The sequence below is a fragment of the Chlorocebus sabaeus genome, chromosome 5, assembly GCF_047675955.1.
Source record: "Chlorocebus sabaeus isolate Y175 chromosome 5, mChlSab1.0.hap1, whole genome shotgun sequence".
NCBI lineage: Eukaryota > Metazoa > Chordata > Mammalia > Primates > Cercopithecidae > Chlorocebus > Chlorocebus sabaeus.
In genome coordinates, this window is record NC_132908.1 from 26,373,533 (window position 1) to 26,502,124 (window position 128,592).

At 52.4% G+C, this 128,592-nt stretch overlaps 5 protein-coding genes and 2 long non-coding RNA genes across 41 annotated transcripts; 4 read left to right on the top strand and 3 right to left on the bottom strand.

Annotated features, from left to right (window-relative positions):
* The first annotated feature begins 5,421 nt into the window (after positions 1-5,421).
* Positions 5,422-28,097, top strand: RABEP2 (rabaptin, RAB GTPase binding effector protein 2). Its single transcript, XM_007988895.3, has 13 exons — positions 5,422-6,346; positions 6,837-7,049; positions 11,302-11,459; positions 17,797-17,907; positions 17,993-18,343; positions 21,454-21,549; positions 21,648-21,746; positions 23,540-23,695; positions 26,236-26,413; positions 26,577-26,588; positions 26,696-26,751; positions 27,007-27,120; positions 27,474-28,097. The coding sequence occupies exons 1-13, from the start codon at positions 6,286-6,288 to the stop codon at positions 27,573-27,575; spliced, it is 1,707 nt and encodes a 568-aa protein (XP_007987086.2). The 5' UTR covers positions 5,422-6,285; the 3' UTR covers positions 27,576-28,097.
* A 114-nt stretch (positions 28,098-28,211) lies between these two features.
* On the bottom strand, positions 28,212-56,301 carry ATP2A1 (ATPase sarcoplasmic/endoplasmic reticulum Ca2+ transporting 1). 2 transcript variants are annotated; one of them, XM_007988879.3, is made up of 23 exons: positions 56,000-56,301; positions 55,667-55,684; positions 55,196-55,278; positions 53,775-53,879; positions 52,131-52,269; positions 50,070-50,150; positions 46,860-46,945; positions 46,411-46,708; positions 45,099-45,265; positions 39,503-39,591; positions 39,144-39,246; positions 38,798-38,929; positions 35,330-35,455; positions 35,003-35,221; positions 31,920-32,255; positions 30,423-30,643; positions 30,120-30,322; positions 29,841-29,926; positions 29,595-29,728; positions 29,359-29,476; positions 29,072-29,189; positions 28,772-28,815; positions 28,212-28,338 (listed from the first exon to the last, which is right to left on the bottom strand). In XM_007988879.3, exons 1-22 carry the CDS (start codon positions 56,115-56,117, stop codon positions 28,811-28,813), a joined length of 2,985 nt encoding a protein of 994 aa, XP_007987070.1. In that variant the 5' UTR covers positions 56,118-56,301; the 3' UTR covers positions 28,212-28,338; positions 28,772-28,810. The 2 variants fall into 2 exon arrangements, with proteins under 2 accessions (XP_007987070.1, XP_007987051.1); XM_007988860.3 differs by lacking the exon at positions 28,772-28,815.
* Positions 31,940-34,902, top strand: LOC140711665 (uncharacterized). The gene is made up of 4 exons (XR_012092939.1): positions 31,940-32,035; positions 32,147-32,249; positions 34,473-34,595; positions 34,717-34,902. It is a non-coding gene; the product is annotated as an uncharacterized lncRNA (long non-coding RNA).
* On the top strand, positions 54,816-55,831 carry LOC140711664 (uncharacterized). 2 transcript variants are annotated; one of them, XR_012092937.1, is made up of 2 exons: positions 54,816-55,290; positions 55,676-55,831. It is a non-coding gene; the product is annotated as an uncharacterized lncRNA (long non-coding RNA). The 2 variants fall into 2 exon arrangements; XR_012092938.1 differs by having other exon boundaries at positions 55,679-55,831.
* A 4,373-nt stretch (positions 56,302-60,674) lies between the features above and the next one.
* On the bottom strand, positions 60,675-71,156 carry SH2B1 (SH2B adaptor protein 1). Of its 5 annotated transcripts, none has more exons than XM_007988957.3 (10): positions 70,777-70,903; positions 67,703-68,724; positions 67,306-67,407; positions 65,751-65,842; positions 65,465-65,640; positions 62,903-63,106; positions 62,485-62,696; positions 62,181-62,352; positions 61,622-61,721; positions 60,675-61,444 (listed from the first exon to the last, which is right to left on the bottom strand). In XM_007988957.3, the coding sequence occupies exons 2-10, from the start codon at positions 68,639-68,641 to the stop codon at positions 61,426-61,428; spliced, it is 2,016 nt and encodes a 671-aa protein (XP_007987148.2). In that variant the 5' UTR covers positions 68,642-68,724; positions 70,777-70,903; the 3' UTR covers positions 60,675-61,425. The 5 variants fall into 5 exon arrangements, with proteins under 5 accessions (XP_007987148.2, XP_007987141.2, XP_007987113.2 ...); XM_007988950.3 differs by having other exon boundaries at positions 62,128-62,352; XM_007988922.3 differs by lacking the exons at positions 61,622-61,721; positions 70,777-70,903 and adding an exon at positions 70,959-71,156.
* Positions 71,157-88,482: 17,326 nt separating this feature from the next.
* Positions 88,483-91,995, top strand: TUFM (Tu translation elongation factor, mitochondrial). Its single transcript, XM_007988968.3, has 10 exons — positions 88,483-88,689; positions 88,802-88,996; positions 89,308-89,474; positions 89,733-89,837; positions 89,924-90,088; positions 90,235-90,367; positions 90,452-90,556; positions 90,684-90,835; positions 90,931-91,050; positions 91,637-91,995. Exons 1-10 carry the CDS (start codon positions 88,638-88,640, stop codon positions 91,808-91,810), a joined length of 1,368 nt encoding a protein of 455 aa, XP_007987159.3. The 5' UTR covers positions 88,483-88,637; the 3' UTR covers positions 91,811-91,995.
* Positions 91,996-98,100: 6,105 nt separating this feature from the next.
* On the bottom strand, positions 98,101-113,236 carry ATXN2L (ataxin 2 like). 29 transcript variants are annotated; one of them, XM_037989701.2, is made up of 24 exons: positions 112,679-113,236; positions 110,812-110,848; positions 110,537-110,593; positions 110,376-110,447; positions 109,852-110,002; positions 109,268-109,392; positions 106,756-106,847; positions 105,526-105,726; positions 104,878-105,053; positions 104,594-104,704; positions 102,950-103,144; positions 102,782-102,853; positions 102,449-102,519; positions 101,976-102,271; positions 101,822-101,891; positions 101,129-101,275; positions 100,925-100,997; positions 100,647-100,834; positions 100,148-100,277; positions 99,936-100,057; positions 99,576-99,785; positions 99,212-99,401; positions 98,849-98,885; positions 98,101-98,606 (listed from the first exon to the last, which is right to left on the bottom strand). In XM_037989701.2, exons 1-23 carry the CDS (start codon positions 112,975-112,977, stop codon positions 98,854-98,856), a joined length of 3,117 nt encoding a protein of 1,038 aa, XP_037845629.1. In that variant the 5' UTR covers positions 112,978-113,236; the 3' UTR covers positions 98,101-98,606; positions 98,849-98,853. The 29 variants fall into 29 exon arrangements, with proteins under 29 accessions (XP_037845629.1, XP_037845631.1, XP_037845630.1 ...); XM_037989703.2 differs by having other exon boundaries at positions 98,101-98,583; positions 98,844-98,885; XM_037989702.2 differs by having other exon boundaries at positions 98,844-98,885.
* Between the last annotated feature and the right edge of the window lie 15,356 nt (positions 113,237-128,592).

Genomic DNA, 128,592 nt, shown 5'->3' on the forward strand with positions numbered 1-128,592 from the left:
CTCACCAGGCTGTGACTTCCTGTTTGCTGTGGGCAAACCCCAGGGGACCCTCCCTACAGGTGGCAGGGCCCCCACTTCCCTTTGGCCAGTTGAGGGGGCTGGGGGGCGGAAGAGTGAAGCACTGGGGAATGCAGGGGGCAAGTAGCAGGACTCAATCTGCCTTTCATTCAACAAAATCTCTAATCCTCTCATTAGCTACCCAGCTGCCCAGACTAGCTTTCACTAGAGCATGTCATTCCCCTGCTTAAAACATATCAGTTACAGCCAGACACAGAGGCTCAAGCCTGTAATCTCAACACTTTAGGAGACCAAGGCAAGAGGATCCCTTGAGGACCAGAATTTGAGACCAGCCTGTGCAACACAGTGAGACCCCATTTCTACAGAAATTTTTTTTTTTTTTTTTTGAGATGGAGTCTCGCTCTGTCGCCTGGGCTGGAGTGCAGTGGCCGGATCTCAGCTCACTGCAAGCTCCACCTCCCGAGTTTACACCATTCTCCTGCCTCAGCCTCCTGAGTAGCTGGGACTACAGGCGCCCGCCACCGCGCCCGGCTAATTTTTTGTATTTTTTTTTTTTAGTAGAGACGGGGTTTCACCGTGGTCTCGATCTCCTGACCTTGTGATCCGCCCGCCTCGGCCTCCCAAAGTGCTGGGATTACAGGCGTGAGCCACCGCGCCCGGCCAAGAAATTTTTTAAAACACAAAAAATGTCAGTTACTTTTCATCTACCTAAAATAAAAATTCCAACCCAAGGCCTAGTAGGCCAAGTGTTGCTGACCTACCTACATTTTCCACCTAATGCCTCACCACTGTGCCCCTTGCTGAGTGCTTCCCTGCCTCAGGACCCTTGCACTTGCAGCCCTTCTTCATGCATCTCTGCTGGGGGCTCTTTGGTTCTTTGCTGGACTGGTTCTTTTCATCACTCGGGTCTCAGTTCAAGTGGTACTTCTTTAAAGAGGCCTTCCCTGTGCCCCCCGGTGCTTCAAAAATATATATATTATTATTTAAAAAAATATATCGGCCAGGCGCAGTGGCTCAAGCCTGTAATCCTAGCACTTTGGGAGGCTGAGACGGGCGGATCACGAGGTCAGGAGATCGAGACCATCCTGGCTAACACGGTGAAATCCCGTCTCTACTAAAAAATACAAAAAATTAGCCGGGCGAGGGGGCGGGCGCCTGTAGTCCCAGCTACTCGGGAGGCTGAGGCAGGAGAATGGCGTAAACCTGGGAGGCGGAGCTTGCAGTGAGCTGAGATCCAGCCACTGCACTCCAGCCTAGGCAACACAGCGAGACTCTGTCTCAAAAAAAAAAAAAAAAAAATCTCAGGCTGGGGGAGGTGACTCACACCTCCCAGCACTTTATGGGGTCAAGGCAGGCAGATTGCTTGTGCTCAGGAGTTGGAGACCAGCCTGGGCAATATGGCAAAACCTATCTCTACCAAAAATACAAAAAATTAGCCAGGTGTGGTGGTGCATGCCTGTGTTCCCAGCTACTTGGGAGGCTGAGGTGGGAGGATCGGGGGATGGAGGTTACAGTGAGCTGAGATGGCACCACTGCACTCTAGCCTGGGCAACAAGAGCCTCTCTCTATAGATAGACAGATAGAAAGATAGATAGATAGATATTACATGTTGGCTGGGTGCGGTGGCTCACGCCTGTAATCCCAGCATTTTGGGAGGCCCAGGTGGGCGGATCACTTGAGCCGGAGTTCAAGACCAGCCTGGGCAAAATGGAGAAATCCGTCTTTACTAAAAATACAAAAAAATGTATTTGGGCATGATGGTGCATACCTGTAGTCCCAGCTACTCGGGAGGCTGAGGTGGGAGGATCGCTTGAGCCCAGGAGTTCAAGTCTAGCCTGGGCAACACGGTGAAACCCCATTCTACAGAAAATACGAAAAAAAGACCAGGCACAGTGGTTCATGCCTGTAATCCCAGCACTTTGGGAGGCTGAGGCGGGTGGATCACTTGAGGTCAGGAGAACGAGACCAGCCTGGCCAACATGGTGAAACCCAGTATCTACTAAAAATACAAAAAAAAAAAAAAAAGCTCATGCCTATAATCCCAGCTACTCAAGAGGCTGAGCCAGGAGAATTGCCTGAACTCAGGAGGTGAAGGTTGCAGTGAGCCGAGATTGCACCACTGGACTGCAGCCTGGATGACAGAGTGAGACTCTGTCTCGAAAAAAAAAAAAGAAAAAGAAAACTTCCTCAAATTCCCTTTACTCACATGTTTTTTTGATCTCATGCCCTTATTTCAGTCTCAGCACTTGCCCCCAATCTCAAATTATGCATGTGTATTTGCTAGTCTTCTCATCTGCCTCCTGCACCAGAATGTTCTTTCTTTGAGAACAGAAATATTTACCATCCTTAGCTGTGAACAGGCATCTAGTAGACACTCGATAGGTATTTGCTGGATAAAGGAAAGAAAAGAAGTTAGGGGCCAGGCGAGGTGGCTCATGTAATCCCAGCACTTTGGGAAACTGAGGGGGGCGGATCATTTGAGGTCAGGAGTTCAAGGTCAGCCTGGCCAACATGGTGAAACCCCATCTCTACTAAAAATACAAAAATTAGCTTGGTGTGGTGACGCGCACTTGTAATCCCAGCCACTTGGGAGGTCGAGGCAGGAGAATCGCTTGAACTTGAAAGGCGGAGGTTGCAGTGAGCAAAGATCGCGCCTTTGCACTCCAGCCTGGGAGACAAGAGCAAAACTCCGTTTCAAAAAAAAAAAAAAAACGAAAATAAGTTAGGAAGAAAACTCTCTCCCTTTTTTTGTAGAGGCGAGGAAAACTTTTTTTATTCTCCTTTCTCACTACATTGCCCAGGCTGGTCTTGAACTCCTGGGCCCAAGAGATCCTCCTGCCTCAGTCTCCCAAAGTGCTGGGATTACAGGCATGAGTCACCATACCTAGCTGAAAGAAAATTTTCTTTTCTTCTTTTTTTTTTTTTTTTTTGGAGACAGAGTCTCACCCTTGTTGCCCAGGCTGGAGTGCAATAATGCGATCTCGGCTCACTGCAACATCTGCCTCCCAGGTTCAAGTGATTCTCCTGCCTCAGCCACCCAAGCAGCTGGGATTACAGGCATGCACCACCACTCTCAGCTAATTTTTCTGTTTTTAGTAGCAACAAGGTTTCACCATGTTGGCCAGGCTGGTCTCGAACTCCTGACCTCAGGTGATCCACCCGCCTCGGCCTCCCAAAGTGCTGGGATTGTAGGCATGAGCCACTGCATCCGGCCGAAAATTTTATTTTCTCTTCTCCCACATGCACTCTATCATCTAGGCTAGTCCATTTTATATCCTAAATATTGATAGAATCAATTTTCCCCTCTGAATCCTTTCTTCACAATCAGAAGCAATTCAACAGCCTCTCTCCTGGGCTCCCCGTCTCCTGTGTCTTTTGGTTCCCATCTACACTCCGCATGTCAAGAGAACTTCTTCAATGTTAGTCATGTGCTTCCCCTGCTCAATGGCCTTCAGTGGCTCCCAGGGCCTGCAGGATAAACTCAAGCCTGAGAGCTGTCAGGAAGGCCCTCCCCAAACTGACGGGAGGCTCATTTCTAGTCATCATTTCAGCCCTTTCCCCAGAAACCCCGCTGCACGCACAGGGAGTCTGGATTGATTGACTGATTGATTTTTATTTTTTTAAACAGGGTCTTGCTCTCTCACTCAGGCTGGAGTGCAGTGGCACAATCAAGCTCACTGAAGCCTCGGCCTCCAGGGCTCAAGTAGATCTTCCCCGCCTCAGCCTCCTGAGTAGCTTGGAATACAGATGCACACCACCATGCCCAGTTAATTTTTTTTTTTTTCCCTCTGTCGCCCAGGCTGGAGTGTAATGGCATGATCTCGGCTTGCTGCAACCTCCACCTCCCGGGTTCAAGCAATTCTCCTGCCTCAGCCTCCTGAGTAGCTGGGACTACAGGCACGTGCCACCACACCCGGCTACTTTTTTGTATTTTTAGTAGAGATAGGGTTTCACCGTGTTAGCCAGGATGGTCTTGATCTCCTAACCTCGTGATCTGCCCTCCTCAGCCTCCCAAAGTGCTGGGATTACAGGCGTGAACCACCGCGCCTGGCCATGCCCAGCTAATTTTTAAATTTTTTGTAGAGATGAGGTCTCACTATGTTGTCCAGGCTGGTCTCGAACTCCTGGGCTCAAGTGATCCTCCTGCCATCGGCCTCCCAAAGTGCTAGCATCACAGGCGTGAGCCAGCACATGCAGCCAGAGGTGGCCATTTTAGTTAGGGTGATCAGGGAAGGCCTCACTGAGGAGGTAACATCTGAACCGAGACCTCGGCTCAAAGCTTGGTGGAAAACACTTGGTTTTATACTTGGTGAAAAAGTAAGTGCGTGTTTAGTTTTGTTCAAAACTGCCATACTCTTTTTCCAGAGTGGCTATACCATTTCACATTTCCATCAACAAAATATGAGAAACCCAGTTTCTCCACATACTCACAAGCATTTGGTGTTAGCGTTCTCATTTTAGCCATTCCAAGAAGTGCGTAGTGATGAAAGTGATTGTGGCTTTAATTTGTATTTCCCGAATAAATAGCTAATGATGTTTAACATCTTTTCATGCACATATTGCCACCTGTGAGAGCAGTGAAATGTCCATTCATATCCTTTGTCCATTTTCTTTATTTTAAGTTCTGGGATACACGTGTAGGATGTGCAGGTTTGTTACATAGGTAAACGTCTGCCATGGTAGTTTGCCGCACACATCAACCCATCACCTAGGTATCAAGCCCAGTATGCATCAGCCACTCTTGCTAACGCTCTCCCTCCCCCCACCCAACCCCCACCCCATAGGCCCCCAAGTATGTAGTCCCCTCCCTGTGTCCATGTGTTCTCATTGTTCAGCTCCCACTTATAAGTGAGAACGTGTGGTGTTTAGCTTTCTGTTCTTGCATTAATTTGCTGAGGATAATGGCTTCTAGCTCTATCCATGTCCCTGCAAAGGACATGATCTCGTTCCTTATTATGGCCGTATAGTATTCCATGGTGTATATGTACCACATTTTCTTTATCCAGTCCATCATTGATGGGCATTTGGGTTGAGTCCATGGCTTTGCTATTTTGAATAGTGCTGCAATGAACATACTCGTGCATTTATCTTTGTAATAGAATGATTTATATTCGTTTAGGTATATACCCAGTAATGGGATTTCTGGGTCAAATAGTATTTCTGGTTCTAGGTCTTTGAGGAATCACCACATTGTCTTCCATAATGGTTGAACTAATTTACATTCCCACCAACAGTGTAAAATCGTTCTACCTTTGGCCATTTTCAAACTGCATTGTCTGTTTTACAAAAATCACTCCAGCTGCTTTAAGGAGAATTAATTAATTAAAGAGCCAAGTCGACACTGTGGAAGTTCAGGAGAGGTGATGGGAGCTGGGACGGAGTGCTAGCGCTGGAGATGGAGAAAAAGGGGCACATTCTGGAATAGTCAGCATATTGGAAGTAGAGTTTACGGGACTTGCAGGAGGACACGAAAATCAAGGACTTCCAGGTTCCTGGCGTGTCCTTTACAGAGGGAGAAAAAGGTTTGGGGGAAGGGGAACCAAGGCTCTGGACATAAATCTGAATTGCCTGTCACCGTCTGGGTGGAGGTCACAGATAGAGCCTGATCTAGACACAGGCGGAGAGGAGAGGAGGGATTTGAAGGCGCTGGGAGGGGGAAAGGGGGGCCAGCAGGAAGCGGTGACTGGCTGAATAACAAAATGGGGGTGGGGACGTGCAAGTTTCAGACTCCGACTAACTACTCGGGGGCTCCGAAGCGCTCAGAAAAATGAAGCCGACCCGGCCCTGCCCCGAGGGACACTCCACGAGGGCGGAGGTGCAGGGAGGGCCCCGCCACAATTCGCTGTAACGCAAGCCAGGCTCGGGCGGAAGGGCGGCCGGAGCCGATCAAAGGCTGGCTCCGGGCAGGAGCAGCGAGGGAGCGAGGGGGAGCGCTCCGCAGGCCGGTGTCCCAGAGGAGGCATAATTGGAGCAGGGCTTCCGAGGTCACGGAGAAACGCCTGGGAAGACCTCTTAAGGATCCTCGTCGGGGCTTGAAACGAAGGAGTACTCCCAAACCAGCCAAGAAGAGCCGGGGCGGGGCCGGAGCCGGGGGCCGACTCGGGAATCTCCGGCCGAGGCTCGGCAATCCCCCCATCCTCCGTCCGGGGCCTCCAGCCCGGGGCCGATCCGGAAACAGCCGAGCGGATCCGGAAACAGCCGAGAGGACCCGGAAGCGGTGCGCTCCGTCACCAGGGAGTGCGGGAATCCGCCGTTTGCTCTGAGGCAATGGCGGCAGCTGCGCCGGTGGCCGCGGACAACGACGAGCGGCGGCGGCGGCCGGGGGCTGGTACGTGAGGGGGCGTCCGTGCACGCAGAGGGCGGTGAAACTGGGGGCGGGGCCGAGCTAGCCACCTGCGGATGGGGGGTGGAGAGGGGTGATGGAGGAAGGGGCGGGGCCACGCCGTCGGAAAAGGGGGCGGGGCCTAGAGCTCTCGGCGAAAGGGGGCGTGGCCCGGCCATTCAAGGGGTAGAGCCAGTGACAGGTGCGAGGTGGGGCCCGGTGAGGATGGGGCGCGGCCATTGGGGGGGCGGGGCCGGGTTGGACTGAGGAGAGGATTGAGTGAAACTGGCCACCGCGAAGAGATGGAATGTAGGCAGCACCCGGCAGAGCCAGTGGAAAGGGGGCGGGGCAGGGGCGGTGCCAGGTGAGCGGGGCGGACCCAGGTGAAGGCGGTCCCGGGTGAAGGCAACATTACTAGGTTGCAGGACTTGCTAAGCCGGTAGGTGGCCTGGGGTGTTAAGAGATGGGAAGAGAAGCTTATCCCTGTCCCCCACAGCACTGGAGGACCCCCAGCCCCAGGAAGGGGCAAATGGTGAGGCCGAGTCAGGTGAGCTCAGCCGGCTTCGGGCTGAGCTGGCAGGCGCCCTGGCAGAAATGGAAACCATGAAGGCTGTGGCAGAGGTGAGCGAGAGCACGAAGGCCGAGGCTGTGGCTGCGGTGCAGCGGCAGTGCCAAGAGGAGGTGGCCTCGCTGCAGGCCATCCTGAAAGGTGAGACGGGGGAATCACCTAGACTCCCCATCAGCCCCATACTGGGGAGTGCATGACGAGAAAAGGATGCGGGGGCACAGATAAGCTGTGGGATAAGTTAGCAGGGCTGCCTAGCTCAGGGCATGCCTATGGCCGGAGGAAGGGCCGCCCTTTTAAAATTTGCATAGAGGCACTCCATGTGATAGCAACAACTCTGTCAGTTACAGCTAAGTTTAGCTCCCAGCTTCTATCTGTTGCCTTGCCCATGTCATTTCTTGTCCCTCACTGATGATTGATCAACCCTGAAGATGGGTGAGAAACTTCTCAGTTCCCCAGACCAACCTTATTTTAGTCTGGACTTCTGGGAAATAGAATCAGCCCTGGCCCAGTCTCTGTGAGTCTAATGCTCTGCTCTCTAGCCTTCCCCAGACACTCCCTCCTCCACCCCACGCCATGCACCAGCTTCCCTGCCTCCACCCCATGTTCTCTGTACTTGCTCCTCTGGCTCCAGAAGCCCCAGCTGCTCATCCTGTTTTCTACTCTCCTTCCTCTAGCAGAAGCCAGAGCCTCTGAAACAGATGTCAGAGCTGCCCCGCTGCTCTGCCCCTGCTGTGGTGGGGCTCTTGTCAACTCTCTCCTGGACTTTTGTCCCAGCCTTCTCACGGATCTCCCTCTATAGTCTGGCCTTGACATTGGCTTCCAGAGTAAACTTCCTAAAATTCCCTTCCCACCATGCGATTTCCCTTTCTAACAGCTGCTCCTGGAGACTTCTCTGGGGCTGTATTTCCCACATTTCAGGATCCACGTGCCTGTGCAATGTAGATACATCCTTGTACAACTTACTCTGCTATTTACTTAGTATTTGTTCTTTAAATAGATCCATATTTTTAAATTTTACATACATTTATTAAGAGAAACTCGTTATCTCTACTATATGGGAAAAACCAGGTGTGTCCTAAATAATAACAATAGCTAGCTTTTTTTTTTTTTTTTTTCTTGAGTCAATAAGAGTTTCACTCTGTCGCCCAGGCTGGAGTGTGTCACACCACGCTGGTGTGATCTCAGCTCACTGCAACCTCCACCTCCTGGGCTCAAGTAGATCCTCCTACCTCAGCTTCCCAAGTAGCCAGGACTACAGGTGCATGCCACCATGCCTGGCTAATTTTTTGTACTTTTTGTAGAAACAGGGTCTCACTATGTTACTCAGACTGGCCTTGAACTCCTGAGCTCAAATGATCTGCCAGCCTTGGCCTCCCAAAGTGCTGGGATTACAGGTGTGAGCCACCACGCCTGGCCAGGTAGCATGTTTTGAGCACTCACTATGTGCCAGGCACTGAGCTAAATGCTTTATGAGTAACTAATCTTCATAACAAACTCTGTGAGGCAGGAACTATTATCCATCTCCATTTTACAGAGGAAGCTCTGAGGCCGGGAGAGGTTAAATAACTTGCCCAAAGTCATACAGCTGGAAAACAGCCAAGCAGCCTAACAGCTGAACCTTTTTTTTTTTTTTTTTTTTAAGATGGAGTCTCACTCTGTTACCCAGGCTGGAGTGCAGTGGTGCGATCTCAGCTCACTGCAACTTCTGCCTCCTGGGTTCAAGCGATTCTCCTGCCTCAGCCTCCCAAGTAGCTGAGACTACAGGTGTGTGCCACCATGCCCGGCTAATATTTTGGGTATTTTTTTGTTTTGTTTGTTTTGTTGGTTTTTTTTTTTTTTTTTTTTTTTTTTTGAGATGGAGTCTCACTCTGTCACGCAGGCTGGAGTGCAGTGGCACGACCTCGGCTCACTGCAAGCTCCGCCTCCCAGGTTCACGCCATTCTCCTGCCTCAGCCTCCCAGCTAGCTGGGACTACAGGTGCCTGCCACCACGCCCGGCTAATTTTATTTTACTTTTACTTTTAGCAGAGACGGGGTTTTACCGTGTTAGCCAGGATGGTCTCAATCTCCTGACCTCGTGATCCACCTGCCTTGGCCTCCCAAAGTGCTGGGATTACAGGCGTGGGCCACCACGCCCGGCCCCATTTTTTGTATTTTCAGTAGAGATGGGGTTTTACTGTGTTAGCCAGGATGGTCTCGATCTCCTGACCTTGTGATCCACCTGCCTTGGCCTCCCAAAGTGCTGGGATTACACGAGTGAGCCACCACACCCGGCCCAGCTGAACCTTTACTTCTACTGTTAGTGCACAGTAATAGGTCAATCCCTATACAAACAAAAAAATGACCAGGTTTTACCAAAAACAAAACAAGTCCATGTTACTCAGGTAAGAGGATCAGTTGAGGTCAGGAGTTTGAAACCAGCCTGGGCACCAAAATGAGACCCTTAGCTGGGTATGGTGGCAAGTGCCTGTGGTCCCTGCTACTTGGGAGGGTGAGGTGGGAGGTTCACTTGAACCCAAGAGTTTAAGGCTGCAGTGAACTATGATTTCGCCACTGCACTCTAGCCTAGGTGACAGAGGGATACCCTGACTCTCTTTTTTTTTGTTTTCTTTTTTTGAGACAGAGTCCTGCTCTGTCACCCAGGCTGAAGTGCAGTGGCACAATCTCGGCTCACTGCAACCTCCGCCTCCTGGGTTCAAACAGTTCTCCTGCCTCAGCCTCCCAAGTAGCTGGGATTACAGGTGCCCACCACCACACCTGGTTAAATTTTGTGTTAGTAGAGACAGGGTTTCACCATGTTGGCCAGGCTGGTCTCGAACTCCTGACCTCAGGTGATCTGCCCACCTTGGCCTCCCAAAGTGCCGGGATTACAAGTGTGAGCCACGGCGCCAGGCCCTGACTCCCTAACAACAACAACAAAAAAGTATATAATCTATCCAACATCACCTCCATCTCCTGCTGACCTGTAGGATAAGTTTCAAACCTCTTGGCGTCACATGCAAGGCCCTGGGAGCCACCTACTGCCTCCTTTCCAGTGTCTCCTTGGGTGCCTTTGCTGTTCCAACACCTCCAGCATACCTCACCATGCCGCAACCATGCCAGCCGCTCTTCCGCTGCTCACACTGGTCCTGTTAACTCATGCATCCTTTTCCTCCTTCACTGTCTACCACTGTCCTCTCCTGCCTGGGCAGGCAGGCAGAGTGAGGGCTCCTTCCTCTGCCATCTCCAAGCCCAGGAAGGGTCCTCTCCTTTACCTCTTCCCATACTGCATCCTAACTATTGCCACAGCCGCCCTCTTCATTGGACTGTGAGCTCCCGGTGGCAGGCTTTCTGTTTGATTGATTTCTGTATTTCCAGAGCCCAGCTCAGAGTCTGATCCAGTGTAAATGTTTATGACTATGATTAAGGGCCGGGTGTGGTGGCTCATGCCTGTAATCCCAGCACTTTGGGAGGCTGAGACGGGAGGATTGCTTGAGCTCAGGAGTTCCAGACCAGCCTGGGCAACATGGTGAGACCCTGTCTCTACAAAAAATGCAAAAATTAGCCAAGCATGCTAGGGTGTGCCTGTCGTCCCAGCTACTCGGGACACTGAGGTGGGAGGATTGCTTGAGCCCAGGAGGCTGAGGTTGCAGTGAGTCATGATTGCGACACTACACTTCAGCCTGGGTGACAGAGTGAGACCGTTTCTCAAAAATTAAAGAAAATGAGGCTGGGAGCAGTGGCTCACACCTATAATCCCAGCACTTTGGGAGGCCAAGACAGGTGGACCGCTTAAGGTCAGGAGTTCATGAGCAGCTTGGCCAACATGGCAAAACCCCACCTCTACTAAAATGGAAAAATTAGCTGGGCGTGGTGGTGGGCACCTGTAATCCCATCTACATGGGAAGCTGAGGCAAAAGAATCACTTGAACCCAGGAGACGGAGGTTGCAGTGAGCCAAGATTGAACCACTGCACTCCAGCCTAGGTGACAGTGAGACTCTGTCTCAAAATAATAATGATAATAATCAAAAAAAATTCTTACTGTTCTTAAATATTGACTGTTCCTGGTATATATTAATAGGAACAGTGTCACATCTTCTGTGTGCCTGAGAAAGGACTGGACACCTTGCCTGTGTCATCTCATCTATTTTTATTTTTTATTTTTTTGTACACTATCTTATATATGTCATCTCATTTAATCTGTAGCCACCAGAAGGATGATCAGTAGTTTCCCCATTTTGCACCTAAGGACACTGATGCACAGAGAGGCTGAGTGATTGCCCAGGTCAATTTCTGCAAAGCCTGCCATGGCAACCACTATGGTAGATTGTCTCACAGAAAGAGTCAGTGCATCAAGGTCCCCTGCTCGCCCACAGGCAGGACCGGCTCATTGACCCTCCCTCTCCCCCACCAGACTCCATCAGTAGCTATGAAGCCCAGATCGCCGCCCTGAAGCAGGAGCGACAGCAGCAGCAGCAGCACTGTGAGGAGAAGGAGCGGGAACTGGGCCGCCTGAAGCAGCTGCTGTCCCGGGCCCACCCCCTGGACTCCCTGGAGAAGCAGATGGAAAAGGTTGGGGTTGGGATGGTTTCCCCACTGCCCTGGGATTTGGAAGGATGTTAAGGACTGTGGATGTCCCATTGCCCGGTCATGGGGTGCAGGGCACCCAGCAGTGATTCTAGGAATAGCACAGAGTTACCAGGTGTTGTTGAGAGCTTCGCTCTGTGCTCCATAGGGTCCTGGCTTGCCCCTTATTAGTGGGTGACCAAGTTCGCTTAGCTCCAAAATTAAGTTATGTAGAGGAAAGGAAACTTACACTTAAGGGTAACAAAAAAATTTCTTACTGTTATTAAATATTGACTGTTCCTGGCGGACATTACCGCTTGGTGATATATTGTTACCTCCTGGCTTGGTGCAGTGACTCACACCTGTAATCCCAACACTTTGGGAGGCCAAGGCAGGTGGATCACTTGAGGTCAGGAGTTCGAGACCAGCCTGGTCAACATGGTGAAGCCCTGTCTCTACTCAAAATACAAAAATCAGCCTGTAGCGCACACCTATAATCCCAGCTACTCAGGAGGTTGAGGCAGGAGGATCACTTGAACCCAGGAGGCAGAGGCTGCTGTGAGCTAAGATTGTGCCACTGTACTGCAACCTGGGCAACAGAGCGAGACTTCGTCTTAAAAAAAAAAAAAAGATGCCTCTGATGCTTTAGGCACTGTGCTTAGTGCTTAACAGAGTTAACCTCCCCAGTCTATTCCCTGTAAGGGAGGTCTATTAGATCCATTTATCAGCTGAGTACGGTAAGGCTCAGGGAAATTCAGTACTTCTACTGTTTATGCACATAAAAGGGAATGGAGTTGAGATTTTAAAATCTAAGCAGAAGCCTGACTCATGCTTATAGTCCCAGCACTTTGGAAAGGCAAGGCAGGAGGATCACTTGAGGCCAGGAGCTTGAAGCCACAGTGAGCTATGATCTTACTACTGCACTCCAGTCTGGACACCATAGCAAGATCCCATCTGTAAAAAATTTTTTTGTTAAATTAGCTGGGCATGGTGATGCACACGTGTAGTCCCAGCTACTCAGGCTGACATGGGAGGATCGCTTGAGCCAGAAATCAAGCCTGCAGTGAGCTATGATCACATCACTGCACTCCAGCTTGGGTGACAGAGTAAGACCCTGTCTCTTAAAAAAAAAAGTCTAGGCAGGCTGGTTTTATTTACTGATTTATTTATTATTGAGAGAGTCTTGCTCTGTCACCCAGGCTGGAGTGTAGTCGCGTGATCTCGACTCACTGCCACCTCTGCCTCCTGGGTTCAACTGATTCTCCTGCCTCAGCCTCCTGAATAGCTAGAATTACAGGCACCTGCCACCATGCCCGCCTATTTTTTTTGTATTTTTAGTAGGGGCGGGGTTTCGCTGTGTTGGCCAGGCTGGTCTCGAACTCCTGACCTCCAGTGATCAGCCCGCCTCTGCCTCCCAAAGTGCTGAGATTGCAGGCGTGAACCACCGCGCCCAGGCTGATTCGAAAGGGTTCTTTTTTTTTTTTTTTTTTTTTTTTTTTTTTTGAGGCGGAGTCTGGCTCTTTTGCCCAGGCTGGAGTGCAGTGGCCAGATCTCAGCTCACTGCAAGCTCCGCCTCCTAGGTTCACGCCATTCTCCTGCCTCAGCCTCCCGAGTAGCTGGGACTACAGGCGCCCGCCACCTCGCCCGGCTAGGTTTGTTTTTTTTTTTTTTTTTTTTTTGTATTTTTTAGTAGAGACGGGGTTTCACTGTGTTAGCCAGGATGGTCTCGATCTCCTGACCTCGTGATCCGCCCGTCTCGGCCTCCCAAAGTGCTGGGATTACAGGCTTGAGCCACCGCGCCCGGCCTCGAAAGGGTTCTTAATCTCTATGATATGTCACCTCCTTTACTATTGCTGTTATTAACAATTATAGGAAGCACATATTTATTATCACATGCTTCGTCTTTCAAAGCAAATTTGCATTGTTACTTCATTTGATCCTACAGCAGACCTGTGAGATAGATACTTCAATTAATATTGTTATTTCATGCATAAGGAAACTGAGGCTCAGGTATGGTGTCAATTACCTAGTTAGAAAGACAAAGATGAAGACAGGAGCCCATGAAACAAAGACCTTCAAGCCACATCTTTGCAGCATCCGGGCTGCCCCGTGCATCCGGAGTGTTCCTCAGGGAGCACCTCAGCAGGTTGGTAAAGGACAGGGCCCCGCTCAATGAAAGCCACCCAACACAGTGAAGGGAGCATCAGGGCTGGGCGTGGTGGCCCATGCCTGTAATCCTAGCCCTTTGGGAGGTTGAGGTGGGCAGATCACTTGAGGTCGGGAGTTTGAGACAAGCCTGGCCAACATAGGGAAACCCTGTTTCTACTAAAAAAGTACAACAATTAGCCAGGCATGGTGTCGGGCGCCTGTAATCCCAGCTACTCGGGAGACTGAGGCAGGAGAATCTCTTGAACCCAGGAGGCAGAGGTTGCAGTGAGCCGAGATCACACCACTGCACTCCAGCCTGGGCAGCAGAGCAAGATTCCATCCCAAAAAAAGAAAAAGAGATTTGGAGGATTAAACTGAGCTTGTTTGAGAAGATTTCAAGTGATTCAAGAAGTGGAAAGGGCATGAACTAGAAGTGAGGAGTGACGGGGACAGGGATGACTGGCAGATTTCTGCCTTGAACAGCTTGTGGCCAGCAGCGCCGTTCTCGCTGACTGAGTGCTTGTGGCAGGAAGAACAGCATCCCTGAGTGGTTTGTTTTGGATGTCTATGGTTAGAGGAGCCTGAGGGACATACAAGTGGAGATGTGTAGAGGCTGTTGGCTGCTCAACGTCAGCAGGATCCTAAGCTTGAAAAGAGATGGGAAAATATGGTCAGCTCTGTGGTGGTGGTGTTAGTGTGGGAGAACAAATCGATTAGGATGAAATTTGCCTGCATGTGATTGAAAACCCAAATTAACAGTGGCTTAAATGTGACATCTTTTTATTTTTATTTTTATTTTTTTTTTGAGACAGAGTCTTGCTCTGCCGCCAGGCTGGAGTGCGGTGGCACCATCTCAGCTCATTGAAACCTCCGCATCCCAGGTCCCGGTTCAAGCAGTTCTCTGGCCTCAGCCTCCAAAGTAGCTGGGATTACAGGCGCGCACCGCCACACCCAGCTAATTTTTGTATTTTTAGTAGAGACGGGATTTCACCATGTTGGCCAGGCTGGTGTCGAACTCCTAACCTTGTGATCCGCCCACCTTGGCCTTCCAAAGTGCTGGGATTACAGGCGTGAGCCACTGCACTTGGCCAGAAATTTTTTTTTTTCTTTCAGAGATGGAGTCTTACTCTGTCACTCAGGCTGGAGTTCTGTGGTGCGATCTCGGCTCACTGCAACCTCCACCTCCCGTGTTCAAGCTATTCTCGTGCCTCAGTCTCCCTGAGTAGCTGGGATTACAGGTGCCCACTGCCACGCCCGGCTAATTTTGTATTTTTAGTACACACAGGGTTTTGCCGTGTTGGCCAGGCTGGTTTCAAACTCCTGACGGTGATCCGTCCGCCTTGGCCTCCCAAAGTGCTGGGATTACAGGCATGAGCCATTGCACCTGGCTCAGAAATTTGTTTTTTCCTTCAAGTTCAGAGGTAGACATTTCAGAACTGGTAAGGCAGCTCGACAAGTTGTCAAGCAGGCTCCATCTATATTGCTGTTTTGCCATAGGTAATATATTGCCTCATGGTCCAAGATGACTGCTTGGGTGCCAGCCATCATGTCCACATTCCAGCCAGCAAAAAGGAGGAGAAGGAGGAATAAAGAAAGGCACACCCTCTTCCTTTAAAGAGTTGTCCTAGGCCAGGCACGGTGGCTCACACCTGTAATCCTAGCACTTTGGGAGGCTGAGGCGAGCAGATCATTTGAGGCTGAGGTGGGTGGTCTCAGGAGTTCGAGACCAGCCTGGCCAACATGGTTAGACCCCCTTCTACTAAAAATACAAAAATATTAGCTGGGCGTGGTGGCGTGCACCTGTAATTCTAGCTACTTGGGAGGCTGAGGCAGGAGAATTGCTTGAACCTGGGAGGCAGAGGTAGCAGTGAGAGGAGATAGTGCCATTGCACTCCAGCTTGGGCAACGAGAGTGAAACCTCTTTTTTTTTTTTTTTTTTTTTGAGACAGAGTCTCGCTCTGTCCCCCAGGCTGGAGTGCAGTGGCGTGATCTCGGCTCAGTGCAAGCTCTGCCTCCCGGGTTCACGCCATTCTCCTGCCTCAGCCTCCTGAGTAGCTGGGACTACAGGCGCCCACCACAGCGCCTGGCTAATTTTTTGTATTTTTAGTAGAGATGGGGTTTCACCGTGGTCTCAATCTCCTGACCTTGTGATCCGCCCGCCTCGGCCTAAGAATGAAACTTCTTATCAAAATAAATAAAAGTTGTCCTGGGCCAGGCACGGTGGCTCACACCTGTAATCCCAGCACTTTGGGAGGCTGAGGTGGGTGGTCTCAGGAGTTCAAGACCAGCCTGGCCAAAATGGTGAAACCCCATCTCTACTAAAAATACAAAAATTAGCCGAGCGTAGTGGCGGGGTGCCTGTAATCCCAGCTACTCATGAGGCTGAGGCAAGAGAATTGCTTGATCCTGGAAGGCGGAGGTTGCAATGAGCCGAGATCATGCCAGTCCTCTTTAGCCTGGGCAACAAAGTGAGACTCCATCTAAAAAAAATGTAATAATAATACATATAAAATAAAGAGTTGGCCGGGCGCAGTGGCTCAAGCCTGTAATCCCAGCACTTTGGGAGGCCAAGACGGGTGGATCACGAGGTCAGGAGATCAAGACCATCCTGGCTAACACAGTGAAACCCCGTTTCTACTAAAAAATACAAAAAACTAGCCGGGCGAGGTGGTGGGCGTCTGTGGTCCCAGCTACTCCGGAGGCTGAGGCAGGAGAATGGCGTAAACCGGGGAGGCGGAGCTTGCAGTGAGCTGAGATCCGGCCACTGTACTCCAGCCCGGGCGACAGAGCGAGACTCCATCTCAAAAAAAAAAAAAAAAAAAAAAAAAAGAGTTGTCCTGGAAGGTCCCCTTGGCTCATCTGTTTCTATCTCAGTAGCTGGAACTTAGCCAGATGATCTGTTTAGTTGCAAGGAAGCAGGTAAATGTGGATGGTATTCTAGGATTTAGACTACATGCCCCGCTAACAATGTGAGGTGCGCTGGGCATTGGTGTAATCCTAACCCAGATGCTGGGAATTACACTTGTAATGCCCAACCTTGGGAGGCTGAGGTGCGAGGATCACTTGAGTCCAGGAATTCAAAACCAGTCTGGACAACATAGCAATATCCTGTCTCCACAAAAAATATAAAAATTAGCCCATTGATGCACATGCCTGTGGTCCCAGCTACTCAGGAGGCTGAGGCAGGAGGATGGCTTGAGTCCTGGAGATGGAGGGCTACAGTGGGATGTGATTGCACCATTGCACTCCAGCCTGGGGAACGGAAAGAGAGCTCATCTCTTTAAAAAAAATTTTTTTAAAAGCCGGGTGCGGTGGCTCAAGCCTGTAATCCCAGCACTTTGGGAGGCCGAGGCTGGCAGATCACGAGGTCAGGAGTTCGACACCAGCCTGGCCAACATGGTGAAACCACGTCTCTACTAAAAATACAATTAGCTGGGCATGGTGATGCGTGCCTGTAATCCCAGCTACTGGGGAGGCTGAGGCAGGAGAATGGCTTGAACCCAGCAGGTGGAGGTAGCAGTGAGCCGAGATCGTGCCACTGCAGTCCAGCCTGGGTGATAGAGCAAGACTCCATCTCAGGCCGGGCGCGGTGGCTCAAGCCTGTAATCCCAGCACTTCGGGAGGCCGAGACGGGTGGATCACGAGGTCAGGAGATCGAGACCATCCTGGCTAACACGGTGAAACCCCGTCTCTACTAAGAAATACAAAAAACTAGCCGGGTGAGGTGGCGGGCGCCTGTAGTCCCAGCTACTTGGGAGGCTGAGGCCGGAGAATGGCGTGATCCCAGGAGGCGGAGCTTGCAGTGAGCTGAGATCCGGCCACTGCACTCCAGCCTGGGCTACAGAGCAAGACTCCGTCTCAAAAAAAAAAAAAAAAAAAAAAAGACTCCATCTCAAAAAAAAAAAAAAAGGTAAAGTTCTATGACAAAAGGAAAAAATGGATATTGGGGAAGGAAGATATGGTGAATGACAGGGCCACAGGAAGAAGTCATGACCTTCATCCTTGCCCTTATGCCCTGGGGCAAGTCATGGAAGCTTCTAGAGCCTCTGTGTTCTTATCTCTGGAATGAGGGTAGACAGCACCTTCTAGGGAGGATTAGGAGAGCTGATGTGCTTGCAGAGGAAGCTCTGAACAGACCTGGGACTTCAGCACTCGGGAGGGGGGAACTACTGCTGCCAAACGCCACTCCCTCCAGGCCCACGAGGACTCGGAGAAGCTGCGGGAGATCGTTCTGCCCATGGAGAAGGAGATCGAGGAGCTGAAGGCGAAGCTGCTGAGGGCCGAGGAGCTGATACAGGAGATCCAGGTGAGGGTGCGGCCAGGGGGTGCTGGGGAAGGAGGGGTGCCAGAGGACCCTGGCCCCCCAGCCTCTTCCCTGCCCCCTTCCCTAGAGACGTCCCCGGCATGCCCCTTCCCTGCACGACTCCACGGAGTTGCTGCCCCTGTCCCGGGACCCATCGCCCCCACTGGAGCCTCTGGAGGAGCTGAGCGGAGATGGGGGTCCGGCAGCTGAGGCCTTCGCTCACAACTGCGATGACAGCGCCTCCATCTCCTCCTTCTCTCTTGGCGGTGGGGTCGGCAGCAGCTCCTCCCTGCCCCGCAGCCGCCAGGGCCTAAGCCCTGAACAGGAAGAGACGGCCTCGCTGGTGTCTACGGGCACCCTGGTTCCCGAGGGCATCTACCTGCCCCCTCCTGGCTACCAGCTTGTCCCAGACACCCAGTGGGAGCAGCTGCAGATGGAGGTGAGTGTTGTGGGCAGGGTAGCGGGGTGCGCCATCCCCCTCTCTGCTGGATGCTTCCCCTGCACCACCTGTGTTCAGACCCAGAGCTAGAGCCGGAGCTTCCACAGGGAGAAGAGAGGCCCCCCTCCTAGTGAAGGCAGGCAGATGTAAACATGCACAGGGGCCGGGTGCGGTGGCTCACACCTGCCATCCCAGCCACTCGGAAGCTGAGTGGGAAGATTGTTTGTGGCTAGGAGTTCAAAGCCAGTCTGGGCAACATAGTGAAACCCTGTCTCTTTACAAAAATTAAAAAAAAAAAAAAAAAAAAAAAAGCCAAGTGTGCACCTGTAGTCCCAGCTACTTGGGAGGCTGAGGCAGGAGGATCGCTTGAGCCCAGGAGATTGAGGCTGCAGTGAACCAAGATCGTGCCACTGCACTCCATCCTGGGTCACAGAGTGAGAACCTGTCTAAAAAAAAAAAAAGAAAGAAAAAAGAAAAGGCCAGGTGCAGTGGCTCATGTCTATAATCCCAGCACTTTGGGAGGCCGAGGTGGGTGGATCATCTGAGGTCAGGAGTTCGAGACCAGCCTGGACAACATGGTGAAACCTCATCTCTACTAAAAATATAAAAATCAGCTGGGTGTGGTGGTGCATGCCTGTAATCCCAGCTACTCGTGAGGCTGAGGCAGAAGAACTGCTTGAACTGGGGAGGCGGAGGTTGCAGTGAGCCCAGATCCTGCCATTGCACTCCATCCTGGGCAACAAGAGTGAAACTCTGTCTCGAAATATAATAATAATAATAGTAATGTGATGCAAAAAAATGAATTGTACATTTCACATGGGTAAATTATATGGTAAAGAACTTATAACTCAGTAAAGGTGCTTTTAACAAAAATGCACATGGATACATGGGGAAGACATTGTCACCAGGGAGATGCCCAGAAAAAAAACTAAAGAGGGTTTTGGGATAGAGACGGGCAGTGAGGGAGACTGACCTGGGTTCAGGCTGGAGCTGAGACCCAGATGGTGGGAGGAGGAGCTCTTAAAGGGCAGGCTGGGCATGGTGGCTCACTCTTGTAATCCCAGCACTTTGGGAGGCCGAGGCGGGCAGATCACCTGAGGTTGAGAGTTCAAGACCAGCCTGACCAACATGGAGACAGGCGTGGTGGCGCATGCCTGTAATCCCAGCTACTTGGGAGGCTGAGGCGGGAGAATCACTTGAACCCAGGAGGCGGAAGTTGCAGTCAGCCAAGATCGCGCCATTGCACTCCAGCCTGGGCAACAAGAGAACAAGAGTGAAACTCCGTCGCCAAAAAAAAAAAAAAGACCAGGGCACAAGGACCTGTGAGTTCAAAGGCCCTGAGGATGGAGAGACCACAGTGCATCTGAGGAACAGGAAGGCCACCGGGGAGGAGAGAAGAGGAGATCAGAAAGAAAGGCAGGACCACATGAGTCCGGCCTTGGGGGCCGGTTGTGCGTTGTGCATCTTAGGAGATGTGGGAAGCACCTGCAGTGTTAATTTTAAGCAAGGGAGAAGCCTCCCAGCTCCAGGCTTTCAAAAGCTCACTTGGGGCCGGGTGCGGTGGCTCACGTGTGTAATCTCAGCACTTTGGGACGCTGAGGTGGGCGGAATGCTGGAACCCAGGAGTTTGAGATCAGCCTGGGCAACATGACGAAACCCTGTCCTACAAAAAATACAAAAAAGTAGCTGGGTGCGGTGGCACATACCCATGATCCAGGCTACTCTGGGAGGCTGAGGTGAGAGGCTTGCATGAGCCCAGGAAGTCGAGGCTGCAGTGAGCCGAGATCATGCACCACTGCACTCCAGCCTGGGTCACAGAGTGAGACCCCATCTCAAAAAAAAAAAAAAAAAAAAGCTTACTTGGGCGTGTGTTGGGGTAGGGGCCACAGGAGAAGCTGAGAGGCTGGGACTGTGGTGTACGGGAAGGTGATACCTTGGACCAGGGGATGGCCACAGAGACAGGAAGAAATAGGTGGATGTGGAATCCACTTTTTTTTTTTTTTTTTTTTTTTTTTTTGAGACGGAGTCTCGCTCTGTCGCCCAGGCTGGAGTGCAGTGGCCGGATCTCTGCTCACTGCAAGCTCCGCCTCCCGGGTTCACGCCATTCTCCTGCCTCAGCCTCCCGAGTAGCTGGGACTACAGGCGCCCGCCACCTCACCCGGCTAGTTTTTTGTATTCTTTTAGTAGAGACGGGGTTTCACCGGGTTAGCCAGAATGGTCTCGATCTCCTGACCTCGTGATCCGCCCGTCTCGGCCTCCCAAAGTGCTGGGATTACAGGCTTGAGCCACCGCGCCCGGCCTTTTTTTTTTTTTTTAGATGGAGTCTCGCTCTGTCGCCCAGGCTGGAGTGCAGTGGCACGATCTCGGCTTACTGCAAGCTCTGCCTCCCGGGTTCACGCCATTCTCCTGCCTCAGCCTCCCGAGTAGCTGGGACTACAGGTGCCCGCCACCATGCCTGGCTAATTTTTTTGTATTTTTAGTAGAGACACGATTTCACTGTGTTAGCCAGGATGGTCTTGATCTCCTGACCTCGTGATCCGCCCACCTTGGCCTCCCAAAGTGATGGGATTATAGATATGAGCTACCATGCCCGGCCCTGTTTTTTTTGTTTTTTTTTTTTTTTTTTTGAGACGGAGTTTCACTCTGTCACCCAGGCTGGAGTGCAGTGGCGCGACCTCGGCTCCCTGCAACTTCTGCTTCTGGGTTTAAGTGATTCTCCTACCTCAGCTTCCCAAGTAGCTGAGATTACAGGTGTCCCACCACCACACCCAGCTAACTTTTTGTATTTTTAGTAGAGATGGAGTTTCACCATGTTGGCCCGGCTGGTTTTGAACCCCTTACCTCAAATGATCCGCCCGCCTCAGCCTCCCAAAGTGCTGGGATTACAGGCATGAGCCACTGCACCTGGCACTGTGGAATCCACTTTGGAGATGGACCCGGCAGGGCCTGCTGATGGGTGGGGAGTGAAGGGAAGAGAATGGATGGCTGGGCCTGTAACTCGGTGGACTGTGTGGGTGAGGGCACCTCCCTGCAGAGGTGGGCCACGAGAAGTGTGGTGAGGGGGTCCTAAGTTCCCAGGAGATGCAGGCTGAAGGCAGGGTCTGTGGCAGGGCCGACAGCTGCAGAAGGACCTGGAGAGCGTCAGCCGCGAGCGGGACGAGCTCCAAGAGGGCCTGAGACGGAGCAACGAGGACTGTGCCAAGCAGGTGGGTCCCTGCCGCCACTGCAGCCCCAGCCAGGCCTCTGGTTGCCTTCCACCCCCCGACATCCCCCTGCCCTCACTTTCACCTTCCCTCCAACCCAGATGCAGGTGCTGCTGGCCCAGGTCCAGAACTCCGAGCAGCTGCTGCAGACCCTGCAGGGGACTGTGAGCCAGGCCCAGGAGCGGGTACAGCTGCAGATGGTGAGTACCTGGGAGCCCCGGGGAAGGAGGGTGAGGAGTCCAGCAGGAATCAGTTGCGTGTGGTGGAAGGGGGCACGTGGGAAGTCAAGGCACCTGTCCTGTCTCCAGCTGCTCAGGCCGCACCCCGTAACTGGTGCCAGGTAGGTAGGAGGGCTTTGGGGCAGCTGGTGCCGTGGCCAGAACAGGGCCTTTGCAGCCACACAGACCTGTTTGATCTTGAGCTAATCCCAGACTCCCAGCCTCTGTCTCACCATCTATAAAACTGACATAATGGGGCCTAGTTTGCAGAGTCATGAGAATTAAAAGCAAATCTGGCTGGGCAAGGTGACTCATACCTGTAATCCTAGCACTTTGCGAGGCCTAGGCAGCTGGATCACCTGAGGTCAGGAGTTCGAGCCTGGCCAACACAGCAAAACCCCATCTCTACTAAGAATACAAAAATTAGCCAGGCATCGTGGCAGGCACCTGCAATCCCAGCTACTCAGGAGACTGAGGCAGCAGAATCGCTTGAACCCGGGGACAGAGGTTGTCGTGAGCCAAGATCACGCCATTGCACTTCAGCCTGGGTGAAAGAGCAAAACTCTGTCTCAAAGAAAAAAAAAAAAAAAGCAAATCAGATGCTGACCAAGACTAGGGAGGAGACATATGTGATTGAACAGGGCCAGGTGTAGGGCAGGAGGGCAGTAGGCAGCCTGGAACCAGAGGTTCCTGCAAGGTGCTCCTGCCTCTGGGCTCTGCTGACCGTGGCCTCCTAAGAACACAGGTTCACTGCTGCCAGATTTTCTGATTTTTCAAGAGAAACCAAAAATATGAATATTTGTGTATCGTCTGCTATTTTTTTTTAAGAGATGGTGTGTTGCTGCTCAGCACCCAGGCTTGAGTGCAGTGGTACAATCATAGCTCACTGAAGCCTCAACTTGCTGGGCTCAACCAATCCTGCAGCGTCAGCCTCCTGAACAGCTGGGACTACAGGCTTACACCACCATGCCCAGCTAATTTATACATTTTTTTGTGGAGCTGGGGTCTCACTATGTTGCCCAGGCTGGTCTCAAACTCCTGGCCTCAAGTGACCCTCCCACCTTGACCTCCCCCGTAGCCAGGATTATAAGTGTGTAGCACCACACCTGGCTTGTCTCTCAATTTTTAGAGTTGGCAACTACTTTAGGGTTTAAGAAATATATATGGGCCGGGCACAGTGGCTCACACCTGTAACCCCAGCACTTTGGGAGGCCGAGGCAGGTGGATCATCTGAGGTCAAGAGTTTGAGACCAGCCTGACCAACATGGTGAAACCCCGTCTCGACTAAAAGTACAAATATTAGCCAGGCATGGTGGTGGGCGCCTGTAATTCCAGCTACTTGGGAGGCTGAGGCAGGAGAATCGCTTGAACTTGGGAGGCCGAGGTTGCAGTGAGCTGAGATCGCACCGTTGCACTCCAGCCTGGGTGACAGAGGGAGACTCTGTCTCAAAAAAACATGTTTTTTAAATTTAAATTTATATATATTTAAATAAATGTGTATATGTGTGTGTGTGTGTGTGTGTGTGTGTGTGTGTGTGTATGGACCAAATAAAATACCCAGCTTGGGCCCTGGCAGCAGCCTGTAACCTGCATGTTAGCAGGGACGGGGTGTCTGAAGAGCTTGGTAACAAAAAGTGGTCCTTCCTTGCTCAGGAGCAGAGGGGGCGTGGGCTCTCTTGCTGTCAGCCTGGGAGGAGGGTTCAAGGAGGTTTGGCCTCCTAGGGACTGGAGACGCCTGTCCTCTTCATTACCTTGTACTAACTGTCCATCCACAGGCAGAGCTGGTCACCACCCACAAGTGCCTGCACCACGAGGTAAAACGGTTGAATGAGGAAAACCAAGGGCTCCGGGCCGAGCAGCTGCCATCCTCAGCCCCCCAGGGCCTGCAGCAGGAGCAGGGCGAGGAGGAATCACTGCCCAGCTCTGTGCCAGTAAGCCGAGTGTGGGCACTGAGAGCCTGGAGCCACCGCGAGGGCCCCTCCTCCCCAGGCAGAGCAGAGCATTGGTCGGGACCAGCCAGGGTGCTGTATATTTGCTTGGCCAACTCATTTGCCTTCTCTAAGGCTCAGTTTCCTCATCTGAGAAATGGAACCATACACCCTTTCCAGCACTGGCATCAAAAGAAAATGAGTTAACGGAATGCTTGGCAGGAAGGAAGCAGTCATTTGGTTGGTTTGCTGTTTTTAAGTGACACATGAACCACAAGATTGAATTCATCATAATCTTTGGTTCATAGCAAGCTGCCATCATGGATCTATGTCTGGCCTTTGTCAACTTAATTTCTTTATAATATGGCTTATTAGCCAGGCATGATGGCTCACACCTGTAATCCCAGCACTTTGGGAGGCTGAGGCGGGCGAATCACTTGAGGTCAGGAATTTGAGACCAGCCTGGCCAACATGGTGAAACCCCATCTCTACTTAAAATACAAAAAAAATTAGTCAGAGCCGGGTGCGGTGGCTCACGCCTGTAATCCCAGCACTTTGGGAGGCCAAGGTGGGTGGATCACCTGAGGTCAGGAGTTTGAGACCAGCCTGCCCAACATGTTGAAACCCCATCTCTACTAAAAATACAAAAATTAGCCTGGTGTGGTGGCGGGCACCTGTAATCCCAGCTACTCGGGAGGCTGGGGTTAGAGAATCGATTGAACCCAGAAGGCGGAGGTTGGGGTGAGCTGAGATTGCGCCATTGCACTCCAGCCTGGGCGACAAAAGCGAAACTCTGTCTTTAAAAAAAAAAAAAAATTAGTTGGGCATGGTGGCTCATGCCCATAATCCCAGCTACTCAGGAGGCTAAGGCAGAAGAATCACTTGAACCTGGGAGGTAGAAGTTGCAGTGAGCCAAGATCACACCACTGCACTCCAGCCTGGGCGACAGAGCAAGGCTCCATCTCAAAATAATAATATGGCTTATTAATAAATTGATTAGAAATAGATCACCTGGTGGCTGGGTACAGTGGCCCACGCCTATAATTGCAGCAGTTTGGGAGGCTGAGGCAGGAGGATCATTTGAGCCCAGGAGTTCGAGACCAACCTGGGCAATAAAGCAAGATCCTGTCTCTATAAAAAACTAAAATAAAAATACTAGCTGGGCTTGGTGGCTTGTGCCCATAGTCCCAGCTACTTAGGAGCCTGAGACAGGAGGATCACTCGAGCCCAGGAGTTCAAGATCAACCTGGGCAACATAGTTGAGACCCTGTCTCTACAAAAAATACAAAAATTAGCCGGGTGTGGTGGCCTCCACCTGTAGTCCCAGCAACTCAAGTGTCTGAGGTGGAACGCTTGAGCCTAGGAGGTTGAGGCTACAGTGAGCTGTGATCGTGTCACCACACTCCAGCCTGAGCCACAGAGTGAGACCCTGTCTCAAAAAAAAAAGCAAAAGACAAAAAACAATAAAAAAGATCCCTGAGGTGCCCTCCCCACCCTGAGATCCGTCCACTTCCGGGCACCTCCTCCCCATTCCTTGACTCTGCTTTGCCCTCGCGGTCTTCTTTGGTGGTGTTTTCATTACATGTACAGTGTGGTGCTTAACTTTCATTGTTCTTGAGTTTTACGAAAGGGTTTATTGTATTTTATTTTTAGAGACAAAGTCTCGCTCTGTCGCCTAGGCTGGAGTCTAGTGGCGCCAGCTCGACTCACTGTAACCTCCACCTCCTTGGTTCAAGCAGTTCTCCTGCCTCAGCCTCCTGAGTAGCTGGGATTACGGGCGCAGGCCACCAGCTGGCTTTTTTGTTGTTGTTGTTGTTTGTTTTTGTTTTTGTTTCTGTTTGAGACGGAGTCTTGTTCTGTCGCCCAGGCTGGAGTGCAGTGGCATGATCTCAACTCACTACAGCCTCCGCCTCCTGGGTTCAAGTGATTCTTCTGCCTCAGCCTCCCGAGTAGCTGGGACTACAGGCGCACACCACCACGCCCAGCTATTTTCTGTATTTTTAGTAGAAACGGAGTTTCACCATATTGGCCAGGCTGGTCTCGAACTCCTGACCTTGTGATCCGCCGGCCTCGGCTTCCCAAAGTGCTGGGATTACAGGTGTGAGCCACCGTGCCCGGCCTAATTTTTGTATTTTTAGTAGAGACGGGATTTCATCTTATTGGTTAGGCTGGTCTCGAACTCCTGACCTCACGTAATCCGCCCACCTCGGCCTCCCAAAGTAGTGAGATTACAGGTGTGAGCCCTCGTACCCGGCAAGGGACTCTTGCTGTAGATAATCTGCTGAACTTTCTGGTTGGGACTGTTCCTGAGTGCCCTCCACGGTGTGGGGTGTGACCGTATGTCCTGAGCTTCCTCTGCTGGGCTGTAGCGCGCCTATCCGCCTCCCAGACGTTGGGCATTTTCGGCTCTTCCCTGCTTTAGCCATTTGCTTCCATCCTTCCTTCCTTACCCGTTCCTCCCCACAATCCCCGTCTGGCTAGTGGCCCCTGCCCTGCTGCCTTCCTGCCCCGGCCCAGCAGGTGACTCCTCGCGTCCCTTCCAGGAGCTGCAGCAGCTGCTGCGCCGCACGCGGCAGGAGGCGAGGGCCCGGCTGCAGGCCCAGGAACACGGGGCAGAGCGCCTGCGGATCGAGATTGTGACGCTGCGGGAGGCTCTGGAGGAGGAGACGGCAGCCAGGGCCAGCCTGGAGGGGCAGCTGAGGGTGCAGCGGGAGGACACAGGTGAGGGGAGGGGCACGAGCCCCCAGCCCCGGGCCCAGGGCCCCTGTCGGCCCTGCAAGGAGCCACCGGGGCTCCTTGGCAGCAGCTGGGAGGGGAGAGAGGCGGTGGGGGAGAGGCGGTGGTGCACCACTGGCCTTGACCTCTCTCTTTTTCCTTCCCACAGAGGTGCTGGAGGGTGAGTATGTGCTGGAGGTGATCTTGGGGATCGCCCACCCTGGCTGGGCTAGGTGGGGAAAGGGAGAAGGCGTGGCCCTGACTTCTCGCCCTGCACTGACTTCCCAGCCTCCCTGTGCAGCCTGAGGACGGAGATGGAGCGGGTGCAGCAAGAAGAGAGCAAGGTGAGGGGGAGGGCAGGGGGACTGGGAGGAGAGGGACCCTCCCCTGCCCCTCCCGCCCTCTGTGTCTCCCTCAGGCCAGGTGGGAGGAAGCCCTGGGGCAGTGGCTGGGCTTGGCCAAGCCAGACAGAGGAGGTTGGAGTCAGGGGCGGTGTAGAAGGGGCTACTGTGTTGGGAACTCCCGTGCTGGGGCCACACACCCTCCCATCTGGCCCAGGCTGAGCCAGGCCGAGCTCAGTGTGGTGTCTGTCCCCGCAGGCCCAGCTCCCAGACCTCTCAGAACAGAGGGCCAAGGTGCTGCGGCTGCAGGCAGAGCTGGAGACCAGTGAGCAGGTGCAGAGGGACTTCGTGCGACTGTCCCAGGCCCTCCAGGTACGGCCTGTCCCAGCCCTTCCGGACTGGCTGGCTCCACTCCGGGTGACCTCTCCGGGGTCTTGCAAGGACAGTCCCCTGGTTAGGGGAGTCCTTTCTTCCTCCTGGGGCTGGCATGGTCCTGTCCTGAGCTATTGCTCAAAAAACCCTGAAACTCTCGTGTGCACCTTGGTCAGTCACCTGAAGCCCTCAGTACAGGGCATGGTGGACGCTCAGGGCATTTGTGGCCTCAGCCCCAAAGAGGTGGCCCCTGGGTCCACTGGTCCCAGGCCCTGCCCTTGGGGGCTAGCAGGTGGGGTAGAGGCTGCATTTCCCCACCAAGTGCCCTCTGCTCCCCTCGTCTGACCGCGCAGGTGCGCCTGGAGCGGATCCGCCAGGCAGAGACCCTGGAGCAGGTGCGCAGCATCATGGATGAGGCGCCACTCACGGACATCAGGGACATCAAGGACACCTGAGGGGGTCAGGGTGTCCCCACCCCTGCCCTGGGAAAGACGCCTTTCCCCACTCCAGAACCGTGAGGCCTGGCTCTGGGGTCTTGGGTGGCTTTTCCACCGTCCCCGAGCCTGGGGTTGAGGGGACTGATGGGGCCACCACTGCCCTACCCTCCAGCGCCTCCTCCCAGGGTGGCTGGGCCTCCTGCTCTCAGGGATTACACCTGGGTGAGGGGCCCAAGCCCCTCTTGGAACCAAAGGTGCAGGCTCAGGCCTGCGACTTTCTGGCTGCTGTGCTGCCTCCTGGGCTCCAGCCCTCCCCTGCCCCCAGCCCGTCCCCTGCCCAGGGCACAGCCGAGCTATGGGGGCTGAGAGTCCCCATCAGAGGCAGTGAGGTGGGCCCTGGCCCTGGGACAGGCAGCTGCCTTCTGGTCTGCATGACACTAAGACGCTTGTCCACAGCGGCGACCCACGCCTCCAAGCGCGCACAGAAGCAAGGCCAGACTTTTCTGTCATTTATTTTCAATAAATAAGCAGCTCAGCGCAGTCGGTCGCCTTGTCCCTGCAAGCCCCTCGGGGTTGGGAAAGGGGATTTACAAGGTTGAGAGGGAGGTGGGTGGCCAAGGGGGAAGGAAAGGGAAGGGGTTGTGTTTATAAACAGACACATGACGGGGGTGTGGGGGACAGGACGGGGGTCTGTGCCACAGCTCTGCCTGAAGATGCGTCACTATCAGGGTGGGGAGGACAGGGCAAAAGGACGTTCACTTCCTTCTTTCATCTTCTGGATCTGGAAGGGAAAAGAGAAAGGATGAGGCAGGCGGCGGGAGGGCAGCGAGGTCCCTCCCAGGTGCATCTTCTAGGCACATACTTACCTGGAGGCTCAGAAGCTTACCACCGCGCCAGTTCCTCCCTTACTCACCTGCGTCCCCAGACACCCCGCCCCCCCACTGCAGCCCCACAGCAGAGACAGCCCAGCACACAGCCAGCGCAACGCAGCGCAGCAGACGGGCCCAGAGGCTGGCACTGCCCGGGGCCTGGGAGCCGAACTGACGCCCAGTGGGAGGCCAGCGGCCCACCCCGACTGGAAGCACGGCAGCAGCAGCGGCAATGGCTCCAGGTGGAGCTGCGAGCGCAAGTGACCTTGGATGCGATGCGCAAGGGGCTGAGGGGGCGCGGGTGGCAGGGGCACAGCAGCTGGGGTGAGGGCAAGGGGGTGATACCTGTGACACGGGCTCAAAGAGATGGAGGAGGGGGAACAGTTATCCTATGGCCAGAGAGGACAAGAGGCACCGTTATCAAGGCGGGGAGGCAGTGTGGGGGCTGTGGGGGCTGAGGAGGCAGTGGGGCTGCCCTGGAGATGTGGCCCCTGCAGGCGCAGGGGGAACGGGCGGACACGGGTCCTGCCAGGGCTGAGGAACTTAACCACCTGCAAAGTAGGGGGCAGGGCGGGGCAGGGGCAGCGTCGGAGGGAAGGGGCTGTGGTGGAGCCAGGGCTTGGGGACAGAGAGGGCACTCCTTACCCTCTAGGTAGTTCCGAGCAATGAACTTGAGGATTTCGTCGAGCCCAATGACCGGCAGTGAGATCTTGAGGACCATGAGCCAGTGGGCGAGGTCCAGGGCCTGGAGCTTGAAGATCATCTGGGGCAGGGGACAAGCACCCTCTCAGGAGCGGGTGGGGAGAGAGCCAGAGACCCGCACTGCCCAGCCCACTCCCAGCAGCCTCCCACATCGGCACCCCTGGTGGGAGTGGTCATGCCGTGGGCTCCCCAGCGCTGGGGTGGGTGGCCCTGGGCGGGAGTAACCTCACCGGCAGGGGGTCAACGTAGAGGATGAGGAAGTGCAGGGACATGGAGAGGCAGATGGAGCCCACCAGCCAGATGTTCACCCAGGGTGGCATCCGCAGCAGGGACTGGTTCTCGGACAGGCTGCAGAGAGAAAGGGGAGGGAGAAGGCGCAGTGAGGAGGGAGGAGGCAGGTGGCACAGTGGAGGACATGGGCAGTGGCCTCAGGGGAGGGTGGCGGGCATAGCGTGGGAGGGCCCACCTGTTGAGTGCGTTGCACATCTCGATGGTCACCAACACGGACAGGGCCATGGTCATGGGCTCAGAGGCCTCAAAGACCTCACAGTCTACGCCCTCGAAGTGGGCGTTGTCCTCGGTGCACTGCATGAAGTGAGTCTGCAAGGAAGGTATGGGAGACCGAGGTCCAGGGCCACCTCCATGCCACCCTCCTGGTCCCCTCCTGCATCCCCGCACCCTCCTGGTCCCCTCCTCTGTGGCCTCCCCCTACCAGCTGGCTGTAGTTGACATGAGGCCCGTCCTCAGCGTACATGAACCACCAGGCAGCCGCTCCCACGGTGGCTGCACCCACATAGCCTGTGGTGGAGAGAGGGGAGTTGGGGGTTAGAGCTGGGGAGATGGGAGGCATCGAGGGTTGAGGGCCTCAAGTGGCCATGGACAGGCTGGCCAAGGAAGAAGACCCTCTCAGCACCTGTGTGGGGAAGCTGGTGTCCCAGAGAGGGGGTTAGTCCCAAGGGGTGGGGAGGATCAAGGAACCCCCCCAGCTCACCCCCGATTGCCATGTAGCGGAAGAAGAGCCAGCCACTGATGAGAGGCTCCTTGGGGCTCCTCGGGGGGCGGTCCATGATGTCCAGGTCTGGTGGGTTGAAGCCCAGGGCTGTGGCTGGGAGCCCGTCAGTCACCAAGTTCACCCACAGCAGTTGCACCGGGATCAGGGCCTCGGGCAGCCCCAGGGCAGCAGTCAGGAAGATGCTGCGGGAAGGAGGTGGTCACATCTCTGTCCTGCCTCCCAGACTTGCAGCCACCCCACCCTGACCCCGGCTTCCTCCTGGACGCCCACCCAGCTGCTCACCAGACCACCTCGCCCACGTTGGAGGAAATGAGGTAGCGGATGAACTGCTTCATGTTGTTATAGATGGCGCGGCCCTCCTCCACAGCAGCTACGATGGTGGAGAAGTTGTCGTCGGCCAGCACCATCTCAGAGGCAGTCTTGGCCACAGCGGTGCCAGATCCCATGGCAATGCCAATCTCGGCCTTCTTCAGGGCAGGGGCGTCATTGACACCATCACCTGTCTGAGGGAGGAGGAGGAGGTGGGCTTAGGGCACCTTCCCACATCCCTCCTTTTTAAAAAAGTTTTTATTTTAGGGATGAGGTCTCACTGTGTTGCCCAGGCTGGTCTCGAACTCCTGGGTTCAAGCAGTCTTCCTGCCTCAACCTCCCAAAGTATTGGGATTACAGGCATGAGCCACCACACCTGGCCAAAAGCTCAGTTTAGAACAAAAATTGGCATACTTTTTTTTTTTTTTTTTTGAGACTGAGTCTCACTCTGTCACCCAGGCTGGAATGGAGTGGCACAATCTCGGCTCACTGCAAACTCCGCCTCCCAGGTTCAAGCAGTTCTCTTGTCTCAGCCTCCCGAGTAACTGGACTACAGACACATGCTACCACGCACGGCCAATTTTTGTATTTTTTGGTAGAGATGGGGTCTTGCCATGTTGGGCCAGGTTGGTCTCAAACTCCTTACCTCAGGTGATCTGCCTGCCTCAGCCTCCTTAAATTCTGGGATTACAGGCGTGAGCCGCTGTGCCTGGCTTTTTTTTTTTTTTCTTTTTGAGATGGAGTGTTGCTCTGATGTCTAGGCTGGAGTGCAGTGGCGCAATCTCGGCTCACTGCAAGCTCCGCCTCCCAGGTTCATGCCATTCTCCTGCCTCAGCCTGCCGAATAGCTGGGACTACAGGCGCCCGCCACCACGCCTGGCTAATTTTTTGTATTTTTAGTAGAGATAGGGTTTCACCGTGTTAGCCAGGATGGTCTCGATCTCCTGATCTCGTGATCCACCTGTCTCGGTCTCCCAAAGTGCTGGGATTACAGGCTTGAGCCACTGCGCCCGGCCTTCATTTTTTTTTTTTTTTTTTTTTTGAGAGAGGGTCTCACTCTGCTGCCTAGGCTGAAGTTCAGTAGTGTAGTCATAGCTCACTGCACCCTCAAACTACAGTGCTCAAGTGATCCTCCCACCTCAGGCTCCCAAGTAGCTAGGACCACAAACATGTGCCACTGTGAGGCTAAATTTATTTTTAAAATTTTGTTTTAGTAGAGATGAGGTCTTGCTATGTTGCCAAGGCTGGTCTCGAACTCCTGACCTCAAGTGATCTGCCCACCTCAGCCTCCCAAAGTGCTAGGATTACAGGCCCAGCCCACATATCCTTCTTTAGACTCTTCCTTCAGGATCTGAATCCCCACCCTTCTTGCATCTTACCAGGGCCCTCCTGCCCTGGGCCCCACTCTCCCCAGCACAGTCATCTGGTCATCTCCATGAACACTAAGGCCCAGCCACCTGGGGCCTCTCACCATGGCTGTGATCTCATCGAAGGACTGCAGATACTCCACAATCTTGGACTTGTGTGAGGGCTCCACGCGGGCGAAGCAGCAGGCACGTCGGCAGGCTTCCCGCTGTTCAGGCAGAGGTAGGTCATCGAACTCTCGGCCGGTGTAGGCACGATCGGCCACCTCCTCGTTCTCCCCAAAGATGCCAATTCGCCGGCAGATGGCAATGGCTGTGCCCTTGTTGTCCCCAGTGATCATGATCACCCGGATCCCAGCATCACGGCACAGCTGGATGGAGCCCATGACCTCCTTGCGTGGAGGGTCCAGCATGCCCACCACACCCACGAATGTCAGGTCCGTCTGGGGAGATACAGCAGAGAGCCACCGGTCAGATGGGGATCTGGAAAACTCCCCTAGAGGAAGCTGGTAGCGGGTGGGGATGGGGTGAAAGGTCAGGAAGTGGTGGTGGGGGGCGGGAAGACTGAACCCTAGACTTGCAGCCTCAGGGCCTGGTGTCAGACCTCAGTGGGGCCTTGGAAGAGCAGAGGCAGGAAATGTCTCATTCATCTAAGCACCTGCGGGTGCTGATGGTGCCAGGCCCATCATGGGTCCAGATCATACCTTTTTTTTTTTTTTTTTTTAGAGACAGGGTATTGCTCTGTCTCAGACTGGAGTGCAGTGGTGCAACAGAGTGATCATAGCTCGCTGCAGCCTCAATCTACTGGGCTCAAGCGATCCTCCTACCTCACCCTCCCAAGTAGCTGGGACTACAGGCATGCACCACTGTGTCCAGCTAATTTTTTTTTTTTTTTTTTTTTTAGTAGAGAAAGGATCTTGCTATGTTGCCCAGGCTGGTCTCACACTCCTGGGCGCAATAGATCCTTTGGCCTCAGCCTCCCAGTGTGCTGGGATTACAGGCATAAGCTACCATGCCCAGCCCAAATTGTGTCTCTTTCCTTTTTTTCTTTTTTTCTTTTTTGGTTTTTGAGATGGACTCTTGTTCTGTCACCCAGGCTGGAGTGCAATGGCAATGGCATGATCTCAGCTCACTGCAACCTCTGCCTCCCGAGTTCAAGCGATTCTCTGCCTCAGCCTCCTGAGTAGCTGGGATTACAAGTGCGCACCACCATGCCTGGCTAATTTTTTTATTTTATAGTAGAGACCTGGTTTTACCATGTTGGCCAGGTTGGTCTCAAATTCCTGACCTCAAGTGATCTGCTGGCCTTGGCCTCCCAAAGTGCTGGCATTATAGGTGTGAGCCCTGATACGTGGCCCCCAAATTGTGTCTTTTTTTTTCAGGATGGAGTCTCGCTCTGTTGCCCAGGCTGGAGTGCAGTGGTGCGATCTCTGTACACTGCAACCTCCGCCTCCTAGGTTCAAGCGATTCTCCTGCCTCAGCCTCTGGAGTAGCGGGGATTACAGGTGCCCACCACCATGCCTGGCTAATTTTTGTATTTTTAGTAGAGACGGAGTTTCACCCTATTGGCCAGGCTGGTCTCAAACTCCTGACCTTGTGATCTGCCTGTCTTGGCCTCCCAAAATGCTGGGATTACAGACATGAGCCACCACACCCAGCCAAAATGTGTCTTTCTTTTTTTTTTTTTTTTTTTTTTTTTTTTTGGAGACGGAGTCTTGCTCTGTCGCCCAGGCTGGAGTGCAGTGGCCGGATCTCAGCTCACTGCAAGCTCCGCCTCCTGGGTTTACGCCATTCTCCTGCCTCAGCCTCCCGAGTAGTTGGGACTACAGGCGCCCGCCACCTCGCCCGGCTAGTTTTTTGTATTTTTTAGTAGAGATGGGGTTTCACCGTGTTAGCCAGGATGGTCTCGATCTCCTGACCTCGTGATCCGCCCGTCTCGGCCTCCCAAAGTGCTGGGATTACAGGCTTGAGCCACCGCGCCCGGCCAATGTGTCTTTCATAGAAAGAATGTGAACTGGAAGTGAGGTACTGCTTTCTGCTTTTGGCAGTGCCACTATGTGACCCACAACTTAAAAGAAATCCGGCCGGGCGCGGTGGCTCACGCCTGTAATCCCAGCACTTTGGGAGGCCGAGGCGGGCGGATCACAAGGTCAGGAGATCGAGACCACGGTGAAACCCTGTCTCTACTAAAAATACAAAAAATTAGCCGGGCGCGGTGGTGGGCGCCTGTAGTCCCAGCTACTCAGGAGGCTGAGGCAGGAGAATGGTGTGAACCCGGGAGGCGGAGCTTGCAGTGAGCCGAGATCGCGCCACTGCACTCCAGCCTGGGCGACAGAGCAAGACTCTGTCTCAAAAAAAAAAAAAAAAGAAATCCCCTGTATAAAATGAAAGGAGGGACTAGTGCTGTTCTGGGTGCTGGTCCAGTACAAGTAAGGAGTCTTTGCCAGAACACAGATCAATTGCCTCAAGACAGTCTCGCTACAGAAAACACAATAGCTGAACCCCCTATGTGCTCAGTGGCATTGGCTCATGTTCTGGTTCCAGTGGCTCACCTTGTCACCGAGCGCAGATCACAATTAGAGTAACACTGGGCTAGACGATTCCCAAGGTTCATTCTCTCTTTTTGTGTGTGTGTGTGTTTTTTTGTATTTTGTTTTTAGAGACAGGGCCTTGTTTGTCATGCAGGCTGGAGTGCAGTGGTGTAATCATGGCTCACTGCAGCCTCCACCTCCTGGGCTCAAGTGATCCTCCCACCTCAGGCTCCCCAGTAGCTGGGACTACAGGTGTGTGTCACCATGTCCAGTTCATCTCTTTTCTTTTAACATTTTTAAAAATGTATTTTACTTTTTACTCAGACCCCCATGAATTTAACCAGCTAATTAAAAAAAATTTTTTTTTTTATAGAGATGGAGTCTCACTTCATTGTCCAGGCTGGTCTTGAACTCCTGGGCTCAAGTGCTGTTCCCACCTCAGCTTCCCAAAGTGCTGAGATTACAGGCGTGAGCCATTGCACCTGGGCCTTCCAAGGTTCTTTGAAACTCTAGTGTCCTGTGATTCCATGGCCTGCACTAAGGAGCCATCGACTTGACTGACAAGGTAGGAAATGAGCCGGGTGGTGGAGCTGTGAGTGGACGGCTGGGGCCCGGCCCTTCACCAGCTTCATGAGAGTGGGAGGCTCCCAGCTGCTTACCTCATATTCTAGGAACCTGGCAGAATCATCCAGGATCATTTCCTCTCGCTTCGGGGGGGTGTCCCTTGTGGCCAGGGCCAAGCAGCGCAGGGTGTCCCGGCCAGTGCCCCACTCCTTGATCACTGCCATGATCTTCTCCTTCACTGGCCCCGTCAGTGGCACCCGGGTGGTGCCAACTCGCACATAGTTACAGCGGTCGATGACGCCCTCGGGGGCACCCTAGGATACCAGAACAGCATTCAGAGACCACCACTTTCCTTCCAGGGCACAGTGACAGGGGCCAGGAGTAGGAAGAAGAGGGGGCTGAGGCGCATTCTAATTTCTGACCTTGACAAACATCTTGTTGCCCACAGCAGCCCGGGAAGATTTGGCTGGGGAGCAATAGACAGACATGGACTTCCTGTCTCGGGAGAACTCCAGGGTGAATTCCTTCTTCATTAGCTGGCGGATCACCTGGAGAGGAGACAGGGAGGGGAGACCAGGTCTCTTAAAAACGGTTAAAAAGAATCTGGAGGTCAGAGCAGACCCCAAGCTAAGGCTGAGACAAACGCTAAGTCTGGTCCCTACAGCACAAAAGGAGAAAATCCCAAGGCTAGTGTTGCCATGGTGCTTCAGGGTCCCAGGTTAAAGCACAGGAGAAACAGGATGGCCTATTGTGGCACTGTCCCATAGAACTTTCATTATTGGCCAGGTGCGGTAGCTCATGCCTGTAATCCCAGCACTTTGGGAGGCTGAGGTGGGTGAATCACTTGAGGTCAGGAGTTCGAGACCAGCCTGGCCAACATGGTGAAACCCCGTCTCTACTAAAAATACAAAAATTAGCCGGGCACAGGTTTCAGTGAGCCAAGATCGCGCCATTGCACTCCAGCCTGTGTGACAAAGCAAGACTCCGTCTCAAATAAAAGAAAAAAAACTTTCATTGTTTATTTTTATTTACTTATTTTTTCTTTAGAGACAGGGTCTTGCGCTGTCTCCCAGGCTGAAGTACAGTGACGTGATCATGGCCCACTGCAGCCTTGGCTCTGGCAATCCTCCTGCCTCAGCCTCCCAGTCAGCTGAGTAGCTGGGACCACAGGTGTATGCCACCACTCCAGGCTAATTTTTAAAAAGTGTTTTAAAGATAGAGTCTCCCTATGTTGTCCAGCCTGGTTTCACTCCTGACCTCAAGCAATCCTCTTGCCTTGGCCTCCCAAAGCATTGGGATTACAGGCATGAACCACCACACCTGGCCCTATAACTTTCAGTAATGATAGAAATGTTCTGTGATCTGCACTGTACAATTGGTACAACTGAGCAATTGCTGTGGAGCATTGGAGGCGCTCTGTATATTATTTAATTTGAATTAATTTTTATTTATTTATATTGAGATGGAGTCTTGCTCTGTTGCTCAGGCTGGAGTGCAGTGGTGCAATCTTGGCTCACTACAACCTCTGCCTCCCAGGTTCGAGCCATTCTCCTGCCTTAGCCCCCTGAGTAGCTGGGATTTTAGGCACACGCCACCACGTCCAGCTAATTTTTGTATTTTTTAGTAGTAGACCAACCTGACCAACATGGAGAACCCCCGTCTCTACTAAAAATACAAAATTAGCTGGGCGTGGTGGCACATGCCTGTAATCACAGCTACTCGGGAGGCTGAGGCAGGAGAATCACTTGAACCTGGGAGGCGGAGATTTCGGTGAGCCGAGATCACACCATTGCACTCCAGCCTGGGCAACAACAGCGAAACTCTGTCTCAAAAAAAAAAAAAAAAAAAAAAAATGAAGGCCCGGTGCAGTGGCTCACACCTGTAATTCCAGCACTTTGGGAGGCTGAGGCAGGAGGATCATGAGGTCAAGAGTTTGAGACCAGCCTGACCAACATGGTGAAACCCCATCTCTACTAAAAATACAAAAACTAATTGGGTGTGGTGGTGCATGCCTGTAATTCTAGCTACTCAGGAGGCTGAGGCAAGAGAATTGCTTGAACCTGGGAGGCGGAGGTTGCGGTGAGCCGAGATCGCTCTACTGCACTTCGGCCTGGGCAAAGGAGAAAGACTCTGTCTCAAAAAAAATAACCTCATCTCTACTAAAATACAAAAAGTTAGCTGGGCGTGGTGGCTTGCATCTGTAATTCCAGCTACTAGGGAGGCTGAGGCGGGAAAATTGCTTGAACCTGGGAGGCGGAGGTTGTGGTGAGCTGAGATCGTGCCACTGTACTCCAGAATGGGTGACAGAGCAAGACTGTCTCAAAACAGACAAACAAAAAGAATGAAAGCCTTTTTCACAAAATGTATCATGGATACTTCTCCAAAAAACAAAACAAAAATAAAAGGAACAGAAAATCAATAGCCAGGAGAAGTGGTGCATGCCTATAGCTTCATCTACTTGAAAGGCTGAGGCAGGAGGACCACTTGAGGCCAGGAGTTAAAGGCCGCAGTGCGCTATGATCACACCTATGAATAGCCATTGCACTCCAGCCTGGGCGACAGGCCAAGACCCCATCTCAAAAATAAATAAATAAAAATTTATGTTTGCATTATAATTTATAAATTTTTAAAATTAATCCTCTATTGATAGGTATTTAAGTTGTTTTCAGTTTGTTTGTTTATTTTTAAGACAGGGTCTCCCTCTGTTGCCCAGGCTGCAGTGCAGTGGTGCAATCACTGCTCACTATAGCCTTGACCTCCTAGGCTCAAGCAGTCCTTGCACCTTAGCCTTCCTAGTAGCTAGTGGACAGTTTTGCACCACCACACCCAACTAATTTTTTTCTTTCTTTATCATTTTTTTTTTTTTTTGAGACGGAGTCTCGCTCTGTTGCCCAGGCTGGAGCGCAGGGGCGCAATCTCAGCTCACTGCAAGCTCCGCCTCCCGGGTTCACGCCATTCTCCTGCCTCAGCCTCCTGAGTAGCTGGGACTGCAGGCACCTGACACCATGCCCAGATAATTTTTGTATTTTTAGTAGACATGGGGTTTCACCGTGTTAGCCAGGATGGTCTCGATCTCCTGACCTCGTGATCCGCCCGCCTCGGCCTCCCAAAGTGCTGGGATTACAGGCATGAGCCACCGCGCCTGGCCCTTTTTTTTTTTTTTTTTTTTTTTTTTGTAGAGATGGGGTCTCACTATGTTGCCTAGGCCAGTTTTGAACTCCTGGGGTCAAGTGATCCTCCCACCTCAGCCTCCCAGAACGCTGGAACTACAGGCGTGAGTCTCTGTGTCTCACCTGCTTTTTTGTTATATTAAATAAAGTAGCAATGAGCATTTTGTACATACAAAAAAAGAGAGAAAGAGAGAAATGTGGGGAATATAATTCACCAGAGAGAGGCGCTTAATGGAGACGTTCAGCAAGTATCAATAGCAATAACTGGGAGTGACAGTCCCAGAAGTGGCTGAGTTCATCTGGGCAAGGAAAGGCTTTCCCTGTAGGTGCAGCAGCCACATTTCCTAAATCCTAAGTCAGGACTCATGATCTGCTGAAAGCAAGTGTGCTTCTAGAAACAAAGGGATAACAGATGAAGTTGGGGCTGCTCCTGGATGGGTCCCTTGTAGTTTCCGTGTCCAGCTTTGTCCACTTCAACTCAGGACACAGCAGGCAGAAGTGATCATAGATCCATCAAGGGCATAGCTGCCAGGCAGCCCCAGGGACAATGGGTCCCACCCACATCAGCCTGCGGAGAAGCTGCGGGGGGCCGTCCACTGCCTGGGTGGGGTCCCAGCACAGGCACTAGGCTCTACCCAGTCCAACCAGGGCCTCTGCCTTCCTCTGGTCTGTGCAGCATAGAGTGGAGATGGCCCTGTGGCAGGGGCTCTGCAGGCTCACCGAGTTGCAGGCGTTGGCTCTCTCCACCTTCGAGAGGCTTCTCACATCTGTGTTGAATACATTCATCTTCTCCACCAGGGTGGTGAGTGCTGTCTCGGTGGCCTCGCCAACCTTCTCATAGACACCTTTGGCCTGAGATGGGCAGAGGAGGAAGAGGAAGTAGGTGCCCCAGGCTCCCACCTGTCACACCCACCTTCCACCTAGTGTAAGAAGGAAGCAAGCCACTGCCTCCCTTGCATGCTGGCAGAGGACTGGGTGTACTGGGTCCCCTTCCTCCAACCCTTTCCTCCTGGCCTTCAGAGGAGGCTCAGACTCTGAGCCAACTGGAAGGGGAAGGAGAGGTTACCTCGTTGAAGTCCAAGGAGGAGTCATTGCAGAGGGCACAGATGGTGGCCAGCTCCACCAGCCCGTCATACTGCCCTGGCCGGACTGGCTTATCATTCTTCAAGCTGGCAGCAGGGTCGGAGGAGGAAGGGACAGAGACAGTGGAGAACAGGGAATGAGATGCAGAGAGCGCACAGGAAGAGCAGGCAGCCGAGGGTCAGGAAGGACAGTAGGGAGAGCCAACTTGGATATCAGGAGAGAACAAGGTCAGGGAGGAAGGGGAGAGTGAAAGGAAAGCAAAACCACATGGAGGGTCCCAGGGAGAAAGGGGGTGTGGGGAGGGGCGTGAGGAGCTGGGGAGAAGTTGCCTGGGTGACTTACACCTCTCCCTCTGGAGCGTAAGTGGAGCCGGTGATGGAGAACTCATTCAGGAGGCAGATGTCCCCATCCACCTTATCAATGATAAACATCTGCAAGGGAGAAGGGCAGGCACACAGATGTCCACCTCTCCCCATCCCGAGGTGGGCGCCTGCATCAAAGGAGGCCTGCGCTGCCAACACCTACCCTCCCACCCTCCTACTCACCCCTCCCTGTCCCCCACCCCCCGTATACCCTACCCACTTCCCACCAAGCTGTTGCAATCATTCTCCATCAAAGCCTTAAAACAATCGTTACTGAGGCTGGGCGAGGTGGCTCACACCTGTAATCACAGCACTTTAGGAGGCTGAGGCAGGTGGATCACCTGGCAGGAGTTCAAGACCATCCTGGCCAACATGGTGAAACCCTGTCTCTACTAAAAATACAAAAATTAGCCAGGCACGGTGGCACGCGCCTGTAATCCCAGCTACTCTGGAGGCTGAAGCAGGAGAATCGTTCGAAGCCGGGAGGCAGAGGTTACAGTCAGCCAGGATCGTGCCATTGTACTCCAGCCTGGCAACAAGAGCCAAACTCTCAAAAAAATAATAATAATAATAAAAAATAAAACACACGCACACACACAAACAAGAGTGACTGCAAGCTATGCTGGAGCTTCTGTAGATCAGTTAATAAAATAAGATGGAACACAATAAGGTGTGGTAGGGACTGTGGCAAACGGCCGACCTGTTGGCACCTGGACCGTCTATAGCTCCAGCTGCATGTGGCCAGATCTTCCAGTTTTGCAGGAAGAGCTAGAAAATCAGGTTATCTTCCTGTGAAATCTCTTGACTTTTTCTTTCTTTCTTTCTTTTTTTTTTTTGAGACAGGTTCTTGCTCTGTTGCCCAGGCTAGAATACAGTGGTGTGATCATAGCTCATTGCAGCCTCGACCTCCCAGGCTCAAGTGATCCTCCCACCTCAGCCTACCCAAGTAGTTGGGGCCACAGGCACATGCCACCATGCCTGTCTCTCTCGGTCTCTCTTTTTTTTTTGGTAGAAATTTGGTCTCACTATGTTGCCCAGGCTGGTTTTGAACTCCTGGGCTCAAGTGATCTTCCTGCCTTGGCCTCCCAAAGTGCTGGAAGTACAGGTACCCACCATGATGCTGGGAGTACAGGCAACCACCATGCCCAGCCTCTTGACTTTCAAAAATATGGGCAATTCTTTTTTTTTTTCTTGAGATGCAGTTTCACTCTTGCTGACCAGGCTGGTGCAATCTCGGCTCACCGCAACCACCGCCTCCCGGGTTCAAGTGATTCTCCTGCCTCAGCCTCCAGAGCAGTTGGGAGTACAGGCAAGCACCACCACACCCAGTTAATTTTTGTATTTTTAGTAGAGACAGAATTTCGCCATGTTGGCCAGGCTGGTCCTGAAATCCTGACCTCAAGTGATCCACTCACTTTGGCCTCCCAAAGTGCTGGGATTACAGGTGTGAGAATTCATTCATTTTTATGAAACACAACAGGAGCCGAGTCACACAAGTCTGTGGTCTGGCTTTGTGGCCTGTGCATTAGAGGGATGTGGAGAACGCAGTGCCCAGGAGGAGTGGCCTGCCCTGAACCCTGGGCAAACGCAACAGAGACTGGGCTTTTCATTCCCGAGAAGAGAGATTGTTAAGATGGGTTCCAAGACAAAAAAGTTCTGTGGTCAGAAAAAAACTTGGGAACCTCTGGGTTAAACAAAGCAGAATCCGTCTTCTTTACACAGTCAGCCTCCTCTAAGGCTTTCAAATACCAGCAGGCGTTACGGGTCTCTCCCAGGAGCCAGGGTTACAGCCTTTCTTGCCCTGATCTGACCACACAGCCCTCGCTTCTCAGAACAGCAATTTCTAGTTCATGGGTGTAGTCTTCCACAAAACTCTGTGTAGGGCAGGGGTTCTTGGCCTGAGGTCAGTGGAAGACCCCTCAAGGAGCCCAAGAACTGAGATAGCCAAGAAAAAAATGACAGCTTTTCTTGTTCTCAAGCTGACATTTGACATTTCCTTCCAGTTATGCATGTTGTCAACAGACCACATTAGTATTAGCAAAACCTGTGACTGTCACCAATTTAATCACAGATACTTTCCTCCTATCACATTACCGCTGTTGCAGATCTCTCAAAATAGCATAATTTATGCTCACCACTGCTTCAACATTATGATAGTGCTTAGACCCACTGCGAGAACTCCCTATTTAATGCCTTAATAAAGAAGCATGCATGTTGCCAAATTACAAAATTGTTTTTAAAATATTTTGATAGAACTATATTTCACAATCATTGGTTTCCTCTGTAACCCTATGTATTTTTCATATGTATTTTTATATTTTTTACTTTGTTATTTTCATTTTTTAATTATTATTATTATTGTTATTTGAGACAAAGTCTCTCTCTGTTGCCCAGGCTGGAGTGCAGTGGTGCGATCTCAGCTCACCGCAACCTCCGCCTCCTGGGTTCAAGTGATTCTCCTGCCTCAGCCTCCCAAGTAGCTGGGATTACAGGTGCCCACCACCATGCCCGGCTAATTTTTTGTATTTTTAGTAGAGACAGGGTTTCACCATGTTGACCAAACTGACCTCAGGTAATCCGTCCGCCTTGGCCTCCCAAAGTGCTAGGATTACAAGTGTGAGCCACCGCATCTGACTACTTTTTTTTTTTTTTGAGACAGAGTTTCGCTCTTGTTGCCCAGGCTAGAGTGCAATGGCACGATCTCAGCTCACCGCCTCGGCCTCCCAGGTTCAAGTGATTCTCCTGCCTCAGCCTCCCAAGTAGCTGGTACTACAGGCATGTGCCACCACGCCCAGCTAATTTTGTATTTTAGTAGAGACAGGGTTTCTCCACGTTGGTCAGGCTAGTCTCGAACTCCTGACCTCAGGTGATCTGCTCACCTCGGCCTCCCAAAGTGCTGGGATTACAGGCGTGAGTCACTGTGCCTAGGCTTTTTTTTTTTTTGAGATGGAGCTTTGCTTTTGTTGCCCAGGCTGGGGTACAATGGCGTGATCTCAGCTCACTGTAACCTCCACCTCCTGGGTTCAAGCGATTCTCCTGCCTCAGCCTCCTTAGTAGCTGGGACTACAAGCATCTGCCAACACACCCAGCTAATTTTTGTATTTTTAGTAGAGACAGGGTTTTGCCATGTTGGACAAGCTATTCTCGAAATTCTGACCTCAGGTGATCCACCTACCTTGGCCTCCCAAAGTACTGGGATTACAGGCGTGAGCCACTGTGCCTGGCTTCCTATGTATTATTATTATTTTTTTTAGATGGAGTCTTGGTCTGTTGCCCAGGCTGGAGTGCGGTGGCACAATCTCGGCTCACTGCAAGCTCCACCTCCCAGGTTCACGCCATTCTCCTGCCTCAGCCTCCCAAGTAGCTGGGACTACAGGCACCTGCCACCACGCCCAGCTAATTGTTTGTATTTTTAGTAGAGACGGGGTTTCACCGTGTTAGCCAGGATGTTCTCGATCTCCTGATCTTGTGATCTGCCCGCCTCTGCCTCCCAAAGTGCTGGGATTACAGGCGTGAGCTACAGTGCCCTGCCTCCTATGTCTTTGTAAAACAGAATCCTGGCCAGACGCAGTGGCTCACTCCTGTAAACCAGCACTTTGGGAGGCCGAGGCAGGCAGATCACTTGAGGTCAGGAGTTAGAGACCAGCCTGGTCAACATGGCGAAACCCCGTCTCTACTAGAAATACAAAAATTAGCTGGGCGTGGTGGCGTGTGCCTATAGTCCCAGCTACTTGGGAGGCTGAGGAAGGAGAATTGCTTGAACCTGGGAGGTGGAGGTTGCAGTGAGCTGAGATTGTGCCACTGCACTCCAGCCTGGGTAACAGAGTGAGACTCCATCAAAACAAAAACAAAAAAACCAGAATCCTGTTTTGTTTATTTATTTTTTAATTTTCTATTTTATCTTTAAGAAGATGTGGTCTCACTGTGTTGCCCAAGCTAGCCTAAAACTCCTGGGCTCAAACGATCCTTCTGCCTCAGCCTCCCTAAGTGCTAGGATTACAGGCATGAGCCACTGTACCTGGCCCTATTTTATTTTACTTTTTTTTGTGTGTGTGAGGGTCTCGCTCTGTTGTGCAGGCTGGAGTACAGTGGTGTGATCACTGCTCACTGTAGCTTTGACCTCCTGGCTCAAGCAATCCTCTGGGTTCAAGTGATTCTCCTGCCTCAGCCACCTGAGTAGCTAGGACTACAAGTGCGCACGACCACATCAGGCTATTTTTTTTTTTTTTTTTTTGTAGAGATGGACTCTCACTATGTTGCTTAGGCTGGTCTCGAACTTCGGGGCTCAAGTGATCCCCATCCTCCCACCTTGGCCTCCCAAAGAGATTACAGGCGTGAGCCACCACCCCCAGCCTGTTTTATTTTATTTTATTTCTTTGCATTTCATTTTATTATTTAAGACAGAGTCTTACTCTGTCACCCAGGCTGGAGTGCAGTGGAGCGATCTTGGCTCACTGAAACCTCTGCCTCCTGGGTTCAAGCGATTTTCCTGCCTCAGCCTCCCCAGTAGCTGGGATTACAGGCACACACCACCATGCCCAGCTACTTTTTGTATTTTTAGTAGAGATGGGGTTTCACCATGTTGGCCAGGCTCATCTCGAACTCCTGACCTCGTGATCTGCCCACCTTGGCCTCCCAAAGTGTTGGGATTATAGGCGTGAGCCATTGCGCCTGGCCTGTTTTATTTTATTAATATGCATTTGAAATATTATACTGAGAAGACCTCAACTGCAAAGGGGTGTGAGGCACAGAAAAGATTAAGAGCCACGCTTTAGGAAATGCTGTTCACGGTCAGTGTTGGCAGGCTGGGCGGGCCCTGTCATGAATGACCATTCAGGAGAGCCATCCACTTCACAGGCAGAAGCTTTGGGGCCACACAGACTTGAGTTTGAAACTCAACTCTGTTACTTATTAACTGTGCATCTTGGGGGAAGTCATGTAATCTCTGAGCCTTTTTCCTCTTCTAAAAAAGGAAGTTAGGCTGGGTGCTGTGGCTCACACCTATAATCCCAGTACTTTGGGAAGCCAACGGGGGCACAACACTTAGACCAGGAGTTTAGGACCAGCCTGGCCAACATGGCAAATCCTGTCTCTATGCAAAAAAATTAGCCGGGCATGGTAGCAGGCACCTGTAGTCCCAGCTACTAGGGAGGCTGAGGCAGGTGAATCGCTTGAACCCAGGAGGCAGAGGTTGCAGTGAGCCAAGATCACACCACTGCACTCCAGCCTGGGTGACAGAGTGAGACTCTGTCTCAAAATCATAATAATTTTCTTTAATTAAAAAAGATGAAGTTAATGAGACCGTCCTCTGAATGGGCTATTGTGGGGGATGAGAGACAATGTGTGGCAGTGCCTGGTGCATGGATGGTTGTCAGAGTGAGCTGTCTGGCTGGGACACAAGGGTCCTCTCTGATCCCCTTCATGGCAGACAGGATGGTGTTCTACTGCCCTTTGAGCATTTTGCAGGCCCAGATGAGAAGCCAGCAGTGATGAAGGCAGACCTCTATCTTTGGAGGGCCCATTTTACCCCCACAGGCAGCCTTCTGACTGAGTGCGCTGCCCACACTGCTCCTGACCTTGCAGACAGACATCTGGTTGGTGGTGAGGGTGCCTGTCTTGTCGGAACAGATGACAGAGGTGCAGCCCAGGGTCTCTACGGAGGGCAAGCTCCTTACAATGGCGTTCTTCTTTGCCATCCGGCGGGTACCCAGGGCCAGGCAGGTGGTGATGACTGCAGGAAGACCTGTGGGGAGGGAGGGAGGGTGTGAGGGAACCTGCAAGGGGAGGGAGGGTGTGGTCTGTAGTCTGCTAAATAGTAGCCCCCAGCTACTACTGGTGCACACCTGTAATCCTAGCACTTTGGGAGGCTGAGGTGGGAGGATCACTTGAGGCCAGGAGTTTGAGACCAACCTGGGCAACACAGCGAGACTCCTCTGATAAGATTTAAAAATTAGCTGGGCATGGTAGTGATTGCCTGTGGTACCAGCTACTTGGGAGGCTGGAACAGGAGGATTGTTTGAATCCAGGAGTTTGAGATTACAGTGAGTTATGATTGTGATACCATGCTCCAGCCTGGGCAACAAGAGTGAGACCTTGTTTCTATTAAACAAACAAACAAACAAACAAACAAACAATAATGGTCCCTAAAGATACCAGATCCTAATCCCTGGAGCCTGTAAATGTTACCTTACTTGGAAAAGGGGTCTTTGGGCCGGGCATGGTGGCTCATGCCTGTAACCCCAGCACTTTGAGAGGCCAAGGCAGGTGGATTGCTTGAGCCCAGAGTTCGAGACCAGCCTGGCCAACATGGTGAAACCCCGTCTCTACTGAAAACACAAAAATTAGCCGGGCCTGGTGGCATGCACCTGTAATCCCAGCTACTTGGGAGGCAGAGGCAGGAGAATCACTTGAACCCAGGAGGAAGAGGTTGCACTGAGCCGAGATTGCGCCACTGCACTCCAGCCTGGGTGACAGAGAGAGACTTGATCTCAAAAAAAAAACAAAACAAAAAACAGGCGCGGTGGCCCACGCCTGTAATCCCAGCACTTTGGGAGGCCAAGGCGGGCAGATCACGAGGTCAGGAGATTGAGACCATCCTGGGTAACACAGTGGAACCCCGTCTCTACTAAAAATACAAAAAAATTAGCCAGGCGTGGTGGCGTGTGCCTGTAGTCCCAGCTGCTGGGGAGGCTGAGGCAGGAGAATGGCGTGAACCCGGGAGGCGGAGCTTACAGTGAGCCGAGATCGCACCACTGCACTCCAGCCTGGGTGACAGAGCAAGACTCTGTCTCAAAAAACAAAAAAGAAAAAAAGAAAAAAAAGAAAGAAAGAAAAGGAGTCTTTGCAGATGGGATTGCAAATGGGAGGAGAAAAGAAAGGTTTTCGTACCTTCGGGGATGGCAGCCACAGCCAAGGCCACAGCAATCTTAAAGTAGTAGATGGCCCCGCGGATCCAGGAGCCCCCATGGACAGGGTCATTGAAGTGGCCAATGTTGATGAGCCAGACAGCCACACAGATGAGGGAGATGACCTTGGAGAGCTGCTCCCCAAACTCATCCAGCTTCTGCTGCAAAGGGGTCTTGTCCTGTTCTGTGGCAGCCATTTGGTCTCGGATCTTCCCAATCTCAGTGCTCACGCCGGTGGTGGCCACAATGCCCAAGGCCTTGCCAGCTGCAATGTTGGTGCCCTGGGAAGGGAAAGAGGAGGCAGGGAATCAGGCAAGAGGTGACCTTCATGCCGCATTCCCCCACGCCATCTCTTCTCACACCGCCATGTTTCTCTCCAACCCGGGCACCTGGCTTGACTAAGCGTGTGACAGCTGGTCCCAGATTGCTCACCGAGAAAAGCATGTTCTTCTTGTCCTGGTTGACAGCTCGGGGGTCAGGAACGGGCTCTGTGTGCTTGATGACAGATACAGACTCGCCTGTGGAGAAGGGGCCAAGGGGTTTTCAGATGACATCATGTCCTTCTCCCAGGCTTCCCGTGCCTAACTCCCTGCTCAGCAGGACAGCTCCTGGTAAGGACCAAGTAGCCATCCTGGGGGATGTCTGGACTCTGGAAAAAGCTGCTGAAGGCAGCTAGGAAGTCCATTGCTCCTTTTTTTTTTTTTTTTTTTTTGAGACAGAGTTTCGATTTTGTCACCCAGGCTGGAGTGCAGTGTCAAGATCTCAGCTCACTGCAACCTCTGCCTCCCAGGTTCAGGCAATTCTCCTGCCTCAGCCTCCCAAGTAGCTGGGATTACAGGCACATGCCATCACACTTGCCTAATTTTTTTTTTTGTATTTTTAGTAGAAACAGGGTCTCACCATGTTGGCCAGGCTGGTCTCGAACTCCTGACCTCAAGTGATCTGCCCACCTCAGCCTCCCAAAGTGCTGGGATTACAGGTCACCGTGCCCGGCCAGAAGTCTACCGCTCTTAAAAAGACCTTGAGCCGGGCGCGGCGGCTCAAGCCTGTAATGCCAGCACTCTGGGAGGCCGAGACGGGTGGATCATGAGGTCAGGAGATCGAGACCATCCTGGCTAACACGGTGAAACCCCCATCTCTACTAAAAAATACAAAAAACTAGCCAGGCGAGGTGGCGGGCACCTGTAGTCCCAGCTACTTGGGAGGCTAAGGCAGGAGAATGGCATAAACCCCGGAGGCGGAGCTTGCAGTGAGCTGAGATCCAGCCACTGCACTCCAGCCTGGGCGACAGAGCGAGACTCCATCTCAAAAAAAAAAAAAAAAAAAAAGACCCGAGCTCGGCTTGACCACTAACAAGCTGTGTGACTGATCACCTAACTTCCATGTGCTCCTCTGTAAAATGGGGACAAGGACATGTACACTGCAAAACAATATATTGGGTAAAAATCAAATAAGTGGACATATTTGGAACCACACTTTCAACTGTCAAGCATGTTTCTGGGAGGAAGGGGGACCCACCCTTAGAACCATGCCTCCCTCACCCTAAGAGCAGGGGCTCAGCAGCAGGCCTGGGCCAGCCTAGCCCTTGACCCCTGGGACCATGGGGAATGTTTTCTGCCTCTTCTTCGCTTCTCCCTGCCAGTGCAGAAACAGAAGCAGCTATGGTGGTTTTATAGAGACAGGGTCTTGCTCTGTTGCCCAGGCTAGAATGCAGTGGTGTTATCATAACTCACTACAACCTCAAACTCTTGGGCTCAAGTGATCCTCCCACCCCAGCCTCCCAAACAACTGGGACTACAGGTGTGCAGTACAATGCCCAACTAATTAAAGAAAAAAATTTATAGAGATGGGGTCTTGCTCTGTTGTTCATGCTGGACTGCTGTGGTAATCATAGCTCACTGTGGCCTCAAGCTTCTGGGCTTAGGCAATCCTCCCACCTCAGCCTCCCAAGTAGCTGGGACTACAGGTGCACATCACCACACCCAGCTAATTTTTAAAATTTTCTTTATAGAGATGGGGTCTCACTGTGTTGCCCAGGCTGGTCTCAAACTCCTGACCTCAAGTAATTCTCCTGCCTCAGCCTCCCAAAGCACTGGGATTACAGGTATGAGCCATCACGCCCTGCCTAGCAGCCATGGTTTTCAGTGTATCTGAACCCCCTATCTTGTCGTAGAATCTCATGTCTCCTCCCTGGAGGATTTTTGAGGAGGCTGAAGGAGACAGGACAGTTCTCGAGGTGTGTGTGACCCTATGTCCATGTGGAAGGGGTGGGCTCGCGGCTATCTAGAGAGTAGGCAACAGCATCCAGCCTTCTCCCACTACTCATCCCATTTCAGGCTTGGGACAGAATGGAAACATCAAGCAGGCTGGGCGCAGTGGGTGGCTCACACCTGTAATCCCAGCACTTTGGGAGGCTGAGACAGGTAGATCACGAGGTCAGGAGTTCAAGACCAGCCTGGCCAAGATGGTAAAACCCTGTCTCTACTAAAAATACAAAAATTAGCTGAGTGTGATGGTGGACGCCTGTAATCCCAGCTACTCCAGAGGCTGAGGCAGGGAATTGCTTGAATCTGGGAGGCAGAGGTTGCAGTGAGCCGAAACTGCACCACTGCCCTCCAGCCTAGGTGACAGAGCAAGACTCCATCTCAACAAAAAAAAAGAAAACCTCAAACAGTGCTGCCACCACTGCCACAGCCACTGCTAGTGAGCCAGGGGGAGGCCCTGGTGCTGGTTTTTTTTTTTTTTTTTTTTTTTTGAGATGGGGTCTTGCTCTTGTTGCCCAGGCTGGACTGCAGTGACCTGATCTTGGCTCACTGCAGCCTCAGCCTCCTGGGTTCATGCGATTCTACTGCATCAGCCTCCTGAGTAGCTGGGACTACAGGTGCCTGCCACCATGCTTGGCTAATTTTTGTATTTTTTGGTAGAGACAGGGTTTCACCATGTTGGCCAGGCTGGTCTCTAACTCCTGACCTCAGGTGATCCACCCACCTTGGCCTCCCAAAGTGCTGGGATTACAGGCATGAGCCACTTTGCCCAGACTTTTGTTTGTATTTTGATAGAGACAGGGTTGCCCAGGAAGGAGTGCAGTGGTGTGATCACAGCTCACTGCAGCCTCGACCTCCTGTACCCAGGTGATCCTCCCGCCTCAGCATCCTGAATAGTCAGGACTATAGGCACTCAACAACATGCCCAGCTAATTTTAAAAAATTTTTTTAGGCCGGGCGCGGTGGCTCAACCCTGTAATCCCAGCACTTTGGGAGGCCGAGACGGGCGGATCACGAGGTCAGGAGATGGAGACCATCTTGGCTAACACGGTGAAACCCCGTCTCTACTAAAAAATACAAAAAACTAGCCGGGCGAGGTGGTGGGCGCCTGTAGTCCCAGCTACTCGGGAGGCTGAGGCAGGAGAATGGCGTAAACCTGGGAGGCGGAGCTTGCAGTGAGCTGAGATCCGGCCACTGCACTCCAGCCTGGGCGACAGAGCAAGACTCCGTCTCAAAAAAAAAAAATTTTTTTTAGAGACAGGGTCTCTCTATGTTGCTCAGAGAGTGAGGGTTCTCTGTCTTTCCACTCACCTCCCCCTTGTTGCCTCTTCCTTCCCACATCCCTCCCCCATGCATCTTCCCACCCAAGCCAGCAGACCTGTCAGGATGGACTGGTCAACCCGCAGGGTGGTGGATTTGATGGCGAGGATTCGGATGTCTGCAGGGACTTTGTCTCCCACTGTGGAGAGAGTAGGGAAGAGGGAGGTCACTTGGGAATGGAATTTTCTTCCTTCCTAAGAAAAACCCAATTGTGTCTGACTCATTCTCCTCATCCATCCTTCAGGTCTCAGGGAGGCTCCCAGGGCTTGCATCAGGCCCTTGGCATGAGCTCCTGAAGCTGGCAACCACCCATCGTGACACCCATCCCTTCTGCCCCCATGTCCATGGCGAGCTGGAGTCTCATTCTGTTCTCAGGTTGATCTTGAATTCCCACATCTCTTCCCACTGGCTGTGAGCCCTGAGAAGGGATGGGCAGGCATACTGCTCAGCACATAATACATGCTAAATAAATGCCCACTGAATGACTGGAGGCGAAATTAAGGACAGTCCAGCTGTAGGACAAGAAGCTAGAATTGAGAATGGGAGACAGGAGTGAGAAAGGCAAAGAGGAAAGGCAAGGAAAGAACTCAGGGAAAACAGGGTGTGTTAGAGAGAAGGGGTATTGGGGTGAGAGAATGAAGTGGACAGCCAGGGAAGGCAGGGAGAAATGGGAAAATATGGAAATTGAGAAAATCGAGGGCAACCAAGAGAACAGTGGAGGGCAAGGCAGGAGAGGAGTGAGCGGAAGGTATGAGTGGGCAGGACTCAAGGCAGCAGGGGGCATAGGGTGGTCATGGAGGGGACCACATATCAGGAACCTGACAGCTGGGTCTGAGCATCTCAGGGAGGCAGGGAGGTGAGGAGCTGGGGAGAATAAGCTGGGAACATGGACAAGACAGGACGGATGGGGCGAGAGAGAAGCGGGGGGGGGGTGGGGGGTGAGCAGGAAACAGGTGTGGAGGAGCAGGGCCGGCAGCACAGGCTGGAGAGTGAATGGGTGGAGGTGAGGCCAGGGAGATGCACAGGTGGGTTGACAGGCACGTGGAAACCACCTTGGGGGCGGCTGGAGAGGTGGATGCCCAGCCAGACTCAGAGACCTTAGGAGGAGCCTAAGAACCTCCCAGGGCCGCTGCCTAATTCCACACTGGTCCCACGGATGGTACTGGGGACCGGATCCAATCGCTTTCCTTTCCCTCTGTTTCTAAGGCCCCCTCCTGTGCCAGAGGAAATGGACCCAGGAGGGAGGAGGGAGGTCGGGATGGAGTCAGGCGGGACGGCCTGTCACCCAAGCCTGTGTGATATTTATAGACATTCATGGCGCTGACTTCATGCTGTCACGGCGGTAATGGGGTGCCGGGGTCTTCGGCCTGCCCTCACTCCCTCTCCCCAGGCTCCCTGGGGTGGTGACTCGGGTGTCTGCCACAGGGAAGGAGGCCTCAGAAGAGCCATTCCCCCTGGCAGGGGCCTGGAGCTTCGGAAAGGCCTGCTCAGGGCAAATATAAAAACCGCTGAAGGGGGCAGAATCCCAGTAATCTTAGCCACCCAGCCCCCACCCCTCCCTGGCCAGGCATTAAGTGTCCCTTGCCTCGGGCGGGGCCCTCCTTGAGCTCCCTCCTCCCCAGTCCCGTGCTCCGTGCAGGGCCTGAGTTTCCCTTACATGGCCGGGGGCTCGAGCCTTCGGCCTCCCTCCTCCCTTCTGCCCTCGCTCCTTCCCCTTTGAGAGGCCTCAAGGGCACGGAGAGGTCAAGACTGAAAGCTGACCAAGCTTGGGGTGGGTGGAAGGAGGGGGAAGCCAGGCCCCGGGAGGGGGTGGAGACGGGGCCGTTGGCAGGGACCGAGTTCCACCTGTTGCCTGCAAGTACGAGTGCAGGGTGAGAGGATGGAGAGCAGGGGGTCTGCCTGCAGCCTCAGGGACAGGACTGGCTGTTCCTGCTGGGACTCTGCTAGCGAAGGGGGGCTGTGGCCGGAGTGGCCTGGGATGACCTTCTGAGGAGTCGGAAGGAGAAGCAGACTCCGCCATCTTCCTGGACACCGGGATCTGAGCCTGACCAGCCCCCAGCGTCTCCTAGGCCTCGGTCCCAAAGCTTCGCATCCTGGACCAGCCGTCCCTGTCACTCACCAGCCACCTCCACGATGTCCCCGGGGACGATGTCCCGAGCCTTGATCCTTTGCACTGCCTTGCGGTCAGCCCGGTAGACCTTCCCCATCTCTGGCTCATACTCCTTCAGGGCCTCGATGGCATTCTCTGCGTTCCGCTCCTGAGGAGACAGGGTGGAGGAGGCATGGTTATGCACAGGAGGCAGGGTTATGGAGTTGTGGCTCCTGGCACAGGGGAGGCAACAAAACCCCACATGGGCAGGGGTGTGTGTGTGTTGAGGAAACTGTCACCTACAGCTGAAAACAGGTAAGAGGGTTTTGGGGAGAGAACAAAGAAGAATCAAAGAAAATCAGGCTGGGCGTGGTGACTTGCACCTGTAATCCCAGCACTCTGGGAGGCCGAGGCAGGTGGATCACTTGAGGTCAGGAGTTCAAGACCAGCCTGGACAACATGGTGAAACCCCATCTCTACCAAAAGTACAACAAAACAAAACAAAACAAACAAACAAACAAAAAACAAAGCCTAGCGTAGTGGCACGTGCCTGTAATCCCAGCTACTTGGGAGGCTGAGGCAGGAGAATCACTAGAACCCGGGAGGCAGAGGTTGCTGTGAGCTGAGATCACACCACTGCACTCCAGCTTGGGCGACATAACAAGACCCTGTCTCAAAAAGAAAAATCTAAATAAAAAATCAAAGAAAATCAGAGGCTGTCCTGTAGATGTTGTCCTAGACCTGCCAGCACCACAGACACAGTGGCTCTGCTGTACCTGTAACACTGGGGCAAAGAGAAAGTGCTATTTCTTTTTTTTTCTTTTTTTCTTTCTTTTTTTTTTTTTTTTTTTTTTTTTTGAGACAGGGTCTCACTCTGTTACCCATGCTGGAGTGCAATGCAATGGCACAATCTTGGCTCACTGCAACCTCCACCTCCCTGTTCAAGTGATTCTCCTGCCTCAGCCTTCTGAGTAGCTGGGATTACAGGAATCTGTCACCATGCCCAGCCAATTTTTTGTATTTTTAGTAGAGATGGGGTTTTACCATGTTGGCCAGGCTACTCTTGAACTCCTGACCTCAAGTGATCTGCCCGCCTCAGCCTCCCAAAGTGAGAAAGTGGCTATTTCTATCCTCAGTGTTCAGAAACCAGTGAGCACCAAAAAATGGCTTATAGCCTGACATTTCTTAGAACCAAAGCAAGGTAGCATTTGGGTTTTCACTATGGAAACGACCTAAAACAAAACAAAACAACAACAAGAACAACAACAACAACAACAACAACAAAAACCCAGGAAGCAGAGGACAGGACATGTAGAGGGTGGTGAAGTCAGAGGAAGAAGGAAATCAAGCTAGCGTCTATTGAATTCTTACTGTGTGCCAGGCACATCCATCATCTTAGTCGATTTCACACTGGATTGCTAGCCCCATTTTATGGATGAAGAAACTGAGGCTCAGAGGGATGAAGGAACTTGCTCAGGGTCACACAGCTAGGAAGTGACAGTGGGTCACAGTCTCCCACCTCTTCCCCACACTCCATCCCATTCCAGACCAGGGGATAGGACCAGAGGAAGAGGCAAGTATGGGGGAGGTGATGGAGGAGGAGGAGACTGGAGGGATGGTTGGCCTCTCCTTCAGTGTTGGGACATGAAGGGGTGAGGAAGGGTCAAAGCTAACCTGCCAAACCCCCACGATGGCATTGGCAATGAGGATCAAGAGGATGACAAAGGGTTCAACAAAGGCAGTGATGGTCTCTTCACCTTCCTCAAACCAGGCCAGCACCTGGAGAGCAGGGGAAAGAATGACAGGTAATGAGGCCCCGAAAGGGGTGGAGAAAGGAAGTGGCCCACTGCAGAGGGGAGAATTGCGCAGTAGCCAGCAGGGGGACCGGGTATGGTGGGGACGCTGTGGCCCCACATTCGTCTGTGGGTCTGTCCACCCACTGCAGGCCCTGCCACCGCCTTACTCAGCGGGATGGGCGCGCACAGACTTGCACCAGTAGGGGGATTAGCTGGGAATGCTTTCAGGTTTCCCTGACCAAGCTGCTGGCTTAGAAGCGAAGCTCAGGCCAACTCCCCGCACAGCCACATCCATCCCACAGGAGCCAAAACCCGAGAGGAAAAACCCTGTGGTCCTCGCAGGCCGTCTGATCCCCGCAGCCCTCCCCCTCGGCCAAGGCAGGGAAGCTCCGGTTTCACGAGGGAGCCAGAGCGGGGATAGGGTTACGGGGCCTCCTGCGCGCGCCCCGCCCCAGCTGTTGCCACCGCCAGGCAGCAGGCAAATGTCAAGGAGCAAATCTGAGAAGGGAAAGGAGAGGCCCTGCCAGCTTGTGCTTAACGCAACGGGGCCTGCGTTCGGAAACCAAGGTACAGGGAGGCTTTTGTTGCCTCCAGAGGCCCCAGCAAGACTCATGCTGGAGAAGAACCCGCGATACGCAGATGGACTGCGGGATGGGAAGTAGCCCCCAGGGCGGGAGAGGAGGCAGGGCCCTGGGGATGCCCCGCGGCGGTGGGGGGGCCTAGGGAGCGCGGGGAAGGGCTAGGGCCAGGCTGGGCGGGTGAGGCGAGGGATGTCAGTGCCCTCCCTGACTGGGCGCCGGGCTCCGTGGAGTCATCCTCGCACCGCCGCGCTTTCCCGCCACTAGGAGCGAGTCCTCCTCTCGACCAATCAGCGTCAGGCGGCCGGGGAGGGCAGGGAAGGGGCGCCAGCGGGCGCGGGGATTGGTGGAACGGCCGCCCTCCCGGGGCATGCCGGGAGTGGCAGTGGCCCCCAGCTGCAGCCGGCATCGCTGCGGGACCCGGAGCCCGGGGCTTGCGGGGGTAACCCGAGCCCTCCAAGCTCTTGAAGCTGCGAGGGTGGCTTAGCCTCGGTGTTTTGGCTGAGAACACCCTTAAAGCTTAAAATAAAACCTGCCTGTGGGGTGCGGGGGAGGAGAGAGGAGGAAGCGAATCACACCCGCTGCTGCCCCCGAGCCCGCCCCGTCTGTACAATGGGATGCTCGGGGCTCGGACGGGAGGATCCAGTGACTGCGAACCCCGCATTCACCCGATCCCAGCCCCACACCCCCAGCCAGCCCCCAGAGACCCTCCCACACTTACGAAGGAAATGCATGCGGCCAGGAGGAGGATCCGCACCAGGAGGTCTTCAAACTGCTCTATCACCAGCTCCCACAGGGTCTTCCCTGGGGAAGGAGGCAAGGCGAGGGCCCCGGGTTAAGGTCTAGGGGGTGAAGGTCTGGGATGGAGCCCCCTGGACTCCGGCCTGCAGTGAAGAGGCTCTAGGGTGGTGGGCAGGCAGCTTGGTGCCCAGAGAAGGGCTGAGAATCTCGCCTAGAGTACAGAAACAGACTCGGCAAAGTGGGGAGCAGTTCAAGGGTTGGATGCTTCAAGGAGAAAGTGCCTGGGAGACTTCTGCCCTGGACAGGACTCTAACCTTTAGGGAGGGAGATTTGCCTTTTGGGAAGGGGTATTTGCTCAAGGAATCTAAAGAAAAGGCAGGGAGGAGGGAGTGGGATGGGGCGGGAGAGAGGGGTGGTCATCTATGAGAGTTCAGGGATTTCAGTAACTTACCTTCCTCAGCAGGGAGCTCTACCCAGGAAAAAGAAGAAAAAGACAGATTCATTTGGGGTTCAGCCTCATACCCCCCACACCCAAGACTTTGTGGCTAAGGTAAGAGAATCAGGCCACCTTGAGGTTCATCAAGGTCATCCCATTAAAACCTCCCAAAACTCTGGATCTCGGGACTCTTGTTTTCTCAGTATCCTCTTACCCCTGCGAGCATTGGACAACGGCCTAGCTCTTCCTTAAGATACCGTGAAGGGAGAAACGCGTGCATGCGTGTGCGTGTGTTTTGGGGGTGCAGGAGGACATTAATTACCAGCCTCTCTTCCAGGGGACACTTACCATTGGGGCCGTATTTCTCCAGATTCCGCTTAACTTGGTCCGGGGTGAGGCCCGTGGTCTCACTCACCCCAAAATAGGCCAAACATTCCTCCGTGGTTTTAGCGTGAGCGGCCTCCATTGCGCTCCCTTCCTGGGGGCTGGGGCCGGTGTGTTCCTTCCAAGGGGTTCCCACTCGTGGGGGGTCTTCCTCAGTGTGTCCAACTGCCTGTCTGCCTGGGTTTCTTCTTTTTACTCTCCTGCCCCCTCCAGGTTTTTCTTCCTTCCACAAAGCTCTGACCCCCGTCCCACTTGAGCAGCCGGCCACCCCCCGGCCCCCGGCTGGTCCTTATGAGGGAGCAGGGGGGAGGCCGGGCTCCCCCCTCCTCCAGATCAGGGATTGGCTGGCTGAGACTCCAGCAGGAGGGGTCAGAAGAGAGATATTTCTGCTGACAGAGGGGGAACAGTGGGGCTGCAGCCTGAGATGTCACTCATGAGGGACGCAAAGGTAGCCCCAGCCCCAGGGAAGTGGGGTAGGGAGACTTCACTTTCTGTCATCTGCTACTGACCCTGCCCCCCATTGCCTCGACTTCCCCAGTTGCATTGAATTTCCCATTCCAAACTCATCCCCCTAGTTCCTCCCTGAACCCTCTTCCATCCCCAGCCTCACCTGTCCCTTTCCTCACACCCCACTTCCTGCCTCATCTGCCCGGAGCCTGTTTCCATTGCTGCAGTCTCCTTCCTCCTCACCTGCTTCGCTGAAGGAGTGGCAGAGATACCCCAAGCCTTTGGGGGACTGATGAAGGGAGACATCTTTTGGGGGCTAGAGGAAATGGCTCCTAGAGGGACAAGGGGAAGTGAAGAGGGGAGAGAGTCAAGGGGACAGGGCCGAAGATGGTAACCCTACCCTAGGGAGGGGTTGCCACAGCCATCAACAAGGGATTTAGTGTCCAGGCCCTGGTGAGCACTGCCTGTCTCTCCCCAAAACTGCCCCCCCTTCCCCATCGCTCTAACTCAGCCTCCGGGAACAGAGCCCTCAGGGCCGCCCCATCCTGGATAGGGAATCCCCACCCCCCCCCCCAAGAAAATGGGACACCAAGGCAGCCAAGTAACCCAAGAGGCTACAGAATGTGCTGATGGCAGAGGGGGAAGGGTAACTGTCTCAGGATGGGGGCAGGGGTCACCCCAAGTCGTGCACTGAGGGTCACCTCATCCCACACTGTGCTCTAATCCACGGGGTTTCCATGGCCAGCCCCAGAGGCCTGTGGTCTGTGCTGCACTCTGCCCTGCTGCATCTGCCCACAAGGGGAACAGGATCAGGCCCATGCTGTGTGCGCCGAGGAGCTGGGCAGGCCCCACAGAAAGGTGTCGGGGCCTGGGGAAGCCGGACCAAGAAGGGGTTCCAGATCAAAGGAATGGGGAAGGGTGGACTTCTGGGGACAGGTCTGGGGGAAATGAGGACAGATTAGACCTAGGGAGAGAGGGAGCAGAGACACAGAGTAACCAGGGTCAGAGGGAAGTCTGAGGAGCAGTGGGGAAGAGGGACAGCAGGGAGCCAGGTGGGCGGGGACCCCGGCGCTGGGTGCAAAGCCACAAGTTGTTGCTGAACGCTGGCCTTGGTGTCAGCTTCCTCAGAGAAGCAGCTGCTTTGAGCTGCCCCTCCCCACCCCTGCTCCAGGATGGGGGCGTCCCTTGGTTACCACCAGGGCAGCTGCTGGAGAAGCCGAGGGAGGGTACCGGGGTGCAGGAAGGGGAGGACAGGCAGGCAGAGGCTGGATGAGAGTCAGTGTGAAAGGTCGGTGAGGGGAAGGGGCCTGGTGCCCTGGGCTCAAGTCCATCCTCCATCTAGGCCTGTTTCCTGAAATGAGCAGAGGCATGTGGACTTCCTAAGTGTGACTTCTTAAGGCTGCTTTCCATTCTGGGGCTGAAACACCGAGGCAGAGGACAGAATAGGAGACAGCAGAGCAACGAAAAGGGAGGCCTCCACTTTTGGGGAGGGGGATGGCAGCAGGGGTGGATGGAACTTGAGGGTTCAGCCTCCCAGATGCATCTCTTCTGCCTGAACTTGGGGGAGGCGCGGCCTCCCGGGTGAGTTGAGGACAAGGCGTTCCTTCCCGCCTCCTTTTCACAGTTCCAACAAACCCCTCCCCTGAAGCAGAGTCCTGCTGTGACCTGAGGGGAGTGGGGGACAGTGGGCTGAATTGAGGGTGCAGGAGGGAATTAATTAGCAGCCTCTTTTCCAAGGGACACAGCCCCCGGCACCTCCACACGGCCCGGCACCCACCATCTCTGCTGGACTCAGGCTCACACCCGCCAAGGCTTTTGGCGCTGGCCGCCGTCTCCCCACCAGCACCTGGAGGAGTGACAGGGGCTACTGTCTTACAGCAGTGGGAATGCCCAAACATGGAGAGGGGCAGACGGAGAGATGGGCAGCTTCAAGGGAGTCAAGAGCCTGAGACAGAGGGCAGGGGGCAGGCTTGGCAGCACATTCCTGCCAACAGGCCTTTAAGGTTATTCATTTCTACCTCCCCCGGCTTCCCAGAGGGGGAAATAAGCCAGGGAGGGAAAGCCATCCGCCAGGAGCTGCGGAAGGGCCACCCTCGGGGAGGCTGCGGATGTGAACTGCCATGGAGGAGGCTGAGCCAGAGGCGCCCTTGGGGATCCCTTCCCACAGGGGTCTTCAAGCCCAGGGATGGAAAGTGATCCTCCTATCACACCTGAGGGCTGGAGCTAAAAGCATGGGACACGGAGACAGCCTGGCCAGTCCCTGATGAGTGCAGAACTTTGGTTTAACCATCTGTAAAGAAAGGCTTAGAGCGAAAGTCTCTCAGGCCCCAACAGCCAAGACGTGTCGGTCTGAGGAGTGGGTGGGTGTCCCCGTCCCTCTCCCCTGCCCATCTTTAAAAGGCAGGTCCCTGGCAGGGCTGGGGGAGGGGAGCCTCAGAGCACCAGTTGCTGCTGGAAGATTAGGAGGGGATCAGGCCCTGCTTACCCCCGGGCGCCACAGCCTTCACTGGTCATCTCACTAAGAACACAGCACCCGGCTCTCCAAAGCTTCCCCCACTTTCAAGGCTGGTCCTATCCCCAGTCTCCTGAGGCCAAGGTTTGGGGAGCCCCAGGAATTAGAGTAAGCAGGAGAGCCAGCAGGCTTCCCTCTGCTAGCCCCCCGCCTGGGTGGCCTGGAAACCCAGCTGTCTCCTGTCCATCTCCCGACAGGACACGAGGCCCAGAATAGCAAGGTCATGAGCGTGGGTAGGGCCTCCTGGAGGTGGGGGCTGAGGCTGAGGGGCATGAGGGTGTGGGCTCCATGCTGCCTGGGCAGGGAGTGAGGCAGGATGCTGAAAGGCAGAGTTGGACAGTGGGGAAGGGAGAGGGCCGAGCTCAGTGGGTGGGATTCTTCAGCCCCAGGCCCCTCCTTGTTGGCACCCACTGCTCCCAGAGCTGGGAAGCCCAGGGGTGCCCTCTGTTGGAGGGCACAGCCGAGGATCAGGAAGACTGATTCCAACAGCAGAGCCTGTGTCTGAGGTGGAGGGGTGTGCCACAATGTGGGTGGTGTTATAAACTCAAATGCCCACAAGGCCAAGCCCTCCCAGGGAGCAAAGTGAGCTGGTGGGGATGGGGCAGATGTGGAAGTGGACCTGCACTACTGGATCTTCTGATTTTTAAGAGAAGCCAGTGTATTTTTTTTTTTTTTGAGACAGAGTCTTGCTCTGTTGCCCAGGCTGGAATGCGGCGGTGCAATCTCCACTCACCGCAACCTCCACCTCGTGGGTTTAAGAGATTCTCCTGCCTCAGCCTCCTGAAAAGCTGGGACTACAGGTGCATGCCACCATGCCCGGCTATTTTTTTTTTTTGAGACAGTTTTGCTCTTGTTGCCCAGGTTGGAGTGCAATGGTGCCATCTCGTCTCACAGCAACCTCCGCCTCCTGGGCTCAAGCCATTCTCCTGCCTCAGCCTCCTGAGTAGCTGGTATTACAGGCGCACACCACCACACCCGGCTAATTGTTTGTACTTTTAGTAGAGACAGGATTTCTCCATGTTGGTCAGGCTGGTCTCGAACTCCTGACCTCAGGTGATCCACCCACCTCAGCCTCCCAAAGTGCTGGGATTATAGGCGTGAGCCACTGCGCCTGGCCTGTGATCTGAATTTTTAATGTGAAACTCAAATGGACACCATGTCCAGGCCAAGCAAACCATGTCAGCAGATGAAACTTCATATGTCACAGATGAGGATGCTCAGGCCCAGCGTGGCTACGCCTTGCCCACGCCAGTGAGTGGCAAAACCAAGACAGAAGCCAGTGCTCTCTGCTGTCCACCCCCAAGCCTGGCTCTGAGAAGGGGGGCATCGGGCCCCTCTGCGACTGCCACATTCAATCTCTCCCAGCACAGCCACTGTGTCCCCCATCTCTCGCTGCCAGCTCTCTCTAGGGTAGGAAGCCATAACTCAGGAAGGGCCGCTGGAGATCCCTATGCCTGCCATTCACAGCACCGTCCCATGACAAGAACTCACAGGAGACCCTAAGAGCATCATTTAGCGCTCCACAAACAAGGCTGTCAGAGACAGGGATGGCACCGAAAGCACAGCACTGCATAGTGACAGGGACTCAGCCTGGGCCAGCCCTCTGACCTGTGGGCACTGAGTGAGCCGCCTTCCCAACCCAACTGCCCCAGTCGCCATAGCAAACACTGGCCATAGCCATCACGATAGAACCGAGATAAACCTTTTTATTTATTTATGCTTCTCCATTTTGTTTAAAACAACAACAACAACCACCTTAATATAACTGACAGCCCTTCCCCCTCACCCTGCCTCGGGCTGGGGGTGGTTAATGGGGAAATGGCCCCCAGGGTGGGGCTGACCAGAAGAGCCCCTCAAGGAGCTCATAGAGCCCAAATCCCCTGCCCTGGGGAGGGGACCTGTAGTGTATGACGGGAGCCTCTCTTGAGCCTCTGCTTGTACCATCGAAGATGCCCTTGGCCGACAAGGGTCAGGAAGCATGGGGGAGGGATTTTGGCCTCCTCTGTCCCTACTCAGCCCAATCTCACGAGCAGGGCTGGGGGGGGGCTTAAAAAGGGTGCAGTGGGTGGGGTCGGCTCATACGAAGGAGTACTGGTTGTTAATGGCCCTGGGGTGGCCCCCTTCCTCTCCATCACCCCCTAGTGGTGACTGCTGCAGCTGCACCATTGGGGGCACCCCCGAGTCCCCACCAGACCCAGCGCCCTGGGCCTCCGAGCCTGGGGCTATGGCCTCTTCCAATTCAACCACGGGGACCAGCTCAACCACGGGGACCAGCTCTTCCGGGACCCCTCCACCGCCCGCTTTCTCTTTCTCTTGCCTCTCTTTGGCTGCTGCGGCTGCTGCTGCCGCCACTTCTGGCGCCCTCGACGCCTCTTCTGCCCCAGGCTGTGGGGGATCTGTCCATGAAGGGGGTTCAGGGGGCTGGGGTGGGTCATGGGAGGTGTTCGGTTCTGGATAGGAATGGTAAGAAAACAGACCAATTGTGGAGGCAGGTGAGCTCCTGCCGCGGCCTCCCCTTCACTCTGCCCTCCAGGAGCGTGGCTGTCTCCCCACATCCCATCTCCTGAGCAACCCCCCATCCATGGAAGATGGATCATGGGCGGTGGTGAGAGGAGGACCACACTTACACACAGTCACTCGCTCCGAAGGGCATGAGGGTGCAGGAGGCATCGGGGTGGCATCCATCTCCCTCGCACACCCCCGCATGGCTCCCAGCCTGCTCCCGGCCTGGGGGGAGGGGCAACGTGGGGACAGATGGGACGGTGGGGCAGGGGAAAGGGAGAGATCAGACAGGGACATGAGACATTGAGGGAGGAGGGAGGGGGATCAGACCGAGCGACCCCGGGAAGGGCAGGCCCAAGGCCAGGCTGTGATGGTGGGCAAAGACGAGGCCAGGATGGGTCCAGGAGACAGACAGACAATGGAACAGAGGATCCGATGGAATGGGGATGCGCCCGCCCACCTCTCAGCTGCCGCCCCGGCTCCAGCCAGGAGCCTTCTGCCTTCCTGTGTCCTATCAGCGCATTTCTTTCCCTTCCAAACCCCCAGGCACAGCAGCCTCCTCTACCCTGCTCTCCCAAGCAAAGCTTCTCCTTGTCATAGACCCCCCGCCCCATCTTTCTGGCACACACACCTCACTTCTTGGGTGCACGGGCACCTCCTCCCCTGCAGACCTGCTCTGCTCACCCTGCTGTCGCTGGGAGGATGGGACATAGCTGACAAGGACAACATCACTGGAGCCTCCTGACTCCAGAGGGATGGGGTGCACCCGGAAGTGCTCGAGCATATCGAAAATGGACTGGAACCACAGGTGCTGGACCCGGCACTGACCCTCCTCGTTCAGCGACAAACGCAGGTGCTGAGGGCGGGACGGGTGAGGTGAGGTAGGAGGCAAAGACCCAGTCAGGTACAAACCCCCTCCCCCGGCAGCACTCCGCCACCCTACCGCCAACTCTGCACAAAACAGAGCCTTTCCTGAAGGGTGGCTCACCTTGGCCTTGCCCTGGAAGTTGAAGGTGAGGACGTATTCACCCCGCCTTGTCTCACTCTGGCGCACCAGGAAGACACCGTGGGAGCCAGTGCCGCCAGTCAGCACCAACTGCGCAGCCTTGAGCCGAGAGAGCATCCCATGGAACCAAGGATACCCTGAGAGGGGCTGGTCCCCCTCACCGCCCTCTGGCTCCCCCTGGAACAGGAAGGACCCTTCAGGAAGGAGAGAGGGAGGGAAACCGGGGTGTCAGGGCAGCCTCCCCCATCCTGGGAGAAAAAAGCCTTGCCTTCCCCTCGAGGCGCCTGCTCCCCGCATGCGTCCCCAACTCCCCCGGGCCAGCTCCCTCGGGATCCCAGGACGGGTGGTCAGGAAGGCAGGCACCCAAGCCTGGAGACATGCACACTCACACCTCCGGTACCTGTGGCTGTTTCCGGAGTGTCCAAGGGAGGGTAGGGGGCTGAGAGGGGATGAACTGTCCCTGCTGGGGGTCCCTCTTCAATGGGGATGCGGGGGGGCAACTCTGGGGGAAGCAGTTCCATCGAGTCAAAATGGGAAGCAGCAATGGAGGCAGAGCTGGGGGAGATGGATGCCGAGGGGCGGTCTGAGAGGCCCCCGTATGCCCCTGGAAAGAAAAAGGGCAAAGCTGAGAACCCAAGAAACTCCTCTTCTTAAGGACTGTCCTGGGCCCATTTCCTCACCAGTAGTCTACCCTGTGTGTAGTCGCTGGCCAAGATGCCAGACAGCTCTGTGGGTAGTAACCCCTGATGCTTTTACCAATGGCTCCCAACTGATGCTTCCTGTGCTGCTGAGGGACTGCAGAGTTATTGCAAGGAGGTCCTAAAGTCCAAATGTGTCTCTATCTTTTTCTGAATCAACAGCTGAAAAACTATTGCAGAAACGGAGAGTAGAATGTCTTAAATATATACATACGTGTTTTTGTAGAGAAGGGGTCTCGCTGTATAATAGCCCAGGTCGGCCCTGAGTTCCTGGACTCAAGTGATCTGCCCACCTCAGCTCTGGGATCACAGGCATGAGCCACCGTGCCCAGCTGCCTCAAATATTTTGACATTCAAAAGGAGTCCTGGGCCGGGCGCGGTGGCTCACACCTGTAATCCCAGCACTTTGGGAGGTTGAGGTGGGAGGATCACTTGAGGTTAGGAGTTCGAGAGCAGCCTAGACAACATGGTGAAACACGGTCTCTATTAAAAATACAAAAATTAGCTGGACATGGTGTGCACACCTGTGATCCCAGCTACTTGGGAGGCTGAGGCAGGAGAATTGCTTGAACCCAGGAGGTGGAGATTGCAGTGAGCTGAGATTGTTTCAGTGGCAGAGCAAGTCTCTGTCTCAAAACACACACACACACACACACACAGAATTCTGGCTGGACACAGTGGCTCATGCCTGTAATCCCAGCCCTTTGGGAGGCCAAGGTGTAAGAATGACTTGAGCCCAGGAGTTCAAGACCAGTTTGGGCAACATGGTGAGACCCCATCTCTTACAAAAAAAAAAAAAAGAAAATTAGCTAGGTGTGGTGGTGGCACACGCCTATGGTATCAGCAACTTGAGCGGCTGAGGCAGGAAGATGGCTTGAGCCAGGGAGGTCAAGGCTGCAGGAAGCTGTGATTGCACCACTGCACTCCAGCCTGGGAGACAGAGCGAGACCCTATCTCAAAAACAAAAACAATAATTTTTAAAAATAAAAAAATTTCAAAAACACACAAGCAAACAAAAAAAAAGTGTCCTTTGTTGAACTATAGGACAAAGCCCCCTAACTCTAGGAGGCATCACAGGTGCTCCTTCTATTACTCCCCCAACCCACACCAACTTGATCTTTACCTTACCTTGTATTCATGTCTCTTCCACTTTAACCCAATTATCCCATCCAATTTGTCCCCATATCCTGGGCCCTCCCCACAGGTCTCTGCTCTTGCCCTTTGCATCCCCAGGCGTGTCCTCTCCTCTCCTCTCCTTGGCGTCGCAGTCCCTGTCTCTCCCACCTTCCCCTGCTCTCTTCCTCCCCTGAGCTCCCAATGTGCTTCCTGCTTGTGCTGCTCAGGGGACACTAAGTTTTCTACAGGGAGTGATGTGAACCCAGCTGAAAACCTCCAGAGGACAAGGAGCTCATCTCAGGCATCCTAGCTACCCCATCCTGGCCTGGGACACAGCGCAGGGCCAGGTATGCACTAGGGGCATCCTCCAAGTCTGTCCAACGGCAGGCCACAGCCTACACAAATGTCACAGGCAGGGAGTGCTCAGAACACAGGCGCGTGGTGCACAGACAGCATGGCTTGGGAGACAGGGTGGCACAGCCCGTCTTCCTCAGTGACCCTCAGGTGTCCTCTCCCTGGTCTTAGCTACTGAGATCTGATGAGATGCACAGTCCACTCTAGATCTAAGATTCCATGATTCATGTGTTCATTCACTGAATACAGCCTGTGTGCTAGGCACTATGCAGCTGGAACTCAGAACGGAGGGTCAGGAGAAAAGGCTATAGTGGAGGCCTAATCTGGAGATATGAGTTGGGACCGGGCAACACATCTTTGTGTCTTTGTGTGTGTGGGTTGGGTATACAAAAAGTACGGAGTCAAGAGAAAATGTAGCTGCCCCTGACAGACACAGAGATCCAGAGTAAGAGCAAAACAAAGATTTCTACGAAGTATTCCAGAAGCTTGGAGAAAACAACCATTATTTCCAGCTAGAGTGCTGGCCTGCAGGAAACTGACTGAAAAAGTGACAAGGCTGGGCGCAGAAGGCTGGCTAAGGTTTGCCTGGGGCCTGCGTGGGGTCGCGATGATTCGAAACAACAAACTGTGGCTGTGTTCAGGGACAAAAGGCCAACATTTGGTGGGGTTGGGGTGGGGCATCTGGAAAACAGGGATGGGGGCACAGTGGAGTCTGGAGAGGTCATGGCGCCTGACAGCAGGGGCCCCGCATGGCAGGTTCTGAGGCTCCGAGCTCTCTAAGGCTCCACCCTTACCCTGCGACAGGCGGTCATTGCTCTCGCTGGGTCCAAGCAGCAGGTCCTGGCTGGGTAGACTCTCCGAGTGATTCAGGCAGGACAGCTCCAGGCTGTCTGTGTTCTCCCTTGTAAGGAATGAGGTCCCAGGGGCCAGAGGGAGGGTCATGGGGCGGGGACTGGTAGTAGGGCAGGGTCTGCAGAGACAGGGAAGATGGTGCTGGGAGGAAAGTCACCAGGTAAGAGGCGCGAGGCTGCTCCCCAACCCCACCCTATGTCCCTCAGCGACGGAAGTCAGGCTCCTCACCCTGGGCTCAGGCATTCTTGGATGTCAGACACCCAGGCCTTCACATGCTGGGCGTCCACTGTCTCCAGGATATACTCAGAGGGACCTTCCACCTACAGAGACGAGACGACGCCTCAGCTGGGGCAGGGGCAGGGGCAGGGAGGCGGCTTAATCCACACCTAATGAGAGCAATATACGTAGGATGTCTAAAAACAAGATGCATTCCAATTCTCTCTGGAGGCCAGGTACGGCGGCTCACACCTGTAATCCCAGTACTTTGGAGGCCCAGGAGGGCGGATCACAAGGTCAAGAGTTCGAGACCAGCCTGGCCAATATGGTGAAACCCCGTCTCTACTAAAAATACAAAAATTAGCCAGGCATGGTGGCAGGTGCCTGCAGTCCCAGGTATTCGAGAGGCTAAGACAAGAGAATCGTTTGAACCCAGGAGACGGAGGTTGCAGTGAGCCAAGATCATGCCACTTCAACTCTAGCCTGGGCAACAGAGTGAAACACTGTCTCAAAAAAATAAAAAATAAAAATAAAATAAAATAAAATAGGCCGGGCACGGTGGCTCACGCCTATAATCCCAGCACTTTGGGAGGCTGAGGCAGGCGGATCATGAGGTCAGGAGATCGAGACCATCCTGGCTAACATGATAAAACCCTATGTCTAATAAAAATACAAAAAGTTAGCCGGGCATGGTGGCAGGCGCCAGTAGTCCCAGCTACTGGGGAGGCTGAGGCAGGAGAATGGCGTGAACCTGGGAGGCAGAGCTTGTAGTGAGCCGAGATCGCACCACTGCACTCCAGCCTGGGCGACAGAGCGAGACTCCGTCTCAAAAATAAAAAATAAAAAAATAAAATAAAATAAAGTAAGGCCAGGCACAGTGGCTCAGGCCTGTGATCTCAACACTTTGGGAGGCCAAGGGGGTGGATCACTTGAGGCCAGTTCAAGACCAGCCTGCCCAACATGGCAAAACCCCATCTCTGCTAAACATACAAAAAAATTAGCCGGACATAGTGGTGCACGCCTGTAATCCCAGCTACTCAGGTGACTGAGGCATGAGAATCACTTGAACCTGGGAGGCAGAGGTTGCAGTGAGCCAAGATCGCGCCGCTGCACTCCAGCCTGGGCGGCAGAGTGAGGCTCTGTCTCAAACGTAAATAAATAATAAAATTAGCCAGGCATGGTGTCACATGCCTGTAGTCCCAGCTCCTTAGGGACTGAGGAAGGAAGATCACTTGAGCCCAGGAGTTCGAGGCTACACCAGACTACAGTGAGCTATAATCAGCCTAGGCAAAAGAGGGAGCCTAAGCAAAAGAGGGAGACCCTGTCTCTCTAAAACAACCACAACAAAAACCCCACAGTTCTCTTTGAAGTGGAGGCATTATTCTTGAGTAAGAACATTTCCTTGTCTTCCCCTATCCCAGAAAAGCTGCAGCCCCAGGGACACACTCTCAAGGCACTGGACACATATACATACCTCCTTTCAGTGACGCCACTTGCTTAAATGTGCTGAGGGCTTTCTCCTTAACACACTTAAGCACTGCCGGCGGGTGGGAAGCTGAATTCCTACCTTAACCACAAACGTATTCTCCCGGTCAGGCATCTCCAGGGCTGTGGTTGTCCGGACGTCTGTGATAGAAGAGCAGGGGATGCTGAGTCGGGGCCGAGAGGCCTAGGGCAGGAGAAAGAAATAGATCCGGGTGTTTGGTTTGCAAAGACCACCCTTCCCTTCCCTCTAGACATTCATCTTTCCTTCTACATCTTCGGGAAGTTAGACTAAAGGCAGCCACACTGCTTTCTCAGTCCTTCCCACAGCTGCTAAGAGAGCCAGGAGCCAGCTTTACAAACAAAAAGTGAGCGACGCCAGGGCCGTGGGCTGGTAAACACCAGAGCTTATCTGCAGGGCTGTGACCACTCTGAGCACTCTCTCCCTCGCTCCCAGTCACCCACCCTCCATGGGGCCTCACCTTGGGTGGTACAAAGAACTCCAGGCGACTTCCTCCTCCTCCTTCTCCTTCACTTCGAAGCAGCAGGCGACACTTCTGCCACTGAGGCTGCCCTCCTCCCCCTGAAGGAGGCCCAGCCGCCCCTCCTCCCCGGCCCACTCCGGCTGGGTCAGGGGCTGCCTCTTCAGCCCCCATGAAACTCAGCAGCTCTTCCCTCTGGACCATCCCTGCTCCATCCTTCAAGGCGCCCCCTCCCCGACTGAGTCTCAGCCTCTCAAAACGGTGAGTCCATCTTTCCCCAGGGGATGGTCCATCACTGCCCAGTCCCCTACCAATAGTCCCAGCCCCGCCAGAGGAGTTGGAGTTGCTGTTTCCACCTAAGACTGGGGGACCTGATGAGGTCTCCAGGGGCCCAGTCGAGGAGGGAGGGTCAACGGTCCCCCGCCACTGCAGGATGCCACGGACTGAGCCTCGGACGGAGCGACCCACTGAGCGCAGGGAGAAGCGCTTCTTGAGCTTCGGCTTGGAGGAGGTTGTAGAGGAGGAAGAGACTGAGGAAGGGAGGGGGCCGGCCAGGTCCTCAGATGATCGAGAAGGGCCCAGCACAGCCAGGGGCCCACCCACCCTGCAGCTCTCAAGGGACAGGTCATGTGGCGAGATCTCCGCACCAGGGCTCAGGGGAGCCAGGATGGGTGGCGACAGGGAGCCAGAGGCCCGGGCCACCTCGGCTTCAAAGTGCTGCAGGAAGAGCTCAGCAAAACGGCGGGAGAAGGCAGCCTCAGCCCCAGGCCCCGCATATTGGGGGTGGGAGGCCAGGTAGAGGCGAAAACGGCGGGCAAAGTCCAGAGCCGCAGCCCGGGCGTGGGACTCACAGAACTCCCGCCAACTAGGGGGCGGGGGTGGGGGCGGCGGGGGAGACGAGGGGGAGGCCCCGTCCTCTGGGGAAGGGGCACCATTCATGATGGGCCCCAGGAGGTGGAGAGGGGGAGCCTGCGGGGCACAAAGAGGGAGGCAGCCAGAAGACGAGGGGTGGGCGGCAGCAGCTGCGGAAGGAAGAGAGAGGCACACACGAGGGTCACTGCTGAGGGCGCACTGGGGGCTGCATCCCACCCCCAGCCAGAGATGCTCATCCCTACTTCAGATGCCACAGAGAGCCCAACACCTCCCTTCCCTCTCCCAGATCCTAGCACCCCGCAGGCCCCAGCCAACTGGTTCCCCAGCAGCCTGCCCCAGCCTGCCACGTTTGTCCCCAATTTCCTTAGCTTTGGATCCAGCAGTAGAGGGCTTTGGAGCACCTTCCCCCTAAAAAAGAGAACTTTTCCAAATCACCCCTCTTCTCTACGTCGGATCCTCCAATATTCATGTCACACTTCCCATGAGCCATTTTAGAGGCTCCCTCTTGGTTATCTTACCTTTCCCTGTGAGAGGTTTCAAAGACCCCTCGAACAGATGAGGAAACCGAAGCTCAGAAAAGTTTCAGAACTCCAAGTCTACTGTTTTCCCTACTCCACAGTCCCTGTCCCCAGGGACCAGCTGGGCCAACCTCAGCCATAGCACCTCACCGCCCTAGCACGCAGGGTAGAGGGGAGCTGGGACTCTAGACCTTAGAGAGCCTGCCTCACACATCTTAGGGTCCAGCTCTTTGAAGGGGGCCAATTCACTAAGGAGGATGGATGCATGACGGACCAAAACAGTAATTGTCTTGAAAGCTGACCCCAGAGTCCAGCACACACGCACTGCGTGAAGGAGATCTGAAATAGCTGCAGCCCACTTCTTTGGTATCCCTTCAGTATCGGGCCAGAGGCCGCAAGGACCCCAGAGGAGCAACTAGGTTGGGTCAGGTCAAGTCTTTGCTGGCCTCACATAAACAAAACATCACAGGGAGAGCTGGGGCCCTAGGATTTTTCACCTTCCTCTTCTCCCACTGGGGAGTATGCTCTAAAGGCAGGTTAGCCTTCTGGTTAAGGCCATGGACTAGAGTCAGACCAGGGCTGAAACCACCTTATGAGTGCCCAGTCCAGCCACCTTATAAGCGATGTTATCTTGAACAAATCCCACGTCCTCTCTGAGCCTCCGTTTTTGTATCTGTTAAACAGAGCTCATGATCCCTTCCCCCCTCGAAATGTTGAGAGAATTACATGGAATGGGATATGTCAGCGCTGAATGCAAAGTAAGCATCCGCTAAACGACTGCCATTGTTACTATCTTCATGTGGGAGAAAAACATTATAGTTCCAGTTTTCTAAAAGAGAAATTAGAGATAGCAAGAGCCCTCTCAAGGTCTTACAACTATAAAGTGGCAGAGCTGGGTGTGGAATTTACAACCCTTGGCTCTTTTGTTAGCGCTCCTCCCCCCACGCAATACTGGAAGGTGACAGCCCCAGGACTGGGGCCAGGGCAGCTCAGGAAAGTCTTCTCAAACCCTCAGCGACCTCAGACTCCTGTTCAAACCTACAGCCAGGCTGTAAGTCAGCGAACCCTCCCCTTCTTCCTGGGCCTCGACCCTACAAGCTCAGATGGCTCCAACCGCAGGGACAACTCCAAACCAACGAGAAAGAGTCAGGAGATGCAGGAGTCATGGAGCAGGGGGGAACTCAGCCAAGAGGTGCAGACCAATCTCCAGCCAGCGGCCACCTCCGCTCACACAGGCCCACCCAACCCTCTGCACCGCAGACAGACCCAGCCCCCTTCAGGCCCGCTGACCCTGCGGCTCCTAAGCTGGTGACTCAGTTTCTCTTCTGCCAAGCAGGACTCAGACACAGTTTCCCGGTGCACCTGCTTCCTGGCTCAGTTCTGATATTTCCCGAAGGGCGGCTGGTGGAGGGTGCAGGCTCCGCTCTTGGCTCGGACCCTCCGGGCCCGGTGGCCCACCCACTCGGACCCGACCCTACTCCCTGGACACCCCCCAGCCGCCCATTCTCCGGGGCCGCATCCGCCTTGGGACCAGCCCTGTCTGCTGCACTCTCTGGGGCCGAGTGCCCCTCCAGCCCCCGGCCCTCCACGCCCACCCCCACCCAGGGATCCTCTCGGGCGCCAGGGACGGGTCGCGGAGAGGGAAGAGGCACTTGAAGAGGGGGGTTCCGGTTCCGGTCCCACCTGCATCTCGGTCCCCGCGGTTAGCTCCGGCGGCAGCGGCGACTCCCGCTCCCTGCGCCCCCACCCACTACGCGACGAGCGCCCAGCCCGGTTCCGCGCAGGCGCCAGGACCCCCTTTCCCGTCGCTGACGGAAGCGACCATAGAGAAGAGCGGCTGGAGGGAAGGGCACCTCCATACTTACTTCCGCCATTCTCCCACTCGGCGCCGACCCCGGGAGACCGAAGACGGTGTGAATCTCGTAGGGCTGCAGTGCCTTCTCCAGTTGCACCTAAAAGCGGCCACAGACGCGGCGGGGGAAGGGCTTGGATCCCACCAGAGCGTCCTCCCGGAGGAAATTCGGGACAAAGGAACGATGTAGACCATAGAGAAGCCGCCTTAGGGGATAGAGTCCCAGGGCCCGGCTAAGGGCTAGAGTAGCCGCCGAGCACCGGAAACCAGCGAGATGATGAGGCTGTGTGAACGGCCCGCTGCAGCCTAGAGCGCCGGCCCCGCTGCGGAGGGGCAGGCGGACAACGCCCCCAAGGAGCTGAGCGGGGGAAGAAGCGGCTGACCTTGGGGCGGCCCTGTGGGGAGGCGGAGCCTGAACTTAACGACCTTGGTTTATCTGAGGAGAGGCAGGCGGTCCGGGAGTTTGTATCTCTGAAACTGGAGATGAAGATGGGAGGTAGAAATAATGAGATCAGAGCGCGGTGGCTCACGCCTGTAATCCCTGCACTTTGGGAGGTCGAGGCGAGTGGATCACGAGGTCAGGAGTTCGAGACCAGCCTGGCCAACATAGTGAAACCCTGTCTCTACTAAAAATATAAAAGTTAACCGGGCGTGGTGGCGCGCGCCTGTAGTCCCAGCCCCTCGGGAGGCCGAGGCAGGAGAATAGCTTGAACCCAGGAGGCAGAGATTGCGGTGAGCCGAGATGGCGCCAGGGCACTCCAGCCCGGCAACAGAGCTAGACTCCCTATCAAATAAAAGAGAAAAAAGAATTAATGAGGTCAGGGCCGGGCGCGGTGATCACTTGAGGTCAGGAGTTTGAGACCAGCCTGACCAACATGGTGAAACCCCCGTCTGTACTAAAAATACAAAAAAATTAGCTGGGCGTGGTGGCAGGCGCCTGTAATCCCAGCTACTTGGGAGCAGGCTGAGGCAGGAGAATCGCTTGAACCCGGAAGGCGGAAGTTGCAGTGAGCCAAGACTGCCATTGCAATCCAGCCTGGGCCAAAGAGCGAGACTCTGTCTCAAAAATAGTAACAACAATAATAATGAGGTCAATTTCAGACGTGCTTTTGGGACATCTGTGGGCATGTAGTCTGGAGATCAGAAGAGACATCAAGGCCAGTTAGAGAAATCGAGAACAATTAAAGTATGGAGGGTAGTGGGCCGGGCGCGGTGGCTCAAGCCTGTAATCCCAGCACTCTGGGAGGCCGAGACGGGCGGATCACGAGGTCAGGAGATCAAGACCATCCTGGCTAATACGGTGAAACCCCGTCTCTACTAAAAAAATACAAAAAACTAGCCGGGCGAGGTGGCGGGCGCCTGTAGTCCCAGCTACTCGGGAGGCTGAGGCAGGAGAATGGCGTAAACCCGGGAGGCGGAGCTTGCAGTGAGCCAAGATCCGGCCACTGCACTCCAGCCCTGGCGACAGAGCGAGACTCCGTCTCAAAAAAAAAAAAAAAGTATGGAGGGTAGTGGAAAGCATGACCACAGTGAGATCCTCCACCCATCCAGTCTCTCATTGACCCGGCTCCAGCTGGCCTAAACAATAAAGGAAGCTATGGCCCAAGTAATCGAAAAGTCCAGAGCAGACAGATTCCAGACAGGTGAACACAGGGGCCAGAAGAGATCAGGAACCTATGGCTCACCATCTCTGGTTCTGCCTTCCCGGTGCATTTGGCTTCACCCTCGGGCAGGCTGTCCTCTCTCAGTGGCAAAATGGCTTTTTGTAGCTCCAAGCTTGAACCCTAATAGCTTAGCAACTCTCCTAGAAGAAGCATGCCTCTTTTCTGAGATTCCCAGTGAAATTTCCAGAACTGAGTAGCTGATTGGATCAAGTGCCCATCCTGGAACACGAAGACCAATAACCCGAGAGGGGAAGATGGATAAATATCCTGACTCACCTAAGAATGTTCAAAGATGGCTGGGCGCGGTGGCTCACGCCTGTAATCCCAACACTTTGGGACGCCGAGGTGGGCGGATCACGAGATCAGGAGTTGAAGACCATCCTGGCCAACATAGTGAAATCCCACCTCTACTAAAACTACAAAAATTAGCCGGGCATGGTGGCACATGCCTGTAATCCCAGCTACTTGGGAGGCTGAGGCAGGAGAATCACTTGAACCCAGGAGGCAGAGGCTGTGGTGAGCCGAAATCATCCCACTGCACTCCGGCCTGGGCAATAGAGCGAGACTCCATCTCAAAAAAAAAAAAAAAAAAAAAAAAAAAAAAAAGGCCGGGTAGGTGGCTCACGCCTGTAATCCCAGCACTTTGGGAGGCTGAGGCAGGCAGATCACGAGGTCAGGAGATCGAGACCATCCTGGCTAACACGGTGAAACCCTGTCTCTACTAAAAATACAAAAAATTAGCCGGGCATGGTCGTGGGCGCCTGTGAGAATGGCATGAACCTGGGAGGCGGACCTTGCAGTGAGCGAGATCGTGCCACTGCGACAGAGCAAGATTCTGTCTCAAAAAAAAAAAAAGTGCCGGGCGTGGTGGCTCCTGTTATCAATCCCAGCACTTTGGGAGGCTGTGGTGGGCAGATCACTTGAGGTCAGGAGTTTGAGACCAGCCTAGCCAACATGGCAAAACCTCATCTCTACCAAAAATACAAAAATTAGCCGGTGTGGTGGCGTGTGCTTGAAATACCAGCTATTTGGGAGGCTGAGGCAGGAGAATCACTTGAACCTGGGAGGCAGAGGTTGCAGTGAGCCAAGATCGTGCCACTGCACTCTAGCCTGGGCAACAGAGCAAGACTCTGTCTTAAAAAAAAAAAATTCGAGAAGTGGGAGGAAAGATGTGGAGAGATGTTCTACACAGTTTGGCTGAAAAGGGAAGGAGAGAGAGAAGGCAGGTTGTAAGTGTGAGAAGGTAGAAAGGTTTGCTTGTTTGTTTCTATCTTGAGGAAGATGTGATTTTGTTGGAAATGTTAAGGGGAAAGGAATCAGTAGGGAGGATGGTCGCTGAAGGAGCAAGGTTGCGGGGAAGGTTGGTGGGGACGTTACCCAGGGCCCAGGTTAAGTCATTAATACGAAGGGGAGAAACCCTTCTTCCTCAAAAGCAGGGATGTAAAACTCGGGATGCTTTCCGCTATAACTGCTAGAAACCCTAATTTCAGCTAACTTAAACATGAAAAGAGAGGGGGTCTATTGGTTTAAATAATTGAAAAATCAGAGATAGAATGACTTCAGGCATGGCTGGAGCCTGAGGCTCAAATGATGTTGATTTGAACTTGGTCTCAGTCTCTTTTAGTTCTGCTTTTCCCAGGACTTACTTTCTTTTTCTTTTTTCTTTTTCTTTTTTTTTTTTTTTTTTCCCCCTGATACAGGGTCTTGCTCTGTCACCTGGGCTGGAGTGCAGTGGTACAATCATAGCTTACTGCAGCTTCGAACTCCTGGGCTGAGGCGATCCTCTCACCTCAGCCTCCCCAGTAGCTGGGACCACAGGTGTGACCCACCATGCCTGGCTCCCTGGACTGTCTTCATTCTCAGGCAGGTTGTCTTCTCGTAGGTAGCAAAATAGCCAAGCCTCATTCTACCAGCTTAAACAACCCTGGCAGAAAGAGTATAGCTTTCCCCATAGCTCCAGCAAATAAAATAGGGCTGTCTCATCAGCCCAGCTTTCATCACCCAATGATCTGTCATTTAATAAAGAATTTATCTGTTGGGTACTAGGCTTAATACCTGGGTGATGATATGTACAATAAACCCCCATGACAGATGTCTATCTATGTAAGAAACCTTCACATGTACCCCCAAACCTAAAATAAAAAATAAGCTGGGTGTGGTGGCTCACGCCTGTAACCCCAGCACTTTAGGAGGCTAGGCAAATCACCTGAGGCCAGGAGTTCGAGACCAGCCTGGGCAACATGGTGAAACCCCATCTCTACAACAAATGCAAAAAAATTAGCCAGGTGTGGTGGCCCATGCCTGTAATCCCAGCTACTCAGGAGGCTGAGGGACGAGAATGGCTTGAACCAGGGAGGCAGAGGTTGCAGTGAGCCAAGATCATGCACAGCAAGATCCTGTCTGTAAAAAAAAAAAACAAATAAATGATTTTTTTTTTTTTTTTTTTTGAGAAACAGTCTCTCTGTGTCACCTGGGATGGAGTACAGTGGTATGATCTCAGCTCACTGCAAACTCTGCTTCCCGGGTTCAAGTGATTCTCATGCCTCAGCCTCCCGAATAGCTGAGATTACAGGCGTGCGCCACTAGGCCTGGCTAATTTTTGTATTTTTAGCAGAGACGGGGATTTGCCATATTAGTGAAGCGGGTCTCGAACTCCCAGCCTCAAGTGATCTGCCCGACTTGGCCTCCCAAAGTGCTGGGATTACAAGCATGAGCCACTGTGCCCAGCCAAATAAATAAAATTTTAAAAAGAATTTGGCTGGTCTTTGTCCCAGGTTCCTGGCATAGAGCCTCCAGAACACTTGGAAATTCCTGAGTCATAGAAATGTCTGTTATTCAGAAGTTCCTTATGTAACACCTGAGTTTTTTTGTTTTTTGTTTGTTTGTTTGAGATGGGGTCTCACTGTCTCCCAGTGAGATCCAAGGCCCGATCTTGGCTCCCACTGCAACCTCCACCTCCAGGGTTCAAGCCATTCTCCTGCCTCAACTTCCCAAGTAGCTGGGATTGCAGGCATGGGCCACCACACCCAGCTAATCTTTGTATTTTTAGGAGAGATAGGGTTTCCCCATGTTGGCCAGGCTGCTCTCAAACTCCTAACCTCAGGTGAGCCACCCACACCTGCCTTCCAAAATGCTGGGATTACAGGCGTGAGCCACTGTGCCCAGCTAACACCTGAGTATTTGCTAATGAGGTGACTCATGGCAGGCCCTCAGTAGCTTCAGAATGGGGTCTGGTCACCAGAAAGACCAACCCTGTGATTAGAGGGTTGGGATTTTGAGCCAGCCCAACCCCCAGGGAGGGGAGGGGGCCCAAGGATAAGACCAATCACATGGTTAGTGATTTACTAATAAGAACTCCGGACACAAACTCAGTGGGTGTTCTGGTCAGCAAATGCATTGATGTGCTGGGAGGTGACATGCCCTGCTTCCACAGGGGAGAGGGCACGGGAGCTTGGTGGCCCGCTCTCCCAGCTCTCCCTGTGTGTCTCTTCATTGGCTGGCCCTGCTTTGTATTCTTTGTAAAGCTGTAATCCCAAGTGTAGTGCTTTCCTGCGTTCTATGAGTCATTGTTTTTATTTAAGTAAAATATACATGTGTAATTTACATCTTTACCATTTTTAAGTGTACAGTTAGGTGGTAATAAATACATTTATATTTTTTTTGCCTCTTCACTCCCCCCCCGCTCCCCATTATGAGCCATTCTTGTGAACTTTTGAACCTGATGGGGGACAGTGTGGCCTCCTCTGGGAAGCCATGCATGGGGGTCCACCTAGGCCACCTCTCAACTACCTTTTTTTTTTTTTTTTGAGACAGAGTCTCACTCTGTCACCCAGGCTGGAGTGCAGTGGTGCAATCTCGGCTCACTGCAACTTCCAACTCCCAGGTTCAAGCAATTCTGCCTTAGCCTTCCAAGTAGCTGGGATTACAGGTGCACACCACCACGTCCAGCTAATTTTTCTATTTTTAGTACAGACGAGGTTTCACCATGTTGGCCAGGCTGATCTTGAACTCCTGATCTTAAGTGATCTGCCCACCTCAGCCTCCCAAAGTGATGGGATTACAGGTGTAAGCCACCATGCCCGGCCTCAAGTACCTTTTACTTAGTAGCTTTTGTGTGACATTCACCAAGTGCTCCCAGTTGTGATGTCTCCCATTGCATCAGAGTGACATGGGTGTGACGGGAGCCCTGGGTTTGGAAGCACACTCAGGGTTGGCATGCAGGGACTTGGGGAGGCAGGGGGCAGAGCAGAAGTTGGTGCAGTGGTCCACAAGAGGGCTGATGTTGGCCTGGCTATGGCGATGTAATGGGGTTGGTGCCAAGGGATTTAACCAGAGAGACTTCCCAGGCTCTTGGGAAGAGTGAAGAGTGAAGGATGCCTTTGAGTTTCCACTGAGGAAGGATTTATTCAGTGGCACCAAGGACAGTGTGCTGGGACCTAGTCCTTAATGTGCCACTAAGTTCCTAACTAGCACAGTACTCATTTCCATTGCACCAGACTCCATCCTCCTCTTAGAAGTTTTAGAGCTACAAGAAATCTTAGAGATCATCGTATGATTTAACCTCCACCCCCAATTTGCAGATAATAAAGCTGAGGGCCAAGAAGGTACAGCGACTCATCTTTATTTATAAAAATGAACATGAATACAAAATTTGCTTTCCATGGAAAACCTCAGGAAACTTACTAAGCCCAAGGCAAATGCTCAACTGAAATGATTCAATAAATAATTCCTCCAACAAATACTGATTCACTTAAGCATTTTAGGCATTGTGGGGTTTTTTTGTTTTGTTTTGTTTTTGAGACAGAGTCTCGCACTGTTGCCTGGACTGGAGTACAGTGGCGTGATCTGGGCTCACTGCAATCTCCGCCTCCGGGTTCAAGTGATTCTCCTGCCCCACCCTCCCAAGTAGTTGGGATTACAGGCGTCCGCCACCACCACCACCAGCTTTTTTTTTTTTTTTTTTTTTGATTTTTAGTACAGACAGGGTTTCACCATGTTGTTCAGGCTGGTCTTGAACTCCTGACCTCGTGATTCACCCACCTTGGTCTCCTAAAGTGCTGGGATTACAGGTGTGAGCCACCACACCCGTCCTTTTTTACTTTTAAGAACAATGCCAGCTGGGCACAGTGGCTCACGCCTGTAATCCCAGCACATTGGAAAACCGAGGCAGGCGGATCACGAGGTCAGATCAAGAACATCCTGGCTGGCCGGGTGCGGTGGCTCACGCCTGTAATCCCAGCACTTTGGGAGGCCGAGACGGGCGGATCACGAGGTCAGGAGATCGAGACCATCCTGGCTAACACAGTGAAACCCTGTCTCTACTAAAAATACATTTAAAAAAGTGAGCCGGGTGTGGTGGCGGGCGCCTGTAGTCCCAGCTACGCGGGAGGCTGAGGCAAGAGAATGGTGTGAACCCGGGAAGCGGAGCTTGCAGTGAGTGGAGATCGCGCCACTGCACTCCAGCCTGGGTGACAAAGCAAGACTCCGTCTCAAAAATAAATAAATAGGCCGGGCGTGGTGGCTCAAGCCTGTAATCCCAGCACTTTGGGAGGCCGAGACGGGTGGATCATGAGGTCAGGAGATTGAGACCATCCTGGCTAATACGGTGAAACCCCGTCTCTACTAAAAAAAATACAAAAAACTAGCCGGGTGAGTTGGCGGGCGCCTGTAATCCCAGCTACTCGGGAGGCTGAGGCAGGAGAATGGCGTAAACCCAGGAGGCGGAGCTTGCAGTGAGCTGAGATCCGGCCACTGCACTCCAGCCTGGGCAACAGAGCAAGACTCCGTCTCAAAAAAAAAAAATAAATAAATAAATAAATAAATAAATAAATAAATAAAAATAAAAAAGTAAGTTCTTACTGCCATGAGCTGGTGAGATGGGAAGAAAACAAGCAAACTAGAAAGATAATTTTGGGCATATAGATGCTATGAAGAAAATCAAGGTAGAAACAATCATGGGGGCCGGGTGCAGTGGCTCACGTCTATACTCCCAGCAATTTGGGAGGCAGAGACGGGCAGATCACTTGAGGCCAGGAGTTCGAGACCAGCCTGGCCAACATGGTGAAACCCTGTCTTTACTAAAAATACAAAATTAGCCGCGTATGGTGGCACTTGCCTGTAATCCCAGCTACTTGGGAAGCTGAGGCATGAGTGTTGCTTGAATCTAGGAGGCGGAGGTTGCAGTGAGCTGAGATCACCCCATTGCACTACAGCCTGGGTGATGGAGTGAGACTGTCTCAATAATAAAAAAAGAAACAATCATGGAATGTTTGCAAAATGAAAGGCGGGCCAGTGTGGGCCAGGCATGGTGTCTCACACCTGTAAGCTACCTTCAGAGGCCAAGGTGGGCAGATCACCTGAAGTCAGGAGTTCGAGACCAGCCTGGCCAACATGGTGAAACCCCGTCTCTACTAAAAATACAAAAATTAGCAGGGTGTGGTAGCAGTCATCTGTAACCCCAGCTACTTGGGAGGCTAAGGCAGGAGAATCGCTTGAACCCAGGAGGTGGAGGTTGCAGTGAGCTGAGATTGTGCCACAGTACTCCAGCCTGGGCGACAGAGGGAGACTCTGTCTCAAAACAAAAACAAAAATGAAGGGCCAGGCCGGGCGCGGTGGCTCAAGCCTGTAATCCCAGCACTTTGGGAGGCCGAGACGGGCGGATCACAAGGTCAGGAGATCGAGACCATCCTGGCTAACACGGTGAAACCCCGTCTCTACTAAAAAATACAAAAACCTAGCCGGGCGAGGTGGCGGGCGTCTGTAGTCCTAGCTACTCGGGAGGCTGAGGCAGGAGAATGGCGTGAACCCGGGAGGCGGAGCTTGCAGTGAGCTGAGATCCGGCCACTACACTCCAGTCTGGGCGACAAAGCGAGACTCCGTCTCACAAAAAAAAAAAAAAAAAAAAAAAAATGAAGGGCCAGTGTGGCCAGGGGAGTGAAGGAAATGAAAGTTGTACTATATGGGTTCAAAGAGGTGGACAGGGGCCAGATTATGCAGGCCTTGTGGGACACAGAGAACTTTATTATTATTGTCATTATTATTTTGAGACAGGGTCTCCTTCTGTTACCCAGGCAAAAGTCCAGTGGCTTGAGCACAGCTCAATGCAACCTTGAACTCCCAGGCTGAATTGATCCTCCTGCCTCAGCCTTCCATGTAGTTGGGACTCCAGGGGTGCACTACCACACCCAGCTAATTTTTCTACTTCTTGTAGAGACGGGGTCTTGCCATGTTGCCCAGGCTGGTCTCAAACTCTCGGGCTCAAGCAATCCACCCTCCTTGGCCTCCTAAAGTGCTGGGATTACATACAGGCATGAGCCACCATACTTGGCCTTATTATTTTTTTAATAACAGTTTTATTGAGATATAATTCACCTATCATGATTGAGATACAAATCACCCATTTGAAGTAGGAACTTGGATTTTATTCCAAGTGCAGTGAGGAGTCATTTAGGGAGGATTCATTTATGGTCAATATTTTATTTATATTATTATTTTTGTTAAGACAGGATCTTGCCCTGTCACCCATGCTAAAATGCAGTGGTGTGATCACGGCTCATTGCAGCCTCGACTTCCTGGGCTCAAGTGATCCTCCCGCCCCAGCCTCCCACAGAGCTGGAACTACAGGTGCTTGCCACCATGCCCTGCTAATTTTTCAAATTTGTTGTAGAGATGGAGTCTCGCTACGTTGCCCATGCTAGCCTTGGAACTCCTGGGCTCAAGTTATCTTCCCACCTTGGCCTCACAAAGTGCTGGGACGATGCACATTTTAAAGAGTGATCTGGCCGGGCGTGGTGGCTCAAGCCTGTAATCCCAGCACTTTGGGAGGCCAAGACGGGCGGATCACGAGGTCAGGAGATCGAGACCATCCTGGCTAACACGGTGAAACCCCATCTCTACTAAAAAATACAAAAAACTAGCCGGGCGAGGTGACGGGCGCTTGTAGTCCCAGCTACTTGGGAGACTGAGGCAGGAGAATGGCATAAACTGGGAGGCGGAGCTTGCAGTAAGTTGAGATCCGGCCACTGCACTCCAGCCTGAGCGACAGAGCGACTCCATCTCAAAAAAATAAATAAATAAATAAATAAATAAAGACTGATCTGGCTGCTGCATGAATGGATGTGAAAGGTATTGGGGGCTGGGCGTAATGGCTCACATCTGAAATTCCAGCATTTTGGGAAGCTAAGGTGGGAGGATTGCTTGAGCCAGAAATTTGAAATTTGTTTGAGCCCAGAAATTTGACACTAGCCTTGGCAACACAGGGAGACCCCATCTCTACCAATAAAAAAAAAAAAAGGGGTGTGTGGGCGCCAGACATAGTGGCTCATGCCTGTAATCTCAGCACTTTGGGGAGGCTGAGGTGGGTGGATCATGATGTCAGGAGTTCGAGACCAGCCTGGCCAGCATGGTGAAACCTTGTCTGTACTAAAACTATAAAAAATTAGTTGGGCATAGTGGTGCACGCCTGTAGTCCCAGCTACTTGGGAGGCTGAGACAGGCGAATTGCTTGAACCCGGCAGGCAGAGGTTGCAGGTTGCAGTGCCCGGCCAATATACGTTTTTTTTGTTTTTTTTTTTTTGTTTTTTTAGACGAAGTCTTGCTCTGTCACCCAGGTTGGAGTGCAGTGGCACAATCTCGGCTCACTGCAACCTTCGCCTCCTGGGTTCAAGCGATTCTTCTCCCTCAGCCTCCCAAGTAGCTGGGGCCACAGGTGTGCACCACCACACTCGGCTATTTTTTGTATTTTTAGTAGAGACAGAGTTTCACCATGTTGGTCAGACTGGTCTTGAACTCCTGACCTTGTGATCCACCTGCCTCAGCCTCCCAAAGTGCTGGGATTACAGGCGTGGGCCACCGCGCCTGGTTTTTTTTTTTTTTTTTTGAGACGGAGTCTCGCTCTGTCACCCAGGCTGGAGTGCAGTGATGCAATCTCAGCTCACTGCAAGCTCCACCTCCTGGGTTCGTGCCATTCTCCTGCCTCAGCCTCCCGAGTAGCTGGGACTACAGGCGCCTGCCACCATGCCCGGCTAATTTTTTGTATTTTTTAGTGGAGGCAGGGTTTCACCGTGTTAGCCAGGATGGTCTTGATCTCCTGACTTTGTGATCTGCCTGCCTTGGCCCCCCAAAGTGCTGGGATTACAGGCGTGAGCCACCGCCCCTGGCCCCAATACATGTATTTTTTTTTTTTTTTTTTTTGAGGCGGAGTCTGGCTCTCTTGCCCAGGCTGGAGTGCAGTGGCCGGATCTCAGCTCACTGCAAGCTCCGCCTCCCGGGTTTACGCCATTCTCCTGCCTCAGCCTCCCGAGTAGCTGGGACTACAGGCGCCCGCCACCTCGCCCAGCTAGTTTTTTGTGTTTTTTAGTAGAGACGGGGTTTCACTGTGTTAGCCAGAATGGTCTCGATCTCCTGACCTCGTGATCCGCCCGTCTCGGCCTCCCAAAGTGCTGGGATTACAGGCTTCAGCCACCGCGCCCGGCCACATGTATTTTTTTTTGAAAAAAGAAGGCCAGGCGCACTGGCTCATGCCTGTAATCCCAGCACTTTGGGAGGTTGAGGCAGGTGGATCACAAGGTCAGGAGTTCAAGACCAGCCTGGCCAACACGGTGAAACTCCATCTCTACTAAAAATACGAAAAAATTACCCAGGCGTGGTGGCAGGTGCCTGCAATCCCAGCTACTCTGTAGGCTGAGGCAGGAGAACCGCTTGAACCCAGGAGGCAGAGGTTACAGTGAGCCAAGATCATGCCATTACACTCCAGCCTGGGTGACAGAGCAAGACTTCATCTTGGGAAAAAAAAAAAAGAAGAAGAAAGGCATTGGGAAAGAGAACAGAAGCCAGGGGACCCGCTGGAGAGCTCCTGAGGTAGTAACCTGGATGAGAGATGATCCCGATTGAACCAGTGTTGACAGAGATAGTGAGACGTAGTCACACTGAGGATTCCGTTTGGAGAATCAGAACTGGGGAGGGGCGTAGGTGTGGGGAAAGGGGAGGGGAGAATAGCGGTGCCCCACGTTCAGATGTATAAGGAGAGTGGGAGGAAGTGGAGAGTCCTGTTTTGGATTTTTTTTTTTTTTTGAGATGGAGTCTTGTTGCGTCGGTAGACTGGAATGCAGCAGTGCGATCTTGGCACACTGCAACCTCCACCTCCCAGGTTCGAGCAAGTCTCCTTCCTCACCCTCCCGAGTAGCTGGGACTACAGGCAAGTGCCACCTGCCCAGCTAATTTTTGTATTTTTTTAGTAGAGACGTGTTTCACCATGTTGGCCAGGATGGTCTCAATCTCTTGACCTCGTGATCCACACGCCTTGGCCTCTCAAAGTGCTGGGATTGCAGGCACCATGTCCGGCCCTTTTATTTTTCAGACGGAGTCTCGCTCTGTTGCCCAGGCTGGAGTGCAGTGGCGTGCTCTCGGCTCACTGCAACCTCTGCCTCCTGGGTTCAAGTGATTCTCCTGTTTCAGCCTCCCAAGTAGCTGGGACTATGGGAGTGTGCCACCACCCCCAGCTAATTTTTTGTATTTTTAGTAGAGATGAGGTTTCACTATGTTAGCAATGATGGTCTGTCTCCTGACCTCGTGATCTGCCCACCTCGGCCTCCCAAAGTTCTGAGATTACAGGCATGAGCCACCACACCTGGCCCTTTTTGTTTTAGAGACATGGTCTGGCACTGTCACACAGGCTGGAGTGCAGTAGTGCTATCATTGCTCACTGCAGCCTCAAATTCCTGGTTCAAGTGATCATCCTGTCTCAGCCTCCCTAGTAACTGGGATTATACAAGCATGTGCTGCCATATCTGGCTAATTTTTTTATGTTTGTAGAGAAAAGGTCTCACTATTTTGCCCAGGCTGGTCTCGAACTCCTGGTGTCAAGCAATAGCAGAATTGGTTTCAGTGCCCCCAGCAGTAGCTATTACAGACGAGTCTAAATCCTGGCATGTAGCGTTTGATGGTAGTGACAGTAGCAGCAGTTTTCTTATCAGGTCAGATCAGTTCTATGGCTTGGAATTATCCAGCTTGCCCCACAATTCTGTAAGCTGCCTAATACCCTTAACAAATCCCTCTTCTGCTTAACCCAGCCCATGTAAAATCTGTTATCTGTAAATCAAGACTTCTGACTGAGCCATTCACTAATACAGAGGATGCTACGGTCAACAGCTCTAGAAAAAATTTTCTCCCTTTGGGCTCTTTTCTGAACACCGTGTTTCTCAAACTCTAGCCATTCGTTCACTACCTTCCAAAAAATTTGCAATATATTCATACCACCCATAATAGTTTTTGTTTTATTTTATTTTTGAGACAGAGTCTCACTCTGTCACCCAGGCTGAGTGCAATGGCATGATATCGGCTCACTGCAACCTCCGCCTCCTGGGGTCAAGCAATTCTCCTGCCTCAGCCTCCTGAGTAGCTGAGATTACAGGCGTGCACCATGCCCAGCTAATTTTGTATTTTTAGTAGAGACGGGGTTGCACCATGTTGGCCAGGCTGGTCTCGAACTCCTGGCCTCAAGTGATCTACCCACCTCGACCACCCAAAGTGCTGGGATTAAGGGAGGAGACCACCCCTCATATTGTCTTATGCCCAATTTCTGCCTCCAAAGAAAGAAGTAAAAACTAAAAGGCAGAAATGAAATCCACAGGCAGATAGCCCGGGACCACGCCCTGGGTCTAGCAGTTAAAGATTGACCCCTGACCTAATTGGTTATGTTATCTATAGATTACAGACACTGTATAGAAATGCACTGTGAAAATCCCTATCTTGTTTTGTTGCGATCTAATTACTGGTGCATGCAGCCCCCAGTCACGTACCCCTGCTTGCTCAATCAATCATGACCCTCTCACACGCACCCCCTTAGAGTTGTGAGCGCTTTAAAGGGACAGGAATTGCCCACTCGGGGAGCTCGGCTCTTGAGACAGGAGTCTTGCCGATGCCCACAGCCGAATAAACCCCTTCCTTCTTTAACTCGGTGTCTAAGGAGTTTTGTCTGCGGCTCATCCTGCTACAGGAGTATAGGTGTGAGCCATTGCACCTAGTGCACCCATAACATTATCTACCAAACAGTATTCTTTTAAGTTGATTTGTTTTTTAAAACGTGATTATTTACTTATGCCAGTTTTTTTTCAAGCTAATACATATTAAAATAAATATAGCACCACAATGGCCGGGCGCAGTGGCTCACGCCTGTAATCCCAGCACTTTGGGAGGCCGAGGCAGGCGGATCACGAGATCAGGAGATTAAGACCATCCTGGCTAACCCGGTGAAACCCCCGTCTCTACCAAAAACACAAAAAATTAGCCGGGCATTGTGGCAGGCGCCTGTAGTCCCAGCTACTCGGCAGGAGAATGGAGTGAACCCAGGAGGCGGAGGTTGCAGTGAGTCGAGATCGCACCACTGCACTCCAGCCTGGGCGACAGATAAGAGGCTCCGTCTCAAAAAAAAAAAAAAAATAGCACCACAAAAATAGAAACCATTAATTCAAATATCACTCCCAAAAAACTCACAACTTACTAGGGGCCAATAGTGTCTTAGGATAAATTCCTACTAGGAGTGAAGTGACTTAGGTAGAGTAGAAGCAAAGAAAACCCTTTTAGGCTGGGCACGGTGGCTCATGCCTGTAATCCCAGTACTTTGAGAGGCCAAGGTGGGCGGACCGCTTGGGCCCCGGTGTTGGAGACCAGTCTGGCCAACATGGTGAAACCCCATCTCTACAAAAAATACAAAAATTAGCCAGGCGTGGTGGTGTATGCCTGTAATCCCAGCTACTCGGGAGGCTGAGGTGGGAGGATGGTTTGAGCCTGGGGAGGCTGAAGCTGCAGTGAGCTGTGACTGCCCCACTATGCTCCAGCCTAGGAGACACACAGCAAGGCTCTGTCAGAAAAAACAAAAACAGCCGGGCGCGGTGGCTCACGCCTGTAATCCCAGCACTTTGGGAGGCCGAGGCGGGCGGATCACAAGGTCAGGAGATCGAGACCATGGTGAAACCCCGTCTCTACTAAAAATACAGAAAACTAGCGGGCGCGGTGGCGGGCGCCTGTAGTCCCAGCTACTCGGGAGGCTGAGGCAGGAGAATGACGGGAACCCGGGAGGCGGAGCTTGCAGTGAGCCGAGATCACACCACTGCACTCCAGCCTGGGCAACAGAGCGAGACTCCGTCTCAAAAAAAAAAAAAAAAAACAAAACACACACAAAAACAAAAACAAAAACAAACCCCGTGTATACTACACATGATACCAGCCTTTCCTAAGCAGAGCTGATTGATTGGAGGGCCAGGAGGAGAGAAGTCTTAGCAAGTTCTTCACTTTATCTGAGCAGTAAAATGCTACTTAAATTATATACAGTCTGGCCGGGCATGGCGGCCCACATCTATAATCCCAGCATTTTGCGAGGCCAAGGTGGGCGGATCACTTGAGTTTGGGAGTTCAAGACCAACCTGGCCAATATGGCGAAACCCCATCTGTACTAAAAATACAAAAATTAGCTGGGCGTGGTGGCAGACGCCTGTAATCCCAGCTACTAGAGGGGCTGAGGCAGGAGAATCACTTGAACCCAGCAGATGGAGGTTGCAGTGAGCCGAGATTGTGCCACTGCACTCCAGCTGGGCAAAAGAGTGAGACTCTGTCTCAAAAGAAAAATATATATATATATATGCTACAGTGCAGTGAGCACACTTCTTGGGGTTTAGTGGTGTTAGATTCCTTAATCACCCTGACCATCAGTTTTCATATCTGCAAAATGGGGGAAATAATAGATCCTACTACCCAGGGTAGCACTGGGAGCGCTGATGGTGAAACAATATGAATGCCTGAACATCATAAAGCTCTAGTTCAGAGTTTCTCAAACTCCTCTGAGTTTTCATTAAAAAACTTTTTTTTGGAGACAGAGTCTCGCTCTGTCACCCAGGGTGGAGTGCAGTGGCATGATCTCGGGCTCACTGCAACCTCCGCCTCCCGGGTGCAAGCAATTATTCTGCTTTAGCCTTCCCAGTAGCTGGGATTACAGGCACACACCGTGAAGTCCAGCTAATTTTTTGTATTTTAGTAGAGATGGGGTTTCACCATGTTGCCCAGGCTGTTCTCGAACTCCTCCTGAACTCAGGCAATCTGCCCACCTCGGCCTCCCAAAGTGCTAGGATTACAGGCGTGAGCTACCACGCCCAGCCAAAAAAATTTTATAGAGATGGGGTCTTTCTTGGCCGGGCATGGTGGCTCATGCCTGTAGTCCCAGCACTTTGGGAGGCCACGATGGGCGGACCACTTGAGGTCAGGAGTTCGAGAGCAGTCTGGCCAACGTGGGTGAAACCCTGTCTGTACTAAAAACACTAAAATTTGCTAGGCGTGGTGGCACATGCCTGTAGCCCCAGCTACTCAGGAGGCTGAGGTGGGAGAATTGCTTCAACTCGGGAGGTGGAGGTTGCAGTGAGCCAAGATCGCCTCATTGCACTCCAGCCTGGGCGACAGAGTGAGACGCTGTCTCAAAAAAAAAAAAAAGAGAGATAGGGTTTTTCTCTGTCACTCAGAGTGGGGTGTAGTGTCACGACCATACCTCCTGATATACCTCCATATCAGGAGTTCATACCTTGAACTCCTGAGCTCAGGCCATCCTTCTGCCTCAGCCTCCTGAGTAGGAGGGGCTACAGGTGCACACTACTGTGCCTGGCTAATTTAAAAACTTTTTTTTTGTAGAGATAGGGTCTCCTAATCTGCCCAGGATGGTCTTGAACTCCTGGCTTCAAACCATCCTCCCACCTCAGCCTCCCAAAGTGCTGGGACTATAGGCATGAGCCACTACGCCCAGCCTCCTCTGAGTTTTGGAAGGGTGTTTGTTACATAGCTTCCCAGTCTGTGCATAGACCCGACGGAATCATATCTCCAGGGGAGGAATTAGGGAATCTTTGCAACAAACACTGTCCACTGAGTCTCAGGATCTGATGAGTTCCGAAACATAAATCAGGGTTAAGCAACCACAATTAACACTTTGGAGTGCCATGTGGAAGCTGCCATGAGATGATGGATGTGGAAGTTAAGGGACATTGACTACCCTTGCACTCATTCATTCAAAGTTCACTGCATGCTCCACCCTGTTAGGTGCTGGGGCCACAGACAGAATAAAGGAGACTCAGGCTGCCCTTAAAGGCTCCCCTAGCTGGCTCCTCATCTGCAAAATTAGATGGGTGGGGCGATGCCCAAAGGAATTGCTCCTTAGGCTGCTGAGGGGCTACAGGGGTGGGCAGCGAAGCTGTCTGTCTTTGTGGGCTCTGGCCCTGTGAGGTCTAGCAGTACCAGGTCCCTGCAAGCTGCCTGACCTCACAGGGCCCAACCCTGACTCCTACCCAGTTAATCTCCTCTCAGGGCCAGAGGTCAGGCTCTCCCTATGAAGTGGATACTACTATTCCCATTTTACAGATTAGAAAACAAAGCCTCAGCGGAGAGAGAGGTCACACTTCACCCCATCCCCGAAAGGCGTCCAGGACCTGGTCCCCTACCTCCAGCTGCGGCAGAAGGGGCCAGATATCTCGCAAAACCCGGGTAGCGAGTCGGACTCCAGACGACTCGGGGTCTTTCTCTGCCGGGCCCAGGTGGTTCCTGAGCAGTCGGAGCCGCAGCTGCCTCCCCGAGCCCGAGTCCCTCCCTCCGGGTCCGGCCTAGCCCGCCTGACTCCCATGCTGAGCACCTCCACAGCCCGTCGCCCTGACAACTAGTACGCCCATGAGCCTTCGCGGCGCCGGTGCTTTAGGGGACGCTCCCCAGTGCCCCCCACGACCGCCAGAAAGAACTACGTTGCCCCTCAGCCCGTGAGGCCCGAGTGGTGGAAACCCTCTCCATCATTCTCCGCCCCCAAGACACCAGCCCCCTCCATGACGTCTTCAACCGCGGGCCCGACGTCGGCGGAGACGGCCATAGACACTGGCGGCTAGAGGGGCCCGGACTTGCCCTCCCAGTCCTTACTTCCGTCGGAAGTGCCTTCCTGACGCAGGCGCCCTTCCTCTGCTGCACGCTAGGGCGCCTGGGCCCCGTTCCCCGGTTCCCGGGGCGCGAGTATGACCATAATGGCGGTAGTCACCCTGCTGCGCGTGACGCCCCACTTCCGCGGTGAGGGGTCGGGGAGGGCGATGGCGGCCCAGGAACACTTTGGGGGTGTGGTAGGTGGCTGGGTTCGGTTTGACCCCTGCCGTGCCTGACTCCCAAGCTTCGGTCCCGGCAGGTCTCGCCGCCGGCCGGACCTTCCTGCTGCAGGGTCTGTTGCGGCCGCTGAAGACTCCGGCATTGCCTCTCTTGTGCCGCGGCCTGGCCGTGGAGGCCAAGAAGACTTACGTGCGCGACAAGCCACATGTGAATGTGGGTACCATCGGCCATGTGGACCACGGCAAGACCACGCTGACTGCAGCCATCACGAAGAGTGAGTGGGGTTGGGGCGTCCAGTAGCGCCTTATCTACTGATGGGACCTGGAGCCAGGGAGGCAAGGCTAGCAGAGTGTCTGCTGGAGGTGTTTACTGTGGCTCCAAGAGCAGAGGCTGTACCCCAAAGAAGTCACAAGGCAGACCCTTAAGGCCCCCTAACATTTCTTTCTGACCCACAGTTATCTTTGCTGGAAGAGTTAGAGATTGGAGGAGATTATGTATTTAGGTGGGAGGGTTCAGGGGCGTGGTCTAAGCTCTGCCTCTAGCACTGGAACTTTAGCTGAGAGGTGTGTTCTCTTTCTCCTTTAGTTCTAGCCGAGGGAGGTGGGGCTAAATTCAAGAAGTATGAGGAGATTGACAATGCCCCGGAGGAGCGAGCTCGGGGTATCACCATCAATGCGGCCCATGTGGAGTATAGCACTGCCGCCCGCCACTACGCCCACACAGACTGCCCGGGTCATGCAGATTATGTTAAGGTGAGGGTTGCTGGGACACTGGAGACAGGGCCAGAAGCTGCCTCTTGTCAGGATAAATGTTAGGCTTGTGGGGAGGAGATTAAAATATTCAGTGTTTGGATATGAGATGGCAGGTTTGTGGCCATGGCCACTCAGAATGGGTGGTGAGGAGATGATAGAGAAAGGTGGGCCTGAGATTCTAACTGCTACACTTGCCTATATGGATGTGGACTGAAGAGCTCGTTGAACTTGGCTGTTTCCTCTCCTCCTCCTCCCCAGAATATGATCACAGGCACTGCACCCCTCGACGGCTGCATCCTGGTTGTAGCAGCCAATGACGGCCCCATGCCCCAGACCCGAGAACACTTATTACTGGCCAGACAGGTACTCAGAGCCTGGGTAAAGGTGCAGAGGGGAAGAGTGGAGTTGGGCCCCTCTGGATACTGTCCCTGTCTCTCTGCTGTCTACAGATTGGGGTGGAGCATGTGGTGGTGTATGTGAACAAGGCTGACGCTGTCCAGGACTCTGAGATGGTGGAGCTGGTGGAGCTGGAGATCCGGGAGCTGCTCACCGAGTTTGGCTACAAAGGGGAGGAGACACCAGTCATCGTAGGCTCTGCTCTCTGTGCCCTTGAGGTGAAGGCCGGGTCAGGCAGGGTGGCTGCTGCAGAGGGTGGGGCTAGATGGGCACCCAGAGCTCTGCTTTGTGTCTGGGAAGTGGCTCTTGATAATCGAGGGGAGTAGAATGGGGATTTCAGAGTCCTGTCGCTTCCCCTCAACAGGGTCGGGACCCTGAATTAGGCCTGAAGTCTGTGCAGAAGCTACTGGATGCTGTGGACACTTACATCCCAGTGCCCACCCGGGACCTGGAGAAGCCTTTCCTGCTGCCTGTAGAGGCGGTGTTCTCCGTCCCTGGTGAGGACTCTGCCTGTTCCCACACACTCACTCTAGCAGCAGCCTAGCTCGGGGTCCCTGATGTCCTGTCTTATTCCCTCTCAGGCCGAGGCACTGTGGTGACAGGTACGCTAGAGCGTGGCATTTTAAAGAAGGGAGACGAGTGTGAGCTCCTAGGACACAGCAAGAACATCCGCACTGTGGTGACAGGTACGGGAAGCCAGCCTGGGGACCAGGGGCTGACTGCAGGGTGGCCTTACCCCGGCAGATCCCTTGTGCCTTCCCTCCATCTCACACTCGCCTTCCTTCTCCCCACTCCTTTTCCCCTTCCCCCTAGGCATTGAGATGTTCCACAAGAACCTGGAGAGGGCCGAGGCCGGAGATAACCTCGGGGCCCTGGTTCGAGGCTTGAAGCGGGAGGACTTGCGGCGGGGCCTGGTCATGGTCAAGCCAGGTTCCATCAAGCCCCACCAGAAGGTGGAGGCCCAGGTGAGGGCTCCAGGTGACGGTGGGCAGGGCTGAGCCAAGCTGTCCCCAGCATTCCAGCCAAGCCCATCTCACCCTCATTGTTCACTCTCCTCCAGGTTTACATCCTCAGCAAGGAGGAAGGTGGCCGCCACAAGCCCTTTGTGTCCCACTTCATGCCTATCATGTTCTCCCTGACTTGGGACATGGCCTGTCGGGTTATCCTGCCCCCAGAGAAGGTACGGTGGGTGGGAGAAATGTAGGGTGGAGGGAGCATTTTTTTTATCACCTTTGCTTCACTCATAGTTCCAAAGATACACTGTGACAACCCAAGTAACTTTATTTCCTTAGGTGGAAAGGGGCTGCTTGCCGCTGCTAGCCAACAGAAGGGGCATGACTCATGGACTTAGGGGCGGGAGTCCTCATCCAGTGTGCCCTAAGCTGAAGCAGGTTAAAAGCTTAGCTCTGCCAGCATGTACCCACAGAAAGATTTCCTAGAAAAGGTCTCTTCTTTCTGAGAGTTTCACTATGTATGAAAGCTTAGGAAGTCCTGTGACCAAGAAACCTTCATAACCCACAACTTCTAGACATTTTTTCTTCAAGAGCATACCTTAGGAACACTCATCACTGGTCTCTTTCATGTTTTCCTGTTTCGATATGCTGTTTGCATCTGCCTGACAGCCTGGGATGGATGACACTGTCCCCAGGCAGAACCATTCCCCTGCTGCATTCTCCCATGACTCTTTACCTCCGAGGTACCCCAAAAAAACTTAAGGAATGAAGGCATCCTGGAGGCCACGCATGATCCTTCTCTTCCTACTCTAGGAGCTTGCCATGCCTGGGGAGGACCTGAAGTTCAACCTAATCTTGCGGCAGCCAATGATCTTGGAGAAAGGCCAGCGTTTCACCCTGCGAGATGGCAACCGGACTATCGGCACCGGTCTAGTCACTGACACGCCGGCCATGACTGAGGAGGAGAAGAACATCAAGTGGAGTTGAGTGCAGACCTCTGCTCAGCTTCCCTTGCATTTAAGGCCTGTTCTAGCTAGGGCTCCCTCCTGCTTCCAGTGCCCCCTCATGACACAGGCTGCAACCCAGCAGAGGGCAGCTAGGTGGACATTTCCCCTGGTTGGAAGGGTCGGCCTGCCTGACTGGGGAGGTCAGTAAACTTCTGTGAATAGTAAGCCAGCCTGTGTCCTGTGTCCTTTGTGTGAATTGGAGAGGATAGGGGAGGACAAAAAGGGTGTTGAACCCCAGACAGATGGGGAGCTTGTGAGATCCCAGAGCAATTTTAATGGAGAAATCAAGTCCAGTGAGCTTAGGGATTGCCTAGACACAGTAGGATACTGTTGAATAGCCTCCTGGGAAATACTGGGAAAGAATGTTCTATCACTCTGGAGCCAGCATGGCCTCAGCTCAGGTGCCAAACCCACCTTGTTTCCTCGGAATACTAAGTGAATGTCTAGCGTCCATTCACATTCTGTGGGAATGGGGACTGGACAGGCATATCTCAGATGCTCTAGGTTTGCTTTCAGACCGCCACAATAAAGCAGGTCACAAATTTTTTTGTTTCTCAGTGAAGTTATGTTTATATTATAGTTGACCCTTGAACAATGCAGGGCTTAGGGGTGCCAGCCCCCCTCCATGTAGCCACAAATCTACATATAATTTGTTTTTGAGATGGGGCCAGCTTTGCGCAGTGGCAGTATCATAGCCAGTGACTCCATGATGACTTGAAATATAATCAGCATTGGCAATTTTCGACGGTCTCTATGGGGAGGCTGAACAAAGGGAAAAAAGGAAATACAGGGTCTCACTGTCACCCAGGCTGGGTGTGCGGTGGCACCATCCTAGCTCATTGCAGCCTCAGACTCCTGGGCTCAACCTTGGTCTTCCAAACTGCTGGGATTAGAGGTGTAAACTACCGTGTCCAGCTCCTCACATACAACTTGACTCCCCCAAAACGTAACTAAACCTGCTGCCAGCCAGAAGCCTCACTGATAGCATGCAAAAGCATACTTTGTGTGTTATATGTATTATATACTGTATTCTTCAAACTAGAGAAAGTGTTAAGAAAATCATAAGGAAAATATATTCCCTATCAAGTGGAAGTGGATCATCATAAAGGCCCTCATTGCTTCACGTTTCTTAGGAGGAGGCCAAAGGGAGATAGGCAGACTCGGTGTAACCTGTATTTGAAAAAATTCACATGTAAGTGGACCTGTGCAGTTTGAACCCCAATCACTCAAGGGTCAACTGTACACTATATTAAATGTGTAATGTCTAAGAAAACTTTATTTAAAAATACTTGAGCCAAGGCCGGGCACGGTGGCTCACGCCTGTAATCCTAGCACTTTGCGAGGCCAAGGCGGGCAGATCACTTGAGGTCAGGAGTTTGAGACCAGCCTGGCCAACATAGTGAAACCCTGTCTCTAATAAAAATACAAAAAAATAAGCCGGGCATGCTGGCAGGTGCCTGTAATCCCAGCCATTTGGGAGGCTGAGGCAGGAGAATCGCTTGAACTTGGGAGGTAGAGGTTGCAGTGAGCCAAGATCGCACCATCGCACTCCAGCCTAGGCAACAAGAGCGAAACTCCATCTCAAAAAAAAAAAAACAAACAAACTTGAGCTGAGATTGCGCCATTGCACTCCAGCCTAGGTGACAGAGCGAGACTTGTCTCAAAAAAAAAGAAAAAACCTTTTGACCAGGAGGCCGAAGGCGGGCAGATCATGAGGTCAGGAGATCGAGCCCATCCTGGCCAATATGGTGAAACCCCCTCTCTACTAAAAATACAAAAAAATTAGCTGGGCGTGGTGGAGCATGCCTGTAGTCTCAGCTACTCAGGAGGCTGAGGCAGGAGAATCACTTGAACCCGGGAGGTGGAGGCTGCAGTGAGCCGAGATCGCACCACTGCACTCCAGCCTGGCGACAAGGTGAGACTCTGTTTCAAAAGAAGAAAAAATAAAAAAATAAAATTAAGAAAAGAGGCCATGTGTGGTGCCTCGCACCTATAATCCCAGCATTTTGGAGGCCAAGAGTTTCAGAGCAGCCTGGGCAACATGGCAAAACCCCATCTCTACTAAAATATAAAAATTAGCCAGACAGGCCAGGCATGATGGCTCATGCTTGCAACCCCAGCACTTTGGGAGGCCGAGGCGGGCAGATCACCTGAGGTCAGGAGTCTGAGACCAGCCTGGCCATTATGGTGAAACCCCCTCTCTACTAAAAGTAAAGAAAATTAGCCAGGTGTGGTGGCGGGTGCCTGTAATCCCAGCTACTTGGGAGGCTGAGGCAGGAGAATCACTTGAACCCGGGAGGCAGAGGTTGCAGTGAGCCGAGATCACAGCATTGCACTCCAGACTGGGAACAGAGTAAGACTCCGTCTCAAAAAACAAACAAACGAACAAAAACTAGCTAGGCATGGTGGCTTGCATTTGTAGTCCCAGCTGCTCAGGAGGCTGAGGCACAAGAATCACTTGAACCCGAGATGCAGAGGATGCAGTGAGCCAAGATCGTGCCACTGCACTCCAGCCTGGGCAATAGAATGAGACTCTGTCTCAAAAGAAAAGAAAAAGGCCGGTCGTGGTGGCTCATGCCTGTAATCCCAGCACTTTGGGAGGCTGAGGCGGGTGGATCATGAGGTCAGGAGTTCAAGACCAGCCTGGCCAACATGGTGAAACCCCGTCTCTACTAAAAATAAAGAAAATTAGCCGGGTGTGGTGGTGGGCGCCTGTAATCCCAGCTACTTGGCAGGAGAATCACTTGAACCCGGGAGGCAGAGGTTGCAGTGAGCCAAGATTGTGCCACTGCACTCCAGCCTGGGTGACAGAATGAGACTCCGTGTCAAAAAAAAAAAAAAAAAAAGGGCCGGGCACGGTGGCTCAAGCCTGTAATCTCAGCACTTTGGGAGGCCGAGACGGGCGGATCACGAGGTCAGGAGATCGAGACCATCCTGGCTAACACAGTGAAACCCCATCTCTACTAAAAAATACAAAAAACTAGCCAGGCGAGGTGGCGGGCGTCTGTAGTCCCAGCTACTCGGGAGGCTGAGGCAGGAGAATGGCATAAACCCGGGAGGCGGAGCTTGCAGTGAGCTGAGATCGGGCCACAGCACTCCAGCCTGGGCGACAGAGCAAGGCTCCGTCTCAAAAAAAAAAAAAAAGGAAAGAAAAAATAAATTATAAAAAAGAATAAAGAAAATGACTTCTCTAATATGCAGGGAATAAACTGAGTAGATTTTCAAAAACTTGGGAGTGATGACTGGCAAGGATGCCAACACCAAGCAAAGCAAGGCTCGGCAGAGGTTAACAGGCACCCCTATCACAAATGCATCCTGACAAATGAATACACACCCAGGATGGCTAAGATCAGCTCCCAGAAGGGAGGGGCCCTTGGGCCCAACTTAAGAGCTGTTTTGAGAAAATGCAAAACCTGATCTTTGACTCCAGAACAGAGGCAAACTAAGTGAAGCGGGTGAGAGCAGAGAAAGAGGGAAGAACTTTGCAAAAAGAACTGTCCAATGACAGGGCAGATTTGTCTTCTCCTCAGTGCTCAAGGCAAGGCTGCCAAGAGCTGCCAAGGGGAATTTCTGGCTGGCTGAAGGCTAAGTTCCCTTCCAACTTTTGAGATTTCTGCTCAAAGATGGTAAACATACAGTAGTCTCTGCCCTTATCCCTGGTTTCAGTTATCCACTGTCAACCTGGTCTGATTATTTCTGGAATTTTTTTTTTTTTTTTTTTTTTTTTGAGACAGTCTCACTCTGTCACCCAGGCTGGAGTACAGTGGCAGGATCTTGGCCCACTGCAACCTCTGCATCCTGGGTTTGAGTGATTCTCCTGCCTCAGCCTCCAAGTAGCTGGGATTACAGGCACCACCACCATGCCCAGCTAGCTTTTTATTTCTAGTAGAGATGGCATCTCACCATGTTGGCCAAGCTGATCTCAAACTCCTGACCTCAAATAATATACCTTCTTCGACCTCCCAAAGTATGGGATTACAGGGGAACCACTGCACCCAGCTGGACCTTTTTTTTTTTTTTTTTTTTTTCTGAGACAGAGTCTCGCTCTGTCGCCAGGCTGGAGTGCAGTGGCACGATCTCTGCTCACTGCAGCCTCAAGCCATTCTGCTGCCTCAGCCTCCCGAGTAGCTGGGACCACAGGGACGTGCCACGATGCCCAGCTAATTTTTGTATTTTTAGTAGAGACAGGGTTTCACCATGTTGGCCAGGATACTCTCGATCTCTTGACCTCATGAACCACCCACCTCGGCCTCCCAAAGTGCTAGGATTACAGGTGTTAGCCACCGCGCCCGGCCTGGAATTTTCTATTTAACAGTTCCGATTTTAAGTTGAGCACCATTCTGAGTAGTATGATGAAATCTTTTGCCATCCTGCTCCATCCATCCTGTCAGGACGTGAACCATCCCTTTGCCTGTTAGTCACTTTAGTAGTTGTGCTGGTTATCAGACTGATCGTTACAGCACTGCAATGATTTGTGTTCAAATAACCCTTATTTACTCAGTGATGGCCCTGAAGCACAAGAGTATTGTGCCTAATTTAGAAACTAAACCTCATCATAGAAATAGGAAAAAACATAGTATACATAAGGTTTGGTACTATAGGCATCCACTGGGGAGCTCAGATCACATCCCCCACAGATACGGGTGGACTGCTGTACAATCTGCAGTCCTTCCAGAAAGCATCAAAATGACTACTCAGCTGGGCGTGGTGGCTCACACTTGTAATCCCCAGCACTTTGGGAGGCCAAGGCAGAACTGCTTGAGCCCAGGAGTTCAAGACCAGCCTGACCAACATAATGAGACTCTGTCTCTTTAAAAAAAAAAAAAAAGAAAAAAGAAAGAATACTTGTCATATTTCACAGTAGATACCCGTCTCTCCATCTGCACTTCAAACATCCTGAGCCCAGCTGAAGCCTTGCAGCTCCTGCACCACCTCACATCCACCTGAGTGCTCTTGGGACTCCAACTGTGCCCATTTTTAGCATCCAAGTGGCTACCACATAAAATCCTTTTTTTTTTTTTAACCTCTTTAATAACCCCTTTTCTCCTCCCCACCATGCACACCTATTACCAAGTTCCAAATCTGCATACGCTGGGATTCTTCCCCAATACTGTAGCCTTCACTCTTCCTGTCCTGGTCTTAGCCAGCTTTCTCTGGCTTTGGTGAGAGCTGAAACACCCCAGTCTACCACCGAGCACCAGCTACTTCCTTAAAATCCTGGAAAGGTGAAATCATCTCCATTTTATAGACAAGGAAACCAAGGTCAGGTCTCCGAGAAAATTCCCAACCTCCTTTAAAAACTACCTCCTCTGGAGCCTGATGTCATTTCCACATCCCATGCTTCAATCTTTTTGTCCCACCCATAACGCCTAATTTCGCTCCTGCTCCCCAGTAAGCCCAGTTCCCAACCCATCCTTTCCCCTTTTCTCCCACTAACAGCTTCACCTTTACAGCTCTCCTCCACAATGTCAGCTGTGCCTCCATCAGGACTTTAATTACCATAAACATTCACCCTTCAACATAAACAGGTGTATGTAATTCATGAGATACTCCTATTAGAAATGAAACTTTAAATCACACCTTGAGATGAGGCCAAGTTCAAGGTGAGAAAATAGTCACTAGACAGCTGGGTGAGCTATCTACGTAGCAGTTCCAGAGCGAGCCAGGGACAGCACCCTCAGGAACTGTGCCACTGCAGAGTCCCATCCTGGGAAGGGGACTCCCATCTCACATGCCATCCGGTCATCCAGAACCTCAGTCATCAACTACGTAACTTCACAACATCAAGTCTGGAACCTACCTTCAAATCAATGGCACAAGACCCTGATCTGGCTCCCCATCATCCTAGATTTCAAAAACTGACCACCATTTTTTGAGTCTTGCTCTGTCACCAGGCTGGAGTGCAATGGAGTGATCTCAGCTCACTGCAACCTCCACCTCCCCGGTTCAAGTGATTTTACTGCCTCAGCCTCCCAAGCAGCTGGGATTACAGGGATGTCCCACCAAGCCTGGCTAATTTTCGTATTTTTAGTAGAGATGGGGTTTCACCAAGTTGGCCAGGATGGTCTCTATCTCATATTGACCTGGTGATCTGCCCGCCTCGGCCTCCCAAAGTGCTGAGATCACAGGTGTGAGCCACCATGGCCGGCCACTGGACACGATTTTTACATGGAAGTAAAGGAACGGGTGACAATGAGCACCTACCAATGCCACAAAAGACAGCTGTCACCCCACTCTAGTCTCCAAAGAGGAAACTCCAGGCAGGTTAAGTTAGTTTAAAATTTTATTTTTTTTATTTATTTTTTTAATATTTTTATGTAATAAAAAGTAAAAGTCCTTGTCCAGCCATCCTCATGGGGCATCTGTCTGTCTCTCACACAGGTCACTCAAGTTAATGGGAAAGAAAGAACAGGGGGCCCAAGTCTGAAGTTATAAATAATAGAAAATAAAAGATCTTCTGTCTCCAGCGGGGAACAGATGAGAGGATGGGAGGGCAAGACTGGGTGGGGACGGGCAGGGGCAGAGCAGGAACCCCCCACCCCTGCTGGACCCTGGCCCTGCCCTCTGTGAGGCCCCTCCCATTCAAGGTGCTTGGCAGGAATTCCCCAGCTCCCCCGGGGAATGGGGGGGATGGGGGGCTGGGAGTGGTCCGAGCTGCTGGGGGAAGAGACATAGATCACTCTTCCCTCCACTCATGGAGGTCTCAGGTCGCGGCCAGGACAATCTTCAGTTCCCCGGGGGGTGGAAGGGGAGCTGCTGGGAGGGATGAGATTGAACTGGTTGGAGGGGAAAGAGAAGAGAGCAGGAGCATTAGAACCCAAGCAGCTGTCCCTTCCTCCAATGCCGTCCAGTGGGGGCGTGGGGGTGTGTCTGGGAAGGAGCGGCCTCCTCAAGGTGTCTCGGGGGCTGTCAGAAGCACAGGTCAATCGCTGTTTCCCAGTAAGCCAGAGCCCTCACTCATGTGCCCAGTTCAGCCCCCCACACCCCAGTCTGGCCCTGTCTGCTGCACTGACCTTACCTCGGCTAAGTCAGGAGACAGTCGGGGTCACTGAGAGCTGGGGAGGCAGTGGGGAGGGGGGCTGCTGGATCACAACTGAGCGAGGACGGAGGGAAGCAAAGGACAGAGCCAGGAGCAAGCCCCTGGCGGCGGCGACTGTGGCTTCTGCCCACCCTACATACTTCACAGACAGGTGCAGGTCGGCGGGCGCCCTGTGGGACAGCCCTGCCTCCAAGACCCCTCACTCCCCACCCAGAACCCGTGCATCCTGCCCCACCTGCAGCCCCTCAGCTCTTCCATGCCAAATTCCCCCAGCTAATGAGAACTCACGAATCCTGTCATCGGCTCCTCCTGGAAATCCAGGCGCCTGGCCAGGCTGCTCACCTTGGGGGTGTCCGATGTAGGGGTAGGGTGAGGGTGTGGAAGCTGAGAGTGCAGGCACCCCACTCTGGGGCACCGCGCCTTGGGGGGGCCCCCCATGACTCTGGGGTGGGTGCAGCAGCATCACCTGGGGCGGGTGGGGAGCCCCAGGGTGAGGGGGCGGGGCTGCTGTGATTCCAGTTTGGACATGGGCCTGTGGAAAACAAAAAAGCAACAGGGAAGACCAAAGAATCCTAAGACAGACTCTGAGAGCCAGAGTTAGGGAGCACTATGGCAAGGGTGGCACCAGGGTCTTGGGAATGGGATGGCCCCCATGGCAGATGAGCCCTGGCAAACAGACCCAGAAGTGGGACAGCTGGGCTCTTACCTGGGTAACATGGGCCATGTTGGTGAAGCCGTGGGGCAGCTGCTGGTGGTGGATGGCATACACAGCGGCTGGCTGGGGGAAGCTGCTCTGAGGGGACTGGGCAGAAGGTCCCGGTGGCAGAGAGGGCGGCGTGCCTGTCAGGGCCCCTGGGTGGTACAGATTCTGCTGTGGCTGTCCACTGCCCAGGTGTGGGGCCTGCCCCGCCTGATGCTGTTGGGGAGGGGAAGGTTGAGTGCCACCGAAGCCAGTAACTCACTGGCCTCTGGTCCTCGCCACTCAGAAATGACCCCTACCTCTATCCCGCTCTTCTAGCCACCCAATCCTGCACCCTGACCACTCAGCACCCCCTACAGCAGGCACCTGGACAGGACTGGGGGCCGCATGCTGGGATTGCGGCTGGCTTCCAGTAGGCGTGGTAGCCGGCTGCGGCTGGTGGGCATGGAGCTGCGTGGCATGGTGTGGGTAGGACTGGTGAACAGTGGCTGCAGCAGGAAAGAGGGAGAACCAGTGCTGAGCACAACAGAGGGGATTGGCACACAGCCCAGAGCAGAGGGACCAGGCGTAGGACTCACCATAAAGGGCTTGGGGGGTGGGCTGCTCCGCAGAAGGGTACTGAGGGGTAGAGGATGACACGATGGCCTGGGGATGGCTGCCCGACGTCAGCATGCGTGGGTTGCTCTGAAGCATGGGGGCAAACACCGGCTGGCAGGAGAGAGGAGTGGTTGGCACAGCCGCCAGGTGGGAAGGTGTCCTTCTGCCAGTCACTGCGTGCACAGCACTGCTTGGGCCTCCTCACAATCACCCTATTGATTCAACATTCACAACGATCCCAGCCAGCAGACACTATTTCCTCTACACTTCACATACACACATGTCCAATGCCTTGTTACAGGTCCCACCAGAGCCACGGCTCAAGCCCAAGTCTGACAACACCAATCCCACAGCTGGTCAGGCTGGCCAATCCCACCCACAATGCTGCCTGCTGCCCCCAGCCAGCTCCCAAGTCTCTGGAGAAGATGGGATCCCTAGCAGGGGCCCTGGATCCTCACTGCCCTCCTGGGCCGCAGTCACCTGTGAGGGGTAGTGGGCCATGGGCTGCATCATGGCAGGCTGGCCTGGGAACTGCTGAGGGTTGTAGGGTATGTAGGAAGAATAGGGCGTGGCAGCCACCAGAGGTGGGCCAGCAGCCGCGGCGGCCTGCATCATTGGCGGGGCTGAAGCTGGCTGGTGTTGGTCCGAGCGCTGCGGGGGCAGAGAGCCTGGAGGAGGAGGAACAGAGCAGAGATCAAGCTCCACCTGCCAGTAGGCCCTTGGCAGTCTCACCACCTGCCCCTCCCAGACCTGCTCACCTTTTGCTCCCCGGTACTTGCCCTGCTGCCCAGGCACTGAATTGGATACAGGATATGGATACATCTGAGGTGCCTGGGGATAAGGACACAGATGAGGCTGAATGACTTGCTCACGAGTGCCCAGAATAGGCCTGAGCTGGTCCCTCAATCACCTCACCAAATCCCACCCCAATAACCCTGGGCCCAGCCAGTGTCTCTGCATACCTGCACAGCTGGTCCCATGTGGATCTGAGGTATGTAGGAGATGTACTGGGGGCTGTATAGCCCACTCTGGCCTGCTGTCAGCACCGGGATGGAGGGAGTTGAATGAGTCCGGGGTCCCGGAGAAGTTGGGGTACTGGTGGATTTATTCTGCAAAACACAAGAGAGCACAATTTTATTTTGTATCTTCCCCTCTACTCCTGGCCGTGCCTATAGTAGTAACAGCTAACATTCATGAAATGCTGGGTACCAAACACATTCTGCACTTATCTTGATAAAGCCTTGCATTAAACCCTATGAGGAGATGAGCATTCTCAAGTTACAGTTGGGACAGAGAATGTAAGTGAAGTCCAAGATCACAAACCTTCCAAATACAGGGGCTCAAGCCAAGTCAGCTGGCCTCTGTTCATGACTACCCCACTCCAGTACTCCCTCAGTCAAATGCCAAGAACAAAAGAAAAGCCCATTAACCCCTCATCAGACTCACTGGGATCCCTGATCACCCAACCCTGGAGACCTGAGTCCATTTTCCCCAAGCCAGCCCCAAAGTTGCCATCCTTACATTTTTATGACATCTCCTCACACTGCCTGCCAGGCAAGTGGTCCTGGAAGTGAATTGCTCCCCCTATTCATCTATAAGCACTGCCCAAGTCTCCCCACAGAAACCAAAGTCCACTTTCTCCCGTCCCAGCTCACCACAGACAGCAGAGGCTTTGTAGGATTGAATTCCTTAGCATTAGGGTTCAACGTTGATTTCTTTACTTGTCTGTGAGAGAAAATACAGTAAATCTTCACAGCTTGCTCCCATCTCTCCTGCCACCCTCCCAGAGCTCCACTCCGCTCCACTTACTCAGCAACAGGGCCCTCATCCTTGTCTTCTCCCTTGATGAGGCCCACTGGGGGGCTGCCAGTTTGGCTTGGGCAAGGTGGTGGGGGCTGCTCTGGCCCCTCAGTGCCTCCTGCTGGTGCCAGGGGTGGTTTGTCCTCCTTATCCGATACGGACTCTGTCTTGGAGGAGACGGGAGACCCCATGGGCTCTGAAGTCAACAGACCATCAACCTCCTTCTCCTTTCCTTTGGGCTCCTCCTTTAAGATCCGGGGAGGAAAAGGATCCAAGCTGTTCTCAGGGGAGCTACTGGGCTGAAGCTGGAAGGGAGAAATACACACAGTCCAGTATGACCCAAACCCTAGGCCCAGCTTTCCTCTTTCACCCTTTCTTGATCTCATCTCTTTGACCCCTACCCAGTCCTTTGCCTCGTCTACGAACCACTCCCAACCCCTTTACCCTGCTCATATCCCAGGTCACTTCCACAGTTCTCTCACCTTAAACTGGGCCCCAAACTTTCTCAGTTCTTCCAGTTGGAATCGTTTCTGTTCATTCTGAAGACCAGGGACTATGAGAAAACAAGCAAAAAGAAGAAAATACAAAACATTCTTTCTCCAAGGCGGCTACACAGTGCCAATAGAACAGAAAACAAGAAAGCAAAGAAAAAAGAGAAACTCTTGAGAATTACAGAAGTGAAATTACAATCCAAGGGCTGATAGACATTGCCTCTGATTTCCAACAAACTTCCTAACTGACATACTCTCCCCTAGACAAAGGAGCACTAACCCTCAGCAGAAAAAAAACAAAAAACAAAAAAAAACCACCCTCACCTTTCCCAGCTATCCGAGCCAGCTCCTGGGGCTCCAGAGTTCTCCCAGGTTCCTTGGTAGAGAGTTCTTTTACTGTGCAAGGAGAGAGAAATGCCTAAAAGTCCTTCTGTCCAGAACCACAAATCACACTAAATATGCATTAATGGCACTCAAACATCTAGCTCTTACCATCTGTGGGGGCCAGGGAGATCTTTGGAGAAGCTGGGGAAATGGAGCCCACTCCAGGATCTGAGACTGATGAGGTCACAGGGATGGAGGCTGAAGAGGTTGGCACTGCCGAGCCGATGGGAGGCTCAGGACAGGAAGCTGAGATTGGGGCAGGGGCAGCAGACTTGGGAGAACGCGGGGGATATATCCGGCCCACTGGAAGAAAAGGGGGAGCTGTAGGATGGTTACTGCTAGTCAACAGCAGTGAATACAAGGGCCTTACTCAAAACAGCAAGAAAGGTTACACACTATACAACCAGAGTCACCAACTTAAATGTCTAGAAGGTCAAGGTAGGTAACACAACCAGGTAAATGGCCTCATGGGCATCATCGGTGACTGGAATGCTTAAAGGGGTGGCTAGGATTCCAGTCAACCTGAGCTATGCAGCAAGGCAAGCTCAGTTCGTAGAACTTCCTGTAATCCAAAAGAAACTAAAATTTTCTATGGCTTCTACTGTTTTATTTATGTAGAGACAGGGTATCGCTCTGTTCCCCAGACTGGAGTGCAACGGTATGATGCCATCTCACTGCAACCTCAGCCTCCTGGGCTCAAGCGATTCCCCGCCCCCAGCCTCTCAAGTAGCTGGGAGCACAGGTGCACGCCATCAGGCCTAGCTAATCTATCTTTTTATTTTTTGCAGAGGGGTTTTGCCATGTTGCCCAGGCTGGTCTTGAACTCCTGGGCTCAAGCAATCTGCCTGCCTCAGACTGTTTTAAAAGTTAGCAAATGGCGGCCGGGCGCGGTGGCTCAAGCCTGTAATCCCAGCACTTTGGGAGGCCGAGACGGGCGGATCACGAGGTCAGGAGATCGAGACCATCCTGGCTAACACAGTGAAACCCCGTCTCTACTAAAAAATACAAAAAACTAGCCGGGCGAGGTGGCGGCGCCTGTAGTCCCAGCTACTCGGGAGGCTGAGGCGGGAGAATGGCGCAAACCCGGGAGGCGGAGCTTGCAGTGAGCTGAGATCCGGCCACTGTACTCCAGTCTGGGCGACAGCGCGAGACTCCCTCTCAAAAAAAAAAAAAAAAAAAAGTTAGCAAATGGCAGGATGTGGTGGCTCATGCCTGTAATCCCAGCACTCTGGGAGGTGCGGTGGGCGGATATTGAGATCAGGAGTTCGAGATCAGCCCGGCCAACATAGTAAAACCCTGCTTCTACTAAACATACAAAAAATTTAGCCAGACGTGGTGGCGGGCGCCTGTAATCCCAGCTACTCGGGAGGCTGAGGCAGGAGAATCGCTTGAATCCGGGAGGTGGAGGTTGCGGTGAGCCAAGATGACGTCACTGCACTCCAGCCCAGGTGACAGTGCGAGACTCCGTCTCAAAAAACCAACCAACCAAAAAAAAAAAACCCAGAAAAGTTAGCAACTGATTCAAATCTAAACAAAGGATGTCTGCCAAACAGACACAACCCATGAACTGCCAGGTTGAGATTTCTGCACTAGGGAAATTAAAGAACTATTTCCCAACATGACTAAATCCCAAACGCCCAAAATATCTATCTTAAAATTATCTCCCATTCCAGCATTTGTAACAACTGGACATATTTACATCTCTTTACAAATTTCCATCCATTTCTTCATCCAACACTACTAAAGCTTTACCTGCAGGAGGAGGTGGAACAGAAGTTTCTCCAGAAGGCCTATTACTGGGTGAAGACAGAGTCTTGGCACCTCTCAGAGGCCGCTGTGCCTTTGGGGACATGCGGGAAGGGCCTGTTTGTTTTTTTTTTTTTTTAAGATGAAGAAAACGTCAGAGGAGGCAGACGACCTATTATATTCCCACCAATGCAGTGTCATTCCAATCCATCCACACGCCTCCAGTTACCCTCCTACCTCCTCGGCATCCCCTTCCCTGCCCTGCCCCTCAAAGTTACCTCATAACTTACCTCCATTGATACCACGGGCCTCAGAACCTGGGCCAGGACTGCTATTGTCCAGATGGTGAGGGCCACGAGGTGGCAAAGAGCTAAGGCCAGGCCGACCGCCCCGAGAGCTGCTGCATCGAACTCCTCCCCGGGGACCTTCCCGGACTCGCTGAGGCAGAGGGATATACTTCCCCTCCCTGAGGAAAGAGTTCAAATAAGGCCAGGTAGCCACGAAACCCACATTTTCTTCTTCTTCTAAAGTCTCTCCCTTCTGCCCCCAAACACACATACACTGCCTGGCTCCAGCTCCAGATTCCACTTGAAGATCTGCCCCAGTTTAATGTTCTACGGCTACAGACTTATGACCTTATGTGACATCAACTCTGAGCCAACCAACCTGGCCAATGCTCCACAATTCTACAACTCCTGACCTATGACAAAGTTAGGATCACACCATAGTTCCAGGGACAGTTTTTGTAAGACACAAGGAATCTAGTTACATTTCACTTTTATAAAAAGAAATAGCACATATATAAAAATGAATACAGAGAAAAAGAGAACGTAAACCAATATTTTGAAACTTAAAACCACAGCACCCATCAATTCTGGGCCCAGGCCCCAGGACATTCCCAGAAGCCCCAAATAGTCCTAGCTGTTCACGACAGTCACCTGGATGCCAAGCTGGGGCTCTCCCGCCCCGAGCCCTGCCGCTGGACCGCACTGTGCTTCTCCTCTTCAGTGCGCCCATCATCGTTCTCCATGGCGATCCGCAGGCGGTACTGGGGGCTTGATTCAATCTCTCGAGCCAACTGGGCTGCACGCAGCTCTCGCTGACGAAATTCTTCTGAGTTGTCCTTTTCTAAGGGCACCCTGAGACAGCACCCACAGACCACCACCATCCCAGTGCAAGGGGACAAAAGAGGAAAGAAGAAAAAACATTTCAACAACTCCAATCACCAGTTCAGGCACGTAAGTATTTAATCGTTTCTTTTTTTTTTTTTGAGACAAGTGTCTCGCTCTGTCGCCCAGGCTGGAGTGCAGTGGCACCATCTCGGCTCACTGCAAGCTCTGCCTCCCGGGTTCACACCATTCTCCTGCCTCAGCCTCCCGAGTAGCTGGGACTACAGGCGCCCGCCACCACGCCCGGCTCATTTTTTTGTATTTTTAGTGGAGACGGGTTTTCACCATGTTAGCCAGGATGGTCTCGATCTCCTAACCTCGTGATTCGCCCGTGATTCGCCCGCCTTGGCCTCCCAAAGTGCTGGGATTACAAGCATGAGCCACCACGCCCAGCCAGTATTTAAACCTTTCAACTCAACATCTGGCTAACAGGCACCGACTGCGTCCCAGGTAGACCACCAGTCCCAGGTAGAGCACCAAGGCTTATCTGGGAATGTCAAGAGCACTTACGTGCTTAAAACCTTTGAGGGAGGCTGGGTGTGGTGGCTCACGCCTGTAATCCCAGCACTTTGGGAGGCCGAGGTGGGCGGATCACAAGGTAAGATCGAGACCATCCTGGCTAACACAGTGAAACCCTGCCTCCACTAAAAAATACAAAAAATTAGCCGGGCATGGTGGCAGGCGCCTGTAGTCCCAGCTACTCAGGAGGCTGAGGCAGGAGAATGGCGTGAACCTGGGAGGCGGAGCTTGCAGTGAGCCGAGACTGCGCCACTGCACTTCAGCATGGGCTATACAGCGAGACTCCATCTCAAAAACAAAACAAAACAAAACAAAACAAAACCTTTGAGGGAATAGTTCCACAAGGTAGAGTAGGAGCAGGGACGGTGACCCTGGACACCCAGAGAAAAAGGAGCAAAAACTATGTTCTCCTGGAAACCTGTCTTCACTTAGTGACCCCGTATCACCAACACATCACCTAGAGAGCACCAAGACACTCACGTATAAGAAGAAAGACTGCTATCATAGGTGGTCTTCACACCGTAGTTCTCCTCATTAAACTTGAACATTTCATTGGGGTCCCATCCATTGGACTGGGGAGGGAGAAAGCAGGTTTTAAAATCCAGCAAGAAAAGCAACATTGACAAGTCACTTCCCTTCCATCAGATTAAAAACTCCAAGATGTGACCAAATTGGCTGGGCACAGTGGCTGAAACCTGTAATCCCAGTAGTCTGGGAAGCTGAGGCAGGACGATCTCCTGAGGTCAGGAGTTTAAGGCCAGACTAGGCAACACAGCAAAGAGTCCATCTCTACAAAAAAATAATGAAACAGGTGGGTGTGGTGGTGCATGCCTGGGGTCCTAGCTACTTACTACTCAGGAGAGTGAGGAGAGAGGATCACTTGAGCCCAGGAGTTTGAGGCTGCAGTGAACTATTATGGCACCACTGTACTCAGGCCTGGGCGACTGGCTGGGGGTGGTGGCTCATGCCTGTAACCCCAGCACTTTGGGAGGTGGGTGGATCACCTGAGGTCAGGAGTTTGAGATCAACCTGACCGATACAGTGAAATCCCATCTCTACTAAAAATAAAAAATTAGCCATCCGTGGTGGCGCATGCCTGCAGTCCTAGCTGAGGCAGGAGAATCGCTTGAACCTGGGAGGCATAGGTTGCCGTGAGCTGAGATCGAGCCACTGCACTCCAGCCTCCAGCCTGGTTGACGGAGCAAGACCCTGTCTCAAACAAAAAACAAAACAAAACAAACAACAACAACAAAAACCCGGGCAACAGAGCAAGATTCTGTCTCAAAAATAAATAAATAAGTAAACAACAGTGAAAAAAAATAAGGATGTGGCTGGCAAAAGTAATCAATTAATAATTGTAATTACTAACAGCAATTTTTTTTTTTTTTTTTGGCAACAGAGTTTCATTCTTGTTGCCCAGGCTGGAGTGCAATGGCACCATCTTGGCTCACCGCAACCTCCATCTCCTGGGTTCAAGCAATTCTCCTGCCTCAACCTCGCCAGTAGCTAGGATTACGGCATGTGCCACCACACCCAGCTAATTTTGTATTTTTAGTAGAGATGGGATTTCTCCATGTTGGTCAGGTTGGTCTCAAACTCCCAACCTCAGGTGATCTGCCTGCCTTGGCCTCCCAAAGTGCTGGGATTACTGGCTTGAGTCACTGATCCCGGCCTGCAACTGTTAATAATTACTAACAATTGCAGCAGAAATTAGCGATAACTAGTAAACCTGAAAAGTCAAAAGATCTAACAAGTCTATGTCCAAGACATCCCAGAAAAATTCTGGCACATGTGCGTAGGGAATACAAGTTCTCAAAGTCCAGCAAGGTACTATTTTTAGTAGCAAAATAATGGAAACAAAATGCAGATGAGTAACGAAAAGGACAAATACAATTTGCTGCGTATACATATGTGTGTGAATATAAAGAAAACATTACACAACAATAAAAGCAAAGAACTAGATCTATGTATCACCACGAGAAGTTCGAAAAGGCAAAAAAAGCGAATTCTTGTACAAACCAAACATAACAAAGCAATAATGTATTCATTCACAAGACATTTGTTTCTCAACAGACATTCTTGCTATGATGCCCAGGCTGGAGCACAGTGGCCATTCACAAGTTCAATCGTAGTGCACCAAAGCCTGAAATGATTCTCCTACCTCAGCCTCCTGAGTAGCTGGGACTATAGGTGTGGGACCACCATGCTCAGCTCTATTCATGAGCAATTTTTTTCTTTTTTTTTTGAGATAGCCTCACTCTGTCGCTCAGACTGGAGTCCAGTGGCACAATCTCAGCTCACTGCAGTCTCAAAATCCTGGGCTCAAGTGATCCTCCTGCCTTGGCCTCCTAAGTAGCTGGGACTACAGGAACGAGCCATTGTGCTCAGCCTCATGAGAGATTTTAAATGTCTCAGAGTAGCTGATTTTGGGAAGAGAAACAGGTCTACACAATAATCTATACTTTTTGTTATGTTGAAAAATAATGTAATGTAAATGCTAGGAATGGTTAATTATAGATAGTAAGAAAATAAGTTGATGTTTTGGTTTTTTTTTTGACAGGGTCCAGTCAGGCTGGAGTGCAGTGGTATGATCACAGCTCACTGTAGCCTCGACCTCCCTGGGCTCAAGTGATCCTCCCACCTCAGCCTCCCAAGTAGCTGGGATTACAGGTACATGCCACCAAATCTTGCTAGCTTTTATATATCTTGTTGCGACAGGGTTTTGCCATGTTGCCCGTGCTGGTCTCCAACTCCTTGACTCAAGTGATCCACTGGCCTTGGCCTACCAAAGTGCTAGGATTACAAGCCTAAGCCACTGCACCCAGGTGAGAATAAGTAGTTTTACTTTGCTATTTTCTATACCTTTCTATTTGTTATCTGACCACCATCAACAGGCAACAGTAAATATTTCCCTCCCCCTTCAAATGAACCTCACTGTCAACAACCCATTCTGTCTGTCAAGCTCCCAGGTTCTCAGGGAAGGAGGCTATACCATGTCGGACTCGAGGTCGTAGTCGTCGCTGTTGCTGTCACCCCCCTCCCAGCGCTGAAGCACCTTCTCTTTGTGTTCCCCATTCACTTTCGAGTTCATGGCAATGGCTGAATCGGTGAACTTGTCTGTGGGGGCAGAGGTGAAGATCAGCAGTCAGGCCCTATTTCACAGACTTCTTTCCAATATCTCCCAACCCCACTCCCCATAAGTAGTAGTTCAGGAACAAAAAGTTTAAGAAGCCCAGAGTATGTGTGCCTGTGTGTCAGCATAGCCAGGGGGTGGGGAGGCAAAAGAAGAGTAAAAGAAGTCTATCAAGATTATGATTCCAAAGGAAAAAGAAATTAAAAACAAGCAAAGAAGATACGAAGAACGACAACACAGGCTGGAATTCATTCCATTATATATTAGACATCAAGACGTATTTTTAAGAAAAAAAAATCCATCCACCTCGCTCAGAAAAAATAAGAAATAAAAAAAAAAAAAAAAAAGAAACCAAACACATCACCTTGTTCCACCTGCACACAAACTGCCCTCTGTCCTCTATGCACACAGAGCAGGTCTGAGGTAAGAGCCTAGGACAATACCTTTAGTAGCGTAGTTAAAGTCAACATTTCGGAAGTGAACGAGCATGACATCACTTGGCTTAAACACCATGGTGTCCACAATGTCCTCCCGACGAGGGCCACCTGCTGGCTCAGATGCTTTCCGGTGCACAGCATCCACTGCTAGTTCAAACTACAAACACCCCATTCCCCACACCCACGGGTCAGTTTCAAGAAATGTGAAGGCAAAAATAGGACTGGATTTCTCTTACCCGTCCCTAACTTTTCACAACACTACATCCTCAATACGCTTGGAACCAAGTGCATTGTTTTCTCAACAACAGCCACAGGACTTACCAAAGTCTCACAAAAATTTAAACTTAAATACTTTAACGTAAAAGTACCCAGCCCTCAAATGTATCTTTTCTCCCTGCAGCACTATTCAGCACAGGCTCACAGAAACAACTAAAGGCATACTCTGACATCACCCAACTGACACCTTCAATCAGCCTATTTCACTCTCCTACTCTGCAACTCCAAAAATAATCAAATTTGAGTACACTGACCTTTGAGCTTAGCGTCTTGAATATACCCTCATAGGTGGTACCATTTTTCACCTTTACATCACAAGTGGAACCCTGGCAGAGTGGGAAAAAGAAGAAAAATGTTTCCAGAAAGTAGATGCATTACGTTCCTCAAACAACCTAGGGGTTAGGTACCAACTTACCACAACAGCTGTAAGGAAATGCAGCATTCTGGAATTGTTGTAGACGCCTTCAAACACCTGTCAGTTAAAATACGAGGGAGAATTAAAGGAGTAATCAGTCAACACCTCACTGTCTTTTCTAAATGCCCGCACTCTATTCATTCTGCTTTGTGTGTGCTGGGCCCACAGCCCTCCTGAGTACATTAGACTCTATCGAGACGTAATGTGCTCTATATTTCCACATTATGCATCTTTTAGGTCCATGTAGCTTAAAAAGGGTGGGAGAAGACACTCACAGGTGACTGTGGGGGTCCCTTTCCTGTGCTCTGTCCCCTACAAGAGAAGAAAACAAGAAATTAATTACGTCTGTTCAAGCCCTCTTAGACCACTATGAATGTGATGTTAAATTCTAGAAGTATATACCACCTGATGCTGATTTAGACTACAAAATCGTTAATTAGTATGATTTTTCTTTTCTATTTTATTTCTTTTTTTGAGACAGGGTCTCCCTCTGTTGCCCAGGCTGGGGTGCAGTGGCGCCATCTCAGCTCACTGCAGCCTCAACTTCCCAGGCTCAAGCGATCTTCCTGTCTCAGCCTCTCGAGTGGCTGGGACTATAGGTGCACACCAGCACTCCTGGTTTTTTTGTTTTGTTTTGTTTTTTAAATTTTTAGTAGAGATGGGATTTCCTATCTGTGTTGCCCAGGCTGGTCTCGATCTCCTGGGCTCGAGGGATCCTCCCACCTTTGCCTCCTAAAGTGCTGGCACTACAGGCGTGAGCCACTGCGCCTGGCCAACAAATAAGATTTTCAAACTCTCACCTTGTAGAGAAAGAAAGAAATAGACGTTAAAAAGGCAGCAAACACATTTCCTCCAAATCCTAGCAAAAAAGATCTCAATCGACAGTGGTTCTCAATTGCTCTAAGAACCAACGAGAGAGAGGCTAGGGCTGCAGACTACCAACACATCAATGCTACAATATTAATCAAAAACCCACCCCAGCTGTGCGGGCAAAAGCTCCAGGAGTGCAGCTTCGGAACTACCTAGCTCAGGCATATTACCTCCCAAACAGAAAAGACAATCATTTTCAGCAGCCTGACGGCTCAAACTGTGGGAGGAGGGATATCCCCTCCACACCCCATTCCCTCGACCTCATGACTCATTCAGCCCGTTACCCACTCTGCGGGGGTCACCAATCGCCAGGTAACCCTGCTTGTCGCTGGCTGATGTAACCGGCGGTTGAGGAGGGCGAAGAGGGGGCCGCTGGCAGGGCTGGGGGACAGCGCAGCCGCAAAAGCCATCCACCGGGAGGCCTCGCCCGGTCTGCGCCTGCGCACTAAAGCCCACGGGCCTTTTCGAACCCCCACCTCCCGCGATCAGAGCCCACTGCGCCTGCGTGTGCCGCCACTATTAATTCCATTAACACACACACGCGCACAGGAAAATCTGAACAGGGCCTCCACTACTCATGCACAGCCACCAGACGAGCCCCTCCACGAACCAGCCCCTGCCCTAGGTGTTCCCGCGGCGCGCGAATGCCCGGGTCATGAGACCGAGCATCCACGCGCACGTACGGGAAGGGGGCGCGCGCGCCAGAGGCTCCCGGCCCGCAGTCCTCCCAGTCATCCCTCCTTCCGTCCCCCCGCCCACCTCGCTCCCCTCCTACTGGCCAGACCGGGAAGGGGGAGGCAGCAACCCGCTCCCAAGTCCCTCCCTCCCCATTGGCCAAACTGTGGGCCGCGCGCCCCCCTCCATTGGCTACGGCCGGGGACCCCTTCCCGCAGCAGACTCCCCATTGGCTGAAGCCGGGGACCGCGAGACCCTTCGTGGTAATGGAACCGGGGACCCCGATCAGCTCCTCGCCCCCCCCAACTCCCCGATCCGACGGCGCCGGCGGGATGCGCCCCGCCTCCCCTGTAGGACGGGGCTGCGAGCCCTGACTAGGCCCCGAGAGCCGAGCGCGGCCCCTCAGTGCTCCGGTGGCCGCCCGGGGACCCTTTCCCTCCGACCTGTTCGGACCTGAGGGGGCCCTCCCCCAGCTTCACGGGGACTACCCACCCAGCCGGTGCCCCTCACGGTGCCGGATTGGGGTCTGCCCCGCCGGAACCGAGCCGCCGCCTCCAGGTGGCCGCAGGTCCCTCGCCCGGAGCCCACCCTCCTCACCTGGCGCTGCCGATGGCGGCGGCCCCTGGCCTCTCCTGGTGCTGCTGCTGCAGCGGCGGCTGCGGCGCCAAGATGCCTTCGGCTCCCCGGCGGAGCCCGCTCCCGGTAGTGGCCACAGGCCCTAGGCAGGGGGAGGCGGCCGCTGGAGGCCCGGGAGGAGCCGCGGAGGTGGCCAGCGGCCCCGGGAGGCCGCCGTTGGGAGGGCTGGTGCCCCCGGGGGGCCGGCGGGCCACGGCCTGTTGCGTGGGGGGCGGCTGCTGGGGCTGGGAGGGCTGTTGTGGCGGCTGAGGCTTCAACATGATGGCAGCGTCCGGAAGGGGAATTAGAGGGAAGGGAGGGAGAGAGGGGGCCGGGGCTGGGGCCCCGCTGGAGAGCGCGGGAAGCGAGGGGGATCGGGCAGCCGGGGCCCGCCGTTGGCGGGCGGGGGGAGCCCCGCGGTGTCGGGGGTGGAGAGAGAAGACCGCGGCGCGAGGAAGCGCCGCGAGGCGGAAGGGGAGGGGGTCTCGCGGGCTGGAAAGCGAGAGGGCGCGAGCCGGGCTGGCGCGCGTGCGCGTCGCCGGGGCGCGGAGAGGGAGGAGCGCGCGGGCGGGAGCTCCCGGGGGGGAGGGGCGGCAGGAGCGAGCAGTGGCGCGAGGTGCCGCGCACACTGGCGCGGTTAGCTCCCGGCGGGAGGGGGGAGAGAATCAAGTCGGTGAACCTCGCACCCCTAGCCCTGGGAGTGGGTAAGGAGCGGCGCGGGCGCTCACGCGCGCCAAGGATTTAGGGTCTCAAGGTCTCAAACCGCCTTAGAAGCCGGCGGCCGCTGTCGCTTCACAATGAGCGTGTGAGGCGCTGGGGGAGGAGCCGAAGACGCCAGAGGAAGGGCCGGCCGCTCCGCCCACGCCGGCTCTGCGTCGCGATGCCTCCGCGGGAGTGTGAGGCGGCACGTCGTGCGTGCTGCTCTTCCGCCACCTGGGGGCCCGTGGGCGGAGCCTTAAGTGCCAAAATATCTCCGGGCCTGGACCACCCGAGCGACTGCGGTTTTAGGCAGGTAGTAGGTTTCGCAAGGAGCTACCCCCTACCCTGTTTAAGTAACAGACTGATGAGCATTAAAGTGATTCGTTTGAGCGTGTTGATCTTTGCAGATAAGTTTATGCCTCGTACTAAATTTAAATTTTTGTGATTTTGACCTAACTTGTTCCTCCATGCCCGAGAATGAGTCTTTAAACTGTAGTAACAAAGACTGAAGGCCAAAGTTCCGAGTTCAAAATCCTCCACCCAACCCTGCAATGAGAGCAGCTTCGTTCATTCAAAATGAGTTGGGCGTTGGGGTATTCAGTTAGTTGCTTTGGGCACAAGGATAATTAAACTGCTTCCTGCTCTCGAGTTCATGCTAGTGGTGGATTCAGAGAATTTGACGAAATCTAGTAGGTGAAGCACAGGGCATTACAAGAGCAAATGGGAGTGACACCTAATCTTAATCCAGTTTTGGGCGACCAGATAAAGGACAAGAGGGCCGGGCGCGGTGGCTCACACCTGCAATCCTAACACTGAAAGTCCGAGGCAGAAAGATCGTTTAAGGCCAGGAGTTTGAGACCAGCCTGGACAACAAAGTGAGACTTCGTCTCTACAAAAAATAAATTATTTTTTTAAAATGATAAGAGGGTAGGGAGATGGGTTTCTAAGCAGGGGAATAGGATATGACAAACTAAGAAAAACTCTGCTTGTCCTAAGCATAAAATTAAAGGGGGGAAAGAGGTAGCTAACCTGGAATCAGGTTTTAAAGGCTCCCAGGTCTTGTAAGAGACCTGGACATTATCCTCAAAGCAGTGGGGAGCTTATTTAAGAAAGTGAAAAGAGGCTGGACATGGTGGCTCAGGCCTGTAATCCCAGTACTTTGGGAGCTTTGAGGTCAGGAGTTTGAGACCAGCCTGGTCAACATGGTGAAACCCTGTCTCTACTAAAAATGCAAAAATTAGCTAGGCGTGGTGGTGCGTGCCTGTAATCTCAGCTACTCAGGAGGCTGAGGCAGGAGAATCACGAACCCAGGAGGCGGAGGTTGCTGTGAGCCCAGATTGCACCACTGCACTCCAGCCTGGGTGACAGAGCAAGACTCCTTTCCCCCAAAACAAACAAAAAACAGAAGTGAAAAAAGGTCAGATTTGAATTCTTAAAGGTTTACTCTTTGCAACGTGGAGAATGGAGTGGAGCTGTTACGTCCATGTGGTCTTAATCCCAGCGAGATTCTCAATGTCTCAGTCTCCACTCTAAATATTAGCATTTGAACTCTTCCCAGCCCCTCTGCACCAAACATGCACACCTAGCTACGACACTGCCTTACTCTTTGGGTAATAGTCCTTCACCCTGCCTCACTCCTGCCTTTGGATGTGCTAGTTTCCCCTCCTGTGTGCTCGTGTTTGTTTTTGAGATGGAGTTTCGTTGTTATTTCCCAGGCTGGAGTGCAATGGCACAATCTTGGCTCACCACAAACTCAGCTCACCACAAACTCCGCCTCCCGGGTTCAAGTGTTTCTCCTGCCTCAGCCTCTTGATTAGCTGTGATTACAGGCATGCGCCACCACCACACCTGGCTAATTTTGTATTTTTAGTGGAGACAGGGTTTCTCCATGTTGGTCAGGCTGGTCTTGAACTCCCGACCTCAGGTGATCCACCCACCTCAGCCTCCCAAAGTGCTGGGATTACAGGCGTGAGCCACCACGCCCGGCCCAAATGCTGTTGTAAAGGCCATCATGTCTCCTGGGTTCCCTAACACAGTACAGCTTTTTCCTGGCATTACCTGAACCACCTGGGGCCATGACCCGTCTCTACCCTCATTGACGATTGTGAGCACTGAGTGCTCTAACCCTCTTCTATGTACCCCATCCTGCTTCACACTCAAATTCTGAGTTTTAGCCCCATGAAACTTCTTTCTCCATAGTTTGCCTTGCCCTTGCTAGTGGCAGCTAATTCGCATGGGGTCTACAGCAACCTCAATTCTTGCCTCCTCAGAAGAAAGAAGTCCACCAAGGACCATAAGGCAGAGGGAGAAACAGGCAAGTTTTAGAGCAGGAATGAACGTTTATTAAAAAGTTTTAGAGCAGGAATGAAAGGAAGTAAAGTACACTTGGAAGAGGGCCAAGTGAATGACTTGACAGATTCAAGTCCCTGGTTTGACCTTTGACTTGGAGTTTCATATGTTGGCATGCTTCCAGGGGTTTAGGGTTTGCATCTCTTCTCCCCTGATTCTTACCTTGGCGTGGGCTGTCCACATGCACAGTGGCCTGCCAGCACTTGGAGGGGACACAAGCACAGTGTGTTCAGTATACTGAAGTTGTGCACATGCCTACTTGAGGCAGTCTTCCCTTACGGGTCTAGCATTCCTGGAGGAAGGGCATGTACCATTAAACTCCACCATTTTGCCTCTTGATGCACTTCCCCAACTTCTGAGATCTTATCGAGAAGCTGCTGATCACCAGTTTCAAGTGTTTTCCATCTATTGAGAGACTGCCTTTCCCTGGTGCTGGCTGCAACCAATTACTATTTTAGAGACAAGTTTAACAACCACCTGACCATCACCTGATGGTTGCCTGACATTCCTGGTGGTGGGGTTGGGGCAGCACTCCTGCCCGGCTGATGTCTCACTAGCTACGTACTGTAACACCCTTATTCAGCTCTTCCATACAAGCACTGTTCACATAGAATTCTCTTACAATTCTCTACTTTTTCGTTCTTCAAGCCCAAGTATCAGTTATTTGGAACATCCTGTATTACTGAGTCCCTCCCCTGAGCTCCCAGAGCGTTGTGTTGTTTTTGTTTACATTTGTCTCACCTTTCTTTTGGAATTTGAGGTCATAAAGGGCATTTCTTTATCCCTCATGCCTAGCTCAGTGGCAGGCACCCACGCCCTCACTAAGTCATTGGGGTAACAACGGGAATGTTGTCTTATCGTGTGCAATTTAAAAATTTTATCACTGTGGCGGGGCTCAGTGGCTCACACCTGTAATCCCAGCACTTTGGGAGGCCGAGGTGGGCAGATTACCTGAGGTCAGGAGTTCGAGACCAGCCTGGCCAACATGATAAAACCCCGTTTCTACTAAAAATACAAAAATTAGCCAGGCATGGTGGCAGGTGCCTGTAATCCCAGTTACTTAGGAGGCTTGAGGCAGGATAACTGCTTGAAGCTGGGAGGCGGAGGTTGCAGTGAGCCAAGGTCACACCATTGCACTCCAGTCTGGGGAACAAGAACGAGACTTCGTCTAGAAAAAAAAAAAATGTATCACTATGATTAAATATGGAGTGACTTCCAAGGTACAATATTTTTTTTTCTTTTTTTTTTTTTTTTGAGACGGAGTCTTGCTCTGTCACCCAGGCTGGAGTGTAGTGGCACTATCTCAGCTCACTGCAACCTCCACTTCCCGGATTCAAGCGATTCTCCTGCCTCAGCCTCCCAAATAGCTGGGACTACAGGCACCTGCCACCACGCCCAGATAATTTTCGTATTTTTAGTAGAGATGGAGTTTCACCATATTGGCCAGGCTGCTCTCAAGTTCCTGACCTTGTGATCCACCCGCCTCGGCCTCCCAAAGTGCTGGGATTACAGGCATGAGCCACCTCGCCCAGCCTTCAAGGTACAACATTATGTAAAGAAAGCAAACTTCGCTGGGCGCAGAGGCTCAGGCCTATAATCCCAGCACTTTGGGCGGCCAAGGTGGGTGGATCGCGAGGTCAGGAGTTCGAGACTAGCTTGGCCAATATGGTGAAACCCCGTCTCTACTAATAATACAAAAATTAACTGGGTGTGGTGGCTCGCGCCTATAGTCCCAGCTACTCGGGAGCCTGAGGCAGAAGAATTGCTTGAACCCGGGAGGTGGAGGTTGCAGTGAGCTGAGATCATGCCACTGCACTCTAGCCTGGACAACAGAGCCAGACTCCATCTCAAAAAAAAAAAAAAAAAAAAAAAGAAAGGTACTGTGCTACCTGTTGTATAAGGAAGAAGAGGAAATATGAAAACATAAATATATCTGCAGGTTTTTGCAAAAAAAAAAAAACAAGTGTAAACCATAAACTAATCACGTTGGTTACCTGTGATGGGGGGCGGGGTTAGGGGAAAATGAGGATTGCTTGAGCTCAGGAGGTCCTGGCTGCAGTAAGCCATGATCTCGCCACTGCACTCCAGCCTGAATGACAGAGCCAGACCCTATCTCAAAATAAAAACAAGACAGTATGGGGAAAATTGATACATTTGGAATATAGACTACAAAGTATTGCATCCATGATAAATTTCCTGAATGTGTTATGACTCTGCTGGAGATACGGAAGGATGTATTCTTTCCTGTGGTTGTTAAGACAGGGTCTTACTCTGTCACCCAGGCTGGAATGCAGCAGTGGGATCTTGGCTCAATGCAGCCTCCACTTGCTAGGCTCAAGAGGTCCTCCCACCTCAGTCTCCCAAGTAGTTGTGACTGGAACTATAGGTGTGCACCACCACGCCCAGCTAAATCTTTTTTTTTTTTTTTTTTGTAAAGATGGGGTTTTGCTGTGTTGCCCATGCTGGTCTTGAACTGCTGGCCTCAAGCTATCCACCTGCCTCTGCCTCCCAAAGTGTTGGGATCACAGGTATGAGCCTGTCTGGCCAGGGTGTTTTTTTGTTTTGTTTTGTTTTTTTGTTCTCTGAGACAGAGTCTCCCTCCCTCTTGTCATCTAGGCTAGAGTGCAGTGGTGAGATCCCAGCTCACTGCAACCTCCGCCTCCTGGGTTCGAGTGATTCTCCTGCCTCAGCCTCCTGAGTAACTGGGATTACAGGCATGTGCCACCATGCCTGGCTAATTTTGTATTTTTAGTAGAGACGGGGTTTCTCCATGTTAGTCAGGCTGGTCTTGAACTCCTGATCTCAGGTGATCCACCTGCCTCAGCCTCCCAAAATGCTGGGATTACAAGTGTGAGCCACTGCACCTGGCCTAATTTTTGTATTTTTAGTAGATACGGGGTTTCACCACGTTAGCCAGGCTGACCTCAAGTGATTTGCCCGCCTTGGCCTCCCGAAGTGCTGAGATTATAGGCATGAGCCACGAAGCCCAGCCCAAGGTATATTCTTAGTGAATATACAAAGAAGTATGATGGGGCAAGGGAGTGTAATAGATGCAACTTACTCTCAAATGTTTCCAAAAGGCCAGGTGCAGTGGCTCATGCCTGTAATCCCAGCACTTCGGGAGGCTGAGGTGGGTGGATCACTTGAGGTCAGGAGCTCGAGACCAGCCTGGCCAACATGGTGAAACCCCATCTCTACTAAAAATACAAAATTAGCTGGGCGTGGTGGTGCATGCCTGTAATCCCAGCTACTCGGGAGGCTGAGGCAGGAGAATCGCTTGAACCCGGGACACGGAGGTTGCAGTGAGCCAAGATCATGCCATTGCACTCCAGCCTGGGCAAAAAGGGTGAAACTCCGTCTCAAAAAAAAAAAGAATTTGCACATAAATAGTAAAAAGTTCAAAGCTTTTGGAAATAAAACATAAAAATAGTAAAATTTTGCCGGGTGCGGTGGCTCATGCTTGTAATCCCAGCACTTTGGGAGGCCGAGATGGGCGGATCACGAGGTCAGGAGATCGAGACCATCCTGACTAACACGGTGAAACCCCGTCTGTACTAAAAATACAAAAATTAGCCGGGCACGGTGGCGGGCGTCTGTAGTCCCAGCCACACGGGAGGCTGAGGCAGGAGAATGGCGTGAACCCGGGAGGCGGAGCTTGCAGTGAGTGGAGATTGCGCCACTGCACTCCAGCCTGGGCGACAGAGCGAGACTCCATCTCAAAAACAAAACAAAACAAAACAAAAAAATTACTTGATAGCACAACAGGGTGACTACAGTCAACAATAATTTATTGTACATTTAAAAATAACTGAAAGAGGGCTGGGCGTGGTGGCTCACGCTTGCCATCCCAGCACTTTGGGAGGCCGAGGTGGGTGGATCACTTGAGGTCAGGCGTTTGAGACCAGCCTGGCCCACATGGTGAAACCCCCTCATTACTAAAAATATAAAAATCAGCCAGGTGTGGTGGCGGGTGCCTGTAATCCCAGCTACTCAGGAGGCTGAGGCAGGAGAATTGCTTAAACCCGGGAGGTGGAGGTTGCAGTGAGCCGAGATCGCACCACTGCACTCCAGCCTGGGTGACAAGAACGAAACTCCACCTCAAAAAAAAAAACAACAACAAAAAAAGTCCAGGCATGGTGACTCACACCTGTAATCCCAGCACTTTGGGAGGCTGAGGCAGGTGGATCACCTGAGGTCAGGAGTTCGAGACCAGCCTGACCAACATGGAGAAACCCCGTCTCTATTTTAAAATATGTGAAAATTAGCCGGGCATGGTGGCACAAGCCTGTAATCCCAGCTACTCGGGAGGCTGAGGCAGGAGAATCACTTGAACCCAGGAGGCAGAGGTTGCGGTGAGCTGAGATTGTGCCATTGTACTGAAGCCCAGGGGACAAGAATGAAACTCCGTCTCAAAAAAAAAAAAAAAAAAGGCTGGGCGCCGTGGCTTATACCTGTAATTCCAGCACTTTGGGAGGTGGGCGGATCACGAGGTCAGGAGATCAAGACCATCCTGGCCAACATGGTGAAACGTCTCTATTAAAAGTCCAAAAAAAAAAAAAAAAAAATTAGCTGGGTGTGGTGGCGTGTGCCTGTAAACCCAGCTCCTCGGGAGGCTGAGGCACGAGAATCACATGAACCTGGGAGGCAGAGATTGCAGTGAGCCAAGATCACACCACTGCACTCCATCCTGGTGACAGAGACTCCATCTAAAAAAAAAAAAAAAAAAAAAAAAATTAGCCAGGCGTGGCGGTCAGCTACTTGGGAGGCTAAGGCACAAGAATCGCTTGAACCTGGAAGGTGGAGGTTGCATGAGCTACTGCACTCCAGCCTGGGCGACAGAGTGAGAGTCTGTCTCAAACAAAACAAAACAAAACAAAACAAAAAGGCTGGGCGCGGTGGCTCACACCTACAATCCCAGCACTTTGGGAGGCCAAGGCGGCCGGATCACGAGGTCAGGAGATTGAGACCATCCTGGCTAACATGGTGAAACCCCATCTCTACTAAAAATACAAAAAATTAGCTGGGCGAGGTGGTGGGCGCCTGTACTCCCAGCTACTCGGGAGGCTGAGGCAGGAGAATGGCATGAACCCGGGAGGCAGAGCTTGCAGTGAGCCGAGATCGTGCCACTGCACTCCAGCCTGGGCAGCAGAGACTCCATCTCAAAAAAAAAAAAAACAAAAAAAAAAAACAGAAGAATGAGATCTAATATTTCTCCTTGATTCTGACTTGTATTCTGGCTGTAAGGGAAAAAGCACTACATAATAGTCTCTCATTAAGACAGCAGTGTTGGCCAGGCACGGTGGTTCACACTTGTAATTCCAGCGCTTTGGGAGGCCAAGGCAGGCGCATCACCCCAGGTCAGGAGTTCGAGACCAGCCTGACCAACATGAAGAAACCCTGTCTCTACTCAAATACAAAATTAGCCAGGCGTGGTGGCACATGCCTGTAATCCCAACTACTTGGGAGGCTGAGGCAGCAGTATCGCTTGAACCCGGGAGGCAGAGATTGCAGTGAGCCGAGATCGTGCCATTGCCCTCTAGACTGGGCAACAAGAGTGAGACCCTGTCTCAAGAAAAAAAAAAAAAAAAAAGATAGTAGTGTGCATGCTATAAAAAACAATCCCAGGCTCTGTGCGGGAAAAAACCCCAAACCATTCTTTCTGGGGTGTGGTCTCTAAAGTGATTTCTTAACTGCGTGGGCAGTGGCATGATCTCAGCTCACTGCAACCTTCACCTCCCAGATTCAAGTGATTCTCCTGCCTCAGCCTCCAGAGTAGCTGGTATTACAGGCATGCGCCACCATGCCCGGCTAATTTTTATATTTTTAGTGGAGATAGGGTTTTACATGTTGGCCAGGCTGTTCTCAAACATCTGACCTCAAGTGATTTGGCCTCCCAAAGTGCTGGGATTACAGGCATGAGCCACCACATCTGGCCTTAACTGAGTCTTTAATAAAAGTCATTGCACCACACTAGGGCTCATGCTGATTTCTTCTGCTGTCTAAAGATACCACATGTGAGGCAGCAGCTGCATTTGGAGTCACCATCTAAATGAGTTTCCCATAGTCCACAGTCATTCTCTAAGATCCATCCAACCAGCATATGCCAAACCCCTGCCCATTCAAGTCTTTTTTTTTTTTTTTTTTTTTTGAGACAGAGTTTCACCCTTTCACCCAGGCTGGAGTACACTGGTACAATCTCAGCTCACTGAAGCCTCCACCTCCCAGGTTCAAGCGATTCTCCTGCCTCAGCATCCTGAGTAGCTGGGATTACAGGTGCCTGCCACCACACTCGGCTAAGTTTTGTACTTTTAGTAGAGATGGGGTTTCACCATGTTGCCCAGGCTGGTCTCGAACTCCTGACCTCAGGTGATCCACCTGCCTTGGCCTCCCAAAGTGCTAGGATTATAGGCCTGAGCCACCCCACCTAGCCCCTTTCAAGTCTTTGAGGGTGGCACTAGTCTCTGCAATTCTCTGGGGATGTGATAATGTTTCTGGTTAACCCTTTTTTTTTTTTTTTTTTGAGACAGAGTCTTGCTGTGTCGCCCAGGCTGGAGTGCAGTGGCATGATCTCGGCTCACTGCAACCTCCGCCTCCCAGGTTCACGCCACTCTCCTGCCTCAGCCTCCCGAGTAGCTGGGACTACAGGCGCCCGCCACCACGCCCGGCTAATTTTTGTATTTTTAGTAGAGACGGGGGTTTCACTGTGTTAGCCAGGATAGTCTTTTTTTTTTTTTTTTTTTTTTTTTTTTTTTTTTTTTTTGAGACGGAGTCTTGCTTTGTCGCCCAGGCTGGAGTGCAGTGGCCAGATCTCAGCTCACTGCAAGCTCCGCCTCCCGGGTTTACGCCATTCTCCTGCCTCAGCCTCCGGAGTAGCTGGGACTACAGGCGCCCGCCACCTCGCCCGGCTAGTTTTTTGTATTTTTAGTAGAGACGGGGTTTCACCGTGTTAGCCAGGATGGTCTCGATCTCCTGACCTCGTGATCCGCCCGTCTCGGCCTCCCACAGTGCTGGGATTACAGGCTTGAGCCACCGCGCCCGGCCTAGCCAGGATAGTCTTGAACTCCTGACCTCGTGATCCACCTGCCTTGGCCTCCCAAAGCAATGGGATTACAGGTGTGAGCCACCGCACCCGGTCCTCTGGTTAACTGTCTTGACAGGAAGTGGAAGTTCCAGGGACTTTCCCTTAGCCCTTTCCACCATGATTCTCTCACTCCATGTGTGGGAGAGCCAGTGTGGGATTTGTCAGTTGCCATTGATGGTTATTCCTATTATACTCTCAGAAATTTGGAAATAACCACAGGGTGGGACCATAGAACAACTGAGCCCTCTGTGAGTTGGTGTGAGTTGGGGCTGAGCTAAGACTCCGTCTAGCACCTGACCATCTGTCTTTAAGCCCCTACTTTTAGTGATGAGCCACAGTGGCATGTTGGATCCTCAAAAATTGGCATTAATTCAGAGCCAATGTCTAGGAATCCTCAAAAGGTCTGGGTATTTTCTTCTCCCTGATGCACACTCTAGTAAACAGAGCATAGTTCCTCTCTCAGGGAGAACCAATCTTCTCTCCAATTAAGTGACTCCTCTGGATCTATGCTGACTTAGATCTAAAATCTGGGCGAGACACTATGACTCTTCATTGTGGCAACTCAACCTAGGTTTTTGGCTACTAGAGCAAGGGTTTTTTTTTTTTTTTTTTTTTTTTTTTTTTTGAGACGGAGTCTTGCTCTATCAACCAGGCAGGAGTACAGTGGTGTGATCTTGGCTCACTGCAACCTCCGCCTCCCAGGCTCAAGCAATTCTCTTCCCTCAGCCTCCTGAGTAGCTGGGATTACAGTTGCATGCTACCACACCTGACTAATTTTTGGATTCTTAGTAAAGATGGGGTTTCACCATGTTGGCCAGGCTGGTCTCGAACTCCTGACCTCAGGTGATCTACCTGCCTCAGCCTCCCAAAGTGCTGGGATTACAGGTGTGAGCCACTGTGCCCAGCTTTTTTTTTTTTTTTTTTTTTTTTTTTTTTTTTTGGACAAGGTCTTGCTCTGTTGCTCAGGCTGGAGTGCACTGGTGCAATTATAGCTCACTGCAACCTCGGACTCCTGGGCTCAAGCCATCCTCCCGCCTCAGCCTTCAGAGTTGCTGGGACTACAAGTGTGCACAACCATGCCCAGCTAATTAAAAAAAAAACTTTTTTTGGTAAAGACATGGTCTTACAATATTACTCAAGCTAGTCTCAAACTCCTGGCCTCAAGCAAATCTTCCTGCCACAGCCTCCCAAAGTGCTGGGATTACAGGCGTAAGCCACTGTGTCCAAGCAGAATTTGATGTTTTGACATATATTTTACATTTATACCTGTGAAGTCATTACCACAATCATGATAGTGAATGTATGCATCACCCAGAAGTCTCCTTGTGACTGTAATCTCTCCCACCTGCCCCTCTTTGACCCCTCACACCCAAGAAAACACTGATCTGCTTTCTGTCACCATAAGTTGATTTGTATTTTCTTTTTCTTTCTTTTCGAGACAGAGTTTTGCTCTTGTCACCCAGGCTGGAGTGCAATGGCGCAGTCTTAGCTCACTGCAACCTCCGCCTCCTGGGTTCAAACAATTCTCCTGCCTCAGCCTCCTGAGTAGCTGGGATTACAGACACCCACTACCACACCCAGGTAATTTTGGTATTTTTAGTACAGACGGGGTTTCACCACGTTGGCCAGGCTACTTTAGAACTCCTGACCTCAGGTGATCCGCCCACCTCAGCCTCCCAAAGTGCTGGGATTACAGGTGTGAGCCACCATGCCCGACCCAATTTGCATTTTCTAGAGCAAGGGTTGGCAAATGTTTTTTGTAAAGGGCCAAATAGTAAATATTTTAGGTGTCGTACAACAACAGATAAGTATTAGTATATTATGGCCAGGTGCAGTGGCTCACGCCTGTAATCCCAGCACTTTGGGAGGCTGAGGAGGGCGGATCATGAGGTCAAGAGATCGAGACCATCCTGGCCAACAAGGTGAAAACCCATCTCTATTAAAAATATAAAAGTTAGCTGGGTGTGGTGGCGGGCGCCTGTAGTCCCAGCAACTCGGGAGGCTGAGGCAGGAGAATTGCTTGAACCCGGGAGGCAGAGGTTGCAGTGAGCCGAGATCACGCCATTGCACTCTAGACTGGGCGACCGAGCAAGACGCTGTCTCAAAAAAAAAAAAACTAGTATATTATGTAGGTAATTTCCATAGCGAGAGAAAGCACATTTTTTTATTGTTGAAATTAGAAGTATAATAATTGAGTATAATATTTAAATACAGGTCTAGTAAAGAGAAGAATTGAATTATCTTTGTGTGTGTAGAACATTTTGCTTAATTGTGGTTCAAAGTTAGTGCTCCCAGGCCAGGCGTGGTGGCTCACACCTGTAATCCCAGCACTTTGGGAGGTCGAGGCGGGCAGATCACTTGAGGCCAGGAGTTTGAGACCAGCCTGACCAACATGGCAAAACCCAGTCTCTACTAAAAATACAAAAATTACCCAGACATGGTGGCCCATGCCTGTAATCCCAGCTGCTGGGGAGGCTGAGGCACGAGAATTGCCTGAACTCAGGAGGCAGAAGTGGCAGTGAGCCGAGATCATACCACTGCACTCCAGCCTGGGTGACAGAGCGAGACTCTATCTCAAAAAACAAAACAATAAAAGAACAAAGTCAGTGTTCCCTATCATCAAAATCCATGACAAATGTTTACCTGTTAATTCTAATCTGTAATGAGATTTGGCAAAAATAGATTTTCCTGCAGATAGGTATTGCCAAATACAGATAGCAATCCACAAGCATATGATGTCACGAGCACATTCATCATTTGAAAGGCATTTATAGAATTCTGTTTGGATTCTGGCCAGGTGCAGTGGCTCACTTAATCCCAGTACTTTGAGAGGCCAAGGTAGGTGGATCACTTGAGGCCAGGAGTCCCAGACCAGCCTAGGCAACATGGCAAAACCCCCCTCTCTACTGAAAATACAAAAAAATTAGCCAGTCGTGGGGGCATGTGCCTGTAATTCCAGCAACTTGAGGCACAAGAGTCATTCGAACTTGGGAGGCAGAGGTTGCAGTGAGCTGAGATTGTGCCACTGCACTCCGGCCTGGGCACCAGAGCAAAACCCTGTCTCAAAAAAAAAAAAAAAAAAAAAAAATTATGTTTGGATTGACTTTTTCTCTTGATATTTGCCTTTTGGCATGTCACTACATTGTGGTTTAATCACTTGAGATGTGTCTCAATTTCACTGAAGTCCTAAAAATGCTGCTGGAACTACAGTTTGAGATTGGAAATGTAGCTCCTGAAAATTCATGTGGGAATGGACATCTTGCTCTTTGTGTTAACTTTTGATATGATGGGCTGTATATAAGGCAGCTTGACATCGCTTGTTATTCAAACAATATACCATCAACAAAGTTACTTTACAGCAGCATATGTTAAACATGTAAGTGCTGTTTTGCCTTATAATTTTAGGTAGAATTATTAAGAGATATTATCAAGCCTGCTTCAAAAGCTAGCTACCAAAGCCTCTCAGTGTTTGATAGCAGTGGTTATGTGTGGTTCTTTTTTTTTTTTTTTGAGACGGAGTCTCGCTCTGTTGCCCAGGCTGGAGTGCAGTGGCATGATCTAGGCTCACTGCAACTTCCGCCTCCCGGGTTCAAGCGATTCTCCTGCCTAAGCCTCTGGAGTAGCTGGGACAACAGGCACATGCCACCACGCCCAACGTTTTGTATTTTTAGTAGAGACGCAGTTTCACCGTATTAGCCAGTATGGTCCTCAAGTGATCTGCCCATCTCGGCCTCAGAAAGTGCTGGTATTTTTTTTTTTTTTTTTTTTTTTTTTTTTTTTTTTTGAGACGGAGTCTTGCTCTGTAGCCCGGACTGGAGTGCAGTGGCCGGATCTCAGCTCACTGCAAGCTCCGCCTCCCGGGTTCCCGCCATTCTCCTGCCTCAGCCTCCCGAGTAGCTGGGACTACAGGCGCCCGCCACCTCGCCCGGCTATTTTTTTTTTTTTTGTATTTTTAGTAGAGACGGGGTTTCACCGTGTTGGCCAGGATAGTCTCGATCTCCTGACCTCGTGATCCGCCCGTCTCGGCCTCCCAAAGTGCTGGTATTACAGGCGTGAGCCACCGCACCTGGCCTGGTTCTTATTTAGAAAAATTTCAGGCCAGGTGCAGTGGCTCACGTCTGTAATACCAGCAATCTGGGAGGCCAAAGCGGGTGGATTACCTGAGATCAGGAGTTCCCAGCCTGGCCAACACAGTGAAACCTCGTCTTTACTAAAAATACAAAAAAAATTAGCCGGGTGTGGTGGTGGGCACCTGTAATCCCAGCTACTTGGGAGGCTGAGGCAGGAAAATCCCTTGAACCCAGGAGGCAGAGATTGCAGTGAGCCAGGCTGGAGTGCACCACTGCACTCCAGCCGTGACAGAATGAGACTAAGTCTCAAAAAAACAAAAAACAAAAAAAAGAAAAGGAAAAAAATTTTCAATCTCAGCCCGGAGTTAAAAACCATATGGCTGGCCGGGCGCGGTGGCTCACGCCTGTAATCCCAGCACTTTGGGAGGCCGAAGCAGGCGGATCACGAGGTCAGGAGATCGAGACCATCCTGGCTAACACGGTGAAACCCCGTCTCTATTAAAAATACAAAAAATTAGCTGGGCGAGGTGGTGGGCGCCTGTAGTCCCAGCTACTGGGAGGCTGAGGCAGGAGAATGGTGTGAACCCGGGAGGCGGAGCTTGCAGTGAGCTGAGATCGGGCCACCGCACTCCAGCCTGGGCGACAAAGTGAGACTCCAGCTCAAAAAAAAAAAAAAAGAATATTCAGCTTGTATTTCTAACAAAAATTTATGGAACTAATCACAGTTAAGTCCACACAAGCAAATGAAGTTCACAATTGATAGTACTGGTTCAATATCTTATGACAGATTCAAAAATGTCTGCAAAGTACCTACTGATGAATCATACAGTTAATAACCATAGGCTTTTTTTTTTTTTTTTTTTGAGATGGAGTCTCGCTTGTCGCTCAGGCTGGAGTGCAGTGGCACGATCTCTGTTCACTGCAGCCTCCGCCTCCCAGGTACGAGCAATTCTCCTGCTTCAGCCTCCCGAGTAGCTGGGATCACAGGCTTGTCCACCATGGCCGGCTACATTTTGTATTTTTAGTAGAAACGGGGTTTCATCATGTCGGCCAGGTTGGTCTCAAACTCTTGACCTTGTGATCTGCCTGCCTCGGCCTCCCAAAGTGCTGGGATTACAGGTGTGAGCCACTCTGCCCGGCCCAGATATTATTATTGTTTTCGTTACTTATTATTGCAAAGATTCTCTACCAATTTATGGCTTATCTTTTCATTCTCTTAAGTGCCTTTTTTTTCCCCCCAAGACGAGGTCTTGCTGTGTTGCCCCAGCTGGAGTACAGTAGTATGATCTCTGCTCACTGAAACTTCTGCCTCCACGGTTTAAGCAATTCTCCCACCTCAGTCTCCTCAGTAGCTGGCATTACAGGTGCCCGCCACCACACCAAGCTAATTTTTGTATTTTTAGTAGAGACTGGGTTTCACCATGTTGGCCAGGCTGGTCTCGAACTCCTGACCTCAAGTGATCCTCCTGCCTTGGCCTCCCAAAATGCTGGCATTACAGGCGTGAGCCACCGTGCCCAGCCTAGCCCACATACATTTTAGAAATAGTATACTGATTTGTATTCTACTCCCTGTCTAAAATCACTTATCAGTTCTTGGAACATTTTTGTAGCTTTCATCAGATATTCTACACATAGATGATCACGTCCTCTGTGAAAAAAGACAGTTTTACTTCTCCCTGGGAGGGGAAATTGTCTGT

Bases quoted from the DNA above. Each gene is read 5' to 3' on its own strand.
- ATP2A1 (XM_007988860.3), bottom strand. From the start codon at position 56,117: ATGGAGGCCGCTCACGCTAAAACCACGGAGGAATGTTTGGCCTATTTT. The intron at 29,729-29,840 runs GTAGGGGGAGGC...CCTTCCTTGCAG, and splicing joins ATGTCAACTACAGCCAGCTG to ACTCACTTCATGCAGTGCAC. The intron at 28,339-29,071 runs GTAAGGAGTGCC...TTTCCCTTCCAG, and splicing joins TGCTCGGAACTACCTAGAGG to ATCCAGAAGATGAAAGAAGG.
- SH2B1 (XM_007988922.3), bottom strand. From the start codon at position 68,641: ATGAATGGTGCCCCTTCCCCAGAGGACGGGGCCTCCCCCTCGTCTCCC. The intron at 65,843-67,305 runs GTAGGAATTCAG...TCGTCTCTGTAG, and splicing joins AGAATACGTTTGTGGTTAAG to GTGGAAGGTCCCTCTGAGTA. The intron at 62,697-62,902 runs GTACCGGAGGTG...TCCTTCCTGAAG, and splicing joins CACTCCGGAAACAGCCACAG to GGTCCTTCCTGTTCCAGGGG.
- TUFM (XM_007988968.3), top strand. From the start codon at position 88,638: ATGACCATAATGGCGGTAGTCACCCTGCTGCGCGTGACGCCCCACTTC. The intron at 88,690-88,801 runs GTGAGGGGTCGG...CGGTCCCGGCAG, and splicing joins CGTGACGCCCCACTTCCGCG to GTCTCGCCGCCGGCCGGACC. The intron at 90,836-90,930 runs GTGAGGGCTCCA...ACTCTCCTCCAG, and splicing joins ACCAGAAGGTGGAGGCCCAG to GTTTACATCCTCAGCAAGGA.
- ATXN2L (XM_037989676.2), bottom strand. From the start codon at position 112,977: ATGTTGAAGCCTCAGCCGCCACAACAGCCCTCCCAGCCCCAGCAGCCG. The intron at 110,849-112,678 runs GTGAGGAGGGTG...CTTCTCTTGTAG, and splicing joins GCCGCCATCGGCAGCGCCAG to GGGACAGAGCACAGGAAAGG. The intron at 102,854-102,949 runs GTAAGAGCTAGA...CTCCTTGCACAG, and splicing joins CTCCCTGGCCCCCACAGATG to TAAAAGAACTCTCTACCAAG.
- RABEP2 (XM_007988895.3), top strand. From the start codon at position 6,286: ATGGCGGCAGCTGCGCCGGTGGCCGCGGACAACGACGAGCGGCGGCGG. The intron at 21,550-21,647 runs GTGGGTCCCTGC...CCTCCAACCCAG, and splicing joins ACGAGGACTGTGCCAAGCAG to ATGCAGGTGCTGCTGGCCCA. The intron at 21,747-23,539 runs GTGAGTACCTGG...GTCCATCCACAG, and splicing joins AGCGGGTACAGCTGCAGATG to GCAGAGCTGGTCACCACCCA.